Below are 132766 nucleotides of genomic sequence, written 5' to 3'. Positions count from 1 at the left end.
AATGATTAATCAACAGAACATTTTTACATTTTTGGTTACACATCGACAAATCAACAGGGTGGTGACATTTAAACCATTAAAAGTGACCAAATGTCATCATTTTCAGTGTTAGGTTTGGCATCCGATTGTGTTCATATATGTACTTTTATGTAGTCCAATTGCTTTAATAGTTGTCACACATTTAAGCTGTAATATATTTGATTGCCCAATGCTTGATTAACTGATACAGGAATTTGTGGTGACAGATTGTAAAAGCTCCACTCAAATCCTCACTTTTTGAAAGGGATTAGGAACCATTTCATTTATTAGGGAGACATGAAACAAAACTGTGTAACTGGTCAGGCTTTCGTGATTGCTCATGACATTTTTTTTATCAGAATAAAATCCAAATTGCAAAGTTATGTATGTATGTACACCGATCAGGCATAACATTATGACCGGACAGGACAGGTGAAGTGAACAACACCGATTATCTCTATATCACGGCACCTGTGAGTGGGTGGGATATATTTGGCAGCAAGTGAACATTTTGTCCTTAAAATTGATGTGTTAGAATCAGGAAAAATGGGCGAGCGTATGGTTTTGAGCGAGTTTGACAAGGGCCAAAATGTGATGGCTAGACGACTGGGTCAGAGCATCTCCAAAACTGCAGCTCTTGTGGGGTGTTCCCGGTCTGCAGTGGTCAGTATCTATCAAAAGTGGTCCAAGGAAGGAACAGTGGTGAACCGACGACAGGGTCATGTGCGGTGTAGACAACCAGTTAAATAACCCTCAGTTATTTGAATTAGTTTGGAGCTTATTATATTATTCTGATATTATTCCCTATATTATATATCGTATTCTATATTTTCTTAATATTAGTTATGTTTTATTATATTTTGGAACGTTACTTTGCACTCTTTAAGTTATTTAACCTATAGAGACTTTTATTATGAAAGGCGTCTTGCCGGAAAGTCAAACAGATCGCTCGTGCAGGCGCACAGAGAGAGCTCGCACACGGAAGATAAAAACACTGACGGAGATACGGAGCCATGCGGTCACGGAGATAATAAGTTTATTAAGGACACTTTTAAGTGGATTTAAGCATTTAGATGCTGTTTGTTGTTTTCATTTTGCAGTATTTTTTGTTTGTTTTGTTTTGCACCTGGTTGAAAAGGAGTACAAGGTATTCATTTATATTTAAGCACTTATGTATATATATAATATCTTGTCTTAATGATTGTTTTATGTGTTTGTTTGATTTAAGAGTAATTTTATGTTTTTAGTATAAATGTTAGTATTAATTTCTAAATTAGTTGCTATAGTTAATTGTTTTGATTCATTTATATGAACGTGTATTATTTTCAAATTGCAACAATTGTTTATTTATCTTTTCTAGCTCTTACGTTGTTGTAAAGTCAACAAGGAAATAAAGAGACAAAGGACAGTACAACATCAGTGCATGAGCAAAATTATTTATTCAATTCAACCGGGCTGTAACAGTAAGAGCTTACTTCCATTGATTCCATTTGCTGCCATAAATGATGACAGACCAAGGATCCAAGTCATGCACTCCTGTGAAAGAAATGGAAGCTTTAAAAATCCTACCTTCTCAAGACAGAGATACAGACGATGAGATGGAAGATCATTCTAATGGTGTAAAGACAGCTGAGGTACGTCACTCTGTCCGCAAACGAATTCCAACAGAAAAGATGATTGCATATCAAAAAGAGGAGTCACAAAAGGCAGAGAGAAAGCTTACACAGGCATATGAAAAATGGAAAGCTGAGGCTAGAAAGGCAAGAGGGCAGCTGAAAACAGACATTTCTGAGAGTCAACTAGCAACACTTACAGACACATTGGAAAATGAAAGAGACCTTGTGATGGAAGCGTACATGAAGGTTCGAAGTTATGTTGCTCCGTCTGCTGACACAAGGAGACGAATTGATGCATGCGATGCTGTGACAAAGGACATTGTAAAAATTGCTTATGAGAGGATTTCAGGTGTTGATGGAGACTTCGACAGTGAACAAGTAAAAGAACGTCTTTGTGAATTGCTTGATCGAGATTATGCTCGCTCTGTCTATGGTTCTACAGTCTCACGTGTCAGCTCCAAGTCGAGTACACCCCTGAGTCAACCTTCATTGAACTCCATCTTGATGGCTAAACGGATAGAGGCAGCAGCAGAGCTTGCAGCAAAGGAAGCAGAATATGTAACGACAATGGAGGAAAAGGAACAAAGAGAAAGAATACAACTTCTAGAAGAGAAGAAAAGGAGAGAACTTGATGCTGAAATGATGGAGTTAGAAAGATTACAAGCAGTAAAGGAGGTTAGAGCAGCTAGAGCAAGACTTGAAGTGTATGATAAGGAAGAAACCATTTCCTCTGCTAACCAGAACACTAGGCTACAGCAACATGTGAGCATTCCTATACAAGAACCTGTGTATTCACCCTCAATTAAGCCAACAATCAATGAGAAGTTGTTGCCGCCTCCCAATACTGACGTGTCTTACCTTGCGCAGGCTGTTCAAGACAGTATAACACTGAACAGACTTCCTATGCCAGAGCCAACAGTCTTCAGTGGTGACCCCATTCACTTTATTGAGTGGAAAGCTTCATTCCAATCGCTCATCGACAGAAGACATGTCTCCTCAGCAGATAAGTTATACTACTTGAAGAAGTATGTCAGTGGTTCTGCTCGGAAAACTCTAGAAGGCATCTTCTACAGAACTGATGAGGAAGCTTACAAGGATGCATGGAAAAGACTTCAGGATCGTTATGGACAGCCATTCATTATACAAAGAGCATTCAGAGAGAAACTCACAAGCTGGCCTAGAATCCAGCCCAAGGACGCTGAAGGACTCAGAAATTTCTCAGATTTCCTGAATGCATGTGAAGACGCTATGCCTCATGTTAAGGGACTGGAAATATTGAATGACTGCGAGGAGAATAGGAAACTGGTCAGCAAACTCCCTGATTGGGCGGCTGCCCGCTGGAATCGTCAAGCTACGCAAACACTGAGTGAGACTCAAGATTTCCCAACCTTCCATGACTTCGCCAGCTTCATGTCAGTTGAGGCTGAGGTAGCCTGCAACCCAGTCACTTCCTTCTATGCTCTTCACGCCTCTGAAGCTAATAAGGAGAGATATAACCTCAAGGTTAGTAAGAACAAAGCTAATGTCTTCCACACAAAGATTGTCACACAGCATGAGAATCCGAAGCCAACTAGTAAGGTCTTCAAACCTTGTCTGTTCTGTCAAAGCAGTGAACATCAAATTCATGATTGCTTTAAATTCTCGGCAAAGTCTCTTGAAGAGCGGAGACAGTTCATAAAGGACACAAAGCTGTGCTATGGATGTTTGAAGCCCGGACACAGTGCCAGAGACTGTCGTTTCAGACATACCTGCAATACCTGTAAAAGAAGACATCCTACCTACTTGCACGATGATAGCTTCGTAAGAAAGGTGAAGTCCTCCCCTGTTCATAGCCCAGAGAACGCACACGAAAGGGTTGAGACAACGTCTTTAAGTGTAGAATCTGGATGCACGTCTGCTAACACCTCAATGATTGTGCCAGTGTGGTTGTCCTCACAAAACGACCCAGACTCTGAGAAACTTGTCTACGCTCTGTTAGACACACAAAGTGATACTGTCTTCATTGAATATGCAGTAAGTCAAAGTCTAAAGGTTGACTCATGTCCAGTGACACTTAAGCTCACTACTATGGTTGGAAGAGATTCTTTGATATCAAGTGAAAGAGTTTCTGGTCTTCGAGTTAGAGGCTTTAATTCCACAGTAGTTCTAGACCTTCCCCCCGCATACACTAAGGAATGTATCCCTGTGGACCGTGCACACATCCCTACCAGTGAAACTGCCAGGCGTTGGAAACATCTTGCTACTCTGACAGACAGAATTCTTCCGCTTCAAGACTGTGAAGTGGGTCTTCTCATAGGATATAATTGTTCCAGAGCTTTAGCACCCAGAGAAGTGATTCTTGGAGCAGACAACGAGCCATATGCTGTTTGTACGGATCTCGGATGGAGCATCGTGGGCCCTTCCTTGATACATCATGAGTCACAAAGTGGGGTTAGCATGTGCCACAGAGTATCCATTAAGGAGATTCCTTCTGTAATGCCAGCTGATGTGATCAAAGTGCTGGAGTCAGATTTCAAGGATACTAAAGAAAACACAAGAGTGGTGTCTCAAGAGGACATTATGTTCTTGAATAAACTGGAAGAAAGCATTAGAATGAACAAAGACAGCCACTTGGAAATGCCCCTTCCATTCAAAAAAAGACCCTATCTTCCAGATAATGAGCCTCTTGCTGCCATGAGACTTCAACATCTAAAGCGGAGATTAATAAAGGACCTGGAGTACAGAGAACGTTATGTGAAGTTCATGGAAGAAGTAATAGAGCACGGTGAAGCTGAAGGAGTCACTGATGAAGGAAAGGAAGGAGAAAAATGGTACATCCCTCATCACGGGGTGTATCACGCGAAGAAGCCAGGGAAATTACGTGTAGTCTTTGACTGCTCTGCCAGATACAAGGGAACCAGCTTGAACGATCATCTTCTCACAGGCCCTGACCTGATGAACAGCCTGACTGGCATTCTTTTACGGTTCCGACAGTATCCAGTGGCCTTGATATGTGATATTGAGAGGATGTTCCACCAGTTCTATGTTAACGAAGCAGATCGGGATTATTTACGATTTCTCTGGTGGAGAAAGGGAGATTTTGACTCAAAGCCTCAAACGTTCCGCATGAGAGTACATCTGTTTGGTGCCTCGTCGTCCCCTGGGTGCGCCAACTACGGACTAAAGCATCTTGCAAGAGAAGGTGAACATCTTTATCCCCTAGGTTCACAATTCATTATGCGAGACTTCTACATGGATGATGGAGTCACCAGCGTCGAAAGTGCAGAGAAGGCTATCCAGATGGCCCTAGAAGCTCGCCAGGTTTGTGCACTTGGAGGTTTAAGGTTGCATAAGTTTGTGTCCAATGACAAGACAGTTTTGGAGAACATACCACCCTCTGAATGTGCTGTTGACATTACATCTGTCAATCTTTCCCTCACTGACCAGCCTTTGGAAAGAGCCTTGGGCATTTACTGGCATCTGGAACACGATAACTTCAGATTTCGTGTAAACCTAAGGGACCAGCCAGCAACCCGTAGAAGCATACTGTCTACAGTGGCCTCATTGTTTGACCCCCTAGGATTTCTTGCGCCATTCTTACTCAAAGGAAAGGCTATTCTTCAAGAAATGTGCAGAAAAGGCATGGGCTGGGATGATCCTTTACCAGATGGTTTGCAGCCAAGGTGGGAGTATTGGAAGGCTGATCTGGCTAACTTGGAGAAGATCGAGGTGCCTCGTTGTATTGTGCCTGCTGAGTTTGGGATAATCACAAGGAGAGAGATTCATCACTTCTCAGATGCAAGCACAAAGGGATATGGCCAGTGCTCATACCTTAGGCTCGAGAACGAACAAGGTGACGTCCATTGTGCTTTACTCATGGCGAAATCTCGAGTAGCCCCACTTAAGGTCACAACTATCCCTCGGTTAGAGTTGACCGCTGCGGTTGTGTCAGTTGCAGTTAATGATCTGTTAAAGGAAGAGATTAACCTTGCAGATGCAGAGGCATATTTCTGGACTGACTCTCAAGTGGTGTTAGGCTACATAAACAACGAAGCTCGCCGCTTCCACACGTTCGTCGCAAATCGAGTTCAGAGAATTCATCACAGTACAACTCCTCAACAGTGGCGATACATCCCCTCGGAAGAGAATCCAGCCGACTATGCATCACGAGGTATGAGTGTCAATGATCTTGTCACGTCCAGCTGGTTCAGAGGACCAAACGTTTTGTGGGAAAGGCAAATACCTCTACCTGTGGATGTTAACACACAACTTCCAATTGGAGACCCAGAGGTCAAGAAGGCTCAGTCACTGAACACGCAAACAGTACAATATTCCTGCTTATCCAACTGTCTCACAAGGTTGTCCTCATGGTCCAAAGTTATACAAGCAGTTGCACGTCTTCTTCGTCGAGTTAGGAAGGACAAGTCAAGTGACCACAGTACAGTGGCAGAACGTGAGGATGCTAAGCGCATCATCATCAAGGACTTACAAAGTCAGATGTATGCAGAAGAGATAGCCTTACTCCGTAAGGGCATGCAACTCCCACGCAGCAACAGGCTATACAATCTAGATGCCTTTGTCGACTACGACGGATTGCTCAAGGTGGGAGGAAGGCTTTGCTATTCTTCTGTCCCTAACTCCATTAAACATCCAGTGATAATTCCAAAGGGACACCATCTTACGAAACTTCTGATCGCTGATTGTCATGAAAAAACTGAACATCAAGGAAAAGGCATGACTATAAATGAGATCAGATCAAGAGGAATTTGGATAACAGGAGTAAATAGGACTGTAGCCTCCTTTGTACGAGAGTGTGTGAAATGTCGCAAACTTCGCAGACCCACAGAAGAGCAAAAAATGGCTAACCTGCCCTCAGAGCGTATAGATCCATCCCCTCCATTCACATACTGCGGAATGGATGTTTTTGGTCCATTCATCACCAGACAAGGTCGTAAATCATGCAAGAGGTATGGACTTCTCTTTACCTGTTTCTGTTGCAGAGCCATCCATATTGAGATGCTGGATGACATGTCCACGGACGCCTTTATCAACGGCCTGCGTTGTTTCATCGCTATCAGAGGAGCAGTTCGTCAAATAAAGTGCGACCAAGGCAGTAATTTCATTGGAGCCAAGAATGAGTTTGCTAAGGCCATGAAAGAGATTGACACCAATCGTCTGGTAACGTTCTTAGCAGAAAAACAATGTGACTTTGTCTTCAACGCACCCCATTCAAGTCACACTGGAGGAGTTTGGGAAAGACAGATTAGAACTGTGCGAAATGTTCTTCATTCCACTCTGTCCTTATCTGCTGGAAGGCTAGATGATTCTTCCCTTCGGACCTTCTTCTTCGAAGCTATGGCAATTGTAAATAGCCGACCGCTCACAGTAAATAATCTGAATGATCCTAAAAGTCCAGAACCCCTTACCCCAAATCACCTGCTCACTCTAAAAACTACCCAAGCTCTACCACCCCCTGGCAAGTTCATCAGAGAAGACATGTATGCTCGCAAGAGATGGCGCCATGTCCAATACTTAGCTGAGCAATTTTGGGGCCGTTGGCAGAAGGAGTATGTGTCTAATATTGCAACAAGACAATGCTGGCTTACACCAAGAAGGAACATGCAAGTTGGAGATATAGTCTTGGAGAAGGCAGACGATCTGCCCAGGAATGAGTGGCGCTTGGCAGAAGTTATTGAGACTGTCGTTGACAAGGATGGTTTGGTAAGAAGAGTGAAGATACGTTTCGGAGACAGGAAACTGGGGAAGGATGGTAAACGTCTGAACAAACCATCAATGGTTGAGCGCCCAGTGCAGAAGCTGGTCCTGCTGCAGGAGGCAGCCTGAACTTCCTGACATATCCTTTGATCTATGCAGTCCATATAGAATATGTTTCAGGTTTACTTTTGCATCTAGCTTGAAATAGGTAATTTATTTTAGAAATCATTTGTGATTTAAAGTTTGAGTTTTGAAGTCACTCATGATTTGGTGGGAGTGTAGACAACCAGTTAAATAACCCTCAGTTATTTGAATTAGTTTGGAGCTTATTATATTATTCTGATATTATTCCCTATATTATATATCGTATTCTATATTTTCTTAATATTAGTTATGTTTTATTATATTTTGGAACGTTACTTTGCACTCTTTAAGTTATTTAACCTATAGAGACTTTTATTATGAAAGGCGTCTTGCCGGAAAGTCAAACAGATCGCTCGTGCAGGCGCACAGAGAGAGCTCGCACACGGAAGATAAAAACACTGACGGAGATACGGAGCCATGCGGTCACGGAGATAATAAGTTTATTAAGGACACTTTTAAGTGGATTTAAGCATTTAGATGCTGTTTGTTGTTTTCATTTTGCAGTATTTTTTGTTTGTTTTGTTTTGCACCTGGTTGAAAAGGAGTACAAGGTATTCATTTATATTTAAGCACTTATGTATATATATAATATCTTGTCTTAATGATTGTTTTATGTGTTTGTTTGATTTAAGAGTAATTTTATGTTTTTAGTATAAATGTTAGTATTAATTTCTAAATTTGTTGCTATAGTTAATTGTTTTGATTCATTTATATGAACGTGTATTATTTTCAAATTGCAACAATTGTTTATTTATCTTTTCTAGCTCTTACGTTGTTGTAAAGTCAACAAGGAAATAAAGAGACAAAGGACAGTACAACATCAGTGCATGAGCAAAATTATTTATTCAATTCAACCGGGCTGTAACATGCGGTGCGGCCAAGGTTCATTGATGCGAAGGTTGGCCCGTGTGGTCCGATCAAACAGATGAGCTACTGTAGCTCAAATTGCTCAAACAAACAAGTCCGATCCATGGAAGCCCCACTTCGCAACTTACAGGACTTAAAGGATCTGCTCCTAACATCTTGGTGCCAGATACCACAGCACACCTTCAGGGGTCTAGTGGAGTCCATGCCTAGACGGGTCACGGCTGTATTGGCAGCAAAAGGTGGACCAACAATATTAGGAAGGTGGTCACAATGTTATGCCTGATCGGTGGATGGATGGATGGATGGATGGATAGATGAGAGCTGCTGTGAAAACAATGCGACATTCCTTTCCTCACTGGCATTATAATGGGCTGGATTAAAATGACTTGCTGCATTAGTGGCTTTGGACTGGTGAAAGAAAATACCAACAACAGGAGGATTATTCCTGTGAGCACTGTTTGGGTCCAAACCATTAAATAGGTGGAGATCAGCAGATAGAAGTTACCAGTCACCAAATTGTAATAAGCTGAAAATGATGTCATATGAAAACAGAAATACTTCAAAACCCCTTCAGACTGTTAAAATGTAACAGTAAAATTGCACATTAGAGACATTGGCCCTCATTTATCAATCTTGCGTAGAAACGGGCGCATATATTGGCGTAACATTATGCTTACACTCCTCTCACCGCCTGATTTATGAAGCTGTGCGTACCTCTGAAATCCAGGCGTACGCAAAACCTGCCCTTGATAAATGCCGCGGCTGAAAACGATCGTCATTAGATTAACACGCCCCTATATATTCAAGTCTCCGCCTCCCCCACGCCCTCATTTTACGCCATGGACATACGGAAGACGGCAAAGAAGCGAAACTTCTCTGAAGTAGAGATCGAGACCATCACCAGGGAAGTGGAAAAAAACAAAATTGTTTTATTTGGAAGTTTAAAGAGTGGGATTAAAGGTGCCCACAAAAAGGTGTACGGTGGAAATCCAGTTTAAATAGCTGTTTGGATGAGAAATTACCTATCACAATTCATTATTTTACAGCACGTGTTTTGAAATAATATGTGTAGCCTACAATAGTGATGATGATGTGATGTGGAGTACCATTCATTCACATTAATATAATTGCATGACAATTTGTAAGATTAATATTATGATTTGTATTATTAATGACGCTTATTGTTATTTAGAAGAATGTCATTATTATCATTATTATTATTAATTTTATTATTATTTAAAAGAAGAAGAATGTCATTTTTATTATTTTGTCAGTCTGAATTATTTTCAGTCCAGTCCGTGCGCAGCTGCCGGGCCTAACCAACGTCAGGTAAAGCGCACAGGCTCGCAACTGGACGAATACATGCCTACAAATCAAATGCTTTGGTAAAGTCACACAAATTGAAGTTCATGTTGCACAAAAATAAACACTGAAGTTTATAATTACTTATTCGCACAGGATTATTAGTAGCCTATATGCGGGGACCTCTGGTGATTTGTAGGCTAATAATCGCAGATAATGTCTGTGATCTTAATCCCGTGCGAATCGGCCATATCTGTAATATGTAGGCCTAAAGTAAAAATTCCCCCGCAAATTACCATATTTCGCCGAACACGAGGTGATATTATTAGTCCCGTGCGAATCGGCATCTATTTGGCCGGGATTAGGCCGATCGTATATAATTTTTGCAAGGTTTTCGTGTCCTGTGAGCATTTCTATCTTTATCTTTCACGAAGAATGGCGCTAGACTGCATATGTGCACCGTTATGACTTCATGAGCGGCCGCGCGGATTATAGGCTACCACTTTCACTTTATGAGCACAATTTGGGAGTAAATTGCTTGAATGGTGTGTTTAATATTATTCTTAATGAAAAACACAAAAACAGAACAGTACAATGACAACTCGCTTAAATGGGCACTTTTACATTTAGCTTTGAAACTGAATCTTCCGCCGTGTTATAGGCTAGACTATTGCTTAGTTACGTTTTTAATTGCGTCTGTTCTCTAACTGAACGAAATTATTTGTATTACTATAAAACAATCAAAATGATATCGATACGACTGTTTATAATTTCATACAGCTATATAACGAAAAAACATTTTCAAGTATCCAGGAGATAAGTCAGTAAATTCGAGTAAAATCACAGTTTATCCCGTGCGAATGCGCCAAGCAAAATTCAGATGTGGGGGAGTAATTTCTAAATCACACGAGGTCCCCAGATAATAGCCTACTTATCCCGTGCAAATAGGGCTTTATTTGTTGTTGTTGTTGTTGTTGTTGTTGTTGTTTTTTTTTTTTTACAGTGGGTCATAATATAGCATATCTTTGTCAGTGCGTTTTGTGGTGTTAGGAATTGTTTTTCTGCGCATTTTCGCACTAACTCAAAACGTGCGTACACCACCTCCTGAGCTGGCGTAGGATTTGAGCGTGCCGTACGCCAACGTCCATATTGATAAATCTCAAAGTCACCGTGGTTTTGGGTGTACGCCAGGTGTACGCTGGAAGTTTGGTGTACGCACTTTTGATAAATGAGGGCCACTGTGTGGTGGAAGAGAGAGAGAAAAAAAACAGTAAAAGCAAGAGGAAGTAATGTTTCTGTGCTGATTAGCATTGGTCATTTTTAAAAACGCCTATTTCAACAACACAACCAGAAATAAGTTCCTGCTACCAAGTTAATAATAATAATGACAAAGAAACTGGTGTCATATTGCAAAATCAATTATATTTATTCATATTCTTTCAGTAACCCACAGCACAAAAGCAAGAATGAAAGACAAAAACAAACAAACGGAAGAATGCCACATCCACGGACAATGCTGCAGCGGGAAACATGAGCTCTTTAAACGTTTCATCCCTGACGTCAGATGATAAATCCTGAGAGTCAAGAAAGTCTTGCGTGTCCAATAAAGAGATGATAGATCGGCCTCATTAAACTGAGCACAAAAAGAAGTGAACCTTTATTTAATGAAGGTGATCAGATCCATCAGAACTAAGAAGTGAAATACACCGGGTCATGTTTAAATCTCTCCAGCCTCAGGGTGCGATTGTGAGAAGATGTGCAGAGAAGCCATGTGACACATTATACAGCGATCATGCAGTAAAGTGTCTTATGGAGTGTGATAAGGCAAAGTTCACAGACTTTTCTCTCGAATTCACACAGACCCGGCTGAATATTGCAGTTAAAACATTCTGGGTCCTTAGTTTTCAGCTCTTATTAAACAACATTTGCAAAAAAGCTGCTGTAAACAACGCACTGAGCATTTAGGTCTATGTAACACTGAAGCAGATGACGCACAACAGCTCCAAAGATACATTTCAGAATAGCTGAATTTACATTTTCGGTGTCCGCGAAATAACAACAACAACAACAACAACAACAACGTAAAAGCAAGCACAATGTGCATTCAACACAATAAAACACTTTGGTTGCAGAGACAACTGTCGAACAACAAATCAAACTGAATCTTAAATCAACTATGTACAATGAAGGTACGTAAAATATGCAAAATAAACCAATTGCACAATATACATAAACATATAACTGTCCCATCTCTCTTTATTCTTTAAAATTCGGCAAGAGGTGCTGTGGCAAATGATGGATAACAAAAAAAAAAAAAAACGGTTCGGATGTAAGCCACAGTAAACAGATATGGTCGAGCATCTGCAGACATTATGTTTTTACATCAGCTGTAAGTTGGTCATTTTTCACAATTTTTGTATACTTCATATACATTTCATCCATCATTTACGGTTTCGTTAAATCACCAAGAAGAAACCTTTGAGGTCAATTAGACCGTTTTAAAGAAAGGAAAACATTCTGGTTCTGATTCATAATAGTGAGATAGTGATGCCAGGAGAAAAATAACAAAAGCAAAAACATTATTTGTGGAGAAAAAAATACATTGACAATTTCGAGTTTCTGGTTGAACATGAGCAGTGTAGAATAAAAGTTATAAAATCAGCTGTTGATTTCCATCATACAAATCCTCTTCGCTCTTACCCTCAAGAAGGACAAACATCTTCACAAAACGAGATTCATGACATCTTGTTTTTCCAATCACCACACAGTGCAAACACCGAGCAGAGAGTTCTTTATCTAGCATACTTTAATCATAACTCTCTTAAAAAACAAAACAAAACATTGAGATCCATGGTAGCTAAAACTTACTACTGTAAATAGCAAACTGAGATGAAGACAGCAAAATGTCTACTACTCTATTAGAACAAGAACAGATATCATATTTGTCTATATTTCTTTATCATCTGTATTTACAAGAATCTTGACTGGTCTTTTACACCGTTGAAAGCGGTGAGTGACATGTTATTTGCTCTCAAGAGGGAAATAAATGGTAAAGGGGAAATTAGACATCACTTCAAATCCTTGCGATTTCAATGTTAATGTTAAAACATATGTGTACCATCATCCCTGATAATATTTCAAGTTGGTTTTCGTCATTAGGGTCCACTTTTTGAAAAAAAATGTCCTTTTAAGGCAAAGAGAATGGGAATGCTGGAGGTCCTCATACGAGCGGAGAGCTTTCTCTGCCTGTGTCCTTCTGGAAAATTTGAGGTAAAGACTGCCGAAGAGGTCTTGATATTTTTAGAGGGATGAATTAAGATTTTTTTTTAGAGTGGGGGGAGGGGGGTCAATTCAGTTTTTGTAAACCCCTTTCTGCTTTTCATCATTTGCACCCACCTATGTACAGACTATAAGATCTCCTCAACCCCATGAGCGAAGATCATAACCAAACCCGGCTCCAGAATCATATCTTCCCCCATGTGCTGGTTCTCACAGGCCATCACCACCACGGCCTGCTTACCCGGAATGCGCTTGGCCACATAGTTTTCGTAATATCGGCGGTTCATCTGCCGTGTCTCCAGCGTGGCCAAACCTTGGGGCCAGTTGCGCTCATGGGCGTTCTCAATGAGGTCATTAACGATCGACAAAGGGCATCCACTGTCTATGAGCGACCGCTTGATGACGGCCTGGAGGACGGCGTCGGGTGTGGAGATCATTCCTCCCCAGCGGGTCACACGAGCGGGCTGGAGAGAGTTCACCCATCTGTGGCCAAACAAGTGTAGTTAGTTTCACAGTCATCTGAGTGTCAATTATGGAATTAGCATTATTACTTGCTCAACGGTAATTTATTAGTATTCATAAGTAATTTATTTGCTCATCCACAGCACAATACAAACAACGACTTGTGTACTTTCATTATTCTAAATGTTTCCAATAATGTTTAAACCCAGGGAAATCAGAAATTATATCCGTCTTACCCTCTATGTCTGGTTTTACTTCCATAGAAACACCAAAGAACGGACCGCCTTCCGCATTCAAATAACGAAAAAAGTGTACCTGGTGCAACGTAGCATAAGCATAAGCATTTTGAACTGCGTGAGGCGTTACACTTTCTGCGTAAGTTGAATACGGAATGCGGGCAACCTGAAACTAGATATTTTACTTTATAAAGTTTTAAATATGGATATTTTTCATACACAAATGCCTCACTACGCTTCAGAAGGCCTTTATTAACCCCCCGGAGCCGTATGAATTACTTTTATAATGGATGGATGCACTTTTTTGGGCTTCAAATTTTGGGCTCCCATTCACTGCCATTATAAAGCTTGAAAGAGCCAGGACATTTTTTAAAGTCCCAGTGAACCGGAAGTTGCAACTGATTGTATTTCAGTGCCGTGACGGATTTCCAAGCAAAACGGAATATTGCAGGGTTTTACTTCAGCGCTCCTCGGTTGGAGGGGAGTGATTAAGGATATTCAAACCCAAGCCGTTAAAACTGCCGTCATCGGAAAGGGAACACCATTCCAGACCGGAAGTTACTTTTCAGATGTTGATTAAATATTACCACAGCAAACAGTTTTTTTCTGTGTATTAACTTGCACGCAGGCCTGTCACAAGGGGGGTGCCAGGCCCTGTGCGAATGTGATGTACGAGGCCCAGGGGTCTACTGTTGCTATAGTGACGAACAATTTGTTGCTTATGTGGATATTTAAGAGAAAAAAAATTGTATATTCAGTTTAACAGCATTAGGTTCAAGAAGTTAAACTGTGTAACTGAACTGCGCAGTGCACACATTTTGACGGTAAAATTATTTCTAAATTATGAATGGGTCAAACGCGTTTGCAAAACGGCCTGAATCCACTTGAATTCGTTTGGACTGCTCTCTCACTGAATCATCAGAAGCGATTTCTCAGTAAAATAAACGGACAGTATCGAGAGGACCAGCGCTGTTTTTCAGTAGTTTTCCTCTGTGAACATTAACTAATGTCTGACAATTTCGTTGCTTTTTGCAGTTTTCAGATTTAAAAACATTTAAAACGTCTAGAGATAGAGTAGGCTTTACTCGTTCTGCGGTGTAATTGCTCTCACTGATTCTGTGCGTAATAGTTAGGCTATGCTTATTTAACTTTAACAGTGTTAAAAAATAATAATAATTGTGCGTACCGTCAGATGAAATGCAAGCGTCCGTACTTTCTCCATCCATGCAATAAATGCATAGCCTTGAATGAGCGTGCATTTCTAGCGTATTTACTTGAACTTCTTGGGTAATCACGATACACATTTTTAGCAATGTTTTTTAACTATTAACTATTTTGAAGGACAAAAACATGAACTTTAATTATTGGCTTTACATCATCAAGTCAGCGGTCACTTTACTTTTGCGCGAGGCCCTGGTGAGGCGTGAGGCCCTGTGCAGTCGCACACTTGGCACAGCCCTTGTGACGGTACTGCTTTCACGGATTAATTGTTCACCCTAAGACCTGTAATGTGTGCTAACAAAGTAAATAAGATAGATTTTGATTTCATGAGGACTTTAATATAATTGTATTCATCTGAAAGAAAAATTTCATATACACCTAGGATGGCTTGATGGCGAGTAAATCATGGGGTAATTTTCATTTTTGGGTGAACTATCCCTTTAACAAATTTGGGGTTGGTACGGTTTTATCATGTTTTAAAATTATGAAAATGTATTTTCTTATTTATAAATTGTTTAAACAGTCTAGTTTGACTTCATATTGCCATAAACAGAGACAGAAGAAGAACAGATCACTCACTCTAGGATCTCATTGTACTCTATGCTCTCCTCCAGGTTCTGTAGGTTAGGGTTAGCGCTGCGTATTGCTCGCATGTAAGCTTTCAGGAGCTGGATGTCACGTTTCTGAAAAAAGAAATCATGAGCAGATAAAAAAAAAAAAAAAGTGTAGTAGTGTGTGCTGAGCAGAGCAGAGAATCCAAGATGTTATGGGAAGTTTTTAATCCACCGTGACATTCACATAGTCTCACAGGTCTGACCTGTTCTGCAAGTTGGTGCTTGTGCTCAGCGGCAGTCTTCTCCAGATCTGCAATCTTGGTCTGCTGTTGCTGCACCACACTGCGTAGATGCTTAATACAGTTGTGATTTGGCATCTCATCTTTGGGCATTTCTAGCCTGCAGAGTAAAAAAGCAGATACAAACAAAATTAAGGGGCTTTGACACAGGATGCGTTCTTGCAAGACGAAGAGCTGAAAAAGCAGTGAGCCACGGAGCAACAGTCAAACAACGGTTTAGCGCATGTTGAAAACTATTAACAAGTCTCACATTCTCCCTCCAAAAACTGCTGTGAATTACTAAGTGAGAACTAGATGGTGAAGATGGGTATTCAAGTACATACCCACAACCTTCCTCGCACGTGACGGGCCGTTTGGGGTTGTGCTCGCAGTCCTTGAGGTGTGACTGCAGCTGGTCAAGCCGAAGGGTGGCCGTGCAGCCGAAGCCAGCGTTATCACAGGAGATCTGCAGCTTGGAAAGCATGTTACGCATGATGCGTGGGACGGGTCGAAGGTGGGCAAGGGTCACGACGGTGCGGTCCACGGGGCAGATCTGCTGCTGTGCAAACCACTGTGTGATGCAGGCATTACAGAAGGCATGCTCACAGTGCGGGGCCTGAAAGAACAGACAGACTGATCATCAGACCTTTTGGTGTGTGTAGCCTTTTCATGTTAAAATAAGCTTTTTACTAACATGCAAGAAAAATGAATTGTCAGAGACAGTAATCTATAAATAATAAAATAACTAATACATTTTTTATTAGCAATTTCGTTAATAAAACTGTGTGTACATCATAATTTTTTTGGTGAAAAATATATATCCTCAATTCCCTCACCATTGGCAGGTTTACAAAGAAAATGTTGGACCCTTGTGAAACATTCACACAATGGTCTCATATCAATGATATCTGATAACCCCAAACACATAATGTCACTGTGTCAAGGTGTTCTGGGATGTTGCGGTTGAATGAAATTAAATAATCAACCTGCACTGGCTCCTCTAACACCCCGCTACAGATGGGACATAACAGATCCTCGTCCACCTCTCCTTGGAACCTGGTGATGTCGTACCCCATGGCACATTACCGGAACCCTTTGATATCTGAAAATAAACAAGCAGGAAGAGTGTGTAGTGAGAATTCGGCCAGTACGCTTGCCAAATGCCTCCGAGAAAGAAAAACATGAGAAGCCCTGGATGTACAACAAGATGAAACTGAAAACGTATAGCCTTTGTTCTGCCATTTTTAAGTGAAAACCAAATCCAACACAGGAGCAGAAGAACTGTGAAAGTAGGCCCAAAAATGATTTAAACTAATGTACTAAAGTTACTTAAATCCTGTTTTTTTTTGTTTTTTTACAATTTTAAACAGAGTTAACGATTTAAAGCGGTCATGAACTGCATTTTTTATGTTCTCTCAGGTCCATTTATAATGTTATCAAGATTTTTACATAAAAAAAAAAACATCCTAAGTTTGAAGTAATAAGCCATTTTCTATCCTTTTTGTGACCCTCTCTTTGAAACACTAAATTTTAATAGGCGTGCCATATTCAAGAGATGGAAGTAAACGCTCACTGCTATGATTGGGTAACAGTTTTGCATATAACATTTTTCAATTTCCCCGCCATTGTGAAAAATATCTTGTTACATAGTTGAAACATTTACCAACAATGTTAAACATTTATGCATATTACATATGAAGTTTAAGTACATGGAGTTACAACAATTATAATTGACCAAAGATGAGTAATGGGGTTGTGTGTAAATGGAATTATGAATGAACGTACCATCTTTTGTCACACCGACTTTCTTATAGGCTATTCCTAGTTCAATAAAGTGAAAAATGGATACATTGCCATTTGCAGTGTCGTGTTTTAATAAAATGAAACTTGTTGTAATATCTTACTGAAGACAAAAGATGTCGCTCACTGAAGCTTTTATTCAGGATTATAGCGAATGGCTTAGATCAAAACACAAACAAAAGCGGTGTTCTCTACGTGCTTTCTTCTGTATCCAATAATCCAACGCATTAACTCCATTAATGCAGAAGAAAAGAACAGCAAATTACATCTATTCAGTTTGATTGTGGTGCCACAGTATAAATACTAAGTACATATCAAATTATCTGTAACAGACAAATCAATAGTGACACGTGATAAACACTGTTGTGAAATTACTGTTGGATCCAATGTAGTTGGCATTGCATAAACTTTTATTTTCAGTCTCTTTTAAAAGCCTGCATTGAACTGTATCTTGTTTAAATACGAATTTGCAGTAAAATTAATCGAAAAATGAACTGACGTGGAACTTTTGGCGTGAAGTTCATCCACGCTTTTTTAATGTTAGATTAAAGCACGGTTCAGCACGCACCGTGAATGACAGTGCGGCTGTAAATGCGTGCGCACTGTGCAGCCGTGAATGAATAAAAGTGCGGTTCAGCACGTCCTCGCACCGCAGTTTCATCTCAAATCTGATGATGCATGCACATCTATAATATGGTTTGTTGAAAATAACAACGAGTAAAGCAGACAGACAGAGTTAGGCTAATGTCCGTTTCTATCGAAACTTGTGAGGGCGAAAGCTCAAATATGACCAGTTATTTACACCCCGGATGTTGATAGCGCACGAGCGCAGGTGAGACCTGAACAGTTAACATTGCTATCTGTGTTTAAACCCAACTCATTTAAGCCTTGCCAATTTATACATTCAAGCACAAAACAACGTGAAAGAACTCGGGGCGCTGTAAGAAGATTTGTATGTACGCTCATCCGAAGCACGCAAATATTGAGCCTTGCTCTTGAACAGACAAATACACACAAAATTTTTTGAATATGCCCATCTTGGGAGTATCCTAGCAAACATAGTTTGCTTAGGTCTTAAGTGAACGTAAACAGTCGAGAAATACAATGCATGTGTATCAGTATCAGTATACTGGATCCGCGCATTATGTCTTAAAGTGATAGCAGCCTAATAATCCTGCTGCTTTCTGTTTTTAATATTAATCAAACGACAAAAGACAAGGAAATCACTCACCGCTCTTGACTGAATAGCTTTTGTAACTTTAATAATGATGAATCTTTATTTAATTTACACAGTGAAGATTATATGCAATTTGTTATTTTACATTTGATTCATTTATTCAATTTCTGTACATGAAAACCACAGTTAGGACACCTAAATAACCTGAAAAGCAGAGTTTATTTTTTTTGTATCTTTGGTCTACTGTATTTATTTGCACTGTTGCTTGTAGTTTGATTATTTGTTCTTATTTCCTTTATTTTTACGTGGCAATAGTCCTTTTTTTCATGAACATAGCACATACCGAAAACCATGACAAACCGAACCGTGAGTTATTTGAACAGTTACATCCCTAGTACTAATTGAATTTTATTACATATTGTGCTATTCAATAAATAGCTCTGTTCCAAAACATTGCAATAGTCTAATAAGCAAAAATATATTCTCATCATTAATTAGTTTAATTAAGTAGACTACATTTTTTTAACAACTCCTCAATTCTGTAAGGGATACTAGCGATGCAGCCTTTAAATTTGGCTAAAACAAGGCACCACTTTCGCTTCTAGGACAGCCTTTCTGCCAGGAGCACAACAATGCTTTAAAATGTAGGTTTCGGAATAAATATCACGAAACTCCTTAGAAGCACTCAAAGTAAACTGATAGAGGTTTAATGATCAATGCATTTTGAGTTGAACACAGAGGCACTCAATGTCCTGGTACAATACAGAAGTAACATGATCGCATTTCCTGTTCAAAGGTGACCTTTTTCTTCTTTGTAGAGACACTAGGACTACACAGCTCTCTCAAGTGAAAAATGCAATGGCTGTGTGTTTGTGTGTATGCTGGTATGAGATTACTAATGTGCGGTCAAAGAAATATGGGTCCACTGTGAAGTGTGGCGGCGAACTCAGTAATGCAGCAAAATGGGAAACCATTTTGAGTGGCCTAGAGATAGCATTAAGATTAATATTGTGAGGATGGAAATTTCCCCTCCTTTCGGACTTCATTTTGAGAAACAACAGCGACAAAAAGCCATCACTTGCATGTAAATTTAGTTTTTGTCCTAACCAGCTGCGACAAGCTTCAGGACATTTTGTCAGTTGGTTGGTTTCTATTTTTCCACAATGAAATCTTATGGCACCAAAATGCTTCATGTAGCTGTGTATTTAACGTAAAATATGCCCTTTGATACTTTGCACCTAGCATCAGCAAGTAAAACATAGAACAGAAGTAGAAATTCACAAGCAGAGTATCTGTTTTTGAAATTGTATAAAGAAAAAAAAACCCCACACATTTCTGCAAATAATTTATATTTATGGAGACGGCAGCACCATATTTTGAATATATTTGAGTGTTTCCAGTGCCAATTTACTATTTTGGTATCATCTATTTTTAATATAATATTTGTCGTCATTTTACATGTCAGTAATCTTTTGTCTAAATGAGCGGTTATTAGCCAAAATAAACTCCAAAGTAAACTTAATAAAATTATAAACATTCATATATAGAATTACATCTGTCCTAGACCTTTTTGTACCACAGAGTACATAAGATATAAACTATATAGGGCCCTATGACATTTTATTTAATGTTTTTTCACAAATTCCGTTTTTCCATAAAATTTTTTGACTCCATTTTAAAGCTGCACTATGTAACTTTTCTGTCCACTAGAGGTCGCCTGTTCAAAATAAAAGTAGTTTGATGACATCACGTTTGAGCGCTTGAATCTTGGGACATGTGGTCATCACCTCACAGCCGGTGGAAAATAATCGGGATAGGACTCGGGCAGAAATCATGTTCAAGGATGCGATTATTAATGTTACTGTAGTATGAAGCAGAGCAGGACTGAGTGTTGTGAGAGCTGAACAAGGCCGCTGGAGCGATTGTTAATAAGAAGAGCGCAACACACGCCTCGCAAGCAGCAGGACTGTTATTATGGCATAGTCGCCCGCGGGACTTTTATTATGCCACAGTCGCCGGCGCCACTTCCGCTTTTCCGGTCATGAGTATGATGTAACAAAGCTCTGTTTATCATATTAGATACATCTGGGGTCCGTTCTTCGTACCTCGCTAACTCAGTTAGCTGGATTTGATTGTTGACGATTTGGCATGATCTTGGATTGTTTGGTTCTTCGACGCTCATCCTGGACTTGCTGTCATAGCAACAGGTCCGTAAGCTTAAACCTGCTCGCGAGCGGCTTATTTCATGTAAACAGGATTAGATTGCATCTTGAGGTGATACTTAAAATCTGTCCCAGCCACTGCTACTTTATTACAAGAGTTCATTACTGAACCAGGGGCAATAATAATAATTTTAAATAATAATAATATAGAAATTTTTAATTGTATATGAGAATGCATATAATATGTTGTGTATAATACTGTAGACACAGCCACTTGATTGAGCGATTTATTTGTGATGGAATCATTACTTTATAATTTTATTGGAGGTTTACACACATGTTGTACAGTTAATCTGAGCCGTGCATTAATTTAAGTGATGACGGATATTGTGGGATGGCTTGATGCAGCGCAGGAGATGCAGAGAATTTGATCTAGACCCTTAAGAAACTTTAATACTGTCACGTTACAAATCTGCTTCAATTTGAATTAAAAATTTAATTACAACATTGAAATAAAAATGTAAAGGGTGTACAAACACTGTATAAAATCGTGAATATAAATAATTGGTAATCATGTAAAAAAAAACATTTATCATTGATCTATTATAACTTTTATGTTTTAGGTTTGGTCATTTAGCTGTTTCCTTATAAAGGTCCAGATATTTGTGTTTTTTTGTGTGTAATTTGTCAAGTTTTTTGCCAGGTGGCTTTTTTAATTATATGATGTCATTACGTTGCTGTCTTGACACCAGCCAATCGCTGCATTGCTGATCATGGTTTCGAGTATCGATGCATCTGCACCTCTTCAGGGAACACAAGAACGCGCAGTGATCTTAGATCATTTCATCCAGATATTTAAATCCAATCCGCAAATTCGTTTGAAGAACCAAATTAGCCAGACATCAGTTATCACGATTAAAAGATCTGGGATCTGTCAAATCATCTCAGATGTATTAAGCGAGGTACGAAGAACGGACCCCAGAGAGTGAAAATGATGTCATGACGTTTCTCTGTGCGTTCGTTCGGCGGCTGCTATGACACTTGTTGCACACTGCAGTAACAGTAAAGCGTTTCTGCAAAATTAAACCGGAAACCGAGGGTAACGAAGTTATGACGCAATCGACAGGCGACTCCCTCACACGTCCCGGTTCCTTGGTTAAAATAGCAATTTCTCTCGATTTTCAAATAGTTGGAAACATTTGGGATCTTGAAAGTACTCAATTGAACAAAATATATAACACTGGCCTAGGGTTTTTTGGATATTTTACTGAAAATGTTTTACATAGTGCACCTTTAATGGTTAAATTATATTTTAGTAATCAAAAAGCATGTCTAATTAATTGAAATCATGAAACTTATACAATTTATTTAAAGTTAAACCAAAACTACATGTTTAGGACCCTATGAATGATAGGTTTTATATATTTTTTTCACTCAAATTCATTTTTTTTTATACCAAATTCTGTTTCTGTTTTTGCTAGATTCCATTTTAATGGTTTAATTAAATTTTAATAATAAAAAAGCATGTCTAATTAATTGAATAAATAAAAACGACTTTTTTTTTATTTATTTCAGAAATTCAGTTGTGTATTTAAATTTTTCTGGCAATCAAATGAAGGCATAAAACATTCATTTAATGCATATTTGAATCATATAAAATTAAACCAACTTTTTTGTCAAAAAGTGCTGCACAATTTTGTGTTAGTGTTATTATTACATTGTGACTAGGGATGTGACGTTGAGGAAATTTTTCCACTGGTTTATTCGACGCGTGACAACACCGTTAATACCGGTATCACAGGTGGAGGCTTTTAAATCGCTAACTCTAAACCGAAAGTAAAATGCGCACGGCCGCTCAGGCATTCATAACATTGCGGAGCAGTGTAAGTGTTTTCAATTAATTCCTATTGAAGAAGAGCCTCCATAGGAATTAACTGAAAACGCACCAGTGGACACGCACTGTGAATGACAGTGCAGCCATAAATGCGTGCGCATTGTGCCACCGTGAAAGAATAACAGTGCGGCCGTGCGCAGTTTACATTCGGTTTAGAATTAGCGCCAATTTTGGGGCGGGTTTGAATGGTGGGTTCATTGGCCTATTATTAATGAAAAACACAACAACACAACAGTACAGTGACAAACTCACTTAAATAGGCGCTTTTACATTTCACTTTGAAACCAAATCTTCCGCTAAAACCAAATCTTCTATCACTCGTGATAAATTAAATCTGACTCCTGCTGCTGGTGTGTGCTGCTCTCGTTCGGCTCACGCTGTATTAAGCAGACACGTTCAGTTTTTAATTGTCTGTTCTCAAACTCAGGGGTTTTCAAACCGGTCCTGGAGGACCCCCAGCACTGCACATTTTGTACGTCTCCCTCATCTAACACACCTGATTCAACTCATAAGCTCATTATTAGAGACTGCAAGACCTGACGTGGGTGTGTTAGATGAGGGAGACGTACAAAATGTGCAGTGCTGGGGGTCCTCCAAGACAGGTTTGAAAACCCCTGCTCTAACTGTACTAAATAATTGTATTATTATAAATTTAAAAAAACAATTACGGTGGGGGCAGTGCCACGGTGGGAAAGTGATGCAACCGGTGATGCGCCTGAACACTAATAACACTATCAACATTCTACTGTACAATAGTAATATATTTCTGCCACAATTTCAAGTTAAACCAAACTTTTAATTTGACTGATTGCCGTGAAGACCTTTGAGTTTCTGTGTGTTTATAATATGACGATAGTTTTTCTCTAATGAAACGGTAAAATGTTCATGAAGTGACTCTCAGAGCGGCTCTGGAGATGAAGTTCATGCATTCATGTCCTCATATAGTGAGGCGGCAGAGGCTGAAAACACATTGAGTATCACACATGCTTCCGTTTATGACTGGATTCCGTCCGCGTTTTACACAACGCGGAAATCATAGGGCCCTAAAAATGCATTAACTTTTGTGAATTATTCATTATCTGAGCAATTAGAACGTGCACAGTAGCATTAATGGAGTACAAGTAGGGTTGGGTACCAAAATCCCCAAAATTAGATGTCATTATATTCAAAAGAAAAGGCCACACGTACCTCACTAAAGCACAGCCCTCATGATCCCTGTACAATGAGCTGTCCTCATGTGTCAGGTGGGCAAGGCGACTTTCCTTACGACGCAAGACCGACCATCCCCCTTAAGAAAGAGAAAGCAAGACATACATTACGATGCAATCAATACACTGCAATTTATTTAAAGGCTATTTAATCAAGACTCAAAAAGCCTGTTTGAAACACTTCCTGGAAGCTTCAGACAAGTTTGGCATATTTACCGTCAATTAGTCCATTCCCTAGTATTTCAAGATGTTTTGTATCCCAATGGATGCCATCGTTTAAGCTTATCGAGATGCTTTTTCCTTCCACTTTGTCTCTTGAGTGGAAATCCAAAACATTAAAGCCTTGATGCATCGCAATCGAATTAAGAGTCAGCTCATTTAAGAGGCTGATGACGTAATGGTACAACAAGCCACATGTGCACACCCAATCATAGGGCTGGACAATATGATGCGAGATGAAATCTGTTCATTTAGCAATATATTTGTGTGGGCAGTGCTTTTAAGAGCAATTAAGAAACTGACTCAAAAGTGGTTCATCCAATCAGAATTTAGCCTGGCATGCGACAAAAAAACTAAAATCACAGACTCACATTGAGCCATATATAGGACCAAATCATCATAGAGGCTTTTGGCTGGGATGGTAGTAAGTAACCACACAGAACACCCTAGCAACAACACAGCAGCACCCCGGTAACCATCCATTACACCCTAGCATTATAGTGGTGAGTTTTCAGACATCCATCGCTTTTCCACAGCCTACTGAAACAAAGCAGATGTGGTCTGCAAGAATTAGAAGTGTATGATGTAACGTAACAGTGCTAAAAACACTTGAATCCAGCAGCACTACATTTTTACATCGAATCCGACAAGACATAAAACAAGAGAACGAAAATGCTGTTAAAACCAATCCAACGCAAAGAAGGGTAGTCTCAGCATCTCTTCCGATTCATAACAGTTCTGGGAGGGGTGGTGTTTTGTCCCGGTAGGCTGGTGGTGACCTAATTTTAGCTTGTCTAAGCAGACGGAGGGGGAGAGCGTGGGTGGTTCAGAACATTCTCCCCTAAACCCCCCATTTCAGCATTGGCATACCTCGCTTTCATTCAATAAAGATCTAGTCGATCATGCACGGATGCATGATCACTAAAGGTGCATTTGGAAGCACCCAACTGCTCTGGCTAAGGTTTACCAGTGCCAAAATCATTTTGTTCCATTAAACAACCGTAAACTGCTGATTTTGGACCACATAGCAGATGACAGGTCTGACAAACCACTAAATTGAAGTTGGAGACCCTTGGATGTCATCAAGAGGGTCCTACACTGCATAACTAAAGGACAAAAGTACTATCTCTCTCACCTCACACACACACACACTCACACACACACAGAGAGTCCTGCAAAGATACCAAGAAAAAAAGGGGACTGAGGGATTAATGTTAAATGGACAGATGTAGCCATTTAAACAATACGCATATTCTTCATAAAATAACTACATTACGTTAACGTTACATTACAGACAGGCATGAATATATGGATTCAGACAGACAGGCTAACTATTCTCCTGCTAACATACATACAGTAATGAACTTGACAGGACAGCACAGCTGTAAACCAATGTACAGGAATTAAACCTCCTGGCGATGAAAAAGGCTTCACGTCTGCCAACCTGAAACACACGTTTGCTGATGTGTTTGAGCGACTAAATGAGGCGCTTAGCATTAGCCGGCTCGCTAACGCTGATATACAAAAACAACCAACATAATCTTCACAACCACATGACTTATTCACGGTGTTCACGTTTTTTCGTACAGCGAGTAACGAATGGCTCAAAATGTATTTTATACTCTGCAAATTTACATTTAAAGTGTATGCGGTGATGCTAAGGAGCTAGCGTGGCTAACTAGCATGAAATCCAACTAGCTGAAGCATGCCGATAGAGCAGCTTTGGTCTAAAAACATTACACCACACATCCTTAAATGTCACATCTTAATTTTTAGCCTTTAGCAAAGCCAATGTAAATGTCATTGAAACACTATTCTGATCAAAGAACGACTTGTTGTGTTCGTGACTACATTTGCCTACAGTTTGTGCTACTATACAGTAATGTTACATGTCGACATTAATAAAACGTAAAAAAAAACCTCTCGGCAGGACTGTAATACCTGTTCCCGTAGATTGCGATATTCCTCCAAGGCTTAATGTGATTTCTGGATTTAAAGACTGATATTTGTAGTGATCTGAGAGATGGCTGATTTCTCTTCCTGAGCCGAGCGGATGAAGTCTGAATCTGCTGCTGCGCCTACAGGACAGAGTGTGTGTGGAGGAGCAATTATACCAGATTTACCCTTAAACATATAACATGCTTACTAATCTACAAGCATTATACAGTGTATATATAAGAATAACAATCAATATTTGACGGGATGAGAGTGAGAGAATGTGTTGAATTTACAATCACAGTCATGAGGTAAACCAAGTTGATCAATGCTTTCGCGTCGTGTGATCTTCGATAGGCTCAAAGCTGCCTGCTGGTGAAACATTAACCTCAAGATTCATAAAACAATGCGCCATGCCTCATGCTTAAACACTAGGATACTGAGAGGATTCTGGAGATCATGTAACCCAAGAGACTGCAGAAAATCATGGGTGGACAGATAGTCTGGTAGTTACATTTTTACATTATTGAAACTTTAAAGACTGCACACAAGTTTTTGTTTTAAGAGTCTTCTAACGTATTTATTTTCTAAACTTTTTATTCTTATTATAGTAACAAGAATGTCTTCAGCAAAATTTAATTTGGAAAATTCTACACAAATAGGCCTACACAGGAAAATCGTTCAAATGTTGTTGATCTTTCATAACTCTGAATGTTACATTTCTCTTTAATTTCTAAAAATAGTATAATTGCTAGCAATACCTGACTTTTAATTGCAGACTCGTTTTTTTTGGGAAATTCAAGCATGGTTTCAGACATTGTTGGGACTGTAGAGGATAAACATGTGAGAGTATTATGGTGTTTTTCTATGGTGCATGAACCTTCAGTAAAAGTTTCATCTCTCATTGCATCTTGAAGGAACTTTTGAGATATTACAAAGCTCTTACTTGTGATTTTTATTTTTACCAACTGTATTTGGGATTGATTTAGCAGTGCCTATTGAATTATGCTTAATTACAATTCTGTTATACTGATTGCTGAGGCCCACATGATAAAATTATTCATATTTATTGGCATTTTCCCTAAGGACAACTCTGAGCTTGAAGCTTCTGCTCCACCACTGTATCATTTCTGTGATGATACCACCCATTCTCACATTGCCAACACATGCCCAGGTCAACAAGGTCAAAAAGTTGAATGAGAGCACACAAGTCAAATCTACACTGGAACACTTAGAGGAAGCTTTTGAAGAGCAGGTATGTTTAGATGATTATATCAAAACTAAAGTTTAAGTAGCGGATTATTGTTATTTTGTTGCTTGTCTTTAAGAATCCGCAGTGCTTTTGCAATTTACTCGTTCTAACATGTCTGGTTATGTAGATTTTCCACATTCCTTGAGGGATTTTTCAAAACATGAAAAGATCAAGTGCTTTTTGCTGGAGGGTAACACTGCACAAATCTTATCAACAATGACTCTGATGCAATCATTCAAATTGAACTAGGTTAGAGTTGTAGTTTCAGCACCTGTGTTGAAATTTATGGATTTGGATTATGATTGCAGACTAAGTTTATGAACCCTATGCACTATTATACAAATATTAACGTGTGGATTTTGAAAATGACGGCAGTTGACAAAATAGTGATTCAGATTTAATCTTCTCTCAAGGGCTACTACTTGCAACGCCTGTTCCTTCAGTACGGGGACAATGGGACTTTGACCTATGAGGGTCTGCACAAGTTGCTAGGCAGTTTAGGTCTGGGGGAAGTTAGTGTCCTGGAGATCCGACATGGTGGAGTGAAGCATTCTTCTCAACCCCTGTCCCATTCCCACTCACATGAAGACCATCATCATCCTCAAAGTACCACAAACTCACCTCCACTCAAAGAAATGTAAGATGGCTAAAGCATTATTGCATTATCTTCTCTACGCTCATAGATTCTGGTTGGTGCCTATAAAGTAAACTTTTTGAGTAGGCAAACTTTATTTGAACTTCTGTTATTCCTACAAAACAATTGTTGAATTTACTGTTTTTGATGTTCTGGTTATTGTATACAGAGTGCAAATATAATTTTATGCGCACGCTAAAAACTAATCCATTAAAACATTCAGTCCTAGACCTCACATTAAATCAGTGCTCAGTGAATCTCCTGCAGAATGGGGTCACACGGACTATTTTCCACACCCTGGCCAAAGACACAAACCGGAAGAAAGTGTGCCACCACTGTCAGACCATCCGACAGAGAAACACCTTCATGGGAATGTGAGTATTTACTCCTGAACTTCCTGTTAGAGTGTTACAAACGGACAAAGTCTACAACTGAATCATCTTCACTATCACATGACCAAAGGTCTGTTGATATCTTGAGGTGTGCAGACAGTACAATTTAATCCATTGCCTTTACGGTTCTCTGTAAAGTACACTGACTGTTTTGAGAGAGATAATCATATTAGAGGACCTTGCAGAAAAGTTTTGTTTTAACTGGTTAGTGATGGTGTAATGCTGGTCTAGCTAGTGGGCCAGAAGAGCCATGTTGCTTATAAGTAAAACACAACTGGCAAAGCTAGTTGACCATCATGGTTTATGGTGATGCTGGTTGATCAAATCTTACTGGTTAAACTAGTTAAGAAGCCTTCTTGGACCACCAGCATGCACGCATCCCTTACTGTGGACTAGCATCTAAAACACAATATGTGAATACATATATGAGTATGGAAGCCAATTTGTGCCACATTAAAAAAAAACTTGCTTTGGTAAATCATAATTGTGACATGAATTCTGGTAGTTAGATGCAAAGTCATAATTACGAGATAATGAAGTCAAAATTATGACATATTAGGTAGTCATAATTCTGACATAAAGAGTCAACATTGTGACAAAACATAATTATGACAATTCGAATTGACAAAAATATTGAAATTATGAGTTAAATTGTTATAATTATAAGATTAAAAGCCATAATTATGACAACTGAATTATGATATAAAATGTAGAAATTATGAGTTAACATTGTAATGATTATGACATAAAAAGATGACAAAAACAATTATGAGAGAAACTTGAAATTAGATATAAAATGTTAAAATTATTAGCTAATATGTCATGAATCTTATCATCTGAATCTTATCTCACATTTCTGATTACCTTATCGCAGTGTCTAAACGTTACCCAGCTCTTGTGGAACTTTGGGCTGGGCCAAGCGTCCCATATCACTCCTGCCCACTTTACCTTCCTGTGCCCTGCCCTCCTGTACCAGATTGACAGCGGAGTGTGTCTGCGACACACAGAGGAGCAATCACAGGGAAACAAAACCAGTGAGGGTTTCCTCAGAGGTGTGTGTGTGTAAACTGTTTCCCTCAAGTGTGATATCAGAATCCGTTTGTTCATTTTCATGACACTGAAGATTAAACAAAGCCATTTTATCTCAGCTCTAGGTTGGGCCTCCTTGGCACTCTTTGTCATCAGTTTGCCCTCCCTGGTCGCCCTGGGACTTGCACCCCTGCTTCAACCTTCTATCCTTCAAATATTCCTCTGCCCGATGGCTGGGATGGCAGTGGGCACGCTCTGTGGAGATGCCCTCCTGCACCTCCTGCCCCATGTAAGTAACATAATGCAAATGAAAAATCAGTACATAATTATTCTGTAATTCTTCAAATATCCCAGCTAACAAAAATGTCTGCAGATATTTAAGAAACATGCTAAGTTGACATACTCGTTTCTCTGAAAAACAATGCTACAGCCAGTTATTTTACTTTGAAAAGTGAATTCCTTGTGGGAATGTCTGTTTTGGTTTTGGTCTGTTATTCCGCCCACTGCCAGTTTACCCAATAGTATTTCAACACCCCGGGTTTACAGTTTGCGGGAAACACAGCCTATTGCAGCCATGATGCCAATAAACAAATGGGTCAGAATTTGCTAATTGTATACAACCTAAAAATCTTTATGAACAGAAGCATATTAAAAAGCGGATAAATCAAGTTACAGTGTGTAAGTCTACTCGCCTTCGGTTGTCAATTTTACTCCCTCCTGTTGCTCGTCCTTAATCTATTATGTTATATTATATTATATTATGCAAGTGCAGCTCCTATCTCTTTGAATGGGGAAACATGTGAAAATCACCAATGAAACCTGACAACTGTCTCATAAATTTGTTTTTTTAAACGGTCGAATCATGACAAAAATCGCAACTTTTCAGCCTGGACAAGCTAATGCTGCACATGTGCAATCCTAAACTCGGAACACTGCCTGTTTCTGTAGCAACCGGAGCTTCTGCTGCAGTGACGCGAGGACTTTACTAATCAACGATTGGCTCTTTCATTTCTCCCATTCTTAAGTAATTAGAGGGCAACGTCTTCCTATATGTAAAGTTTTTGATATTACATACTGCACCTTTAAAGAAACATTCCATTTTATCATTCTTCAAACATTATTGGAATCTTACTTTTGCATGTCGTCTGAAACAAGAAGTAACATTTAAAACATGTTAGATGAACTAAAACATTTCAATTGTATAAATAACGTTTATACATGCTAATGCTAATGTTTCGAGAGCATTATTAAAGATCAGATAACTTTGAATGAGCATTCTACTGCCGCCACTGGAAGAACATTTGTTTATAACTTTACCAGAACATTAGCTGAAGTTCTGAGAACATTCCCTGTTGAATCTGTATGATCTATTAAATTACACACACACACACACACACACACACACACACACACACACACACACACACACACACACACACACACACACACACACACACACACACACACACACACACATATATGGTAATATAAATAATACAATAAATATAAAAACAATAATTCAAAAACGAATAAAAATAATTTATTTGAGTGCTATAGATGTTGGTTGTTTGTGATTCCAGGCCATCCTCAGTCAACACACTGAACACCAGGATGCTGTTTTCAAGGGTCTGAGTGTGCTGGGAGGACTTTACCTTCTATTTGTCTTTGAGAGTCTTCTGGGACTTAAGCAACATTTCAAGGTGAGCTTCATTCAGTGGGAAACATATTTTTTGGACTTTCATTATGACCAGCTGACTTAAATAAAGACACTTAGCTTTGAGGAAAGAAATTTGGAGTGGTTGTCATTTATCATTACAAAATTGTCTCTTCTTTTAACAGATTTTAAAGAAAAGGAGGCACAATGTAGAGTCTGGAAGGGAGCTGGACGCGCTGCAGGGTATGTTTAATTTCACACGTTAGAAAGAGCAAACCAGAAAGCAAAACAGTATTATGCAACTTCTGAATTCCTCTGTACTTGTTTATAGGTACCTCGTCAGCCAATCAGAATGAGAGCTCAGGGAATAATCATTCTCATGGGCAGCCTGGACCAGGGAAAACAGGCATCAGAAGCATGGCATGGATGGTGGTCATGGGAGATGGGATACATAACCTTACAGATGGACTAGCCATTGGTACATACAAATATTTTTTTATTTTTAGTTCCTTCCTTGAACCACTTTTGATAGATAATGACCGCTGCAGACCGGGGACACCCCACAAGAGCAGCAGTTTTGGAGATGCTCTGACCCAGTCGTCTAGCCATCCCTTGTCAAACTCGCTCAAATCCTTACGCTTGCCCATTTTTCCTGCTTCTAACACATCAACTTTGAGGACAAAATGTTCACTTGCTGCCTAATATATCCCACCCACTAACAGGTGCCGTGATGAAGAGATAATCAGTATTTACTTCACCTGTCAGTGGTTAAAATGTTATGCCTGATCGGTGTATATTACCGTGTATTGGTGCACAATGCAAAACAGGCTGATAAACACTGACCTTTAATTTAGGAATAAAAGTATTTTTTGCTCATTTTCTTTTTGTCCTCTAGGTGTTGCATTTTCTCAGAGTCTGACTGGTGGATTCAGCACTACGATCGCTGTATTCTGCCATGAGCTCCCGCATGAGCTAGGTATACGACTGAGTCGTTTCTAGTAGCCTATAAATGGTCATTATGAATCCTCAGTATTGCCTATATCAGTATTGCCGTTGCCTTGTACTTGTACTTGTGTAATGACAATAAAGTTGAATCTAATCTAATCTATTTCTTGTCTGCAGGTGATTTGGCGGTGCTGTTGGCTGCAGGCTGGCCTGTACGCAGACTGGCTGTGTTCAGTGGCATCTCTGCTCTGCTGGGCTTTGTTGGTGTTTTAATAGGGACGGTCCTGGGAAACCAGTGGGCAACACACTCACCTTGGATTCTCACCGCCACCGCTGGGGTCTTCCTTTATGTTGCTCTTGCTGATATGGTGAACATAAAATGTTTATTTAAGACTTCTTCCCCCCATTTCACAGACCAGGCTTAAACCTAGACCCAGATTAAAATACATGTTTAAACTGTCCTAAGTGAAAGCAACTTGCACTGACATATCTTAAAATATCACTGCCATTGTTTTATCCCAAGATGCACACCACCAGTAATGTTTTCTTCTAAGGCACGTTTATAAAAGCTGATTAAATGCCCTAATTGAACTAAGGCCTAATCCTGGTTTAATTGAAGCCCTGTCTGTGAAACCAGGCCTTGATGTACTTGCAAATGTTTAAATGAACATCCAAAATTAATAAATACTTTAGAAATATTTATCATTATTTCATGGTAACAAATGGAACCTTATTGGAAAATGTTAGAACATTCAAATATTTTCTTGTAAAACACACTCCAATAATTTTCTTTAAAACCTTGACCAATCCTTTTTACCATTGTTTAATGTTGAAGACTCCACTGCAACTCCTCATAACCTTTTCATAACTTTAACATTGTGACGCTGCTTCCCCAGATGCCCGAAATGCTCCATGGAGATGCTGGATCTCTGAGTCCCGTGAAGCGCTTCCTCCTGCAGAATCTGGGCCTGCTGATAGGGGGTGCCATCATGCTTTGCATCGCCCTTTTTGAGGATCACATTGCTATTAGTCTGGGAGACAACTAAGGATATAAAGACTATTCATATGCACAATCATCCTCAGGATAGCAGTGTGAGAGAATTTTCATTCAAACCAGCAGTATTGTGTACCTCATACCATAATGAACTACTGTGTAGATTGTGGATACTCGGAAGAAATTGCACTGATAATGGATTGCTATAAAAAGACCAACAGCGGGAGGGTCTCATACATAGGCTTCCTCGGTCAACATCTTTTTAACTGAAGCTCACTAAAAATTTTTTTTTTTCTTCTACTTCTTATTGAATGTGATTAAAGAGATTCTGGCCAGTTGATGTAACTGTAACTTGCCCTATGAGGCAAATACAGTGTTATCACTACGTCTTACTTTCATTTATCATATAAATGTTTCTATGCCTTGCAACCTTAAACATTGTTTTTATTTTTTATTTATTAAACATGGTTGTTAAAATGATAATCTACAATCTTTACAAATTTACAATAAGCATGTCATTGTTTCCAGCAAAAGCACATTTATGAATTTAGTTATTTCAGTATTTCCAGCTATCATTGCAAATGAAAAACAAATGTTTTAAAGGAACACGGCGACTTTTTGGGACTTTAGCTTATTCACCGTATACCCCAGAGTTAGATAAGTCCATACATACCATTCTTATCTCCGTGCGTGCCATAACTGCCTGACGCACCCACCGCTAGCCTAGCTTAGCACAAAGACTGGAGGTAAATGGCTCCAGCTAGCCTACTGCTCAATAAGGGACAAAATAACGCCAAAATTAGCCTATTTACATGTTACATCGTGATGCAATGATATTACACAGCGCCTGAAAATAGGCTAATTTCCGTCAACATAACCAACGTGACAACCTGCTTGCACAGGGTGCGTTGGGGACTATTTTCAGGCGCTGTGTAACATTGCACCGCTGCACTCATGGGACTGCTCAAAGTTCCTTGATTACTACGCAGGAATGAGAGTATAGTTCCTAGACATTTCGGCCTAGAAAATACACTCTGTCTTAGTACACGATGTAACTATACACATCACAACATGTAAATGGCGTTATTTTGTCACTTATTGAGCAGTAGGCTAGCTGGAGCCATTTACCTCCAGTCTTTGTGCTAAGCTAGGCTAGCGGTGGGTGTGTCAGACAGAGTTATGGCACTCACGGAGATGAGAATGGTATGTATGGACTTATCTAACTCTGGGGGATACTGTGAATAAGCTAAAGTCCCAAAAAGTCGACGTGTTCCTTTAATGAAAACATGCTAAAGAGAAGGGAAAAGGGATTGACCTTAATTTGAACCCAAGCCGTCTGAAAATTCCAAGTTAAAATGCCTATATGATGTGACATAACAGATATCCCATCACAAATACATGTAATATTTAATAAAATATGCTGTTACATATACAGTTGCTAACAATTTGTAATGTTTAGGGAAACAGAAGACACAACAACAACTTGTATGTAGCAATAGCATTTTATTTCAACATTACCAATTCTAAGCCACGATACTGAATGACAAGACCTACTGGCTGCAGCAGTTCATGAACCTGACTAACAAAAACATGGGATTTTTTTTTTTTGTCTTTAAAGTCAGAGAGACCAATTCATTTTTAATAAGCTCAAATTAAAAATGACTATGTTCTTTCTTACTTAAATACATGTACAGAATTTCACATCTGTTAGTAACAAGTAACCACTCACAAGCTCATACTATGAATTAACAAGGCAAAGTGCTTTCAGGATTGCATTGTCACATAAGGAAATGAATGGCTTGAGGTCTTTTTGTGGGGTTGAAAGGGTGAGGGTTCTCCTTCCTCAGGTCTAGGAGGGGGTCACGTGACCGTCCTGACAGATTCAGGCAGAATCCACCGAATTCACCCCGTTCCCCCAGGTCCAAAATGGATATGTACAGAGGTACAAAGTTGGCAGGGTGGTGGATAGCTAATGCGAATTAGCCAGTGACCGGCGTAGTGTTGTTGGAAGGGCGTAAGGCTAGGGAATTCTACATACCCCATATTTTAGTACAGAATGAATGTGCATAACTCAAACCAACCCCCTTTCAAACCCCCACCACCAGTAGAAAATTGAGTTGTTGCTTCAGTACCAAAGTCATACAACCATCCACGCACTCTACTGAACTCGACCAAATACACGTACATACCATGAAGAGCTGTAAACTTGAGTTCAGAGCGCTCACAGTGAACATTTAGAAGTGAGAGAAAGTGAAAAAACGGAGGGGGAAAAAAAAAATGAGCACAAATGTAAATGCCAGCTAGTATAGGCTGATTTTTTTTTTTTCTCCGTTTTGTCAAAAAAGCAAAAAACAAAAGCAGCGATAGAGGCAAGACACATTTGACATCATTTGAAATATAATGGGGAGAAAGTTGAATTTGAAGGAAGAAAAAAAAAAATCATAATACAGTCTGGCTTCACATTCCAGTGGTACTCTGTTGTGTATACACTTACAAATATCATGTTACACACAGACAGACACAGTCGAGTACACTAACTGTTGTCGTATATCACCGATTGTTGGTTATAAGTTATATCTGTTCCATATACATATATATTTCCATTTGTCAACAACTGGTGGAGATTTCGATGCATCAAGCTGTAACACAGAGGTAGGATAATGCTACTTAAAATGCCTCACGTTTCGCTAATTCTAAACCATCGTGTTGGTGACACTGCGGGTATGGGTCAGACTTGAAGCGGCAAGCAAGTCGTGATCTTATTGTTTGATATGGAATTGGTGTGATGTTGTAGACCCTGCAATGGTCCCAGGCTTCTGCTGGTGATGGTATCTCATACACGTTCAACTTAAAGACAGGATAAGGATATTTGCAGATATGTCGATGAGGTATACAGGGTTGATATGTCCCCTGTTTGTCGCACTCGCACGCACAACACATACACACCGGGTGCTGCCCTACACGATCGTGACTATGTTTCCATCGTCTAAACAATTAGCAGAGAACGGCTTGGGGTTCAATACTCAAGTAAATAGTGCAGGTTTTTTTTATTTAAGTCAGGGTCACATTTCCTTCACGTCGTGATGCGTTTCCGTCACATCACCGAGTCAAATACTTGGCATGTTCAAGCAGAGCTTGGAAGCAGGGACAGTAACCCCATTTTATTGGAAATAAACAAGCCTTTCATCCATCCCAGCCATTCAGTTCAGCGTTTTGGCGATAGAAACGTAGCCACTGTGTAGTATTTTTGCTTTTTTCTTTTTTTAACAGCAATCTTTTGGAAAGTCTTAAAGACGGCGGGTCCTAGTGAAACTGGATTCAAACACGGAACGCAGGAGGTCCGCTCGATTAAAGCCAGTCGCTTTGAAATGGCCAAATCCTGCACACATCCAATTCACATTCAGTTTGACTGAAATAAGGCTCTCTTAGCACTGAAATCTCTTATGTTGGTTTCAGTTACAAGAAGAGGGTGTTAACCTAAGGTGCCACAGATTACATAGCCAGGCCAAAAGCAGCCAGAGCCAACAAATCTTTAGAAATATACAATTGTCTCTTGATACTTGTATTGCTTGTTCTTGAATGAAATCAAGTGGCCATCTCTACAGAGACATACATTGGTCCTATGTTGTGAAATACTAGATTATTTTATTCAGTGTGCTCCCTGTGATATCAAATATGAAGTCATTGATTGCTTGAGGCCAAAATGAAAGTTAATTTGAAGATTATTATATGACTTCTGGTATTTGTTGCCAACAGTATCTCTGTTTTTTGTTCAATGAAATTCAAAAGGAATGTTTCATTATGGTACAAGTTCCATTTTGTTAATTTTTCCAAAAATGTACAAAGACATGAAACAACAAATATTGGGATCTTGATGTCAGACAAAACAGAAACAAACAAACAAAACCTGATCCAAAGATCAGCAATGAAACATTCTTTGGTACCGCAGAACATATGGCCCAAAGTTCAAATGTTGCGTGGGGAGAAGTAAAAACCTGCATATATTTCACTGGTGACAACAACTATAACAACAACAACAACAACAACATTCAAGATACCATTTCCAAATACAGCTATCACAATCTCTAATCCGGAAAATAACTAATTCCTGGCAATGCGCTTTGCTTTTGGTATCAATTGATCAGAGGTAAATGAACAGGTCTAAACACCCCCCACACACATACACAAATGCTTAACATGCCACAAAAAGCAGACACCGACTTTAAGTGGCGCAGAAGGTTCATGGAAAACGGCACTCTCTGACCTATCAACCGATGAGCAAACAGAAATGCCATCTTTCCAGTAAGCAAGAAGTATCGATAAGGCTTTGACACCTATCACAGTTTCCACCAAGTCCATTGTACATTCCACAAGAAAGTGCCACTTATGGAGGCAAAGCAGGAAGGAGTTCAAATTTGTACAATCCCCCCCAAAAAATAAATAAGTGAAATTAAATACCCTGCTTAAAGGAAGAAGGAAAAAAAAACATGATGGATAAATGTAAGAGGGCATTCTCCTCCATTAAGGATACTATGGCGCACAAAAAAGTTATTGCACTTCAGTCCATTTCAGGTGGATACTTTGACGTCAATACAACATAGAGAAAAGGAGTCATGCCAACATTCTACAAGACACTGGGTTACAACTAATCTCCAATGCATTACCACACAAAAACGACACGGCACACGTCTACTTCACTAAAGAGTTCACACTTTGTAAAACTAAACACGTTTTTTTTTCCCCATACGGAGTTTGAACAGGTCACTAGCTAGAACCGATCAAATGTTTTGCCATTATGGTTTAATTCAATTTACAAAGGTTATTTATTCATTTGCGGTGTTGTGACAAATTTGATCGCAAGTTTTGACGGCTCAAAACGCAACCTCGTGGATGGTGGCTATTTCTGAAACGTACAACAGTTGTTCATTCATAAGGCTCACTAAAGGTGTTAATGGAAGACCATACCCTGTGGCATGTACTTGATAACAAAAGGCACAATCCCACATACTTGTCACAAAGTGTAGTACTTTAAAGAGATGAAGATGCTTGCAGACTCCAAAGAAATAGCAGCATGCCACGCAAAGCAGTCATTTTCTCAACCGAAGCCAACAAGCAAGTGAGGTCGGTGTTAAGATTTACAGATGAACTTCTGAAGGTCCGTGATCGGTCAATGAAGCTCTTGAGCTATCTCTGGTGGCACTATGCAACTCTGTGAGATAAAAAGAAAATATTCCTGCATAGCTTTTTTTTTTTTTTATATGAAAATGTATTTTAAAGGGATCCCTATGTGCCCTGTCAGATCAGCCATTCAGTCAGGCTCCGGTGGTCTTCTAAATAGCCTTATGAAAACAAGCTGCTGGCGAGAACAACAAAAAGCAGCTTTTTTGACTAGATCATTCGCTTGCAGATTTACAATTTGAACTATTAGCGCTTAAAAAGTAGAAACATGAAGTAACACTAAGCCAGGGTGAAGGACATCATTTAAGTTCAAGAGCACCCCTTGAAAACTTCAATTCAAGGCCTTGGGACGTGACCTTAGGATTCTAGTTGCATGGATCATGTGTAGCTAAAAAAGCCCCCCCAAATTTCATGTACCAGTATATATAGCACGATAGATTTTAAGGACTGTTAGTTCATGAGGTAAGATTGCCACGTCAAGGCAATTCCGACCACACTTGAGGAATTACATCTCGCACATCTTGTTGTGCTTTGTTATTTACCTTGTTAGAAAGATTTGCATTTATAACATTACACAAGTTTTTACAACCTAAATGTTCCAATCAAGACACTGAAAAATGGGGACAACATCGAAGCGGTTTTGTAAAAAAGGAATTTACCACTGGATTATATATTTTTTATTAGAGTTTTTTTTTTTTAGATCTATTTCCAGTCATTCCTGTGTTCCAATACAGATTTTTTTCCTGCAGACTTTCATTATGGTGTTTTAATAAGTCACGTTCAAGAGTGCACTTCATTTAGGAGAATTAAATCCAACATCATTTTCTAGTTTCATGGTCAAATATTAGCCGTTCCAAATTATTTTTACAGCTAAATATACATTTATATATTTATGTACTAAACAAAAACACACTAATTTTGTTCTATATTCTAGTGCAAAAACTCCTAATAAATTCCATGAAAGTTATTATTTTTATTAATATGGTACATCTTTCAGCAAAACAACCTGTAGAACTGTGTGCTTCTTATGAACCTCATCGAAATGAGATCCCAGGTTAATGACAAAATCTCTCAAGTGCTGCGACTGCTGAACTATACCGTTTCCTCTTAAGGCAAAAAGTTGGGAGATAGACAAAGGTTAAATGAAACGGGTGTTTTGAGTATTGCCTTAAATGGATGTGTCTTCAAGTAGTAGGGACGCTGAGGTCCGCTGAGGTAAATCAGACATTCTATCAGCCATTAATACCTTTGCGAGAAAAACAAATGATATCGATACAAATATGCAAGGATGGACATACAATAAGGACACTGAGTTAGCTACAATTAATCTGCTTTCCAACAAAATGGTTACAATTATTAGACAACTCTAGTTTCCAACGGCCTGCAAGTAACTGCAACCATTATAGCTTGGTCAACAGGCAATGAAAGCTGGCCCTTCATTGCAAAGTTGTGTAAAAAACAAACAAAAAAGCTCCTAAAACTGCACAATTTGTTGATTCAGAATAAAACAAGAAAAGCTAGGTAAGTGTGTCATTTTGGTAAATTTCAAATTTGCCCTTCAGTTAATAATGAAATTAAGGCGTTTTATAATTCCATTGCGTGGACATAAACCTCAAATTATCAATGGTTCGTGGGTGATCGATTACAATGGAAAATTTATAAAATATTGTTTTTGAAGGAGCCGTCGACTGAATGACTCAAATACGGCTATTCGATCGATAAGGGCAAATGCTGAGTTATGGCTTAGCCATGAAAGCTTTCACTTGAACAGGTGGAAGGGAGCTCCACCAAGAGCCAACCAGCCCATCAGTATAGCTTAGTTAAGAATATACTGGCATTTTGAGACAGTCTGATTGTGAACGTACTGGCATTTTACAATAATTAACACACTATGTGGATCTCCAAAAAAAAAATATATAAATGGGCACAGTAGCTTATGCTAGCTTAGACTTCGTTGTTGTTTTTTTTTGGTAATGGTCTTGATGCACACTCAAAAACTGAACCCAAGGATTCATTCATTCACATTTTACAAATGTGTCAAAATGAGAAAGGGAAAAGAAAAGTTATGGCACTAAATGATTTCAAGGAGGAATCTCCCCTTTATAAGTTATACTCTACCCTAAAACAAAAAGTCTTGCCACTTTGTGACCGGTTCCCTTATTGTTCGAATACAGAACACCAAATGCACTAACTCAATATATTAAAAGTTCTGAAAGGGTTCAGTTCCAAAGTTCCAGTTGTCAAGCTAATTATATAAATCGTTAACTACTGCATACAAGATTTTCACCAACATCGAAGCAAGCTGCTACCATCACGGCATACATTCGACGAAACAGTTTTAGTGCAATGCCAATAAGACAATTAGAGATTTGAGGAATTAAAACAAGTACATTTTAGTTTGTTTTGGCTGGATAAGAATAAAAAATAAAAAAAATTGCTCCAAGATACAATCAAAAGCAGCACTTTTTCTTGAACCAAATGAAATGTATTACTAATCACAGTCTCCACGGGCACTTGTTTTTCGACCTAAACTACGTGTGGTATGATTAGCTAGGCTAAATTTATAAATAATAATTTGTTTTTCTACAACAACAACAACAAGCAGTATAACTGGCAGTGCAAATAACTTCAAGCTCATAATCAACTTGCACTTCATTGTCGTACCCCGAGCTGTCTATACACGCATTACTTCCCCTCCACCAAACCGCAGCAAAAGTTAGTGTACGTAATAAAGTCAAGATCAAGTACAGGTAAATAAGCTTGAATTAAACTCCCACAAAAGGAACTTCCTTTAGTCATGTAGCCCATTTAGAAATATTTCCCAGGCAAAACACTGTTACAACTTGACTAATCCGATTTGCACGCATGCACGTTTGTACTCTTGCAAGTAGAAGTCAGATATTTGCCCATTTACAGCTTGTGATAGATGCAAAAGCGTATTATTATTTTTTTTACCTTTTTTGTAACTGAACAAGCAAGTGCTTTATATCAGGCCAGCGTACAGTGGAGAAACTTGTTTAAGCAGCCAAAACTTGTCATTACCATGACGAAGAGGTCATTTCATAAATCAGTATAAATATGCTCTCCACACAGCCTTTAAACATCTAACGTTACGGTTTAATTTTTCTACGCACCTTCATTAATCGATAAAATATCAGTTACAATACTACTATGTCTACATCACTAAAATCCTGATATACTGTAATGAAAGTAATAGTATTGGTATAATTGAAAACAAGTCCACATTTCACACCTGAAGTATGCATTAGTTCATAGATGTCTTAAGGGGTTTAGATCTTCCTAATTGTTAAAAAATGTTGATGCCGTTGCTCGTTTAGGAAAAAAGAAATCTATGGCAAAATTAAAAGCCCTTTCAACTGATTGTCTCATTACTGACTGAGCATATATTGCCTGTTTGTGGTGCACAAAAAAAAAAAAAAAGGGATATTTTAAACACTCATTCACATGTTCTTATTTTGTGTTTAGGTGCAAAAAACCTAAAGGAAGCACAATCTTAACTTTGTTAATCTACCTTTGGCAATAAGGAAGCATTTTATAAAGAGCAGGGGTGAATATTTCAGTATTTCAATTGAAAATATTTTTTTTTGGATATCTACTAGTTTCTAATAAAATGCTTTTTAGAAATCGCGCAACTTTGGTCATACCCATGACTGCTCCCCAACACCATAAAGAAATATAAAAAGGTCCGATCAGCCTCAACACTTTGTTTTTGCAAACTTGACATACACACTCCCCCAAGCGGGTTCTGATATATGAATCATATGTTCATCTATCTAGGTAATCATTTCATAACGGATTATAGTGAAAAACTTAACTCATGTTTCACTGGTCAAAGCACCATTTCGACAACTTTTGGGGAGTGCATATGGTGTGTTTATCTAATCGGACCCTAGGTAGACAAAAACGAATTCAGTAGGCACTGTGAAAGCAACTCCACACTAAATATTATAACAATAAACTAGCAAAGCAGTAGATTTAATTGAAGATATTTTACGAGGCCCTGCCAACCCAAAACAAACCAAAATAAATATAAAACCGAAGGTCTAAAGGAGCAAGTACTGTGTATGACGTTAGCATCTGTAATGACATTTGTGCTTTCTATACTTCCTTAGTGTAGTATTTTCATCATAATGTTTTAAACGCCCAAAATCATGACACTTTAAATTCCTCTTTCTTCTGCCCACTTACAAACAGTGATCTGGACTACCCATTACCTTCAATGTAAACCTAATATGAATTTCCCACCTCAAAACCCATCCAAACACTATCCCTTTTCTCTCTAACAGTAAACAAGCGTTATATTATATCAGACCCCTCTAACAGAAGGTCATTGGTCTTTTGGCTTAAGGTAGTATGGTTTCCCTTCTGTCAAAATGATTCTGTAAGTTTTTTTTTTCTTTTCCTGATCTGTGCTAAATCAGATTGCACCTCACATAAAAACCTCAAAAAGTAAAAATCAAGTATGGGATGAAAAACTTGGACTGTTGCGCAAAAGTGGATGTCACATACACGCGCACGCACGCACACATACATACACACAAGACCACTATCAAATACATGGTCCCGCAAATTCATGCAAATCTAGTGTAACCCGTTTAAATTGTTCCTCAGGGCAGGCTGTAAATTCCTATGCAAGGCCACAGCGTCACGCAAATAGGAGGCATGATATGGAAACCCATCCATTATCACTGTTACCATGGAGACACACAGCTGCATAATTCTAACATAAACCAAGTCAAATCGACTGTAATGAAGAAATAAGGACTGACTCGCCAGTGATGGATACTGGTTTCGAATAGATGGCTTAGATTCAGATTTTAGATGACTTAGACTCATATTGAATGGACAGCATCTAAGATGGGAGTCAGGGGGTGGGAGAAAAAGGAAAGTGGGGGAAAATAAATAGAAATAAATAGCTATTTTGTCCTCTCGTGTTCGCTCTCTACTGAGATGTGAAGAAAAGCATTGATACTGGCACAGAAGGGATGTGTGGCTGTAATTGCATATAGGTTTATCTAGGTGTGTAGAGAGGACCAAACCAAAATCGACCACGCATTTTGTTTTTTTTAACAAGCAAGAACGCCTCACTCGGTCAAGCAGCCATCCAAGCCGATGGTAGCGCCATGGCGATCTTTGCCGTAACCATGGTGAAGGCCTCCATTGGGCAGGGGGGGGCAGGCGGCAGTGATGCCACAGTGCTTGAGCAGGTTGAGGCTGGGAGAAGAGGGTGAGGATGAGGAAGGTGTGGAGGAGGAAGGCTTCATGGTTGACAGAATGAGAGCTAGGCAGTCAGCGACAGCTTTATTGGATGCGCAAGCCAGGGCTGGTGTATGACCTGTGACATCACAAAAACACAGAGACATTTAGTCAAGGAGTGAACATTTAGGGAACTCGTTCAAACACATTAGTTACATGATTCATAGCGCATGTGTTAAGATGGAGCCCTATGCTAATGCACTAGATTTTATATAAGAATACAAGTCCCATTGTTTTTATCATCTGTAATGTGCAGCGGCTAACCCAAAGCGACATGTGATGCAATTAACATCAAGCATGCAAAGCACACACAGAATATCGGTTCTAGCACTGCAACACTTGACGTCGCAGCCCATTCATCATCATATTGAAAAGCAGTCAACCAAACTTCAAATTATACCGCTCAATTTAAATTGTCAGTTGTAAAGTAGGTCAGCGTGACAACCAAAATTCACCTCATACACCATATTTGAATTTAACCATTTGTCATCTTTACATTCTGCTCGCCAAATTTTCAACAATTGCATGAGTTATTCCATTGGACTACACAGAAACTCTCCTCAAATTCTCACTCTCGACTGACCCTCGAGTCACTTTTTGCAGGTAAATTATGTTGGTTTTCCCCCCAGTAAATTACTGAATTGGTCAACGCAACTAGTCGGTTGTTGGCGAATTGGAAATGACTGTTCTGGTCTGTATATTCCTACAGAAACTTTTTTTCATTATTTCTGAATGTAACAATAAAACGTGACTTGTCTGTTGTGATTTGTCAGGTCAAATTTTTCACGCATTTTTCAATATGCTATATGTATTTGCAGGCTTAAAGGGATAGTTCACCCAAAATTAAAAATTCTGTCATCATTTACTCACACTCAAGTCGTTCCAAATCTGTACGAGTTTCTTTTTTCTGCTGAACACAAAAGAAGATATTTTCAAGAATGTCAGTAACCACACAGTTAATGGTAATGGCTACCATCAACTGTCTGGTTACCAACATTCTTTTTAAATAAGAATTAGAAATAAGAAAAACTCATACAGGTTTGGATTTGGAACAACTTGAGTGAGTAAATTATGACAAATTTCATGTTTGGGTGAACTATCCCTTTAATCTAGCTAACCTAAAATGGCGATAATCAACAGATTTGCGATGTTCAGAAAAAAGTTGGTTACTAGACTGCAAACTTCAGCAGTATTAACATGAGATTATTATTCTAATAATTATTCTGTGGAAACAAATGCATAATTCACCTTTTACCCCTAATATTAATGCCACCCATGTTGTCATCTTACTGCTGTGAGCAACTCACACAAATTGTGCCCAAAAAAAAAAAAAAAACTACCACAAAACATTAATTCTGTACTATACTGTCTTACCTTCCTCATCCACTGCCAGCACTGTGGCTCCACGATTCAGCAAGGCCTGAACCACGGTGGCCAAACCATTCCTGGCGGCAATATGGAGGGGCCTGAAATATAGAGAAAATTAAGTTACATTGCAAAGTAGAGTGTGTAATTACTGTGCCACAAAGGTAAACAAAGCCCATTTTGCCGCTTCAGGCTGGTCAGGATGCTCAAACAAAAGATCTGATAATGATAATGCAGAGCTATGCACAACGTAAAACTGCAAACTGTGACAAAGATACTCACATCTGAAGCATACTGTTGGTTGCGTTTATGAGGATAGGGTTGTGGATCTCCTTCAAGATCAGCATGGCACACATTTCATGAGCCTTTAAACAAACAGCAATATCCATAACGGCCCAATGATTTCCACACATACATAAGGAATATACATTTTTCTTCCATGTTTCAATTTTAACAGTAAATCTTTGATGGGCAGTACTTTGCCCAAAAATAAAACATTTTTTATTCCCATTTGATTACATTTTCAAAAAATAAATGTATCAAATTAAATTAAAACAGGTAACACAGAGCATTTAAAAAAATAAAACATTGAATAGATTACTACTATGGTAAGAATGAATAAATTATTAAATTGTTAACATTTTTATGAATTCAATTGGATTAGATGTGGTTTGTTTAAAATGTAATAGTCAAAAAGTATTAAAACTGAATAATGGAAAACAATTTTAGCTCACTAGAATTGTATTACTTGTGTTAAACTTACATAAAATGTAACAATTTATTGTTTCATGATTTCAATGAATGTGACATGCTTTTTGATTGCCAAAATCTAATTTAACAATTAAAATGTAATCTAAAACACATTTAAATGAAAAAAAGAGGAAGAAACAAAACATCAAAGAAAATAAAATAAAAAGGATTTTATAGGGCCCTAGCTATGTTTGTTACCTTGCTGCAGGCCAGGTGCAGGGCAGTGTTCTTGTTCACATCCAGGAGGGACAGGTCAGCTTTGGCTCTGTGCAGCAGCAGGGCTGCATACAACAATAAAAACATCTGCTAAAACTAAGGAGTCGCATGTTTTACAATGTCTGAGGTTTCAGTCTGGGATTTCTCATTTGACACACAGTGAAACTCTTACCTACGGCACCGCTTTGGCCATTATCAGCAGCCACCATCAGTGCAGAACGCCCTGAGTGGTCCACGGCGTTGATGTCAGCTCCGTGCCGCAGAACCAGCTGCAGCCCAGCCACGTCCTCAGCAACTGCGGCCGCGTGAAGCGGGGTCCTGGGAGCAAGATGTCATTTAGCTAGTAGATTTTATGTAATGGTTTTCAATTCGTAACTATTTGACAGCTACTACACAGCAATAGTATATATAAATAATTGCACTAACCTTCCTTTGGCATCCCTGATGTTTACCAGCAATTTACAAACACTGGATTCCAACAGCAGCTCTGCAGAACCACTATGGCCATTAATGCTGCAATGGGATGGAAAGAACATGCAGCATGGCGATTAGAAAACGCATGCCTTAAATTATTCATAATTTAATTAACAGTTTTATTTATATACTCATTGCATATCAAAAACTTTATATCAGCTTTGTTTACACTACACAGAATAGAGACTATAATGATGCAATGGCTAATTCAAATTTCTGTGGCTGTAAAGGACATAAATTTGAACTAGTAACCAAGTACACTATTTTCAGAGTACAAACTGCATTCAGATTTAAAGATTATGAAAAGTTGCTACATTTATTAGATCAGAAACAATAATACTGTGAAATATGACAATTTTATATAACTGGTTTTGTTTTAAAATGAAATGTATTCCTGTGATGGCAAAGCTGAAATTTTCAGCGTGATTACTTTAGTCTTCAGTGTCACATGATATCATGGAAACCATGAATCATTTTTCCAAGATTCTTTCCATTTAATTAATAGAAAGTAAAAAAATATATATTTATTGGAAACAAGTTTTGAACGGTAGTGTACATTGGGGTGGTACTGGGTCAAAGAAATTGTAAGCATTATTTACACCATTATTGCTATTACTGACTGAGGTAAATCTGAAGCAATCCAAGTCCAAATTGCAAATATAAGAAAATAAGCAAAAAATATTAGAGTGGATAATAACTAGATTTATTTATAACAATTACTTTTTGAATATTTTCCTTTTTCAGTTCAGTTTCTGTCTTTCCAGGAATTATTACAACATCAAAAACAAGTACACCACCTTTGAAAATGAAATGAGAAATACTTCAATACTCACAGAGCACAGTGCAGTGGGGTGAAGGGGTTTCCCTCCTGGATACTACATGGTTTAAGTTCAAGTAAAACGTCCAAACAGTCTTCATGACCTGCTTCACAAGTTATGCATGTTGCTTATTTAACCAATTATAGTTTTAGTAATGTGAACGGTTAAGGGGCTCATAAGGTCTGAACTCTTACCGTGATAGGCTGCCCAGTGTGCGGGTGTGTAGCCGTGGCGGTCTGTGATTGGGTCGTGGGGATGGGAGTGGTCAGCAGCAGAAAGAAGATTGGAGAGAATGTCAGCATGGCCACAAGAGGCAGCCAGATGGACTGCGGTTCGCCCCTGAAAATCTCTGCTAAGGACTGAGACGTTGTGGGACAGCAGGGCGGTTATACAGTCCTCCCGACCCATCACCGCCTACAAAAACAGTCCTGTTAGAAACCCCTCGCATTATGAAGACTACGATGCAAACTTTACAGATGTTTTCAGGATCTCACCCCTCTGTGTAAGGCTGTTCTTCCTCTCCTGTCTCTCATATCAGGGCAAGCTCCTCTCTCCAGCAGCAGATGCACGCAGTCAGTGTGTCCCCCCAGCACTGCCAGCATTAGTGGAGTTCTATGAAAATGGGGAGATCATCAACAACTGTAAGCTGAAAATTCAGAGCTGATGTAATACAGTTGATACTTTTTCAACCTTTTAAAATTGTTTTTATAATTTGTATACGAGGATCTCCTTGATAAAATAAAGTGCTATGCATTACTTGTTTTGTTTATTCGAAAGTGCCGTTTTTGTCACTATTATGATTTTCTTTATACAAACAGGAATTAATAATTTGTATTTTTTGTTTACATCTTTGATAGATATATATACATACTCACCTAAAGGATTATTAGGAACACCATACTAATACTGTGTTTGAACCCCTTTCGCCTTCAGAACTGCCTTAATTCTACATGGCATTGATTCAACAAGGTGCTGAAAGCATTCTTTAAAAATGTTGGCCCATATTGATAGGATAGCATCTTGCAGTTGATGGAGATTTGTGGGATGCACATCCAGGGCACGAAGCTCCCGTCCCACCACATCCCAAAGATGCTCTATTGGGTTGAGATCTGGTGACTGTGGGGGCCATTTTAGTACAGTGAACTCATTGTCATGTTCAAGAAACCAATTTGAAATGATTCGAGCTTTGTGACATGGTGCATTATCCTGCTGGAAGTAGCCATCAGAGGATGGGTACATGGTGGTCATAAAGGGATGGACATGATCAGAAACAATGCTCAGGTAGGCCGTGGCATTTAAACGATGCCCAATTGGCACTAAGGGGCCTAAAGTGTGCCAAGAAAACATCCCCCACACCATTACACCACCACCACCAGCCTGCACAGTGGTAACAAGGCATGATGGATCCATGTTCTCATTCTGTTTACGCCAAATTCTGACTCTACCATCTGAATGTCTCAACCGAAATCGAGACTCATCAGACCAGGCAATTTTTTTCCAGTCTTCAACTGTCCAATTTTGGTCAGCTCGTGCAAATTGTAGCCTCTTTTTCCTATTTGTAGTGGAGATGAGTGGTACCCAGTGGGGTCTTCTGCTGTTGTAGCCCATCCGCCTCAAGGTTGTGCGTGTTGTGGCTTCACAAATGCTTTGCTGCATACCTCGGTTGTAACGAGTGGTTATTTCAGTCAAAGTTGCTCTTCTATCAGCTTGAATCAGTCGGCCCATTCTCCTCTGACCTCTAGCATCAACAAGGCATTTTCGCTCACAGGACTGCCATATACTAGATGTTATTCCCTTTTCACACCATTGTTTGTAAACCCTAGAAATGGTTGTGTGTGAAAATCCCAGTAACTGAGCAGATTGTGAAATACTCAGACCGGCCCGTCTGGCAACAACAACCATGCCTTTGCTTTAACCAAAATTGCTTAAATCACCTTTCCTACCCATTCTGACATTCAGTTTGGAGTTCAGGAGATTGTCTTGACCAGGACCACACCCCTAAATGCATTGAAGCAACTGCCATGTGATTGGTTGATTAGATAATTGCATTAATGAGAAATTTAACAGGTGTTCCTAATAATCCTTTAGGTGAGTGTATATGTGGTATGAAAAAGTATTATTTTAGCAAATATGTGTAAATAAACATTACACAGGGTGTGACATGAATAGTTCTTAACTAAAATATTTACAAATGCTTGAATCTCTTTTTGATTCAAGTTTTTGAAACCCAGGCAACCTGAGTATTATAGTATATTAACAGATAATATTTATTATTATTATTATTATTATTATTAGGAATATTAGTAGAATATTATTATACAATAATAACAAATATTTAAGAGCAATGTGGTCCAGAAACAGGCTCAAGCCTTCATTTCAAACAAAGATTTTGGAGTAAAAGTTGATTAATTTGAGTTTAATATTAATAATAAATTTGTATCTATATTAATATAATTACAATATATATATATATATATATATATATATATATATAAATACAATTATATTAATATTAAAATACAAACTCAATAGTCTAAAAATACTATTTTAATGAGCTCATTCTAAATTGTTGCATATTTGGGCAATTATTAAATCGCATTATGCAAGATGCATTACATGCGCTTCCCTGTATATTAACACTGAATACGGTGAGTAAAAAATTTGTAAAAAAGACAAAAGAAACCATAAATGAGCCATGAGCTCATACGTACTGTCCCTCCGCGTCTGTAACATTAACATGGTCGGCTCCTCCCTCACTACAGAGCAGCATCCGCAGACATTCTGAGTGGCCGTTGGCAGCTGTCAACAAACATGGATTTGTCAAACTCCCACACAAAGATAGTTTCACAAACTAATTCACACATTCACGTGTTCTATACCTGCAACATGAAGAGGGCCCCATTTGCTGCAGTTTTCCGTGAGCAGACAAGATGCTGATTGGCCGAGCAGGAGCTCTACGCAGTGGGCGTGTCCTCTTTGAGAGGCCAAGTACAGCACAGAGCGCCCAACCGGGTCACATGCATCCACACACGCTCCAGACTCAATTAACACTGTGACACATTCCCAGTGACCTGACTCCACCTGACAGCAAAAGGATAAAGGAAAGATCAATATAAACATATTCGTGCTGGGGAAAAATTAATCGTATCCAGAATAAAAGTTTGTGTTTACATAATATATGCAAGTAGAAGCTGTTGTTTTGTACGTACCGCCAAGTGTAGTGGACTGATGGACCCATCGCTTTCCGGGTCTCCAAGTGTGTTGAAGCACATCTCCAAAAGCTACAGAATAAAGACCATAAAGTGATATAACATATATTAAGTATTTAACTTAATAGAAAAAATGGGCTAAAAATCACAGTGGACAATGCTAGAGTGAAAGGTCAATCTCACCAGCTCCAGGTTTTGTTTGTTGCCGTGAGCCGCAGCGTAATGCACAGCACTGTATCCTTTAGTGTTGCACAGAGATGGATCAGCACCATTATCCAACAAATGCTCCACACACCTAAAATATCAAAATGCATGGGATTTAAAGACTGAAATGATAAGCAGTAATAACTCATATTTGCACAAAAGTTTGGGCTTTACATTTTTGAATTCGTCTCTTATGCTCACCAAGCCACAGTTTTGACATTGGCATCATGGGGGAAACTGCCATATAGATATTTTTAATATCTCAATTTGGCAGCAGGTATTTTAGCTCTTTCCCCATCCGCATTTTTTTTTTTTTTTATTCACAAAAGACTCATGGACCTCTGAATAATGGAATATCTGATTATGCAATATATCAAAAGAACAGACCCTTTGCTTTTAAGCAAAACGAACCCCTCCTATCTCCTATTGTCTCCTATAAGCTACTCTGTCAGCTCAAGCCTTTGTCAAATCTATCATGTTCTGTCATGTTTCCAAGAAACAAAACATCTAACATGTTTAGAAGAGGAATAATAGAAGAGGATTCAGCCCCCAGGTGTGTCCACAACTTCGAATCTGGCCCCCTTTTTAAAGAGTTTGGACACTCCTGCTCGCACGGATCCATAGCTGGGTGTAAGCACACAATCTGTGGGAATGCCTCAAATTATGCTCAATACACGCAATCCTGAAATTCAAGCCCTGTAACGCCAAAAATATTCATCCAGAGCAAATTAAACGAGTGAGTGAGAGGAGGCAGGTTTGTGTGGTCACAATACCAGCTGTGCTGAGATGCCCTCATCTCTCCGACAGCGAAAAAGCACAGCTGGCATTGTGAATCTATTCTGCTGAGTATTAGAAGATATTTCAGATATTTCATTATTGATACGTATTGAGAAATCAATATTTTTGACAAAAATGTATAGGCCTATATGATATATAATTTTTCAACCAGCCAAGGTGGCAAGTAGAAGTGAGTGTGTTACACTAATAAAATCCACCAGCATTTGTCGGGTGTTAATGGCAAGCCCTGTATATATTAGGGCTGGTCTAAATACCATTTTTTTGAGCTTCAAAGCTTCAGTAGTAATCAACTCCAAATATTCGAAGGTTCGGAGGGAGGGGGCTGAACATATTCTTTTCTCTAATAAAGGCAGGAATCTCGAGAAGCGGAGCGCCTCACGCGGGCAGGGCTTTTATTCTCAGGGCTCCAGAGTGCGACTAAATGGTCGCATTTTGCGACTAAAATTTGAGAGTGTGCGACTGAATTTTACATCCAGTCGCACATGTGCGACCAGTAAATTTGCCTGCTGTCGGTACTGGAGAAATTAAGAAAATACACTTACTAATTATAATTGATAGACGTTATGTCTGGCAAATTCTATCTTTGCCAGCCGTTTCTATATGAGAGATTATTAAACTATTTGTCCGTGATGCATTTTTGCCATTTGCAATCCAGAAGAGAGAGAAAGCGAGCAAGCTACAGCAACACAACACCACAGTCAGCTAATGAGTTAGGATGGCCAAGAACTAAACAAAAGTTTAGTCTGCTTAAACTTTAGGGATGTGCTGTGATATTAATCTAATTTTATTTTCGATTTTGGCTTCCAAGAGTTATAAAAAGATGATATGAGGTAAAACTATTCCTATAGCCGTGTTCAGTCGAGCGCGAGATCCTTCCCTTCACAGCTGCTGTCATTTCTCCCTAAACCTAAACTAAACGTCAAAATCAGTGATTGTTGTAAACTGCAGTCTCTACTGTTGCTTAACTGCGGGATGTGTTTGATAATAAAGAGCTATTAAATGCACAATAATCCGCGCAAAAGACGCGGTTTCCAACTTCAAGGCGGCGTGTGTGCTGCAAAATGGACCGACTTGCACTTATTATTTTAGGCTTCGTGTGCGCGTCTAAACCATCAAATAAACAACAAATAAACGGTGTCAAAATGACCGGATTGGAGAGTAGTTATTTAAACAGTTTATATCTTAAATGGGCGTAAATAGTTTGGAGAAATAGGAGAATATGATATTATTAGTTCTACAATCGATCGGTCTTAAAGGGGCAGCGTCTAACAAACCTGCTGACGATTGAGCCATTCATTCGAATCGAACAAAAGGCAAATAGAAAATATTCACATCTCTTGAATTAATAACTTTAGCTTTTATAAGCATTAATCTATCAATTTATACAGTGAAAACTATGCAGTGTTAAGGCCTGTTCACACCGGGACGATTTTCGCACGCGTTTATCGCCAACGTTTAACGCCTCGGGACTAAACAATGGGCGCCAATATGAGTGTTCACACCGACGCGCAAAACGCCAGGCGTAAAAGCGTAATTTTTAAAAAAACGCCTCGGGTTTGTTTTTTTATTTTGACGCGGCGCGTAAAAAACTGTCCGACCAATGAGATCGGCGCTTTTGTTCACGTGCCTGGAGCTGCTGAAGTGACAGTAAAACACGACTTGGTGGCACTCAAGCACAAAACGGTCTTGCCGAGCACACATTGATACGACGAAGAAGTAGTAAGTAGACAAAGAAGAAGATGAACTGCTAATGCTGCTTGCCAGTTAGCAAAAAGTGTGTGAATGGTTTTGTCCATATACATAATATGTCTATGGTTTTGGCAAGCACGTAAATACGGTCTCTCTTCTCCTTCTGTGTGACAAGCGAGTGTCAGAGGCTTAAAGTGCCGCAGCACCATCTTGTGTACCGGGAGCGCATCGACTGAATGTGCACGTTCACTCGGCGCAGCGCCAGTGGAAATCGCTTGGGTGTGAACACTCAAGACGCGCCGAAAAACATCACGAAAAACGCTGGCGATAAGCGCGTGCGATATTCGTCCCGGTGTGTACAGGCCTTTATTTTACATTTCATTACTTTATCAGATTTCTTTAGATATGAGGTTTGTTCTTTACTCTAATATTAATGTTAGTAGACCTTCTGAATGCCTGCAACTGGTCCATTTACAAATAGATGTTTTATATTTTTGTTCAAACTTTGCGGTTTCTTTTGCTATAGATATTTTACTTTTCAGATTATAAAGCCATATTAATTATGTTCTTAATTATGTTTTTTTTTTATAAATAAAAAATATAAAGTATAATAAAAAGAACCGGTAAGAATACTGTTAAAGTACCGGATCGATAAGCAGTATCGGTAAGAGTAGTAATACCATTAAAACCTTAACGATACCCATCCCTATTAGTAATACAGTGGACATTAGTAGATTTGGTTAGCATGTTGATTTACGGTGTGCGCCCCTAAAATTTCTGGTTGTGCCCCTAAAATTTTCAGTTGGGGGCCACTGTGCTCCTAGTGAAAAAAGTTAGTCTGGAGCCCTGATTCTCCAAGAACAGAAACTGCACTAGTGATACAAAACACACAGGTCTCAGGGCTCTACATAGTGACCATTTTGGGCGCATTTGCGCCTGGGAAAAAATATTTAGGCGCACCGGTGCAAGTGACCCGATCGATTCTCATGAATAGATGTATAATACAATCGGAATAAAAACTACAAACACTGACTGACTGAGCAACTGTTACGTTTTGTGCTGCAATCAACTGCTTTTCATGCCTTCTGTCAGCAGAGCATGTGCAAAAAACGTGTGCGACGGACTAACATTTTACAGATTGGAACCACGGTCTATGGGTGAAACGGGTGTGACACGGCCATGAACTTACCAGACACCTCGCGCTGATGTTTCTTTGCAGCCAAAATTAACTAGAAATACCACATTTGGATTATCATAAACAAGGTCGGAAATTAACAGGGGCTTGGGGCAAAAATGCCACCAAAAATGAATTAATAAACAATAATTTAAAAACGCTCCTGTATGAGTTCTTGATTTAATCTTTATCAGCTGCAGTCCATAACATTTATTGGGTTTAAAAATGACTAGATGTATATATGAGTACATCATGAATCCATTTTCCAAACCGTGTTTTTATCTTACCCTGAATCACTACAGTACACATATAATAAGTGTTTATATTCTGACTATTCAATTCCAGTTTTGGTCGCAGCGCTGCGGAGGAGCACAGTCCCTGCGTGACTCGCCATTAGGGCTGTGCAATTAATCGAATTTCGATTTCGATTTCGATTTCGCCTCCCAACGATCACCAAAATAGTACAATCGAGAAAAATCGATTATTTTGCCTTGCGTTCTGAATGAAACGCGCACGCGCACATCCGCCCCTCCCGAACCCACAAATCTCTATGAGGTCGTGAGTCTCGTGTGCATATCATCCGCTGGAATTTAAAAACTCGGCGCGAGTAAAGATGGCAGAAGGAGGGCAGTTATAGCAGCGTTTGGTGAGCAAAAAAGGCAAAACCAACTCCGTTGTCTGGGAACATTTTGGCTTCGAGGAATCAGAGGATAGCAGAAATATGTTTCGTGCAAGATTTGCTACATGGTAGTGTCTGCAACGCAAGGCAACACCACGAATTTGTTTAACCACTTGAAAATTAAACAGAGTGACCTATGACAATCTAATAAAGAAACAAAAACTGACGAGAGCAGGGGAGCCGTGTAAACGTCCTTTTTTTCCTTCATATTTTTCAAATAATTCTCTCTTTGTAAACTTTGTTCAATGCATGCGAGATTGCGAGTGCTGCCATATTTTCGAATATGACCAGTCGTTTTCACCGTCATCACGCGGGTTTAGTGCTTTAGGGTTTAGGTTTAGAATGAGAAGCCGCGCGCGCTGTGAGAAAATGTGTCTCTGTGCGTTCTTCCGAGAGCGCGCACACGTCTCTCAGCGCGCAAATATTGAGTTCTCTTTCAAGTCTTGCTCTTAAACGGACAAACTCACACAAAACGTATGTCAACATGTCCATCTTGATGAGTATCTTTGCAGACATAGTCTGTATATGCCTTAAGTGAACTTTATACAGTCGATAAAGAAGACGCGAGGTCTTAAAGGGGCAGTAGCCTTTACTGCTGTCTGTTTAATGTCAAACAACAAAAGACAAGGACATCACTCACTGCTCTTGATTGAATAGCTTTTGTAAATTTAATAGGATTAATCTTTAATTTATGCACTCAAATATGCAATGTTATTTTACATTTGATACATTTCTGTACCTGAAAACTAATGTTAGACGTACATGAAAGCATAGCCGAACCATATTGTTGATCTTATTTATTTGTGGTTATCATTTTTACGTGAATACTTTTATACTTTGATTCGAATATATGTTATATTATTTATTTTAATAGTTCAAAAAGTACAACAAATGTTACAATTTCAATTGAATTGTTGAAAGGTGTATTTTTAATAAATACAACACATTCCCAAAGTCATGTGAAATAATCGTGTTACATAATCGTGATTTCAATATTGACCAAAATAATCGTGATTATGATTTTTTCCATAATCGAGCAGCCCTACTCGCCATAGACACAAACAGAGAGAAGTAGCTCCGGCTGCAATGTTCTTCCGCGAGACGCCTGCAGTTATGTTTATTAAGCGCCAGAGCGCCTAAAGTTACAGACAGCTATTGCTCCGAGTATTGGCATGATTGCAAATGTGATACTGATCTTGTAAAAAAAAAAGTACAATATACAAGTTGATATTAAAGGTCCCATGGCATGGCATTTTTCTATTATTTTATAATGTTTCCTGAGGTGTACTTATATTGTTAGTATGATTTTTAAATAAAAAAAATGTCATAATTTAGAAATAAAAGGCATTTTTTCTATACTGATGTTTGCCCTGTGGCTGAATGCCCTGCTTCAAGAGGCGTGTCTGCTGTGAGACTTCAGTGAAAACGGCCACTGTTGTGATTGGCTGACATCTTTGCATTTGAAAATTGTTGCGTGGTTTAGCGAGGCACTGCACGCACTGCATGCATGAGAGAGAGAGACTGATTGGGCACTTGTGAACCATGGAGAGCTGGAGGAAGTTTTATTGTAACAGACTTCATTGTAATACATCTTATAATTTGTTTTTGTGTACATTTTTGACATTTCTGTGCATTTAAATAGGTTTTAGGTCTGTATTATCTGTGTAAATAACTAGGGACTTTTATTTTGACGGGTGTTGCAGTCTACGAAGCAATATGAAAAAAGAGGAAGTGCTAGTGAGAGCTCGCGGTTCATCATTCAGTGGGTTTAAGCAGATTTAAAGTTTACAGTTTGTTTAGCACCCCCCGAAAAGACAATAGGTGTGTATGTGCTTGTTTACTGTCCTTTGTAATGAGTATGTTTGTGTATTTCGCTGTATTGTTATTGATAATGCTATGGAGAGAGAGTTTGTGTAAGAGGAGTTTATTCGCACTTCTTTGTTTTTTGTTCAGCTCTTACGGTGATTTTGAGATAAACGGTTTCAATAAACTCCTGAAACATCAGTAAAGTCTAGCCATCATTTCGGACGGGGTCCGCTACATTTATTGTACTGAGTTGTTGCCGTTAGCGCAAGCTTATTTGTAGCTGAGAGTTCTGAATAAACAGTCCCAATCACGTCGACTCTGTCATTGCAGCGCGTTCTCTCACAAAATGCTTTCACCACAACACAGCAAACACGACGTCAACATGAATACAGTAAGAGCTTCGCTGTGCTGCATAACAGCGTAATTCATTATAACGGCAGTTTGGGCATGTGTGCAGATACACTCGTGATATGTGATTGACAGCGCAGACATTATAAAGAGTGTTATTTGATCGCTCTCTGTAATTTAATCACTTAAAAAACGGATTTGCTTCATGCTACTAACAGAAACCATAGTTTTAGTCACTGGCTTGATTCACTGATGCACTACACTTAGGGCATCAAAACGGCGATCATTAAACGATCTAGAAAGAAAGTCTGAGTGAACTTGAATGATTAGCTACACATCAGAAATCACTGATCACAGATCAGGCATTAATGAACACTGTTACTCACTGTTTGTGGTGGTGCTGTCGAATCCATATAGTAAAATCTGTTTGTAAAGCCTGTGCTGACATAATCTGAATCCATTTTCTCCGAATGCTCTGGGCGGGCAAAGCAGAGCAAGGTACACTTTCCTGTTATGACGTCATAACAGGAAAATTCCAGATCGGCTCGTCTGAGCTGTCATTTTCTCATAGGCCGAGAAAACAGCCAGAACTCGGTTTACACCCATCAAAATTTCTAGCCACTTGGGGACCATATACAGGCTAGGGGAACTCATATTAATGTTAAAAAACCTCATAAAATGACATTTTCATGCCATGGGACCTTTAAGTAACAACGTTTTAGCCACAATACTGTTTATTTTGTGAAAATCAAAACTATACCAGAACTGTTGCGCATTTCCAAGCGGTTCGATCGAATGAATCAGCGTTTGAACGATTGAATGAATGACTCCCACAGACTTGACACCCCCTACTGGCTGTTTTATTTTCATATTTATAATTTGCATGGACTTTTTATTTACAATATAAATCTTTTAACTAAGTTTAACTTGTACATAGCCTATTTCTAAATTAAAAAACTTATATTTAAAACATTCATACAACATTATTTACCCATAGCTGCATTAAATCTATGTAAATGTGTCTAAAACACCACTTCAGATAGAGCTGCTGTGCCACTTCTACAGTGCAAAGATTGATCTTTTGATGCTGATTTAATTAGATTGGTAACAGTCTGGTTGTGTCTTATTGCTCTAACTGAATTTATTGTTTAAATTAACATTTTAAAAACAACTTTTCTATTTTAATTGAAGAAATTGACAAAAGATGATGCATACATTTAATAATATTAGAAAACATTACTCTTATAATGGTATAAATGCCCCTGGACATTAATTTAAAGGGACAAAGATCATCCTGTAATGGGAAAGTTATAATTGGAATGAGTGTTATTGATCAGAAAGTGCTCCTAAATTTTTGACTGTGCTCCTAATTTTTTTTAATTATTCAACATATTCAACACATATCCAAACTTCAGGTAATAGCTGCCAAGATGAGGCACAAATCTTAATTGCAAAATAAAACGAAATGGGTGTCAAATTTAAGAAACAAATATTTGTTGAGGACTTACAGGAAGGATTCCTTCTCCCCATCCTCTTGGTTCTGATGGGTGCTGGCATGGGGTCGGTCCGTTCTAAGAAAGACACCAGACATAAGGAATGCTGTGTACACCATTAACTATTATATTTAATAGAAGCGTACAAGCGCATTTCACCTGCAGAACGCAGTTGATGCAGCAGAGTAGTGTAGAGGTGTACAGCCAGAGCGGTCGCGCTCGTTGACCTCCGCCCCCGCTCCAACCAGAACGACCACACACTGATACCTCCCGTTAGCAGCTGCATAGTGCAAAGGAGTCCTGGTGGAGAGACACAAAATGCTAACACTTAACATACAGGTGAATAAAAAAAAAAAAAAAGATATCCAGTGGCACGAGGATTCTTTTCACCAGGCACACTTCAGATGAATTTATGAGCATCCTTTTTAAAGAAAGTAGATGTGTACCTTCCAAACTTGTCCTTCTTATTCATGTCAGCTCCACTGCTTAAGAGCAGGTTGAGACATTCAATATTTCTGAGTAGAGAGAATAAAGGATAGGCATAAATACATCTTTTACACGTCTTTTTCAATTACTTTTAGATGGTAGCTGTTGAGTGACATCTGAGTACCAGAGCATCTTTAGCACTTTGAGATTTTGTTTAATGTAAAGTGCGTTACAAATAAAATGTATTATTATTTATTATTATTATTATCTGCAAAATGGCCTTGGTTGGCATTTATGTGAATAAAACACTGTTATTGGGGGCAACGGAAACCTGAAAAAGTGGGCCAGTGGCTTTTTAAATAGCCCAATCTAAGTAGAGCTGCAGTCTCACCCTCCAGAGGCAGCAGCGTGTAGACAGGTCCTCCCAAAATTATCTGGGGTGTTGATGTCAAATCCGGCTGAGAGCACATGTTCTTTACTCATTGACAACACAATGCTGTAGAGCTGACCTGCAGAAGAGACATGCACAGTCATTACAATGATAGTTAGAGGAATACACTTTCATTTTAGCTGGATGCACATCGATCATGTGAAAAGCAGATAATGGATGAAAATTTAAAGAAAATCAAGACTTTATCACACCAAAAAAGCACACAAACTAAAGTACCATGGCATTATCATGGTATTATTTGAATTACTGTGTAAATTCCTTTGTACATAACATGTCAATTATTTAGTACAAGGACATACACAATACAGACTAGGGAAAAAAAATCACTTTCTTTTGGCATTTACTGTAATTTTCAGGGAGAAAGTGTGCATACCTGAGGAAAGTAGCTTACGACAACAGTCAGAGGACCCGTAGAGCACAGCTAAGTGTAGAGGAAACATCCCATGAATCCCTTGTCTGTAGAAAGAGGACAACCAAGCACATTACTACACGCCACAGAAGCAGATTACATGCAAACTGACAAGAGATTAGAATCAGTTTCCTTGTAAATACAAATTCATTGTCTCTTGTGTATATAGAGGATAAGCTGTCACTTTTAACTAAATTGTCAGCAAGACAATGAGACATGAGTTGCATATAAAGCCAGTATGTGTCACAGTGTCTGATATTAACTGAAATCAGAAAAAAGCATTTATTAATGCACAATTCCATGCATGTGTGACACAAGGCCAGATAAACTATATATTAATACACAATTCCATTGCAATGTCTTATTTTGCTGCATTTAATTCACATTCTCATAAACAAGCAAGAGAAAAGTGTAATAATCAGAATATTCGGATGTAGTGATACAATTTTGTAATGATTTGCAACATTAATACTACTTATATTACCGTTTAATACTATTTATATTTCTTGCTATCACTATTAATTGAGCCAGTGACCCAGGGTGTTGAAATTGTTAAATATTTTTTTTCAGATAACAGAATTTCATAATTTAAATAAAGCTGAAATGAAATATATATATATAGTGAGGAAAATAAGTATTTGAACACCCTGCTATTTAGCAAATTCTCCCACTTAGAAATCATGTAGGGGTCTGAAATTGTCATCGTAGGTGCATGTCCACTGTGAGAGACATAATCTAAAAAAAATAAATCCAGAAATCACAATGTATGATTTTTTAACTGTTTATTTGTATGATACAGCCGTAAATAAGTATTTAAACACCTGAGAAAATCAATGTTAATATTTGGTACAGTAGCCTTTGTTTGCAATTACAGAGGTCAAACATTTCCTGTAGTTTTTCACCAGGTTTGCACACACTGCAGGAGGGATTTTGGCTCACTCCTCCACACAGATCTTCTCTAGATCAGTCAGGTTTCTGGCCTGTCGCTGAGAAACACGGAGTTTGAGCTCCCTCCAAAGATTTTCTATTGGGTTTAGGTCTGGAAACTGGCTAGGCCACGCCAGAACCTTGATATGCTTCTTACAGAGCCACTCCTTGGTTATCCTGGCTGTGTGCTTCGGGTCATTGTCATGTTGGAAGACCCAGCCTCAACCCATCTTCAATGCTCTAACTGAGGGAAGGAGGTTGTTCCCCAAAATCTCGCAATACATGGCCCCGGTCATCTTCTCCTTAATACAGTGCAGTCGCCCTGTCCCATGTGCAGAAAAACACCCCCAAAGCATGATGCTACCACCCCCATGCTTCACAGTAGGGATGGTGTTCTTGTGATGGTACTCATCATTCTTCTTCCTCCAAACACGTTTAGTGGAATTATGACCAAAAAGTTCTATTTTGGTCTCATCTGACCACATGACTTTCTCCCATGACTTCTCTGGATCATCCAAATGGTCATTGGCAAACTTAAGACGGGCCTGGACGTGTGCTGGTTTAAGCAGGGGAACCTTCCATGCCATGCATGATTTCAAACCATGACGTCAGTGTATTACCAACAGTAACCTTGGAAACGGTGGTCCCAGCTCTTTTCAGGTCATTGACCAGCTCCTCCCGTGTAGTTCTGGGCTGATTTCTCACCTTTCTTAGGATCATTGAGACCCCACGAGGTGAGATCTTGCATGTAGCCCCAGTCCGAGGGAGATTGACAGTCATGTTTAGATTCTTCCATTTTCTAATGATTGCTCCAACAGTGGACCTTTTTTCACCAAGCTGCTTGGCAATTTCCCCATAGCCCTTTCCAGCCTTGTGGAGGTGTATAATTTTGTTTCTAGTGTCTTTGGACAGCTCTTTGGTCTTAGCCATGTTAGTACTTGGATTCTTACTGATTGTATGGGGTGGACAGGTGTCTTTATGCAGCTAACGACCTCAAACAGGTGCATCTAATTTATTTGGAGGTGGACATTTTAAAGGCAGACTAACAGGTCTTTGAGGGTCAGAATTCTAGCTGATAGACAGGTGTTCAAATACTTATTTGCAGCTGTATCATACAAATAAATAGTTAAAAAGTCATATATTGTGATTTCTGGATTATGTCTCTCACAGTGGACATGCACCTATGATGATAATATAATTATATAATATATATATATATATATATAAAATATACTTAGCAGATAACTGGACACATTTAATTTGGAGTACTAAAATAAAAAAAATAAAGCTATACAAAAATATATAACAAAAAACTAAACCTTAAATACTAAACATTAAAAGTCATGATCTTAAACCAGATAATTTGCTTAAGATTGTATATGATAGAGACATTATGCACAATTGTCAATATTTAGGAGACGATTTTACCCAATCACTACCAAAAAAACTAAACAATACAGAGTCTTATTCAACAAACACATGGTTCTTTACCTGGCTGTGTCAGCACCGTTTGTCATTAAGGTGCTGATAAGCAGCTCATGGCCGTACTTAGCAGCAACATGAAGAGGAGTATTGCCATATCTGTCCACACAATCTATCTCCCCACCTGACGAGACAAGAGAAATTACAGAGTTTAAATATAACAAAAGAAATAGAAAATCAAGTGGAAAAGGAAAGAGAACTAACCGTTTTGAATGAGGATCTGAGAGCGAGTGAAACGTCCATGAATGGCTGCCATGTGCAAAGGGCTTTTCCCTTCTTTACTCTACAGATTAAAAAAAAAACATCCAACATAAAAAACACCCCTGATTCACACAATTGCTTAAAGCTTAAAAAAACACAGTGAAAGTGTTAAAAAAGTAAATTCAGATAATCTAATCAGAGGGTGGTCTTAATAAGGCCCATCCAGACCTGCATGTTGACATCAGCACCGTTGTTGACCAGCAGTTCCAGGCAGAGAGCCCCATTAGTGGACACGGCAGCCAGGTGCAGGGGCGTGTAGCCACGGTGGTTGGGCTGGTTGACGTTCGCCCCACGGTTCACCAGCTCGTTGGCTACGGCCTCCTGCCCCGTGTAGCAGGCCACATGGAGAGCAGTGTTTCCAAAGGCATTAGGCTCATCAATCTGAGAAAGACAAAATGGCATAAAATATCCCGTAAACCAAGGATAAACCATTTCTCTTCCAGGAACATAGACTAAAAATATTGATGACTCATCCTGCACTTGACAGATTTTTGCAACCACCTAGCAAGTAGAATATCATAGGTCATGACGGTGACATAACCAGTGTTGGGGGTAATGCATTACAAGTAACTGAAGTTACATTACTCGTTACTTGAAAAAGTAATCTGATAAAAGTAACGCATTATTTTTATATTTACAAAAAAAAAGTCAGTTACTTTTAAATAGTTACTTTGTAAGTTACTTTGTTTTCCCATTTATTGACTGACAGCTCTCCTGTCCTCATGTTGAGCGAAATCGGGAGTGAGGAGCAGAGGTGTTGTGCGCGCTGTGAAAACATGATGATTATTGCAGTTCTAGTCTCAATCTCAGCATGCATTTAATCATCTCACTTGCACAAAAACAGATTGAGTATTCCTCTACATGAATAAACAGTGAAAAGCAAACCTCTAATAATTCAATGTTAATTAACACAAATATACTTTATTTAATCTCACTTTATTTTCCAAAGTCTTTGCTGATGATCCAATTCAACCATAAGCAAAAATGACTTCAGATAAACATCACATTTGAGTTTCATTTTTGTTTTTATTTTTATTGCTGAAGAAAGAGTGCTGAACTTTCTTCTCCCGAGTCCTAGTCTAGAGCAACTCAGAATGCCCTCTACTGTACAGGCGTGAATATACAGTTCCTTCAGCCCGAGTTTTTTTTTAGCGTGAAAGGGCCTTTATATTTGCCAAAAATATAAGGTTTGTTTTTTGTATGTGTATTATTAAAAAACAAGTAAGCCCAGCTCAGGTGAGAAAGAAACACAAAAGCAATGCAACATTACTTTCCATAAAAAGTAACTAAGCAATGCATTTAGTTACTTTTTTTGGAAGTAACACAATATTGTAATGCCTTACTTTTAAAAGTAACTTACCCCAACACTAGATAACTCATTTTAAATTATCTTTATTTTTTTTTTAATTGACAAGTCATTTGGTTACCTGCCAAATTCTTAATATGGTAGCTTGTTTCCGCCACAGAATAAAAAAATAAAAAAATAAAAAAATAAAAAAGGTATTTGCTACTTTTATCTGGAGATAATTCCAATCTGGATAAAAAGTTGCAATTCTGACAAATAAAGTCACAATTGTGGGAAAAGCCCTGCTGCTGACCTCGGCTCCATTGCGTAACAGGTACTTGACCACATCGACGTGGCCACTGGCAGCAGCAGCGTGGAGAGGGGTGTATCCCCGCTTATCCTTACAGCTCTTATCCGAGCCCTGAGACACCAGCAGCTTAACCACCTCCAGATGTCCTGAGAGAAACAATCAGGTTAGTTTGACTAGAACTAACAAGAATCACCACTAAGTAGCAGAAGATGATGAAACAATCTAACATAAAATCAGGTTAGTTTTACTAGATCCAACACAATCTCACACAAGGAAAACCACTATTTAGCTACAGAAAACAAGTAAAACACTTCAGGAAGATCCAAATATGGACTTACCAAGGTAAGCTGCCCAATGAATGGGCTGCCTGTCCTTCTTGTCACTGGCACTCAGATTGGCTCCCTTGTTCAGCAGCAATTTAACCATCTAGTTGGCAGCACAAGCATAACGTCACATTGTATGCATTTAATTATCTCGAATAATCGCGATGCACTGCCAACTACTTTATTTATTCATGATTTAATGCCATATCAGCAACAATGGCTATATTCATGGCAATCAGCAGTATCACTTCAATACATTGTTTACAATAATTTAACAATTTTGTCTTAAAAACAATCACTATACAAAATCAGGCATATATACCAATAACCACTGCCAACTACTACTGAAATTTGGTGTTGTGACATTTCCAAATGAGGATCGTGGACTAAATGCAGCGAAGGTTACCTAAAACATCTACAAAGAGACATGCCAAAACTGAAGTATCCATATTTGCTGTAATAGCAATTTGCACTTTCACAGCCTTGTGGAGTGCTGAAATAAAGATGTCGAGGGCTGATGTGGCCCACCCTGTCTTTTAATTCACCTGAGTGCATTAGATGACTAATTCCACCCTACCTCCTGGTATCCACTCTGAGCAGCATGATGCAGGGGCGATCTGCCCGTACGGTCGGCCATATTCATGCTGGTCACATGGGGCAGCAGGGCCTCAACACAACGCGAGGCTCGGTTGGCTGCCGCAATGTGCAGTGGTGTCTGCCAGAACTTATCCCGTACGGTCACGTCAGCTCCCTTCCTCAGCAGCAGCCCCACAGCCCTCTGGGTAAAAAACAAAACAAAACAATGCATGAATTATATTAAATTGCTAAAGTCCTAAACAATGGCATGAGTAAGCGGTTACTCAGACTCTTCCACTCAGGCATGTAAGGCTATGTTCAGACTGCAGGCAAATCATATTTTTCCTTGAATCAGATCTTTTCCGGCAGACTGTCTGCACTATAACGGCTTGTTTCCACCGAGCGTTTCAGTTCAGTAAAGTACAGTACGACTCGGTACTGTAAACCCTGATCCGGCTTGCATTTCCTCCGCCAACAGTACCCTTATGATAGGCGTGGTGTAGCGATCGACATCATTCTCGTGCGAAGAAAGCAACACAGTAAACAAGAATGCACGACATACAACAGTTCTTGTTTCTCGCCATGTGGCTGTTTGTCACAAGAAGAAGACATGCTTTGTTTGATCCCAGGCTGCAGGCTACAAGGAAAAACACAGCCGAAAAAGCATGTGCAAGTGACGATTTGCTGTCAACCAATCAACGTTCTGCATTGAGTCTAGCTCCACCCTTTAGTACCAGAATACTGTGCTAGGTACCCCAACGGAAGGGTGCCAAAAAAGTGGTACGGTACAGTTCGGAATTAGGGTAGCATTCACAACTTCTGAGTCTGAAAATAGAAATGGCAAATATTGTGCACCGTACTAAACTGTACTGAACCGTACCTCTCGATATTTGACTTGCAATTAAAAAAGATTTGTGTGCCAGACATAACCAACCTATCTGCATGAATTGCTTAGGTAACAACGTAAGTGTTACCCACGTATGTGACACGGCTTTCAAAAACAGATGCAGGAAAAATGGGGGTGCATCATCTTGCTCTCCAAATAATCTCCCTGTTGAGTCATGGTGCAGAACTCATCCGTCGCACAAGAAAAACTCAGCAACGGAGGAGATATACATGTATGAATACTTCCGGCACCGTGATATTGACATTGTCATTGTGTATCACCTTCAAGAGTGGCACAAAAGACAATCTGAAATCCGATTTGAACAGCCAGAGCATTGAGACTGAGAAGCATCAGTAAAAATATGATTGGAATTGCATTTCAATCCACCTCAAATCAAAATCAGATTTTTGCTGGCCCTGAACATAGCCTAAATTACACCTCGCTTACCTCGTTTCTGGAAGCAGCTGCTCTGTGCAATGGTGTTAGCCACACATGGTCCTTTGCATTGATATTCGCACCTATGCAGTTAAGTAAAAAAATAAAGAAATTAAGAAAAAAAATTATGATTTTTTTTTTTTTTAAGGCAAATACTAGCAATAAGGTAACAAGTCTTTCTACATTGTGAATCCATTCATGGCTAAAGGGCATTGTGTCACAGCAGAGTTGTGTGACAATACATACAAAAATAAAAACATTATGGAATTTTTTTTTATTTAAACACTTTAGTTGAAGTTGTGTAATTTCCATCAGCAAATGAAATTGCTAAAAAAAATTGTTTAGCCAATGTTGCAAATGTCTCCTATTGCTACAGCTGAGACAACCAGACGCAAATAACAAATACTGCTAATGGAAAGTTATAATTTACAAAACAAATATAGTTCCCAAACACACGTTAATCTCACAGCGGTCGCAGAGATGGAGTTTATGTGAAGCAGCATTTACTGTGAACACAATGTTATAAGCTGCACACGTGTAAATGCCACTCGCCTTCAGTCTAAAAAAAAAAAAAAAAACACAGCATGCAGACTATATACTTAATTAAATCGCAGCCTTTGATTTGATAGTCAGGATTTGATAAGATACATCGCTATTTCAGTTTTTTTTTAACTTGTGCAGCTTTATGTATACTTTAATTTGACATTGGATTTAAGGCCCTTATATACTTCAAACGAAATGAAAAAAAGACTGGTCTGACGTCATTTTGAACAATATCAGGCCAAAACTAAGCTCATTTGGAGTTTGGCAATGGCTAGTATTCACCCTTGAACTACCATTGGTCCGTAGTGATTACAATATAGTTGGGTGTGGCTCTGAAGCTCCGCCTTCTTTGATGGAAATCTTCTGTCTGAGTTTGCATGTCTTGATGGCCACATCTTGTACAAGCAATTAGAGTGGCTATAGCATTTCTATCGTGAAGAAATTGTCAAATATTAAAGATTAAGAAAAAAAGATATTAAAAGTAATTTGGCCAATATTAAACAAAGAATTTGATCTGCTGTAGCGTAACAACACCCGGCCATTGGCGACCTCGGCAGAGATGTGTTAGAATACATAATGTACATAAGATGATTGATTATATTATGCGCATTACATATTTTAACAGTGTTGTTCTATAAAACCATATGATTACTTGCTTTTGATACTTTATTTGAACCAAATATTATTGCCTCATTGTTATTATATGTGCATTTTAAGTCATTTTAAAGGCTTCGTATGTTTGCTTGCTTAGGTCTATTTTTATCACCACAAAAAAAAAATATTTGATTACTCGATTAATCTGCAAAATAATCGACTGATTACCTAAATAATCATTAGTGACAGCCCTAATCACGATTGTTATTCACGATTATTCTCATTTGAAAAAAATATATATATGTATTGATTACAGTTGTATTGATAATAGTAAATTGGACAATACTTATTAATACGGCTTCTTGTAATGCATGATTTTGGTGAGTACTTTGTAATTTGTCAACACATTGGATATTTTATGAGGAGCAATTCCGTTGCAAATGAGACAAACCACAGATTCAGATCACTCCACAAATGTTAACTCATAGACAGACTGCAAAGAAAAATACTGCTTTTCCTTTTAGCCATTTTCATCTTTGATGGCGGCTATGTAGTTTTCAACTTTACAATACGAAAACTGGTAAAACCTTAAGCAGAAAAGTTCAAACATGAAAACATTTAAGTCTTAATATCAATTCCAATAATTCCAGACTATATTTATTCACCAACCGTGATCGCAAACAATATGGTCAAGAATCATGTTTGGATTTATGACAGTAGCAGCAAAATCGCACACAAGAAACACAGACTGGCTGTATGACACTTTCAATTAAGCAGAATTTCAATCCGCTTGTTACCAACACAAGATAACAGAAATGTCTAAATAAAAAGAAGTTTTCGGGACAAAGTGGGGGAAATATCGATGATTATTTTTAATTAATCAAGAGAAGCAGAAATCATTATCAAGATAAAAATATGATTAATCATTTAGCCTTAAGTACTACATAAAAAGAGTTGTGACTTGACGAATTTCAGAACTTGTGCAAACATATGCACGTCGCTATGATCAGATGCTTTCTTAACAGCTGTTTGGTCACCCATCATTCTTGTTGCGGGTTTATTTTGTTATCGAGAGTGAAGCGCATACTACATATTCATCTAAATGCCACTCTCAACAGCTGGGCAACATCAGGATGATTGCTAACAGTTTACCGCTGAAAAGGTATTTCAAACTTCTGTTTTCTCTCAAAGGAAAGAACAAAAAAACTACTTCCCCCGTGAGTATATTGGGCCTTTAATTAATTACTAGCTTTTCATCAACTCTCAAACCCCCATTTAGGAAACCTAAACTTCAGGACTGAATTTAGGCGAATGGGCATTAGATGTTACTATTTTGTGCATTTTAGCAAGGCTTGAATTCTATATTGACCAATCAGCTTTTGAGACCAGGGGGTATTCCAGAAAGCAAGGTTAACTTACCGTCACTTATACCTTGAACTCTCTCTGTCATCCTAGGTGTACATGACATTCTTCTTTCAGACTAATAAAATCAGAGTTATATAAAAAAAAGAAAGTCCTGGCTAATCCAAGCTTTATAATGGCAGTGATTGTTGCCCTGTTCATAAAAGTGGATATGTCTGTCATATAACGTGCTTTACACGACTATATAAAGCATTGGATTAGCCAGGTCTTTTTTAATGTTACTCCGATTGTATTTGTCTGAAAGAAGAATGTCATATACACCTAGGATGACTTGAGGGTTGATGGACTAATTTTCATTTTTGGGCAAACTAACCCTTTAACCCAAACCTTGCTTACTCAAAGTAAGCTGGTTACAAAAACGCATCTGTCAGTAAATTCAGAAAACCCTGAGTAAACCCATTCTCAAAAGAGCAACGAATCGATGATTCGCCATGGAAACAGACGCTAAGAAATAGCGACCCATTCTACTTCCTTCTTTTGTTTAACGGTGATTTACATAACCTACTTAGTACACATAGCCACCTATTTGGTGGTTGTGCAATCTTTTTGTTTAAGAAGTAATCTTTTTTCAATGAGAATAAGGATTATATTGTTAGTTTGATGTCAATTAATTGAATGCAGATCCATGTGTGAGATGAAAATAAAAGAATTCGAATAAAATAATAAAATATTTGAATTATCATTTAAACATTGTTATAATAGTGCTTTAGAATTATTATATAATATTGTATATTATATAACTTTTTGTATATTATATAACTAACTATATAACAAATTTACTTACATTAATACAAGTATATTAATTATGTAACACGCATCTGAATACCTCCTAAGCCAACTAACCTTGTTCAGAGAGTAAGTTGCTATGGTTGGTTACTTACCCTGGAAGCTACCTCTGTTTTTGGAACAGAAAGTAGAGGTTATCCGCTTACTCTTAAACATACCCAGGTATGTCACATAACCTGCTCTCTGGAATACATCCCTGAACTATCCGTTTTTTCAATAAAAACATAACTACATGTGGTGACAGCAGTGCTGTATAACTTCATACCTGCACTGATGAGAAGCTCCATTATATGAACGTCCCCCAGCCAGGCAGCAGCATGAAGAGGTGTGCGGCGCTCTTGGTCCTGACACGAGAATGAAGAAAAAAAGGTTAACAGATTTTTTTTTTCCACACACTGGTCCCACAAGTATAGCCCATTATGTATTAGTCATCCAGAAAATCTGTCCATTCATACTAATATGTTATGCCATCACATGCAGATGATGCACATAATTCATGCGCACATTAATATACGCCATTCAAAACATACCAGTGCATTGACTTCATCTTTCTTGTGCAAAAATAACTTCACTTCATCTGCATTTCTGTTAAATATGGCCTGGACCAGAGGCGGCTGGAGGAGGGGAAAAAAAGGTAGATGATACTGCTATGAAACATGACAGCAAATGTAAAATTACTGCAATACATAACTTTGAGTGTCAATTGTGAGGTTTATAACTGTATAATTTTAATCGAATATGATTATCACTGAATATAATTAACAAGCTGCAGCAAAAACCACACTGCTATTGTATCTACGTAGATGGGATAAATATGCGTACAATATTATTATATAACGACAGTATTTAATATATAAACACAGTATTTGCTAAATATGTTATTAAACATGTGCGTTTTAAAAACATAAACACACAATAGATGTTTTCCTATGCGGCTGGCTGACACCCAGCTCATGACACCCAGTTAGCTGGCTGGCTAACGTCTGGGCGTGATAGAAGGGTTATTTTTCATTTTTACCCCTCTTTGGTAGCCCTACCCTCATTATACAGTAAATCCGTGAGGTTTTCACTAAAATAAATGACAAAACCCCACGTTTTGATGCGAGAGCTATGCGAGAAATGTGATAATCCATCGTCGGGGAGCTAGCTAACATATCGGGCTCTGCATACAAGCGCAGAAAGCGAGCAAGAAACTGCTTGATTTACGCCACTCGTGGAGTTTTAATATCCTTTACCTGGTCTGAAATATTGAGTACCCCCATCTCCCTGTGTCAGTCGGGCCGAAAGTCCTTCATCAGTAAGGAACCGAGGCTGGGAAACCAAGACTACAATCTTGTGTTGCGATTATAGACGTGATGAGTGCGTCTTTAGCTGGTGAGGCAGTTGAAAATAGCGACACCAGCGTGATGGCCGCCTGCTGCACCAACTTTCAAAATAAATGCCCGTGAGCTAAACCTGGCAAGAGACATGTATAATATATAAACTATAGTAAAATATAAAGTTAGTTCTATATTTCATGTATAAAAATCCCTTTGCCCTGCGCACTAAAGCTATCTAGGAAATATACACTGTTTTAGAACTAACGTTATATCTTTTAAGGCCCTTTCAGGACGATAACTAAAGATAAGATATAGTTCTAAAAATCGTTCTCAATATTAAAGAATAGCAGAGTTCACACCACAACTATAACGATATAGAGAAACGATGTCGTTGGTATCATTTTCAGAACGAATTTATCCAGCTGATGAACGATAAAAACCATAGACTGTAAAACAATAAATAATAAAAAATAAAAATAAACCCATCCTGCTGTAACAAGCTCGACCCTTTAAAGCTGGCTTGACGAATTTCAGAACTTGTGCAAATCATGGGCTCAACAACTCAACAAACAGAACCTTTTTTTCTATGGCTCTTAACAGAACGAACGATACCGTCCTTGGTGTGGACGCTAATAGGTAGGCCTATCTTTATAGTTATCGTGTTTGGTGTGAACGGGCCTTTAGGACAATTAGAAAAAGTTACGTTTAAGGGTAATACATTACAATATTGTGCTACTTTCTAAACAGTAACTAATTTAATTTACTTTTACTTTTATAGAAAGTAGTGTGTCACGTTACTTTTGCGTTACATTTTCTCACCTGGGCTGGGCTGGGCTGGGCTTTTTTTTTATTTATATATATATATATATATATATATATATATATATATATATATATATATATATATATATATATATATATATATATATATATATATATATATATATATATATATATATATATATATATATATATATATATATAATTTTTTTTTTTTTTTTTTTTTTTTATAAATATGAAGGCCCTTTCACACCAAAAGTGAAACGAATAAGACTGAAAGGAATGCATGTAAATGACCGCCTGTACAGTAGAGGGAGCAGCTCAAACAAACCTTTGAGCTGTGCTGCTGTGAGGCAGGCAGGAGTTCAACATTCTTTCTTGAACTTGAAACACATACCGGTATGTGATGTTTATCTAAAGTAATTGTGATTTATTACTGTGGTTGAATTTGATCACTGAAGGTCAGCAGTAAAGATTAATAAATTGATTAATAAATTGAGATTACATTCATAGGCTAAATTATATTTGTATTATATAAGTGTTATTTAAAATTTAATTATTGCAGGTTTTCTTAATTTTCTGAGTTTGCATTTTACTGTTTTTGTGCAAGTGAGATGAGTAAATGCTTGCTCACATGACAGTTATATAATTAAATGGGAGGAAAAATTGCATTTTGGCCGTTCATTTACACAACAGCATTTTGGGGGGCCTACCATTATCTTTAGAAAAAAAATTTTTTTTATTAAATGCATGAAAGAACAGTAACAGCAATTTTCATCATTTTCATACATAATGCAATAATACGCCAAGGTCTTTCAGTCTTTCAGTCCAGATTAAGTGCCAAGTCCTTAAACTCGTAGCTTTTACGTTTTTAGAGAACTCAATGGATTCAAAATACATTTTCATCTCAAGTTTAAATCTTAAAAAAAGAGGTTTGCAATTAGAAAATTTACATTTATGAATATGATATTTGGCTAACAGAAAAATAAGATTTATAAAATAAATATAATTTTTCTTTTCACCTTCATGAAAACCAAAAATTACATTTCTATATGTAAAATCAAAATTAGGATTCACATAACATTTGATAAAATCACAAATATCACACCAAAATGTCACTGTAAAGTAGATTCAGGTTTCTCTAAACCGAAATACTTTTTTGAGAGAGCACTTATCTGGGTGGGGCCTTCTGTTATTGTCTCCATGTAAACCACAAAAACATGAATTTGTGAAAACTGTGATGTAATGCACATGCGTATTACGTGTTCAGTGTATAGGCACATAGGTTTTATTTACAAAGTGACCTTTACTGGCCTGTCATGTGTAAGGCCAACCCAATCGTCCCAACGACGGCCTCTGCACTCTAAAAACAACCCAAGTTGGGTTGAAAATGGACTAACCCAGCAATTGAGTTGTTTTAACCCAGCAAATGGGTTGTTTTAACCCAGCGAATGGGTTGTTTTAAGCAAACATTTAACCCGATAGCTGGGTTAAAACAACCTATTTAATTCCAATTGACTTTTATCTGATTCCATTTTATCATGACCTCAAATTTAGGTTAGAATGCAGATTGGTTATTTGGTCATTTGTATAATAATTTAACTACACATTTGATTATTATATTTAACTCTTTTTTACTCTCATTGAACTCGTTCATTTGGTTCTCAGAGTCGCAGGGTCCTCGCACCGGCCGTTCATTATGCGGTCCCACGAACACAAACATGCCAGTCTTAGTCACTAGACAAAGGTAATTAAAAAATGCTGGGCAATTGGGTTGTTTTAACCCAGTGATTGGGTTGCAGAGTGTATACTATTTAGAATGGCGCCTTCATGCTTGCTATAAATGTTATTTAGTCCCCATATATCGGTATACACTTGAATTAAAATAACATTATCTCTGGTCATGACCACTACTACAGATATAAGTTGACCAACATTACTCTTCTGATAGCTTTGGTTTGGTCATGCCATGGTTTCCCACGAACACTTAGCTAGAGTAACATTACATTAAACAGAGGTTAAGGCTCACCCTATTTAGGTTGTTCGATCAGCATTATTGTTGTCCTAAACGGAAATTCCTTTTTAGCCTTTACAGTCTAAGTACACTTGAACTAATGCCAAGAGTTAGCCGGAACTCTAAAATCTCAGTTGGTGTGCCCTATGCTCCACTCAAAACTGGACTTTTGTCCGTTACCTGACACAGATTTGCGATAACAATGGATAAAACGTAATCTACTAAAGTCAATAATTTCAGAGTAAGTCAAAATGAAATCAAATGTAACATTTTATTATTAGTCAGGTAAATGTATCATGCCAATTACATAATCAAGTCAAAGATAATCAATACATAATATCAAATGCTCTGAAGTAAAGAGTAAGAGATGCATACCTGACCTCAAGGAAATAGGATAATGCATAGCATTACGGGCTGATCTGGCTACAGAATCACCCCAAACTTTCCTGCAACATCTCTTTAAATACTCAGACCAAGACAGAAACTTCTTGGTCAAATGTACACATGAGTTTTTTTTAAACAGGAATTTGCATTAATCAAGTCCTGGGGCCTGTTTCAATAAGGAGGTTCAACCAACTCTGAGTAGACTGACTCTGAGTTAAGCGCGTGCAGTGCATCTCGGCTATGAAAAGCCAAGATCAATGGAGCTCCGAAATTATGATTCACCATGGCAACGGCACCCAACAAAAGACGTCTGCATACTTCCCGGTCAATATGAAAGTTTAATTCTTAATTAGTTTAATTACACTCTAAAAAAATGCTGGGTCAAAATAACCCAATTTGGGTTATTTTGGCAACCCAACGCTGGGTCAAATATGGACTAACCCAACGCTGGGTTATTTTAACCCAACTGGTTGGGTTAAATCTTTAACCCAACATGTTGGGTTGTTTTATTTAACTCAACTATTGATTAAAAATTACTACATTGCTGGTTAAATAAAACCCTGAAATAGGTTTGAAAATAATGAGTGCAGAGAATTACCAGAGGAAACAGTAATAATCAAAAGGAGAAGATTTATTAATAAGAGAGCAAATTTAAGATAAAAGAAATTCATAGAAAAAGGCAATATTTTCATGCTCAATGAACATTTAATTCCAATTTGTTTAGAAATATTTAAAAAAATAAATAATATCAATAAATTACATTAGCTTTACTTTTAACATTTACATTAAATACATTAAATACCCTTAAACTCATAGCTTTTATCAAATTGGCACAAGAACACAGTGGCACAATAAAATGCGTTAGAAACAGTATGCATTACTTTGACAATTTTCCATTTATGAACTCATAACATCTTAGAGAGGGTTGTGGTTCCAGTACTGCTTAACATGACAAGTATCCACGGAGCAGTCTTACTGATGGAGATTCTGTTCCTGGGAGTTTGTAGACAACAGTTTGCAAAAATTCCCACACTGGTGCGCACTGCTTTGGGAAATGAATGTCCAAAACATAAAAAACTTTAAAACATGTGTCCACAGCACCAAGGAGAGTGTTTGCCTGTAGTGCCTGTTTGCCAACTATTACAAAGGCCTGATGGCACTGACTGTCATCCCCAAGACCAAGTACAAAGGGGAAGGGTTTAGTGAGCTCAGCCTCCTTCAAAAATTCCACCATGTTGGTCCCAACCTGTTAAAAACAGAAGAATGTTAAAAACATACAACTCACAGCACAATGTAGCATTATATACAAAAATAGGGGTGGGACAAAATATTGATATGGCGATATATTGTTGTCCTTCACAGTGTGATGCAAGAATCGATACACTGGCGCCAAATATCGATATTCTAATTGACAAAATAAGGCACTCTAAATTAGTAGTCGACCAATATTGATGGCCGATGTCGGTATCTTAGAGAGCAGGGTGGTCGATGGCCGATATAAAGTCGATATTTTTTAAATATATATATATATATATATATATACACACACACACACAAACATAAAATTATATATATGATTTTTATTTATATTATATATATATATATATATATTATAAATTATAAAACAAATCTTTAAAATAAACATGCTTATACTTTAGATGGCATCTTCTTGAATCTGCAATCCTGTTACAGTATTTTTCACAAATAAAGTAATTGTTTAAAAATATATGAATATGTGGAAAAAAGGAAGTAGGCTAAACACTGCAACAGGGCTCTCAGTCATTTTGGTAATTTCATGCGCACTGGTAATCATATTTTTTTCAAATAAAGACAAGGTAATTCTAATTTTACATACAGCACACAGTAAAAACGATATGAATATGACACCGTGGGCAAATGGATACAGCACAGCATATTTTAAAATGAAGGATTTAAGGTTTTTCGATCGCATCTCCAGTGAAGCTGATCTTCTGTTCGCATTCACTCACTTCACACGGACCGACCGTCACTCGCAGTAACACGTTTATGCAGGCTAAAAATGCACACTTCACAAGATATCAGCTGGATTCGATTAAATCTGCAAGGTTTGTGAAATTAAATGTTTATTAGATATTCAGAAATTTGTTTACATGATGTAGATGTGCATTTGCTGAATGTTGATGGTAAATGATAAAGTATTTTCTAGCCTAATTGTTTGCCTTTTCTGTTACAAATAATAAAGCAAACACTGTACTGGCATTTTGTTTTCATAGTTAGATATTGTGATGCATCATTATAGGATTCCTTAGCAATATACAAATTATCGCAGAATCGCTGTTTCGTGATATTATCGTTATCGTGAGCCATATATCACGATAGTACAGAATCGTGAGGTTCCATGCGATTCCTACCCCTATCCAAAATCAATCCTTATTTTAAATATAATGCAGTTTACTCAAATGGCATTTTACATTAATTTGCATAATTAGTCCTTTAGTCTTCATAGGATGCTTCTCAAATGCTCCTAGTGAGGCTGTGTCTGTCCAAGTCCAGTCCTTCTGGAGGCTTCTAGGATATAGAGTTCTGCTCAGTATTAAATCCTACAAGGAGACTAAGTGCGCATGGCTTTGCAATAGTATGTCATAAATGTTTTCAACCCCATGGTCGAGCACAAAAATAGTATTAAAATAAAAAATACAAAAAAGCAATTATATTGGAAATCTTTATATTAACTAACTTTCTATTAAAGCAGTCCAGGTAATGACAAATGTTTGTGGTCCCTGAGTGGCATTATGTAATTAATTTAGAACATACGTTACATAACATTAGGGCTGTTGAATATGCCGAAATTATTGAAATATCACAAATGTACATATCGCAATGCCTTGCAATAACTGGGTCGTATCGCATATTGATTCTTGGATTATTAATGAGTTACCGCATATCAGGTTTTTCTTCAACAGTTATTTTCTGATTCTAAGTCATGACAAATACAGAATGTAATACTTTGAAATTACTGTTGATACTGTTGCTCTTATAATGGCCTGCATAGTGATGTGTGCAATGTTACATTACTTACATTCTTGAATTCAATGAAAGACTTGATATTTTCTTCCAAGCTTGGTTTGAACATTTTCATCCCGTTTTTGTAGATAGGGGTGGGCAGTATCACAGGTAGCAGCCTGAGTGCAATGTCACTTTGGGCTTCTGTGCAGATTAATATTTTGTATCAATTAATTATTTTATTGTCATTATTTTAAGGCAGAGGTCTTCACCCTGCTCCTGGGGACCCCCGGTCCTGCAAAGTTTATTTCCAACCTGCTTCTGCACACCTGCCTGTGTATTTTCAAGTGATCCTGAAAAGCTAAATTAGTTGGTTCAGGTATGTTTGGGTTGGAGCTCAACTCCACGGGACGGTGGGTCCCCAGGAGCATGGGTTGAAGACCTATGTTCTTGCATTCACAACTGTACCTGGAGACAAATTGTCTACTTTGTGGAGAAGCTCCTGAGCCTTTTTCTCCTGGCTGGCAAAGTGAAGGATTTTGTCTTTGAAACTCAATTTCCAATTTTGACAAAGTCTCTCTGCATGGTCGGGGAATAATATAGAGAAGTCTTGTGAAATCTGAAAATGACAAATCAATAGTGCATTAGCTTATTTTAAACACTTTAAAGGCAATGATCTGTCTTCCGTCTTTATTGAATGTATTTAACCCATTTCAAAGCTTTTTCAAGTTGGTTTTTAAGACTATTAATTTTCCAGAACAGTACAGGCATTTCCATATTTTAAAATATATCCCTACAAGACACAATGTTCTTCAGCTAACACCACTCGAGAGATTGCAAAAAACAAAATATGTTACAGGGCTTCAGACTGTGACTAAATGGTAACATGAGGGTGAGTAAAATAATGACAGACTTTTCATTTTTGAGTGAACTATCCATTTAAAGCCCGGAACACACCTTTGCCTTGGTTGCACTGGTGTGCCTCAATTTTTTTATTTAGGTGCACCAGCACAAAATTTAGGTGCACTCAAATTTTTCCTCGTCTCGCGTTGCCTGTAACGCCACAATTTCAAGGTCACCTTTTTATCACCCTCCATATACATTCATATATATTATGTAAATGCTTTTAAACAAGAATAAGGTGTAGGTAAAAAAATATATATTTTTTTAAGCACAATTATACTGTATATAATAATAAAAAATAAATTAAAAAAAATTTGTTTAAAGTGCTGTTCATTTGTACATTGTTCAAGTTAGGGTTGGATTAGGGCGAGCATTATCTTCCTCCTCGAAAGGCTGACTGTGAGAAGTCAGAGGTCTGCTGTCAGACCTCAATGTCAATGTCTCAGGCAAGTGTGTTGAATGACTGGATTCTTCTGTCTCAGCCTCTATATGGTGCTGGAGCAGATGTCGCTTAAAAGATCTGCTGTAATTAAATGTCCTGTGACACCCAGCTTGGCCACACTCAAAATAACTTGATGAACTATGTACATTATGCATTCTCCTTAGGTGAGAAAACAAAAAACGAACATGGGCCCCAACTGTTTTTTTACACTTAAAGCAGATATATCCCATCTTAAATGTGGATTTCTTCACTCACAACAAGGAGCTCTCTCAGGTGCTTTTTAAATTTCAGACGTAGGCCTGTCTTTGGTATCATTGCTTCAAGTGATTTTTCATCAAGCAGCAGGAGGGTTTCTTCATCAATTTGTTCATCTGTAAAGAGAAGGAAACAAGAGACAAGAGAAGAATATAAGAAAACTGACCTATTCAGAGCTCAATGGGTTTTAATGAACATATAAAGAAGTGCATTTTAATTTTACTTAAAGTTTACCTTTAAAGCTTGGTATCAAGACATCCAAGTTCCATTCTTTCAGCTTCTCCTGTACAAAATGATCCATTATCATAAGCTGTTTTTCTGCAACCTGTCAGTGGGAAAATGGGCAAATTGACAGAGGCTGTGAGTTTTCAGTAGTCATCACGTTTCTTAAAACATTTAAAATGAGACAAAATGTCTGTATATCAAACAGATGAGAATATGAGAAATTCGAATACACTTAACTTTTGAGCAAATACTTTTTTTTAAATCAATGACTGACAAAAAAGACAACTGTGCACTATACAACAATAAGATTTATTTATTTTTGGCCTATACAGATATTTTCCATTTGCTCACTTATTTGAACTTTTGTCATTAAAACATAACTGTTTTGTTCATGTTTTAAATAATCAAAAGTCAAAAACACATGCATTAAAGGGACAGTTCATCCAAAAATGTAAATTCTGTCATTAATTCCTCACCCTCATGTCATTCCACACCCGTAAGACCTCTGTTCATCTTCAGAACACAAATTAAGTTATTTTTTATAAAATCTGAGAGCTTTCTTACCCTGCATAGACAGCAACGCAACTACTATTTTAACAATGTCCTTACTACCTTTCTGGGCCTTGAACATGGTAGTTGCGTTGCATGAGGGTGAGTAATTAATGACAGAACAGAATTTTCATTTTTGGGTGAACTAACCCTTTGAGATATAGACTGTCTAGTTTATTGCTGTATATTCAAATCTGTTTCACTGAATCCATTTTTCCAGGATCCATTTAATACCCAAGAGGCAAATATTATTATTATTATTACTATTATTATAATATATAAAATGTATTTTGTACAGATTTAATTGTGTTTTACACAGAGAGAAACGTTGGATTATGCAACAGACATATTCAGTGCCTTCTCGTAGTTCATTAATAAACTATCACTTTGTTATGTCTGTGTAGATATGACCATATGACTATGGTTTTAAATTTCCACGCAAGTGCACCTTCTAACATTACAGATATGTCACACATGAACTCACTCATATGCTTTGTATAAAGCCATGTCTCAACGACACAAATGTGTATAATGACATGGGTATGACATAGGTATTACAAAAAGAGGGTGAAATATGAGGACGTTCCCCATGTCCTCACTTTTCAAAATGCTTATAAATCATACAGAACAAGTTTTTTTTCACAGAAAGTGAACTGCACAGTCTCCTGTGAGGGTTAGGTTTAGGTTTAGGGGCAGTGTAAGGGGATAGAAAATACGGTTTGTACGGTATAAAAACCATTACGCCTATGGAATGTCCTCACATTTCACAAAAACAAACATGTGTGTGTGTGTGTGTGTGTGTGTGTGTGTGTGTGTGTGTGTGTGTGTGTGTGTGTGTGTTGTAGCTTGTTGGTCTAGAGCAGTGTTTCCCAACCTTTTTTCAGTCATGGCACCCTTTGAAAATGTTCTCCATTTTGTGGCCCCCCCACACTAGGAGTGTAACGCTACAGATTGCTCACGGTTTGGTTTGTATCACGGTTTTAGGTTCGTTTTGGTACGGTTCAGTATTTGCTATGTTCAGGGAAAAAAGGACTACTGTCAAATAAAAATAAAGAAAATAATAAGAACAAATAATTTAAATACAAGCAGCAGCACATATAAATACTATTGAGCAAAGATACTAATAAAATAAACTATGCTTTTCAGGTACGTCTAACATTAGTTTTCAGGTACAGAAATTGATCAAATGTAAAATAACATTGCATATTTGACTGTATAAATCAAAGATTAATCCTATTAAACTTACAAAAGCTATTCAATCAAATATATATATATGATATATATGAAGGACTTTTACACGGCACCCCTGCTCTCGTCAGACGGCACCCACCCCGGTTGGGAAACACTGGTCTAACGGTTAATAAGTAAAACTGTATATTATTCTGTCTGAAGAACCTTCTCTCTGTTTATAGATACGAATATATGACATACGTTTAGCTGTAGGTAACTTAACGTTACTCTGCAGTAGAGAAAGTCAGACAATAAAGTCCTCTTGACTCTTATTCAAGACTCACTCTAGTGTTTCATGACTGGACAAAAACACGGTTTGGAAGATGGACTCATGATGTACTCTCTAATATTGTTAATTTTAAACAAAAAATGCGATAAACCCCTGACGCGAGTGTCTTATCACAAAGCAAACGAGGCTCGCGTGTCTGTCGACTATCGACCTTAAAAAACCCATTATGAAGACACATAATGTTAGCGAACTAAATGACTCACATAAGTCACATATTTCTGGGGAAATGTTGGCCAAAAGAGACATGTGAATTATTCAAAAGGCAGGAAAAAGCTGTATAACAAAGTATAGGCTTAACAAACCAAAGAACGAAGCTAGGGGTTAACGTACTTTTTAAGACTGTTGTGTCGTGTGAATCGCCCTATTTTGCATACTTTTGCATTTTTCTGGGGTACAGTAATAGTTTTCTAGATTAAATACTCTAAAACATACCTTTTTTCTCAGAATAACAGCTGTCCTCGCTGAAAAACGATACCTCCTGAGTCCTGAGGTGATTCAAATGGCCGCGAAGGTAGAGTTGTTGGTCTGAAGTCTTGTTTGAGGCGTTGATGGGGGAGGGGTGAGTTCACTGTTTCAACTGTCAGAATACTTGACCCAACCGGTAACCCAGCGGTTGGGTTACACAAAAAACATCCCAACACTGAGAAAATAACCCAATAAAATGACCCAACAGTCTCAACCCAGCGGTTGGGTTAAAAAAATAACCCAGCATTTTTTAGAGTGTAAGTTTAATTTTCGTGGTATCCCACAGGCAAAAAAAATTATAATGTGGCAGCAGCTAAAAATAAAGTATAAAAAACATGATTTAATCAGGTAAAGCTTTAAGCATAAAAGGTTCATGGGTGTAGGTTTCATGACTTTACAAACATTTGACAAATTAAATAAATATCATTCAGTGTCTATTTCAATGTGTGGCAGCTTTTCCCCACATAGTCTAATGCTCTTTTCACATAATTAAATGTTCTCTGATCCCACCTGTTACATTTCTTAATTAGGGTAATGAAATGAACATTTGACTTCTACACCGCCAACAGCAAGAATGCAGAGGCTGGCAAAACACCACCACCACTGACAGATGAAGAGGAGATGGAGGAAGAATATTAAAATCCAACAGGAAAAAGAATAAAGTATTTGTAGGAAATAAAGATGACCATAAATTGTGAATAAATTGTGTTTATTTAACAGCTGTGGTGGTGGTTACGGCATATATCTCGGACTACCCATCCTGACAACTGATAATCCGTTTTCAGGAAGTGAGATGATGGGAATATAAGTGTCATCATTTATTTAATAGATATCTAAGCCATGGCCTAGTTTTTGCTTTTCATAACGGAGTTCATGTGTATAATGCCCTCTTCTGTTCAAACAAATAAAACAAATTAACAAACAAACCTTTCTTGGTTATCAGTTAACATTTTAGAATGTTTAAGATTAGTTGTAAGATCATGATTTTTTAAAAACATAAATATTCAGAGAAACTTCTGTAGGCTACTTTGAAGCATAAATATGCTACTAAGTTATTTTTTTTCTACGTTTAGGAGTAGGCTACGATAGCATATAGATGACTTCAAACGTAACACAAATACTAATTTTGATATATATATATATATATATATATATATATATATATATATATACATATATAATTTTATTTTTATTTTTTTACATAATGTCTGCACGTTTATTTTTTGACTTTTATTTTGGAAACACACCGAAAACAACAGTCTTCCGGTGGCCCTTTTGGAAATTCTGATAGGGTTGCCATTTTCACTCAGTATAGAAAAAAACAAAACAAATACAGTCTTTAGGAAACGAGGCAAGCACAATGAGTGTATTTGCGAATGCTAAACATCAAAGGAAAAAACAGTAGAGTAAAAAATGGCAGACCCTGTAATGATCGGGAGTGGATCTTTAAACTCCGGAAGCGTAAATATCTCCTTTCATTTCTCTTGCCTGCAGCATGCTAGTTTAGCCAAACAACAATAACTTTGTTTAAATATATGACACGTTTAAGGGCAAATGTGTCCTATAATTAAAAGAAGAGACTGTTTCATATGCAAGCACCTTTTTTTATTATGATATGCAAAACGTTAAATAGTAACGACATGTGGTTAATACATTTGCTGAGCTATCTAGTAACAGTTCATTGTCTGTTAGCATAAAGTCTCAAACTTACTGTTCTTGCATCAAATGCCCAGAAATGCTGTTGGAACACACACACAAAAAGCTACTACTGTCCCTAATATGTTTATCTCTCACAGTTTGGAAGACCAGCAAAACATCTTAGTCTGGTTTAATAAGTAGAACCATAAATGGCAGCAACCAACACTTGGTTTTGAGACAGCCAGACAAATGCCTTATAGTTTTTAATGTAAAGTGTTTAATACTCTGTTCTTTTAATAATTGCAGCGCTCTGGGAGCAGTAAGACCAGCGCAAGTCCTACAGAGAACTATCAGCTGGCTCGGAGACGCACACTGCAGGTGGTGGTCAGCTCTCTGCTGACGGAGTGTGGCTTTGAGAGCGCTGAGAAAGCTGCGGTGGAGACACTCACTGAGATGATGCAGAGCTGTGAGTCCATTCATCTTATTCAGGTCACCTGTGAGGCTTGTCAAATGTTTAGCTTGGACACTTTCAAACCATCCGGGGATGTAAAGCCAGGTTCACACTGTACGATTTGAGACAAGTTTTGTGAATTCTAAAAGATTCCTCTGATCCTAGGCCAAAATCTGAAGTCTTTGATCGCTTGCTTGACTGCTGATTAATCACCATTGGAATCAAATTCGACCAAGGTGAAATTCTGGCAGTGTCAGACGTTTTGAGATGCAGTCCTGTAGTGTGGCTTCTCTTACAACAACTGTCAAATCATAAAACCAATTGGAGCGCATAACCTGATGACGCAATTAGTGAGACTACAACAAAACACAACTTCATAATTTTCCCAGCTTTCGTTTTTAAGAAAAGCCATGATCAAAATTCATGCTAGAAATTGTTTTTGTTTGCTAGCCACCAGTCTGACATTAATGACAACTGAGATCCTACAGTGTGACATGGCTTTTAGCAGGGATATATAATATATACACCGATCAGGCATAACATTATGACAGGTGAAGTGAGTAACACTGATTATCTCTTCATCACTGCACCTGTTAGTGGGTTATATTAGGCAGCAAGTGAGCATTTTGTCCTCAAGTTGATGTGTTCGAATCAGGAAAAGTGGGCAAGCGTAAGGATTTGAGTGAGTTTGACAAAGGCCAAATTGTGATGGATAGATGACTGGGTCAGAGCATCTCCAAAACTGCTGCTCTTGTGGGGTGTTCATGGTCTGCAGTGGTCAGTCTCTATCAAAAGTGGTCCAAGGAAGGAACAGTGGTGAACCAACAAACCGGGTCATGGGCGGCGGAGGCAATGTGATGCTTTGGGCAATGTTCTGCTGGGAAACCTTGGGTCCTGCGATCCATGTAGATGTTACTTTGACACGGACCACCTACCTGAGCATTGTTGCAGACCATGGAAACGGTATTCCCCGGTGGCTGTGGTCTCTTTCATCAGGATAATGTGCCCTACTACAAAGCAAAAGTGATTCAGGAATGGTTTGAGGAGCACAATGAGTTTGAGGTGTTGACTTGGCCTCCAAATTCCCCAGATCTCAATCCAATCGAGCATCTGTAGGATGAGCTGAACAAACAAGTCTGATCCATGGAGGCCCCACCTCTCAACTTAAAGGATCTGCTGCTAACATTTTGGTGCCAGATACCACAGCACACTTTCAGGGGTCCATGTCTCGACGGGTCAGGGCTGTTTTGGCAGCAAATATATTATTAGGAACACAATATTAGGAAGGTGGTCATAATGTTATGCCTGACTGTGCGTGTATGTATATGTATTACTTTTAAATTTTTGTATTATTTATTTGTTATTACTATTAGTATTGAGTTTTTATTTCAAAATGAAAAGAAGTTTCTTTTATGTGGTTTTCCTTATTAAGAGTCTCATTGTCTTGTGATAGATATCAGTGAGGTTGGACGATGTGCGAAGGCAAACTGTGAGCACACAGCGAGAAGCACCCCTACACTCTCTGATGTGGTCATCACCCTGGTCGAAATGGGTTGGTTCCCCTTTCATCGATATGTAGTTAAAGTATAAAAAAATGTCACTTCTTACGGAGCGCCTAATGGGATCTTTGCAAAAATAGAAAACTGTACACACAAGAAACTTTTTTCCGTGCTCACGAGAAACTATTGGAATTTTCGAATCTGATGTACTGCCTTCACGAAAGCCACATTTTGAGCTCTTTTTACTATGTCGGCCTTTTTTATAGACCCTTGAACTTGGCAAAAGCACACAGCCGTATCGCGGCATCAGCTCATTTTACAGTGTGGTTTCTCGTCCTTCAGAGGATAAGCTGACATAAGGCTGTGACATAAGAGGCATACTGCCCTAACGAATTTGTAGCTAATATATCTTTGTTAATATATATCCATACGCTAATTTTCTTCATAGTAATATGGCAGTGACGCACAAAGGAAATACGTTATAGTATACATAAAACGGAAATTGTAATGTGTGTGCACGCAAAAAAAATTCTGTAAAAAAAGTCTGTATATTCTATTTTTGCAAAGGTCCCTTAAGGGGCTCTGTACTTCTCCATGTGGTTGAATCATTTTCATCTAAGGTTTACTTTTTCACATTTGCAGGTTTTAATGTGGACACTCTTCCAGTGTATGCCAAAAGATCACAAAGGATGGTCATAACTGCACGTATGTGTTGCGTTTTTCACTAATATATCCAATTATCTTGCATAATCTGCTGTAAATGTTCCTTTTTAAATGTGTAACACTGCTGCGTTGGACAGCTCCAGTAACAAATGCTCCAGTGGTCCCAAAAGCCCTCACGGCTGGACAGAAGCGCACTCATCCACCACACATCCCCAGCCACTTCCCAGAGTTCCCAGATCCTCATACATACATCAAAACACCAGTAAGTCTGTATTGCTCACCTGATGCACTGTTATTGGGCGACTTAAACGAGCTTAACAACCGCTAACATTAAAGGGTTAGTTCACCCAAAAATGAAAATTCTGTAATTAATTACTCACCCTCATGTCGTTCGACACCCGTAAGACCTCCGTTCATATTCGGAACACAAATGAAGATATTTTAGTTGAAAGCTGATGACTGAGAAAGGCTTCAGATAGGCCTCCATTGGCATTCAGTACATTTATACTCCCAAGACCCATAAAAGGCACTTAAAACATCGTTACAAAGTCCATCTCACCACAGTGGCTCTACAATAATCTTACGATGCGACGACAATAGTTTTTGTAAAAATTAAAAAAAAAAAAAATTAAAATAACACCTTTATCCAGCTTGTTATTGTCTTCCGTGTGTGCCTCCACGACGCAGCGATTTGTTTACGAGCAGAGGAAGACGCGCGTGTCTAAGCTGTTGGATTCTACATTGATCGTGCTTTAGGTCTCGGCGTAGTTCTCAAAATGGGGCTTAAGTGTGCATTTCATGGATTCCCGAACGCTGGCGCTACATCATATTCTCGCGGATGCGTCGTGGAGGCACACACGGAAGACAAGAACAAGTTGGATAAAGGTGTTATTTTGATTTTTTTTTTGCGCACAAAAACTATTGTCGTCGCATCGTAAAATTATTGTAGAGTCACTGTGGTGAGATGGACTTTGTAATGACGTTTTAAGTGCCTTTTAAGCGTCTTGGGAGAGTAAATGTACTGAATGCCAATGGAGGCCTATCTGAAGCCTTTCTCAGCCATCAGCTTTCAACAAAAATATCTTCATTTGTGTTCCGAATATGAACGGAGGTCTTACGGGTGTCGAACGACATGAGGGTGAGTAATTAATGACAGAATTTTCATTTTTGGGTGAACTAACCCTTTAAGAACATGCATTCAGCATATCTCACTTTTGTGTTTTAGACCTTTCGAGAGCCTGTGTCAGATTACCAGGTGGTGAGAGAGAAGGCGGCATCACAAAGGAGAGATGTGGAGCGCGCTCTCACGCGCTTCATGGCCAAGACCGGAGAGACGCAAAGCCTTTTTAAGGATGACATCAGTGCATTTCCTTGTGAGTTTTTCTGTCCTATACAATCACCAGTGTCCCATTATACTTTGAGTGACCTTTTGCCTTTCTAGTGAATGTTTTTTCATCTGTCTGTGTGTAATCAGTGATTGCTGCAAGGCCGAGCTCCATCCCTTACCTGAGCGCCCTGCTGCCCTCTGAACTAGAGCTACAGACCCTGGAGGAGACCGATTCATCCGAGCAGGACGACCAGACAGACACAGAGAACAGCAGTCACATCATTCAGGCAAGCCTAAAGCTTTTTATCCAAATGGCTGGTTTTATGCAAGAAAATGTATGCTTTTCTGTTGTGATAGTTTTATTGTAGTTATATTTATTATTTCAAAAAATAAAATCTTTTTCTTTCAATTTCTAGGATGACTCGGGTGCAGATAAGGAAAACGCAGTGCTGCCACCAGGTGGTGCTGTGTCTTCAGGGAAGGCCAATGAGGAAAACATGATTGACAACCCATATCTACGGCCAGTTAAAAAGCCCAAAGTGAGAAGGAAAAAATGAATACTAATTTATTGACTCGGCTACTTTTACATCATCGGGTTATGACGAATGATGATTTCTTAGCACTTGCTAATCACATTGCGCCCTTTGAAGTAGCAGCTAACATATGGAGGAGTTCAACAACTGCAATTTGGCAACACACAGTGCTCCATGTTACTGACATTTGATTCTTATGACACTGTTCTGTACATCTCAAAAATATTAGAGGCATTTCATACATGCAATTTCCCTAAAGAGTAACACTTGATTTTAAGCAGTCTGTTTTGATAAGCCTTTCCTTGAAATATAATTTAGTTTTTACAGTTCTCCACACATCAGAAACATGGCAATCTCTTTTGATTTGTGTGTATTTGTTACTCATTTGTGAATGATAATAAATGTCTTTTATTGTTTATTTTATGGTGTTTCAAAAGGACAAGTTGACAATTAAACCAGAACGTGGGGATGAAGTTAACATCCCCATTAGAAACGTGTGTCCCGTGTCTTGTTGCTTTACTCACCACTACAGAAATTACATTTGTGACCCTGGACCAGGATAAGACAATATTTGGCCATCAAAATATTGAGAATATCGCCTTTAAAGTTGTCCAAATTAAGTCCTTAGCAATGCATATTACTACTAATAATACATTTTTTATATATTTACGGTATGAAATGTACAAAATATCTTCATGGAACATGATCTTTACTTAATATCCTAATGATTTTTGTCATAAAAGAAAAATTGATAATTTTGACCCAGACAATGTATTGTTGGCCATTGCCACAAATACACCCGTGCACGACTTATGACCTGTTTTGTGGTCCAGGGTCACATTTTAAGTAATCTTCTGGGAATGTGTCTAATATAGGACACCTCAAAAATATGGTTTCATATAATGAAATGAAAATGAGAAACAAGTAGAACTTGTCTTTTAATGCTTTAATGTTTGAATCCAGTAACGTTACATTGAGAATCACACTGCATTTTTGTAGTACTATTTTAGTCGTCAGTAAAACAAGCGCAGATATGCCACCCTGTTCCGCTGTTTCCTGAACTCTTTGTCATGGAGGAGCTGCATGGACGGGACAAAACACATGAAGTTAAAAATGAAAAGAATCTAAGGAATCATACATTAAGCTTAGGTCAGGAAAATAATCAGCTAAGGAAAAGCACATTAAGCCCAACAGGTTGTTTACATACTTTTCTTACTTATTTGATTTGTAATTTGTAGAAGAGTGTCAGACATATCTGTACCTCTGTACGCAGTGCTCTTCTCTCCAGCAACGGCACTTTTGACCAGTCTGGAGAGCCGAATTTCATAGGCCACGACACCTTCTTACCTTGGATGGTCTCATGAGCATATGCCCCTGGACTAAAAAAAAGAGATATCCATAGAAAGTATAGGATTTATTTAATTTAAACCTGGAATTAAACGTTTTAGAATGTTCTTGCTTATACAGAAGCACAGAGGCTCTTTGAATAATTCTCAAATCATGCCGGAGAACATAATCAGTTTTTCCACAAACTAGTGGACTTCCAGATCGTCATTCTGAAATTCATGCTGATTTTTCAATTCAACTTTCACTTAGATTATCAATTTGGTAATATGAATTGTAAAACAATTAAATTACAAAAATGAATTGTTTTTTTGTTTTTTTTACTAGTGGTTACAAACTTTTGGACCCTATATTTCTCTTTATTTAAAGCTTGAGATTTGCTTTGCCTTAACCCAGTATATAAATTGGATAAAAGCGTCTGCCAAATGCATAAATGTAAATGTAAATGTAATGGGGGGGGGGGGGGGGGTAGATTAGTGGTTCTCAAGGGGGCAGAGGCATGCAAATAAATAAAAACCTTGTACATGTTTATAATATACATGATTCCATCATACCCAGGGCTGGAGTCTGCATTTGAGGGTCTGAGTCTTACAGTGGTACTATTGAAGGGAGCTTTCCCTGGAGGACACACTTTAGACCGCGTCCAGTCCTGCTGGTATTTCTGTGGTGAAGGGGTGACTGTCTATAAAAACAAGCAATTTAGTTGTTTGTTTAAATAAAAGTGGTTGTGTTTTACTTAGAAAAGCGTATTATGTGGCCCTACCTTAAATGGAGGCAGAAAGCGTTGCGCAGTGCGGGCTGCTAACACGTACCCCCTCTTACTCTCAGGTCTGTGTTGGAGGTCATATATAAGAGTGCCCACCTGTGAACTGATAAGTTAGATGAAAAGAATAACACGTTGCTTAACTTATAAGTTACTAACTGCTCTGCCGTCGTTAATACCGTGTGGTTGTCGTAACATCCGGGTCCTAGTTTCTTGGAGTCAGTTGAGCAGCGCAGCGCGAGCATTTCATTGCCCATGCGATTAGGCGCAAAGTGCGTTGGAAACATGAGACGTTTCTGGCAGCTGCCGAACGCAACCAGTGGAGCTTGAAAGTTGATATAAAGAAAAACAAATGGTAAAATTCATTTTTGATGGTAAAAGATATCTGGTGATGGGTAAATTACCTGCTGCGCCTCTTGTCGCCATAGCTTCCTGATATTTACTTGTGTAACCATGGTAACCAGGCGCAAACGACGCTGATTATGTGGAATAATAACTTTATATTATTCAGCTAACGTTACCAGTTGTATATGTAAACTGGTTTTGCTCTTCTTGTTAATATTCCTGCACTTAGATCCATGTTTCTGTCTGCCATCCTTTGGTTTCCTCATTACACATACAGATGTGATACTATAGTATGGAGACAGATTAGACTCATTAATAATTCACGCAAAAAACAAGATGCACACGTGTGTAACCAATTTCACATGCATGAAACCAAATTCACGTGCTCAAAAAACAATTCACGTGTGTAAAATAAAATTATATATTTATAAAATACATTTCACAAATGCAAAACACAATTCGTAGATTTACAACTGTGCACAAAAACTTTCGAATGTTTAAAATGTACAGGTTCATCCTGTAATGTGAATGTGCAAATCGTCATTCATGTGTGAATTGCCTTGGATTTGTGTGTGTGTGTGTGTGTGTGTGTGTGTGTGTGTGTGTGTGTGTGTGTGTGTGTGTGTGTGTGTGTGTGTGTGTGTGTGTGTGTGTGTGTGTGTGTGTGTGTGTGTGTGTGTGTGTGTGTGTGTGTGTGTGTGTGTGTGTGTGTGTGTGTGTGTGTGTGTGTGTGTGTGTGTGTGTGTGTGTGTGTGTGTGTGTGTGTGTGTGTGTGTGTGTGTGTGTGTGTGTGTGTGTGTGTGTGTGTGTGTGTGTGTGTGTGTGTGTGTGTGTGTGTGTGTGTGTGTGTGTGTGTGTGTGTGTGTGTGTGTGTGTGTGTGTGTGTGTGTGTGTGTGTGTGTGTGTGTGTGTGTGTGTGTGTGTGTGTGTGTGTGTGTGTGTGTGTGTGTGTGTGTGTTTTTGAGACTTTCCTGGCAGCGCTCTCCTCCCACCCGGATCGAACTCTTTATCAATCGGCCAAACATAATCGCGATTTGAAATGTAGTGCTTTGAATGTAGGGAGAACATGATAGGCTAGCCTACTACAACACTGGACACTCAGATCATTGAAAAATCCTAGGCCTAGGCTACTGTATTTGTTTCCAAGTGTGTGTATTTGTTTGTGTCAAATATGTTCTGTTTAAAGTTAGGCTAAATTTTTGCATTGTGTTTGTATTTTCTGTTTTAGATGCTCTTACACAGCAGATGGGGACAGCCGCCGTCACCCAATTTACTTTTGCCCAGGCTGTGGAAAAGTGGCTGCGCTATGCCCCAGACCGGGCAGGAGGGACTGCACAACAAACCATTCAGACGTCAGAGGACCATGAACTGTAAATAGGCTAAAGAGGACACATAATGAAATAATAAATTCATTTGTTTTTACCTTAAATAGTGTGGTGTGGTCAGTGTTTTAGGCTAGGCTAGGCATACAATATTTCAAATGTGCCATCATTTTTTAACATCCTGGCTGTAGATAAATCAGGATATTCATTATAGGCTATTTAATTGGCATTACATTCATTTTCTATGGCTTAATAACAATTGAAATACCATTGAAATTCCGTTGATCTGGACAGGATTTCTTCAATATTAAAACAGGGTGCAAAATGATGTTGAATCAACATCAGAATTTGATGGAGATGGTGGTCTATTGGGTTAAACCACTCAACTGATATGCAGAAGGTTGCTGGTTCGATTCCAGCAGTCGCCACCAGTGTGTCCTTGAGCAAGGCACTTTACTCCACGTTGCTCCAGGGGGATTGTCCCTGTAATACTGGTACTGTAAGTCGCTTTGGATAAAAGCGTCTGCCAAATGCATAAAAATGTAAAAAATGTAAATGTTGATTCAATGACTTAATGTTGACAACGGAATGTTGATTTAACATATTTTCATTTCCCAGACAACATGACAGACGACATGACAGACAACGGGTAGGATAACATCATCTGGAGAAATAAAGGCCAAAAGCATTTCCTTTTTGAAACTTTAAATCAAGGACGTCATCCTCCATGTGACACTGGCTAAATCCCAGTGTATTGGTAAATGCATTATTTAAATTGATTTGAATTCCTTTTTAATTGAGTAACACCGGTATTTTAATGAGAAAATAATTAATAATATATTGATATACGTAAATTAAAGAAATATTAGAAATTAAAGTAGTGGCAAGCTCGATCATCACGATTCAATTCCGTCACTACCCAAACCTGCTTTGATATGAAACAGAGTCTTAGCTTTTAAAATTTTTAAATGAAATTCAAACAATAACTAGCGTTTTGGCGCCAATGTGGCAACTAATGTAATTCAGCTATGAGCACATTTTTGCTATCCTTTATATTTGTGCTATCAACATTCTGCAACACACAGCCATAACACTCAGTAGTGTTATCAGCAGTGAGGGCTAAGCCCCCCTAAGGGTGACATCCTAGAACCGACCCTGGTCTGAATAGAACTGTTTCTCTCAGACAACTGATGCTGTGCTGATAATATGAGCCCGGATGAACGAGGACTTAAATGTAAATTTATGTTATGTCATTGTAAATTTATTTAATCTGTGTTAACATCCGCGTTTGCAGGACAGTGGCTGTATTGAGTGCTTTTGCAAAACGTACATTTAAGAACTTATCCAAGATGATGATGACGATACTTATTATTATTACTATTATAGGCTACTAAGTTACAAATTACTTTATATGAATGTGTTATAATGTATTTTCATCTGCCGGGATGATAGAAATTACGTCAATACGTGAGGATATAAAAGAACCGTTTTTTTTTTTAACCGGATCATTGAAATGAACTTTGCGAAAGAACCGGTTCTTGGAAAAGAACCGAACTCCCCATCTCTAAGCGATTGGTTATGGCAGATCCAGAGTGGCTCTTGGCAGATCGAATAGTTTTTAACCCTTTCATGCATGCATTATGGAAAAAATTATCTAGATTTTTTTAAAATTCTTTTTATTATTGTAATATGATGCTAAAATTGAAATCCATTTTAATTTTTACAAAATTCAGTTTTATTTAAAAATTATTTAACTGTCCACGTATGTGGACACCATGCAACAAAGGCGTAAAATGGGACAAAAAGCCACAGATGACAAAATGGAATATTGTGCTTTTATGATGTAATTTTATGCTATGCATAACAGCTCAGATATTTAAAACATTAATATTACAATATAACAACGATAAAACACAGAGTGTAGGAACTATAATGCTAGTTACATATATGTGGAAACCTAATAGCAATATGGGCTGGGCTTTGCTGGCACACACTCCTCATCAGTGCGGTCACTGTCACACACACTGTCCTCTGGGATATTCTCTGTTATTCTGAACTGAGTGCTTGACCTGTGCTGTCCCTGTTTGGTAGGCAAAATGCACATTTGTCTCGGTATGTATGTGTAAAGTTGCCATTTAATGCCATAATATGTCACTTTTAATGGTTATTTATGTTGATATATTTGTTAAATGTCTGTTTTGTTACAATATAAGACAATTCAAAACATATTTGCAAAAACAGAACACATATACTAGCAGGTTACAGAAATCAGACTTTATGCAATCTGACTCCACTGTTGCATGACGTCCTCATACGTGAACAGTTAGTTTTTGGTGTATAAAAACAACATTTTACTCTAAATTTTAGTTTTTAAAATAGTAACATATTCATCATACTTTACTGTACATACTAATATTTTTTTTAGCTCAATTGACCTCCTTATGTAAAAGTTTTTCACAGATATGCCTGGGGCATTTGGCACATGGCTATCGCTGTCAGCCATCTTGGATTAATGATGTCATCAATCAATTAATATTTGGGTTACAAGACAGTAGCCATTGTTAAAATATTGCTGTCAATCTACTGACACTGCCCTCAAGTGGTTTGGAGAGAATTACCAAGATTAATGAACCCTAAATGGAGTTAAATTAACTGTCCCCAAATGTGGACACCATGCATGAAAGGGTTAAACTTTAACAGCGTACCCGCCTTCAAGGAAGTAAACGCTTGTCAATGGAGAGTGGCCAGACTCTCTGTACAAATTAAATGTACGAGAGTCTGGTAAGACTAATTCAATCCCACAATGCACCGCAATAATGAGTGTAGCCTACAAGTAATGTCCGAAACCTGGAAAATGCTGCCTTCGGAGCTCGGAGGACACATTTCAAGGCAGGAAGGCACCAAGGCTCGTCCGAATCGAATGCAGTGTTTCCTAACCTTTTTTCAGTCATGGCACCCTTTGAAAATGTTCTAAATTTTGTGGCACCCCCTCGTATACGTTACGCTAAGGGTGTAATGGTACAGATTGCTCACGGTTCGGTTTGTATCACGGTTTTAGGTTCACGGTGTAGGTACGGTTCGGTATTTGCTATGTTCATGGAAAAAAGGAGTACTGTCAAATAAAAATAAAGAAAATAATAAGAACAAATAATTTAAATAAAAGCAGCAGCACAATTAAATACGATCGAGCAAAGATACTAATAAAATAAACAATGCTTTTCAGGTTTTTCAGGTAGGTCTAACATTAGTTTTCAGGTACAGAAATGTATGTAAAATAACATTTCAATTCTATTAAACTTAAAAAAGCTATTTAATCAAGAGCAGTTAGTGTCTTTAGTGTTTGACATTAAACAGACAGCAGTAAAGGCTACTGCCCCTTTAGGACCTAATGCACAGATAATAGTCGTCTTTCTCGACTGTATAAAGTTCACTTAAGGCATACAGATTATGTCTGCTAGGATATTCATCAAGATGACACTTTTGACACTACAGACACCCGGGTGATGACAGCGAAAATGACATACGGCAGCACTCGCATGCATTGAACAAAGTTTACAAAGAGAGACCGTTTTGCCCACGTTTTTTTTTATTATCGCTGTTGTAATGTACCGGGGATCCAGCACGTGTATCCATCGACAGAAACATACATTCAAGTTACAACCCACATTATAGATGCGTCATCAGATGTGAGATGTACCGCGGTGCAAGTGCGTGCCGAACCGTGGGTGGAGAACCATACGATTCAAATTTTTAACGAGAACGGTTTCACCCTGTTGACGGCAGACATGTTATTTCAGATATGTTATTTCAGACATTAGACATTCATCATATATATTAATTGTTTTATTCACATTTTATCATTAAAAAAATATTTATTTGAAGGACATTTACACGGCACCCCTGCTCTCGTGGCACCCGGTTGGGAAACACTGATCTAATGTTAGCTTCACTTCCTGTCTCCTGAGATACCTTCATGTGATCGATTTTTGGAGGCAGCATATTTGTATCCTTCGCTGCCTTTGATATCCCACAATCCTGTGCGTTCCATTCTGTGACAGTTGAGCTGGAAAAAAAGATGGCGTCCGAAAGTTGCGTTTGCTGGTCAGTTTTTGTGTAAATGTAAGTTTATTACCAACATTTTCTACTTCTGATGTCATTTCTAGCGAGAAATTACTTATGTAATTAAATATTTGTTTAGTTCTCACCAAAGCTCTCTCTATTTTGCTGTAGATCATTAAACTGTTACACTGCCTAAGAAGTCTGTCCGAAATCAGTTTCGTGAGGTGCCTTCATGCACAAACGCTGCCTTAAGCCCCGTTCACACCGCCAGCGATGATGTCGCTGCATGTCGCCAGCGCCAGAGATTCATGTCGCTAGTGGGCGTTCCCACTACGGGTTGCCTATAAACGTCATTAGCAGATCACCCTCGTCCTTCCATGCATAATTTTTTTTAAATGTGTCTCTGTATGTACACAGAGACACATAGTAAAGAACAGGGAAATTGCTAACATCTAAAATCAACATCTCCATCTTAACACGACACCGCAGTAGCAGTACAGCAGACGGATCACGTGTACTCCACTGACTTCACTCCTATAGGTTGTCGCTCACGAAAATCGCTTCTCATTTGCATAAAGTTGAAATTTCTGAACTTTTGTCACTTGTCACTTGTCTCGTGTCGCTTGACACGCCCACATTCTGTCGCCAACGGTCACTGTCGCTCGTGTCGCCGGAAGTTGCAGGGTGAAATCAAATCGCCGGCAGATCAGGTTGGGTTTACCAAGTCTACCTAGGATGACTTGGGGGTGAGTAAATGGACTTCCTTCAAGGCTGCTGTTACTCATGCATGAATCCTTATGACTCCTGAAGGGGCACTTCAGCGCTGCGAAGATGAATGTGTATTTAAACTGGGTCATTTATGAAGTAGAAATGTGAAATTATTTTTGAATTTGGTGCCTTCTAGACTGAGAAAAGACAAAAAATGTATTTTTGTCTCATGTGGATGAAAGACAACAACTCCCAGAATGCACTCCTTCGCTGCCCAACGAGGCCACTCCCAAAGCCACGGCTACTGGTTTATCACTTGGCCACCATTACACAGCCACTTTGTTTTTCATAGTAATACAATAATTTCATTCAGTTAGAGACTACAATTAAAAACTGAACATGTCTTTTCAATAACGTGTGAGTGACGAAAGTCACGGCACAGACGCTGCAGGAGTCAAGATTTAATTCATCACGAGAAGAGCTGAGCAGAGCTGAGGTAAGCGCAACAGTCATTCTCGGCACGTGCCCAGTCTGGCGCGTTATCAGATCATGCCTATGGAAGGTTAACTTTCATAGGAATTCATTGAAAAGTTGAAACACTCACTTTGCTCCGCACCGCTCCAGATCCGAGCAGCCTTGTGCATTTACATTCTGTGAGTGAGATCCCTTCCTTATGGGCGGGTTGAAAACTAGCTCCTTCTACTGGCTGTAGTCTTTAGCCTCTGGCCAAAAAATCCTCCGATGACGCAAAATGACGATATTTGCGTCATCTGAGGATTTTTTCCAGAAATAAAATGCATATTTCTCTCGTCTCAGGGGGATACGAGTGAAAAGTACCATAATTAGAATATACTACTGGGTCTACTGATACAAAGCTTAATGCTAAATCACTGAAGTAACCCTTTAAGGCTACCTCTTTATTGGTTCATGATTAGTATATATCTGTTACAAGCACGCCAGGCTCCACCCTCTCACAACCACAACGATCCCAATCACCTGAGTACTGAGCACACACACCTGCACATCATCACAGCAATCACCACCTGCACTTATGCTGCGTTCCAGGCAGGTTTTTGAGCCCGTAAATTACAACTTCAAACCACGACTCACGACTTGGTAGTGTTCCAGGCAAAGTCACGCCAAACTGCCTGAGCCCAAGGAATTGTGTGGTTGTTAGATGTAAACAAAGCATGGCGGACCGTACGGGGTGTATGCTCATTTACAATCATTTCTATCACCCAAGGTGCTTACTCCTTGTTTATTTGAGGGAAACGGAGGAGAAAAACAGCGCAGATGGCAAGAAAAGCTGTTATACCTTTTATTATACGTTATTTGGGGGCTGCCATTGTTGCTTCGCGGGCTATGTGACGTCAAAACTGGGAGTAGCCTACATCGATCTAGTATGAGTTCACGGGTGGGAAGTCACAGCCGGGTTTGGCTGCCGTTCCTGTTGGAGAGGAAAGGAGACTGCTAGGCTCTGGGTCTACTTGTGAGCAGTATACAACCCTGTGTCGGTCAGGACATAAATAATGAGGAGACTGGTGCTTCTTTCCAAAGTGTATTGAAGATTAAGTCTAAAAATAACAAAAACATATTACATTAACAACTTTAAATAACTGGTAAAGCACCAAAAATAATTACTATTGGTCAGATCACACAAAAGACTTTGGCATTAATATATATATATTAATGAATCTAGATGCATCAATGAATAATCTGATTTACCAAAATAACATCATAAAAGGCAAATAATATGCATTAATCCGTCTGAAGGGTCATTATTTAACCTATTGCAAACATATACAACACAAACTGTAACATTTAACTGCAGCAGAAATCACGTTACATGTTGTTTATCTGTCACACAATCTCACGTGGATCGCTACATGTCCGTGCATGTACAGGGAAGTACACAAATCTCACTAATACACTTAAAACACGGTTGAAATATTGAGAAATCAAAATAAACTTACTTTATGGTCATTTACTAACACTTTGGACACCAAAACGCCAACGAACATCCAACTAACAGGCAGGAAGAAACTTCTAGGTGCACAGCTGCCGTTCTCTCAGTAATAATACAATGACGCAGCAGGCAGCAAACGATAACAATAATGCCACCTACTGGAAGCATCATGAATTGCACTCTACAGTACCTATCAAAATAGAAGTCCCACAGTAAAAGCCCTTTTCTCCATGAGCCTTTTATACAGTTCCAGTGCACTTTCACGGGTAGAAGGAAAAACACGGGTTACGGGTTGCCTGGAACGCGGCATTAAAGGTCCCATGGCATGGCATTTTTCTATTATTTTATAATGTTTCCTGAGGTGTACTTATATTGTTAGTATGATTTTTACATCATAAAATGTCATAATTTAGAAATAAAAGCCATTTTTTCAATACGGATGTTTGCCCTGTGGCTGAATGCCCTGTTTCAAGAGGCGTGTCTGCTGTGAGACTTCAGCAAAAACGCCCACTGTTGTGATTGGCTGATATCTTTGCATTTGAAATGAGCAGAGGGGGCGTGGTTTAACGAGGTCTACGAGGCACGAGCTGCTGACAGAGAGACGGATGGACCAGAGTTCACTTCACATCAGTTCTGTCAGTCTCATTTCAGTGAACTGTTGTAGTTACAGCATATACTTCAGGTTATTAGTCTATTTCTAGTCGGAGGGACTGTCACTCATGTCAGAAAGTTAGTAACTTTAGTAAATTATGGATCAGCGCTGACTGGAGACGCGAACCGTTTAGAACGATTCAATCCGATTTGGTGAACTGATTCGGTTCACTAAAAAGAACCGGTTCAAAAGAAAGATCGTTCGCGAACCGGACATCACTAATGTACCAGAGACTGAGCTCAGCGATTGCTAACAAAGTTATTTATAGTAACTAATGAGTTTTGAGAGCGCTGTCAGTCAGCGCGAGTTTATTGTGTTTGTATCTGAGAGTTTCTGAATAAACACGAGTCCCAGTCACACAGAGTCCGTCTTCATCATTATTACCAACTTTGTAACACATGCAAAGTACCATTACAGCTGTCGAGATGAACGAGTTACGAGTAAGTGTTGATAATAGCATTATTTTTAGATATGTTCCTATCATATGAAAAGCGTCAGTGACGCGCATTGAGTACACAGCGCAAACAAAGACACAACAGCAGTAATCGAATGTAATCCAGTTTATTGTGGGGATAGCTGGCTAGCCTAGCCGGAGACCCTCACGCTTACCCCCCTTCTGCTTAATCTCGCACTGCGTAAGGTGCCTCCGCTGTGGGCCAGATGCAGTACTGGGGGTCGGGGATGTTGAAGGCCGACCAGACAGTGCAGCCCGAGCTTCGGCGTGTGTGAGGTTTATCTCTAAAGATGTGACTGCTGATGTTGAGCAGAAACGACTGTATGCACATTTTAGAACAGATAGACGCGACGAAGACATACAAAAACACTGACTCACAAGATAGAAAACACGAAAACACCGCTCTGTCGGGAGAGAGAGAAGCCGCTGCGTATGCACGAATAATAAATAATTAGCTACACATCAGAAATCACTGATCACAGATCAGAAGGAACTGAAAAAAGCCTTCTGTTTTCATTTGTACATCCAAACACTGAGAAACTGCCAGCATTCACTCGTTCACAAGCAATGATCTCTCGAGCGCTTGCATGGGCGTGCCAGATTCTCTGGGTGGAGGAAAGGGAGGTAACCGTTCCTGCTTGGACGTCAAACCAGGAGACTTCAGGATTGGCTCGTCTGGCCTGTCATTTTTTCAAAGGCAGAGAAAGACGGCCAGAACTCGGGTTTACACCAATCAACATTTCTATCCACTTGGGGACAATATTCAGGCTAGGGGAACTCATATTAATGTTGAAAAACCTCATAAAATGAAAATTTCATGCCATGGGACCTTTAAGCCCCACGCTCACACTCAGTCACTGTCCGGTAGCGTTTGCACATGCTACTATTCATGCTTGCTTCCTCGGACTCACCTGACTACTTAGGCTACCTGATCTCCTTCGTCTCCTGAGTGTCTCGTCGTCTCGTCCTGTCTCCTGGTCCTCGTCTCCTTCGATCCATTGTCCCGCTGTTCTACAATCAAGAAACGTCTCGTTATATTGCATTCACCTGAACTGCCATATCTGACTCTCACCTCATCTGCTCACATCCTGGTTCTGCAAATAAACTCTGCTTTCACCTGCCTCTGTGATCCGTGTCACCTCTGTTTGTAACAATATCTTCACTAATCATGAGTTCATGTTCAAGTAACTATTAATTCAGGTATTACATGATTATTCATGTCCTGTTATTGTAAAGTGTTAGCCTACCAAATTAATTAATTCATATTCTTATGTTGCAATCTAAACAAACTAAATTTATTTGTACAGTTTTTTTTTCCAACATAAACTGTTACAAAACACCTTTGAATTTAAAAAAAAATAAAAATTCAAAAAATTTTCCCACCAGCTCTCTTGATTGTTCTCCATTAATGGGGTTTGGCATTGCTGCTGGGTTTCCTTTCAGAGTACACTCTAAAAAAAAAAAGGCTCGTAATCATAGGGGAACCTTTTTTAGTGCTAGCACCAATTTTGGTGCTTCAGTGGTTCTTCAGCGGTTCTTCAGAGGTGCTATATAGCACCTTAGTCAAAGAACCGGTGAAGAACCTCTGAAGAACCACTGAAGCACCAAAATTGGTGCTATATAGCACTAAAAAAGGTTCCCATATGATTACGAGCCAAGAACCATTTTTGGTGCAATATAGAACCTTTTTTTTTTAGAGTGAGATGGTGCTGTTTTATTTATTTTTAGACAGTTTAGACCACATTATAGTTTTCATACATTTATGATAACATGTGTCTAATAGATTTCTGAGAGAATCTCAAACACCACAAAATCAAAGGAAAAGTAAAATAGACGTTACACTATAGATTGAAGCAATTTTAGGAGCATTAAGATTATTTTTATTTTATATTTTCTGCAGTGTGACATTGATTTCATGGCAGGCCATTTCTAAAACATCTGTAGGCTAAAGCATCTGGACATTTTACTTTTTTTAACAGATGGAGCCGTTCCTCAATTCCGAAAGTCTGTGCACGTTCATTACAATTAAACATTTGCACTACAACATGATGCTGGTATTATTGCAAAGATGAAAAAAATAAGAGATTTCATTATTGCAATGGCAAAAGTTTGTTACTAGTAAAAACGCCAATAGTCGGCTATTTGTCACGGGAATCAAACTGCGTCAAAAAACAGTCATCTGATCTCTAAAGCATTTTTCACGCAAGCTATCAAATAGTAGGCCTATGTGAGATTAATGTACAAAAAAATTCAAAAGTCTTCATTTCATAATGGGAAGGGCTGGGCTCATGTTTGGGCTTCAAGCTTACAAGCTGAAATATTGTCACACATATTTTCGACACTTGAATCGACATTTTCTCGTCAAAATGCCCGCTGCTCCCCCAAATATTACACGTCATAATAGCCTAGGCTACTTCATAAATCACCCAGTCTTTCGATGAAGACGGTTGCTATGAAAAAGCAAAAACAACTTTGCTATTGTCAGTAATTTGAGTATTGTGAAACTGACATGTCAACTGCAAATTTGCTTTGTAAAATGTTTGATGAACTAATTCATTTGAATGGCTGTACTAACAAGAAAAAACGATTAAATAAACAGATAAAGCTAAGATAACAGAGAAATGACGGATGTCTAAACTTTATCTAAACCCGTGTCATTAATGTTTGTTAAACGTGGCACTGCAAATACGTTTGGCATTAGACTCTGCGCATTTCATGTTATTCTAGCCAAAACAAACTTTGTCGTGAACAAACCCTTTGTTTGTTCAATATTAAAGTCGTGTCACCTTTATTTCTACCGTTTTACACAATACAGATTGTTTTAAAGCAGCTTATGAAGAGGAAAATAGCAGAACTAATTGTGGAAACTTCTTCAAATATTCTTCAAATATCTTCAAATTCTGCTGTAAAGCACCTCTACAAAGACAAAAGTGTCATTATTCAGCTCAAGTCTGTTCAGTTTGGCTCAGTTCATCAATTTTGAAACAAGTTCAGTTATAAGCAGCTATAGGCATGTGACGGTATCAAATGTTCATGTTGCGATTAATTGCTGAAGCTTTTATCACGGTATATATTATCACAATATTGAAACAAGTTGCAAAAAATTGTGCCATAACAGGTTTAATAACTTTTTTTCTTATAACAAAAATAACTGAACATTTAAATACAATAAAGCAATACACACAAATGTATAAAGTAATCAAATGTTTCAAAGAAAAGTGCAAAAGAATGATAAAAAACAATAGGTAACACTACGATAAGGATTATTGTTTAATGCATATTACAGTTACAACATTTGATTTTAATAATGTTATTAAATGTTTAAATTTACATTTAACTAATATTAATAAATATTAAGTATTTTTCATTGTCAGTTTGTTAACTAATGAAGCGTATGCCATGTGTGACTGAACAATAAAGAATCAGAACATATTCAAACAATATCTAAGGCACGTAGTCCAGATTAAAATATAAAAATGTTTAAGTTTGAAAATAAATAGCCTTAAGTCTTTAAATATTAAGTATTTGGTGAATAATGAGCATAGCATCAAAAATCTGGGGCGCTCACAAGCACCCTTCTTTAAGGTTAAATGACAAATGGGACACCCTACAGTCTTAACGGACACACGCACGCAGCGGCCATTGTAAGTCCACAAGACCGAAGTCAAAGCGGCATTACGTCATGAAAGTGGAGGACCGTGGCTGCGTCCGAAAACCTAGGCAGCTGACTTGTTGCCTCACTGACTTATCAGACAATGGCTTGTAAGGCAGCGTTTGTGCATGAAGGCACCTCACAAAACGACCTTGCTACATTAGTAATTTCTCGCTAGAAATGACATCAGAAGTAGAAAATGTTGGTAAAAACTTAAAAACTTTCGGACGCCTTTTCTTTCCAGCTCAAAATGGAACGCACAGGATTGTGGGATATCAAAGGCAGCGAAGGATACAAATATGCTGCCTTCAAAAATCGATCAAATGAAGATATCTTGGGAGACAGGAAGTGAAGCTAACATTAGATTTGGACGTGCCTTGGTGCCTTCCTGCTTTGAAATGTGTCCTCCGAAGGCAGCATTTTCCAGGTTTCGGACGCAGACCGTGAGGGTTTAAGGTGCCATTTGGGACAGGGCCCTAGTAAAGACACCATGTGAGTTACTTGAGTCTGTGATCTCTTGATTTATATGACAATACAACAATATTTTCTGTTTAACTTAAAGGCTATTTCTTGCATTGTGCTTGTATTTTCTGTTTTAAATGCTCTTACACTGCAGATGGGGACAGCCGTTGTCGCCCAATTTACTTGCCCAGGCTGTGCAAAAATGGCTGCGCTATGCCCCAGACCGGGCAGGAGGGACTGCACGACAAACCATTCAGAAGTCAGAGGACCATGAACTGTAACTAGGCTAAAGAGTTTGATGTTGATTCAATGACTTAATGTTGACAACGCAATGTTGATTTAACATTGTTTCAATGACTGTTTGCTATGTGGGAGTGTTGGAACATAATTCAATGCTTCATTATGTTTTGCAAATTTATGCAAACATTGGATTGCAAAAAAAAAAAATTTTTTTAGAATCTTGTTTTAATATTTCAGAGTATTTCCGCATTTGTTATCGACAGAAAACAGATGATGACGGGTCTGTGTTTGTTATAAATACTGTGTGCACATGCGTCTCCTTCAGAGAATTCCTTCAGTTCACACATTCAACATGCTGGTGCAAAATCTAAGCGGGATCATTTGTAAGTACTGATTTAGAACCAATTCAACTAGCATGATTTCAAATGTTCAGTTTTTCAAATTCTATTTTGATTTTCAGTGTTGCTGTTTCTGTATCAACATGGTAAGGCAGTTTACTAATATTTAATGTATAGTCTTATTAAATAAAAAAAGACATCGTTACATTACATTATTTCATTTAATGTATTTTATATCATCTGTACATCATGCAGGTGCAGAAGCAAAAACAACAGTGACCTGTGAAGGAGGATCTGCGTACCTCAGCTGTGGTGAGTAATTCAGTCATTTTCAAGTTATAGGTTTGGCCTTTAATGTCCAAATAGAACAGTATGAGAGAGAGAGAGAGAGAGAGAGAGAGAGAGAGAGAGAGAGAGAGAGAGAGAGAGAGAGAGAGAGAGAGAACAGGAGTTGGAGGGGACAATCTACATGCAGTTTTCTTACCACAATTTACCACAATTGTCATGTTAGTTTGTTTGTTTTTTGCATGTGTCAGATGGGGGAGGCATAAAGGTCCTTAAAGCCAACTATGGGCGAACTGATCGTACAACATGCATTAGTGGAAGACCAGCTAATCAGATCTCAAATACACACTGCCTCCGAGAAACATCCCTCCATACGATGTCTGCCCGGTAGGATTAACAGAACATTACATTTACATTTAGTCATTTGAATGACTAAATGACAGAAAGCAGAGTTTTTTTTTTTTTTATGATTACAAGAGCAATTCTTTTGTCTATTCTAGTATATTAAAGCTATTCTTAAGTACTTGTTATTGTCTGTCCATGAATCAGGTGTGATGGAAAAAGTAGCTGTACTGTTCCTGCAGTGAATTCAGTTTTCTCTGATCCTTGTTATGGGACTTATAAATACTTGGATGTGTCTTATGACTGTATCCCAACAAGTAAGCCAGTTGTTTCATACAGACAATTTCAATCCTAGATTTTAATGTTGATAATTAATCATAAAATTCATAAATGTTTTCTTTACATATCTAGAACTGGTAGGTACTGTTAATATTACTGACTACATTCCCATTCTCCCCAAACTAATTTTAGAAAGAAGTGTAACCTGTGAAAATACCGAAAGCGTCATTGCCTGTGGTAAGATTTATGTTTTCTTTCTGTAAGTTTTTTTCTATGCTGAGATCATACTGTAGCATACTCTAGGAATTGACCTAGAGCTTTTATAGCCTCTGTTAGTGACATCATCAGAATGTGCCAGCATCAGAGGCTATAAATAGATGAGCCTGGAAGGAGGAGCCAGTCCTGGGACACAATCCTCATGTTTGTTTTTTCCTTTTTTTTCTCTCTTAATGTGTCAGATGGGGGATTCATAAAGGTCCTTAAAGCCAACTATGGGCGAACTGATAGTACAACATGCATTAGTGGAAGACCAGCTAATCAGATCTCAAATACACACTGCTTCCGAGAAACATCCCTCCATACGATGTCTGCCCGGTAGGATTAACAGATAGCAGATTTTAAAAAAAAATTATGTTTACTAGAGCAATTATTTTGTCTATACTAGTATATTAAAGCTATTCTTAAGTACTTGTCATTGTCTGTCCATGAATCAGGTGTGATGGAAGTAAGAGCTGTTCTGTTCCTGCAGTGAATTCAGTTTTCTCTGATCCTTGTGTTGGGACTTATAAATACCTGGATGTGTCTTATTACTGTATCCCAGCAAGTAAGCCAGTCGTTTAATACAGACAATTTAAATCCTAGATTTTGAAGTTGATTATTAATCATACAATTCTCAAATGTTTTCTTTACTTATCTAGAAGTGGTAGTTACTGTTAATATTACTGACTCCATTCCCATTTTCCCCAAACTAATTTTAGAAAGAAGTGTAACCTGTGAAAGTACCCAAAGCGTCATTTTCTGTGGTAAGATTTATCTTTTCTTTCTGTAAGTTTTTTTCTATGCTGAGATCATACTGTAGCATCAAAAAGGATTTTGTTTACTCCTTAAGGACCTCATGTCCACAATATTTTGAATGGATCAATCCAGCTACAGTATATGGTGGCACAAATTGCTGTTTTTGTGTTTCAAAAGATACTGGTGTTATTTCTGTTCATCATGCCAATTATGGAAGAAGAGATCTTGTAACCTGCCCACATAAATTTGCAACCCCACCACACTGTGACTCTCCTCAGACCAGCAGCCTGCGCTCCAGGTACAGCAGCAGATACACTTCACTTAGTCACTTAAGACATCAGCTACACAATCTTTAGCTATTTTGAAACAATATGCAAAATATACATAAGGGACAATTAGGGGTGGATGATATAGGCCTACTGGTAAACATGGTAAACGGTCCGGGTTACTTGACTGTAACCCTGTTCCCTGATAAAGCGGAACGAGATGCAGCGCTGCTTAGTGCTTTGGGAACGCCTTTATTGTGACCAGCTGTGTGTAGTGTGTAAACACGTCAATGGAATTGACTTAGAGCTTTTATAGCCTCTGTTAGTGACATCATCAGAATGCGCCAGCATCAGAGACTATAAATAGATGAGCCACAGGCGCATCGTCAGGAAAAGAATACCCACGCCGCCGTGCTTGAAGGTGTCTGGACCCTTTACGGTTGTGTAGGTGTGCTCACAAGAACACAAGAAGGCCCTAGACATTAGCTTGTGATGTCGACTCAAGGACTATACAATTTTATGAATGTGTGTGGAGAGGACCAGCCTGCCGCATCACAAACAAGTTGTAAGAGGTCACCCCTTGCCAAAGCAGTAGAGGAGGCGACCCCCAATCAATAGTGACGAACCAATCAAGATGTTGAATTTGTGACAAGACCATCTTTACGGGTAACATCTTGAACTTGAGCAATTTAACTGTACGGTTTAAGCCTTGAAGATCTAAGTGTAGTGATTTTACTTTCGTCCATCCAAGGACGCTTAGTAAGGTAGTGATTGGTAATCACATCACCGCTGACGTTGTGATTTTTGGATCACACGTCATTTAAGGCGTGGTTATGAGTACAGCAGATGACCACCTTCCCCCTGTCTTAGTTTGGGACACTAGTCAAGGTATTTTACCTTGGCTGTATGAGAACACTCCAAACAGGAGGCCTTTCGATCGTTTAGAATGAATGTAAAGTGGGGAGAGTTGGTCAGCTGATTTATCTGAAAGATTGTTGAGATTTCTAACTTGTAGAGCCTCTTCTGTATTATCAGCAAAAAGAAGTTACAATTGTAATAAAATAAATGTTATTAACAAAGATGAACAAGAATAAAGTGCATAAGATGCATACAATACATGTGATTAAGTTGTGTGGCTATGGAAGAGTTGCGTTATCTTATGGAAAGATAAACTATTGTTTCTCTGAAACTAAGGTGAAGAACCTTATTATGCATCAAACAAATAAACGAAAGATTATTTGATATTAACTAGCATCAGTTATATTGCCTCTAATGTAAATTAGAAAATCATATACTGATAATATACAACAAAGTCCTGTCCTTCCTGGGCTTGGTACCAGAGGTCTTCTTCTTGGTCTCTAAGAGGTGTCTGGCTGTTGTTCTAGCATCTTTATCGGAAGGCGTTGGACAGTTTGTTTGTGTTAGTCACCTTTGTCCATTGTTACGGGCAGACCCCCCACCAGACTGTGCGCAAGACCATTAGGATTTGTTTTTATTAATAATAGTCCTGCGTTTACTTAAGACATAACCTAAGTTTACATTGATACTCGACAAGATGGGCATTTTACATAGTTTTGAGTGAATATGTCCGTTCAAGTTCAGGAAGACGTGAACGAGTATTCGCACCCTGTGAGATGCAGCATTTAAAGTAGGTTATTTGGTCTAGCTTTAGTTTTTTCGTGACATCAAAATTGGTGCTGAGAATTATAAAATTTCAATAGTATGAAAAATGTTGATATCATAACCTTATTTTAAAGCAAAAATAACTATATTGTGATATATATATCGTAAGATTCTGGTCATATCGCCCACCCCTATTGGGACAATATATTGTACATTCAGTCATGTGTATTAAACTATAAAATAAATTTACCAAATAAATACATAGACATAAAATGGTTTATATGAGAAGCAAATAGGCTGCAGAATATAGGCAGAATATGTTAATGATAATAAATCATATTTTTGATTGTTGTTTTTTTTTACCCTATAAGGTGCAATGGGAGGACGTCTTGTCAACTAAATGCTTCAAATTCTGTCTTCTCTGATCCATGTCAGGGTGTCTATAAGTATTTGGAAGTGATGTATAGCTGTATTTAATATTGTGATTATCCTACCACGTAAATGTATTCCATGTTTTGTGTGTGATTTTAATGATAATGGTCTATATTATAGATGTTAGAAGCCGCTAATTTTGTTTGTTGTCTATTCATTCATTCCCCAGTGAGACAAAAAAAATGTAATCTGTAATTTCACCACTTACATATTTGCTTGGAAAGATTTATCGATCATGTGTCAACAAATGAGAATAATGGGAGGTTTAAAAAAAAGTATTTTTGAGTTTCTTGTGCCAGTTTGTAGTCCCTTTGTAATTTCTTTTCTGATTGGTTCCTCTTGATTGTTTCCCCTGGAGTGCCCTGTTATTTTGTTACCTTTGTAAGCCTGTCTGTATAAATAACCCCTGTCTATGTTTTTTTGTCAGTTGTTAAATGTACATGTTTCAGTTCCTTGTGTTACCTGCTCATTGTTCTCGTTTTGCTCTTCTTATTAAAATTCCTGCACTTATATCCATGTTTCTGCCTGCCATCCTTTGGTTCCCTTGTTACACATAGAGATGTGATAAGCCTCTTAAACTATAAGACAAGCACTTTCCTCTTAGGCCTGTTGTTTGAAAGTACCTTTTGACCTTCATAGAACATACACAGGACATTTCAACATGATCAGACTGCAACATAAGCATATTAGCAGGAATTAAAGGTCCCGTTCTTCGTGTTTTTTTTAAGCTTTGATTGTGTTTACAGTGTGCAATATAACATGTGTTCATGTTTCGCGTGTAAAAAAACACAGTATTTTTCACACTATTTACTTATCTGTATACCGCTGTTTCCACTGTCCTAAAAACGGCTGGTGATTTCCTTGTTCTATAAAGTCCCTCCTTCAGAAAAACGTAACGAGTTCTGATTGTGCAAGCGGTTCCTGTGCTGTGATTCGACCACAGCTTAGCGCACGTGAAAGCGGTTCCTGTGTTGTAATTTGACAGCAGTTTAGCGCACGTTGGAAAGGTCACGCCTCTTAACGGGGAGATGTATGCGTTCAATAATCTCTACAGCGTCCCTGGGAAAGCCAAACAAAGGTGATTTGACTCCTGGATGAAAATAACAGCGTCTCGATGACATGGCGATAAACACACTCAACGCAACAGTTCCTTTTCTCCACGCGACCGTCCGCTTCTCCACGTGGGACAGCAACAAGACCGCGCCCCCTTTTTCGCGTTTCTTTGTGGGCGGAGGTTAGTCTGTTCTACTGCTCTACTGACGTAATTAAAGAAGGAAGTACCAGGATGTAGTCCAAGCCAGCCGTTCGCTGTAGGCTTTGAAAGGGAACTTCTGTTAAATAAAATCTCTTGCTTGGCATTGAACTTTGAGCTTTATAATTTTACAGGTATTATTTATGCTCTAACAGCAACATTACACACTAACTAAAGTTTGAACAATGGAATCGCGAAGAAGGGGACCTTTAAGCAAAAATAAATCATAAGAATCCTTAAAGCACTTTCATTCCACTTTTTTCAAAAGACATTTCGTGCATCAAAGGATTTCCATCAGAAGCAATTGAATTCAAATCTGCCCTCTCTCCACACACACTGATGCCATTTGACCAACAATGTGACATCTATAGGTTTACTGGTCATTTTTATTTTATTTATTTGTTTATTTGTTATTATGTTTTGCATTTGTTTTGCTTCAAATAGGTTACATTTCTTTAAAAATAAATTAATCTAATAAACTAAATAAAGTTTAATTACGATTTTAAGTGTGGCTGTAAATACACATAATATGAACAACCAATGAGTATGTGTGTTATTTTGCGAGTGTTCTACACATAAAGACAAATAAAAAACATTTAAGGCAAAACTCTCTTCGGTTAGGTAGAAAATTTGGATTTCTTAAGATAAATGATCTGCTAAAAAGTAGTGAAAAACTGTAGATCTAACAGGACATTTCATGTAATTCTACAGTAAAATGCTGTTGAATTATAGTTTTTTTGGAAGTAAAAAGAACATTTAATTAAATGTTTCTTCTTATTTTTAGACTTATCATAGACTTATCATAGAATGCGGAAGTAAAGCGTGTCATGGAGCGACCAATAGTTCCAATTCCAAACAACATTGGAATTGCAGCATTGAACCCCATTCATTTCAGTGTATCTCAAGCACACTCGCTGGCAAATTGATGAAATTACTACATATTTTGAGATGTTATTGAATTAGTTGACCTCTCAGGAATATTAATAGAAGTGGTATTTTATGAAGCACGTTATAGTTAATGTTTTTTGTTATTATAGATCGTTAGATTCTAACTGCTGTTAGATAACGTGAGCAGCACTTGCAACAGCTACTATAGATGCTTTCGGTCATATTTCAACAGTTTTTAGTCTCTCTGAGATCTTTCTGTCGAATGCGTTTCAATGAAGTCAGCCCATTCAAGGAATAACGTATAACGCCTATGAATGATGAATATGAATAACGCGTGGATAAAAAGAGTTGAATTAAATTGGTTGCCCTGTTTTTTTAAAACACTATTTAAAACTTCTTTCTTAAAATCATTCATTTATATTCACCTGTTGTGTATGCTTATGTGAGTATCATAAAATAACATTCGGATGTTAACAACATTTAAATTATGAAAGAAATGACCACTAACCAGTAGATGGCGGAAGTGGAACACTTATTGGCTCATTAACCATTTTTAAATTCATTTTAATGAATTTTTTATAGATCATCAAATCACTATTATAACATTAAAATAACAATTTTTGTTACTTTATTTGTACTGAAGTGTTAAATATATAGGCTAATTGTATGGGAAATCACAAAGTCTCATGAAAAACAAAAACTTCTGACTAAACTTCACAATAAATGTTTGTTTAAATCGTCTCTGTGCTTTGTTTGTTATGATGAGAGGATTTGTAGATAATGGGAAGATTCGTGTAAAACGTAAACTTGTTCTAAAATTCATTCAACATTTATAAAATTTGTTTTAATCGATATGGATTCTCATTCCTGGTAAATTAAACATATGACAGGTCATTATTTTCAACAGTCAACGCTGTAAAATCATGCACTCACATGAACAGATAAAATAACCAGATCACAAAAAACAAAACAAAAAAACATTAACATTATCTCTTCTTTATCTCTCCCCAGAATAAAATGCTACTGTAAAGCCTGGTCGAAGTCGATGCACATATTGTGTTAATATTTACCAGTCATTATGTTAGCTTTTTCAGTTAATCACTCAGAAAGACTTACAAATAACCTACAACATCTTTAAAGGTTTATTCAGGGAAGTAGCAGGATGCAGGAAATGGTTGAGTATTCTTTTTAGGTATATTTCTGTATTTAGTGCCTGCAATGTCTTTACACATCAGCTTGGATACTTGCATGGCCCCCAAAAAAAACAAAACATAATTTCAAGACGCTGACGTCACGACAGGTCGTCACGTGGGTCACCCGCTCAGTCAGACGCTCAAAGTACAAGTTGACATTGTTTAGTTTGACATTCGTTCGATCTGTCGGTCCTTCGTCCATAATATTATTTAGAACGTGTTGTAATAATAGGCTATCTCGTACATGCCACTGTCTCCTTTTGAGACAAAGTCCTTCCATTAACACATGGACACATTCAACATGCTGGGGCAAAAGCTAAGCTGGATTACTTGTAAGTACTGATTTTTAAACTTGTATGATTCAAAACATTGAAAAAATGATTGTAATTTTAATTGTAAAATAATGTAACATGCTACAGTAAAAACAAATAAAACAAAGTTCATTTAAAAGCTAATAAATCTAACCTTACTTTTGTAATTTTACAGTAAAATACTGTGAAAAGTAAAACAAAAATTGGAAGTGAAAATGAGCAAATCATCTGAATTTAACAGTGAAAAAAATTATACTATTATTATCATCATTATTTATGAATGGTCCATGCCTTGGTGTAATGACATAATATCATTTTCATTGTTTTGTATTGTTTTTGTTTAAAAAAAAAACACAAATATGTTAAAAAAGATTAAAAATAATAATAATAATAATAATAATAATAATAATTTAATAGCAGAATGGCCTTGCTAATACAGTAGAAAAAGGCTGGATTTACAGGTTTACATTTTTTTTGTAAATTACAGTTTGTTCTGTAAATGTTTACAGTTTTACTGTATTTTTTACTGAATTATTATGGCAATAGCAGCTGCCAGTATTTTTCTGTAAAAATGGCAGGATTGTTTTTACTGTGTACATTCAATTCAGTCTTTCACTTTGTTTAATTTTACAGTGCTGTTGTTACTGTGTCAGCATGGTAAGACATACAATCTTAAAGAAGCTACACTGATTCTTATTTTATATATATATATAAAAAAAATTCAGGTAGATTCACTTTGCAACATCTCACCTCAACAGCATGTTTCCTCTCTGCAGGTGTAGAAGCAGAAAGAACAGTGATCTGTGAAGGAGGATCTGCGTACCTCAGCTGTGGTGAGAATTCCAGACTCATATGTTGGATGATTTTGTGCTTTTATTAGATAGAACAGAATGGGAGAGATAGTAAGCAAAAGCCATATATCTCCAACCATGTACAGTGAAATTAAACAATGATCTTTTTGTGTGTGTGTCAGAATGTGGATACATAAAGGTCAATGAAGCCAACTATGGGCGAACTGACCACACACTATGTGCTAGTGGAAGACCAGCTAATCAGATCTCAAATACACACTGCTTCCAAGAAACATCCCTCCATACGATGTCTGCCCGGTAGGATTAACAGATAGCAGAGAAAATGTTTAAAATGTATAATTTTATTTTACAAGAAAAATATAGCCTAATTGTTTTTGTCTAAGCTATTCTAATACTTGTCATTGTCTGTCCATGAATCAGGTGTGATGGAAGTAAGAGCTGTACTGTTCCTGCAGTGAATTCAGTTTTCTCTGATCCTTGTGTTGGGACTTATAAATACCTGGATGTGTCTCATGACTGTATCCCATCTAGTAAGTACATTTTCATCATAAAGTTTGAAGCTGATTATTAGCCATACAATTCTTAACACCTTTAACCCTTTTATTGTATTCCTGTTAATATTGTGTTTTATTGACAACATTCCTAACCCCCCAAATATTTCTAGAAAGAAGTGTAACCTGTGAATATACCCAAAGCGTTATTGTCTGTGGTAAGATTTATCTTTTCTAGCTGTAAGTCTATAATAAAAGCATAGCATCAAAGAAAGAAAGAAAGAAAGAAAGAAAGAAAGAAAGAAAGAAAGAAAGAAAGAAAGAAAGAAAGAAAGAAAGAAAGAAAGAAAGAAAGAAAGAAAATGGAAACATTCAATACACAGATGAGCCAAACGTTATGACCTCCTGCCTAATACTGTATGCCATGGGTCTTCAACCGGGGGTCCGCAGCGGTAGCTACTGCAGGGGGTCCGCCAATTCATGTTTTATCATAAATCATTTTTTCATAAAAAAATTATAACATGGGTAGGGAGAAAACATCACAAAGTCAAATTCAATAAGCAGCCTGAAACAAAAGCAGAGCACCCTCCGTTGAGACTGTAATAGTATAATATTATTGGAGAAACAGATTTGGCAAACATTGCGTTTGATTTTGCACTCTGAAGCATTCCTATTCACAGCAGGTTTTGCAGTGGTGAGAAATGTAGCCAATCATAGACATGCTTGATGATCTCTGGAACACAATGGCCAATCAGAGGTGTTTAAGTTAGAATCCACTCACCGCTCAAAACGCCAGAGTTTTTATTCAGTGTTGAATTCTGCTCGCTCTCGTGAATTCTCTCATTAACAAAGACACATGTAGGTAAGGGATTCATTATTTAGTGTAGACAACTTTACTGATTTTGATGGAATGCTGTGAGATTGCGATCTGAGATGAGGGACAGCTTAATTGTGATTGTAAAGTGAGCGCTCTTTCGTGCTTTTGAGGTTATATAGCTATAATCCATTGAATTAAAGGGATAGTTCACCCAAAAACTAAAATGTGATGTTTTTCTGCTTACCCTCAGGGCATCCAAGATGTAGGTGTCTTTGTTTCTTCAGTAGAACACAAATGAAGATTTTTAACTCCAACTGTTGCCATCTGTCAGTCGTATAATGCATGTGAATGGGGTCCAATTCTATTAGAGTGAAAAAAACATGCACAGACAACTTCAAATTAAACCCTGCGGCTCGTGGCGACACATTGATGTCTTAAGACACGAAACGATCGGTTTCTGCGCGAAACCAAGCAGTATTTATGCTATTTCACCTCATATCAGACAAATGTCAACAGCTCTCCAGACCGTCATAACTTCCTGTGAATAAGGTCAAAATACAGGCGCGATCATAGAAATATATACGTAGATTCCTCATTCGGCCGGTCCGCGCAGGCACTAATGAGGCATCTATGTATATGTCTATGACCGCGCCGGTATTTTGACCTTATTCGCAGAAAGTTATGGCGGTCTGGAGAGCTATTGACATTCTACTGTCTTAACATAATACATCTTATTCTTAATCATAATATAGTTAGTTTCTATTAATATCGAAGGCTCTATGCTTAATATGTAGCTCTGTTTGACACATTCTGTATTGGGGGTCCCTGCTCCATGTCTCTATCGCCTAAGGGGTCCTTCCCCTGAAAAAGTTTGTCCAACACCTTCAACTTCAAGGGCTTATTATCCTGCTGAAAGAGGCCAATTCCACCAGGGAACACCATTGTCATGAAAGAGTTTACCTGGTCTGCAACGATGTTTAGGTAGGTGGCAGGTGTGTAATTTATGTCCCACAGTGCATCCTGGTGCCATCATTTACCCAAGGTAAACAGCGCACATGTACACGGCCATACACGTGATGTAAACGAAAACGGACTCATCAGACCAGGCGCCCTTCTTCTGCTCCAGGGCTCGGGATAGCCCAATTATTGCCCTTGTTTATTTATGATTGGGTGCCCAACACCCTGTCACTGGTTTGTGGTTTGTTCCTCCTCGTACCACTGCTGACCCGGAGTGACCCACAAGCCTTGCTGTTTCAGAGATACTCTGACCCAGTCGCCTTCCCATAAATATTTGGCCCATGTCAAAGTCGATCAGCTTTATTCCTGCCTATTTCTCCTGCATCCAACACACTGATTACAAGAACTGATTGTTTGCCGCTTACCATCTAATCTACCCAGACCTTTATATGTGGTCTTGTTAGGAGATGATCAAGGATATTCGCTTCACCTGTGACTGGTCATAATGTTTTGGCTCATCAATGTATGTTTCCACATGTATTTACAATATTTCGACTGGATCGATCCAGATGTATAGGCTTTAGTCGGAGTAGACACCATATACATTTTTTCACAGATTAAAACAAGGCTGTGAGAGATTCTGCATGCTTGCAGTCTTTACAATGGCATGTAGGCTACTGTATAAAGTTCCTAGATCATATGTCATTTTTAAAACAAACTGTTTTAAGAATTTTCTTTGGAAAAATGTTTTGACAACTGAACAATGTACATGTTGTTAAACAACAGTACAATCCGTTGAACACACGGTACTAATACACAGGCTTGTTTTCCATTCCTGTGAAAAATTCAATATGGCACTACCCTGACCAAAGTCTAAAGTGGCACAAATTGCCTTTTTGATAGCAAACCATCACTCATGAAATGTTCATAATCAGTGTCTGTATTTGTGTATCAAAAAGATACTGGTATTATTTCTGTTCATCATGCCAATTATGGAAGGAGAGATCTCGTAACCTGCCCTCATCCATTAGCAAACACACCACACTGTTACTCTCCTCAGACCAGAAGCCTGCGTTCCAGGTACAGCAGAAAAACTTCACTCACACACACACACACACACACACACACACACACACACACACACACACACACACACACACACACACACACACACACACACACACACACACACACACACACACACACACACACACACACACACACACACACACACACACACACACACACACACACACACACACACACACACACACACACACACACACACACACACACACTCTCACTCACAAACACTCTCACACACAGACACACACACACACACACACACACACACAGACTCACACACACACACACACACACAAACTCTCACTCACACACACTCTCACACACACACACACTCTCACACACAGACTAACGCACACGCACACACACACACACACACACACACACCAGGCTTGTGCAAAATTCTGAATTTCAGAATTGGCCTCCATTCAATTAATGAATTGGAATTTGAATTTGAATGACAGGAAGTGGAATTAAATTCATGGCAATTCAAAGAAATTCCACACAGTCACACAACAGAAAGAATGTGTTGAATCTCACACACAGTACATTCAGTGTTAGGAAGGTTACTTTGGAAATGTAATTGCTTACTGTTATAAGTTACCCATTATAAACGTGGGTTGGATTACTTTATTTGGATTACTTTTAATATGATTAGTAACTAATTGAATTACACATTTTACTTCAGTAATACAACTAAATACAATTACATAAATTTGGTAATTTAATAACACAATTTCATTACACGTAACTAGTCACTCCTCAACCCTGCATACATTTAGTTCTAATACATAGATAATGATCAAATTCTTTAAATAAATTACCCCCTTGATGTTGTTGAATAAGTTTTGTTTTGTTATTTTCATTTCAAAGTAATCAAATCACACAAAGTTGTTGTAAATGCAGTTACTGTATCATTCATTCTAATGCAAAACTCACTGAGCAACATCTCAATAGCTCCTCAAATGTTCCATCATGTTCCACAAAATTACAATAAATCAAACTTAAAATCATTTTTTCTGTGACTAAAGCTTTTAACATTCATTGCTAATCATATCTGACATATACTGTAAAGATTCATTGTTAAAGACTTATAAATATTAACTTATTAAAATTATTAAATGTAATAACTTATTAAAAACATGTATATTAATTTCTTTGAATTGTTATTTAATTTCAATTCTGCTTCCTTTAATTAAAATTCGAACTAATTCTAGATGCTGTTTTTGACATCAATTCAAATTCAAGAATTAAATTGGAATTCAGGAGTCATTCTCAATTCAATTCTGAATTGTGCACAAGCCTGTCACACGCACACACGTTTTAAAACATAATCACAAGGGACAATGCACATTTAGGGAGTCATTATAAAGTGCATTACACAGCTACTTACCAAATGAATAAAGACGTTAAAATATTGATATGATTTTAAATTATATATGACCGCAGAGTCATAGGAGAGACAATGTAGATGATAATAAATAAAAATCTTTGTTGTTTTTTATCTTATAAGGTGCAACGGGAAGACGACTTGTCAACTAAATGCTTCAAATTCTGTCTACTCTGATCCATGTCCAGGTGTCCATAAATACTTGGAAGTGACATACAGCTGTATACAGCAAAATCAGCAAAATGGAAAAAACTCTACTGGAGTTGTTTTACAGAAAAATGCTTATTTGAGTTCACACTCAATAGTGTTAATTTAACATTGTAACATTAACATTGGTTCATTTACATTGTAATTTAGTTAAGACTTGCTAAAGTTACATTTTAACTCTAGCCAATACTATCCATTGTTAAATACATTTTACACTTGTGTTTGTTATTAGAAATGAACTCACTGTTGTGTTTAACACTTTAAGATTTATGATATTATATAAAGACAGGCAAGGCAAGACAATAAGTAATTATATAGCACATTTTGTACACACAATATAATTCAGTGTTTTGTGTTTTTGTGTTACATAAAAATAAAAAATAAAAAGAATCCTAAAATAATCACAACAAATACATAAGAAATAACAATAAAAGCAATCAATAAAAAATGATTAAAAAATATATATATTAAAGGTATTTGTTTTGTAAAATTGCTTGCACACTAAAAACGGTATAGGCTGCTTGAAGCCCACTCAGTGAAACCATTCACTCATATACCTAATCTTCGGACCAATTCTGCAACACTGCAAGCACATTAAATGCTTTACACTCAGCACATTGCAAAATGTTTAGGGTCATTAGACACATCAGTCAAAACTAACAGCTCTATTGTTTAATTTAGGAAACACTGCCATCCAAATGCCACACTTATTTTCCGATTGCCTACACCATGATCGTGTGAAGATATAGCCTACATACATAATTTGTTCACTTAGGAAACAAAACTCAATGTTTTGAGAAGAAGAAAAAAAAACCTTGCATTTCTATAGCGCTTTAACAGTACAGATTGTTTCAAAGCAGCTTCACAGTAGTAACAGCTCTAACAAGCCAATAGTGTCATTATACTGCTGAAGTCTGTTCATTGTTGACTCAGTTCAGTTTAATAAAGCTCATCAATTGTGAAACAATTGTGCATGCATATTGTATACATTGTATTTATCCACATTCATGTGCAAGTGCTATGACAAACTCCTGCACACCACTGCACACAAGCAGAAGACAATATAGTTGTGTTTTACATTTTTCACGACCATGTGTAGTTTGGCATGCACAGAATATGGCTAATTATTTGATGGTTTGTGTGTAGAGTTACTATACAAAAACACAATTTTTAGAAGAGTTGAAAGATCTCTTTGCAAGAGATGTGTGATGTTTTACATGTTGTGTTTGTGTGTGTGTGTTGTGGCTTTCAAAATGAAAAGGTGAAGGTGACGTGAAGGCCAAGTATGGCAACCCATACTCGTAATTTGTCCTCTGCTTCTAACCCATCCAAGTTCACACACATTCGGAGCAGTGAGTAGTGAACATACACACACTGCAAAGTATGGACACACACACATCCACGGAGCAGTGGTCAGCCATTTTGCTGCGGAGCCCAGGGAGTGAAGATCAAGTACCAGATCTGATAATATGGCTGTATCTGTATTTAGACGAATATCATTTATCATTTAGCAAGAAGAACAAGTTTGGTTTTTTTTTTTTCATAAGAGCTTAAGAATTTTTTCAGCTGATTGAAAACAACTTTTTTGATAATCTTGCTTGTGAAAGGATTTGACATTGGTCTATAGTTGCTCAGTATGTCCAGATTGCTCTTTTTCAGGACGGGCTTAACAACTGCAGTTTTCAGGGACTTGGAAAATAAGGCAATATAATATAATATATAATATAAAGGTCAATAATATAATATGATATAATATAATATAGAAAATAAAGGTCTATACTTTGGATTATACATTTTATTTTTCCAAAATGTACTTATAACAAAGCCAACAATCACTTTTTAAAATTTGTAATACGTAGGCTATCTTGTTCCTTTAGGTCTGAGATACACTAAATTGCCAAAAGTATTGGGACACCCCTCCAATTCATTGAATTCAGTTGTTCCAATCCCTTCCATGGCCACAGGTGTATCAAAATCAAGCACCTAGGCATGCAGACGCTTCTACAAACATTTGTGAAAGAATGGGTCGTTCTCAGGAGCTCAGTGAATTCAAGCGTGGTACCGTGATAGGTTATCACCTGTGCAATAAGTCCATTTGTGAAATTTCCTCACTACTAAATATTCTATGGTCAACTGTTAGTGGTATTATAACAAAGTGGAAGCAATTGGGAACAACAGCAACTCAGCCAAGAAGTGGTGGGTCACGTAAAATCACAGAGCGGGGTCAGCGCATGCTGAGGCACACAGTGCGCAGAAGTCGCCAACTTTCTGCAGAGCTACAGACCTCTAAACTTCATGTGGCCTTCAGATGAACTCAAGAACAGTGCGTAGAGAGCTTCATGGAATGGGTTTTCAAGCCTTACATCACCAAGTGCAATGCAAAGTGTCGGATGCAGTGGTGTAAAGCATGTCACCACTGGACTCTAGAGCAGTAGAGATGTGTTCTCTGGAATCATGAATCATGCATCTCTGTCTGGCAATCCAACTGACGAGTCTGGGTTTGGCGGTTGCCAGGAGAACGGTACTTGCCTGACTGCATTGTACCAAGTGTAAAGTTTGGTGAGTGTGTGGGAGATGCTTATGTTGTGGGGTTGTTTTTCAGGGGTTGGGCTTGGCCCCTTAGTTTCAGCGAAAGGAACTCTTAATGCTTCAGCATACCAAGACATTTCAGACAATTTCATGCTCCCAACTTTGTGGGTACAGTTTGGGGATGGCCCCTTCCTGTTCCAACATGACTGCACACCAGTGCACAAAGCAAGGTCCATAAAGACATGGATGAGCGAGTTTGGTGTGGCGGAACCTGACTGACCTGCACAAAGTCCTGAACTCAACCCGATAGAACACCTTTGGGATGAATTAGAGCGCAGACTGTGAGAAGCCAGGCCTTCTCGTCCAACATCAGTGCCCGACCTCACAAATGTGCTTCTAGAAGAATGGTCAAAATTCCCATAAACACACTCCTTAAATCATAAACCTTGTGGAAAGCCTTCCCAGAAGAGTTGAAGCTGTTAAAGCTGCAAAGGGTGGGCCAACTCATATTACACCCTACAGATTAAGAATGGATTGTCATTAAAGTTCATGTGCATGTAAAGGCAGGCGCCTCAAAACATTTGGCAATATAGTGTATATACATTCACTCCCCTGTGATTTGTTTCAGTGTAAACTGTGATAATATGTGGTAAATAATAAAACACAATATATACCCTAAAACTGCACTCAAGTGTACCTGGAAAGAAGCGGTTTTCCTTATTCATTACAAATCACACTAAATAATTACAATATTTACAAAAGGAATGTTAGAATGTTTGAAAAACTGATAACTCCTACTGGCAGACTATAGCAAAAATGTTTTTGTTGAAGCATCCGTGACCATGTTACTTAGACTAAGTAAAACACTCATAGAAGCTTACTTTCTTCTGAACTGTTAGTAGATGCATATCAGATGCAGCTGGCAACAGCGAATGCTAATCACATTTCTGATTATGAAAGTTTATTACAGTAATAAAGCAGAACCATGCTAATAAAAAGTCTGGGTCTGTTGTTATCATCAACTCAAAGCAGTAAATGTCTAAAAGTATATGATAAAAACAGATAAATTATTAAGTTTCAGGTTTTTGGGTCATTGTAAATATGAAAAGGTCCAGGATGATAATAATGAGCATTCTTACTAGGCTGAAACTAGGTCAGCAACCCCTAACTTTTTCTTCATAACATGTCAAATTAAATCACACATTTTGCATGTTTTGATTTGGGGCCATTTAGACTTTGGCAGTGAGCTTGACACATCCCTTTATAAAAAGGCTCTAAAAGCAGCCAGGGCCGAGCATCTCCGCAAACACATAGAAAATAACCAAATCAATTCAAGGTTTCAAAATCGAAAACATTAGAAATACAATTGTAAATGTACAACCTTTGACAGCGTTTTATGATCCAGCCTCAATTTATCGCCCTTCAAGAACAATTGCAGTGCTTTACAACTATAGGACACGAATAGCTAAATAAACTTATCATTGCATTTAAACCAACAACTTGTTTATTAGATCCAGTACCCACTAAACTACTGAAAGAGTTGCTAGAGTTGTTACCTCTTCTCAATATTATTAACTCATCTTTGTCATTTCTCAAGGCCGTTCAAGCTGGCAGTTAAGCCTTTAATTAAAAAACCCAACTAGATCCAAATGAATTTGCAAATTACAGACTCATTTCAAATCCAAATCAAAGTCTAAAATACTAGAAAAAAGTTGTCCGCTCATTTGTGCTCCTTCTGCAAAAACATTTTAAAAAATATATATATACAGTGAAGAAAATAAGTATTTGAACACCCTGCTATTTTGCAAGTTCTCCCACTTAGAAATCATGGAGGGGTCTGAAATTGTCATCGTAGGTGCATGTCCACTGTGAGAGACATTATCTAAAAAAAAAAATCCAGAAATCACAATGTATGATTTTTTAACTATTTATTTGTATGATACAGCTGCAAATAAGTATTTGAACACCTGAGAAAATCAATGTTAATATTTGGTACAGTAGCCTTTGTTTGCAATTGCAGAGTTCAAACGTTTCTTGTAGTTTATCACCAGGTTTGCCCTGAAGGAGGGATTTTGGCCCACTCCTCCACACAGATCTTCTCTAGATCAGTCAGGTTTCTGGCCTGTCGCTGAGAAACACAGAGTTTGAGCTCCCTCCAAAGATTTTCTATTGGGTTTAGGTCTGGAAACTGGCTAGGCCACGCCAGAACCTTGATATGCTTCTTACAGAGCCACTCCTTGGTTATCCTGGCTGTGTGCTTCGGGTCATTGTCATGTTGGAAGACCCAGCCTCGACCCATCTTCAATGCTCTAACTGAGGGAAGGAGGTTGTTCCCCAAAATCTCGGATTACATGGCCCCGGTCATCCTCTCCTTAATACAGTGCAGTCGCCCTGTCCCATGTGCAGAAAAACACCCCCAAAGCATGATGCTACCACCCCCATGCTTCACAGTAGGGATGGTGTTCTTGGGATGGTACTCACCATTCTTCTTCCTCCAAACATGTTTAGTGGAATTATGACCAAAAAGTTATATTTTGGACTCATCTGACCACATGACTTTCTCCCATGACTCCTCTGGATCATCCAAATGGTCATTGGCAAACTTAAGACGGGCCTGGACATGTGCTGGTTTAAGCAGGGGAACCTTCCGTGCCATGCATGATTTCAAACCATGACGCCATTGTGTATTACCAACAGTAACCTTGGAAACGGTGGTCCCAGCTCTTTTCAGGTCATTGACCAGCTCCTCCCGTGTAGTTCTGGGCTGATTTCTCACCTTTCTTAGGATCATTGAGACCCCACGAGGTGAGATCTTGCATGGAGCCCCAGTCCGAGGGAGATTGACAGTCATGTTTAGCTTCTTCCATTTTCTAATGATTGCTCCAACAGTGGACCTTTTTTCACCAAGCTGCTTGGCAATTTCCCCATAGCCCTTTCCAGCCTTGTGGAGGTGTATGATTTTGTCTCTAGTGTCTTTGGTCTTGGCCATGTTAGTACTTGGATTCTTACTGATTGTATGGGGTGGACAGGTGTCTTAATGCAGCTAACGACCTCAAACAGGTGCATCTAATTTAGGATAATAAATGGAGTGGAGGTGGACATTTTAAAGGCAGACTAACAGGTCTTTGAGGGTCAGAATTCTAGCTGATAGACAGATGTTCAAATACTTCTTTGCAGCTGTATCATACAAATAAATAGTTAAAAAATCATATATTGTGATTTCTGGATTATTTTTTTTAGATTATGTCTCTCACAGTGGACATGCACCTACGATGACAATTTCAGAACCCTCCATGATTTCTAAGTGGGAGAACTTGCAAAATAGCAGGGTGTTCAAATTCTTATTTTCTTCACTGTATCTACGATGAATGTCAGTCAGGATTCAGGCCCCATCATAGCACAGAAACAATAGGTTACTGTCGTAACCCCGGTTCTCTGAATCATCGAGTGGAGAGATCCACATATGGGAAGGGAATCCGTACCTGACCTCTGCAGAAGCATCCAAATGCACCAAGTCTGGCAAGACAGACAGAAGCGCGCGGGCATATATAGCCTGCACGTGCTACTATACATCAGTAAGTATATTCGCTTCTTGTGCGGCAAGAACATTGTGCTTTTGTAAAATAAAGAAAACAAGATGTGGATTCCTTTCCATGAAACAGCTGTTTGTGGAGCGCTGCGCCTTACAAAAAGGAACCAAACTCAGCAGCACACTGTCCGTTTTTTTCTTTTGTTTTGTTAAATATTTAAGTCACATATATTTTGCATATTTATTTCTTTTATATAGGCCTCTCGACATAGATTTTATGAAAATACATTTTGTTATTTTTAGTCCGTAACTTTTTGCGCTCTAGTGGTTAATAAACAGAACTTCCACAGACATGCATCTTGTGGAAGAACATTGCAGACAGAGCTACTTTTCTCTGTTTATGTTTATGGCGAGTCACGCAGGGACTGTGCTCCTCCGCAGCGGTTCCTACCATGCCGGTCTGAAATAGTCCCAATATAAACACTTATTATAAGTGTACCATAATGTTTCAGGGTAAGACAAAAACACAGTTTGGAAAATGGATTCATGTTGTACATTCTCATTGTATAATTTTTGTAAATCTTGAACACAAAAAAAGTGACGGACAGCAGCTTTAATTCATTTTTTAAGCCTCTGACCCAGGGTTTGAAAACTGCTTTAGTGCCATGTCATTAAAGGGTTAGTTCACCCAAAAATGAAAATTCTGTCATTAATTACTTACCCTCATGTCGTTCGACACCTGTAAGACCTCCGTTCATCCTCGGAACACAAATTAAGATATTTTAGTTGAAATCCGATGACTCAGAAAGGCCTCCATTGGCACAATGCACTTTACACTCTCAAAACCCATAAAAGGAACTAAAGACGTCGTTACAAAGTCGATCTCACTTCAGTGGTTCTACAATAATTTTATGAATCGATGAGAATAGTTTTTGTGCGGAAAAAAAACCTAAATAACGACTTATATAGTGATGACCGATTTCAAAACACAGCATCATGAAGCTTTGAAGTGTTATTAATCAGTGAGTCTATTCAGCGGTTTGGATCGCCAAAGTCACATGATTTCAGCAGTTTGGCGGTTTGACACGCGATCCGAATCATGATTCGACTCGCTGATTCATAACGCTTCGAAGCTTCATTATGCAGTGTTTTGAAATCGGTCATCGAAGATGAACGGAGGTCTTACGGGTGTCGAACGACATGAGGGTAAGTAATTAATGACAGAATTTTCATTTTTGGGTGAACTAACCCTTTAAATTCCACCTGATAACATGGAACAAGGAAATACTGGACATAATCCTCCAGGGGACGATTGCCTTGATGGAGGTGCAAGAGACAAAAAACTTCTGGGTTCATTTTTTTTACAGTCCAGCTTTCTGTAACGAGTTATCCACTGCAGGCAAGCTTACTGAACCCACCTTACTGAATTATTATGACCAACATAATAATTTTCACCGGAAAATGTCATCTGAAAAAATAAGTAGATAATATCCACTTTTGTTCTGACCAACTAAGGGGAAAAAAGCATTGCAGTGAATCGCGATGATTAAATCCAACGATCGCTTATCATATAACGTCAAACCGTGCAAATTATACTTTGTTTTCAAATTGTTAATGTTAAAAACACTAGCATAGCGTGACTACATTTAATGTGTATTAGGGCTACCTGTAGTTCAGTTTCCATTTCTGTGCAGTCTAATTTCTAACTGTCATATACCAACAAATTAATGTGGAGTAGAGGGGAATTGCTCCCTCTCATAGCTAGCACAAAATAATTGATATTTACCATAATGCACATAGCAAAACGAGAAAGGCACAACAAAGAAAACTCTGTAACTGTATGAATTAAGCGAACAAGTGTGCTTCTATTTCATAATTTAACCATTGAAATGTCTTGTCCAGCAGAAAAAAGCAGTCTCTGCGTCCGTTTTGAACCCCTTTAAAACACAGAGTTCACGCCACCTTTCAAAAGCCATTTTTATCCTTGTTTTTGCATAGGCCCGGTTGAAGTCTCTTTTTTTCTGTAGCCACTCCGAGGGTGCGTCTCAATCAGCCCCCTTGTTCAGTAGTCAGGGCACTGATCAGGGAGTCAGCCCATTGACTTATGTCCTGATCAGTGCCCTGACTACTGATTTAGGGAGCTGGTTGAGACGCACCCCGAAAGTCCAAAGTCTTTTACATTTTACAACAGGTGAATCTCCAGTTGTCACTGGTGATTGTTGTTTGAACCTTTCTGGATCCGCTATCAAATTGATAAGTTTAATTATATCAAGTGCTGTTGAGAAAAGGCTATAAATCTCCACCTCCAACATCCTCACACGCAATATAGCCTACTAGCTGGGACACCTTCTTTATGTGTACAGATGTGAGGTAATGACGCAAAGACATGCTTGAATTTCCTGCGGAAATCCACCAGTACCACTGGAATTAAAAACATTATTACAAGCTTACCCTTTTAAATCAAGCTAAGGTAAGCAGATAGTATTGAACTCTAGCTGGTTATGTACTTGCTCAAAAATGTATTTTGGAGAATGTTTAACCTAAAAAAGTTACGGACTGCAGCTTTAAGATTACGTTTTGGTAGCCCGTCTGAAAAACACACAGTTGGGTTTTGCGAGACCTGGCCCATACATATCTGAGTCTGATCCTGAATCGCAATGAACCAACAACACCACCACAAATAAAGGATTCTCCATCCTTTGACAGCGTGCTAAGGTATGTTCAGTTAGACATGTAGATAATCAATACGATCTGTAACAATGCAATACTATCACATATAAAACCTTTTTTTTCTTCACATTAGTGTGTTGCTTCATTCATTAATGTAATCTCATCCTGTCTGCAAATCCAGTCTCTTGTTTACAAACGAATCTGTGGTTAAAATAAGGAACAGACGCACAATGTGAGCTGGATATTCATTAAAAATAAAGTTCATCCATGTATTCATAATATTGGAATACGAATGAAGCTTATGTGGTATGTTTACAGCTTAGAAATTCAATGTGGTTTAGCTCTATGTAGGCCTATGTCATGTCAGTGGCATGAGTCGGTGGGTGGGGCTACAGAATCAGGCGTTGCTCTTTTTCTGTTGAGGCCGTGTTTCACCACATGATGACGTCAAGGTGTGGCATATTCTGAAATCGATCGTTTGCTGGGCCTGTTGTCAATAAAAGCTTTTCTTTGACTAACAAGGAAGTTTTCAGCTCTGAAACTTACAGGATATTCTTATATTACCATGACCATGTATATATCAAAAGCTCTAGGGAAAGTTGATTTCTCAATTAATGACCCATTTAAAGTCAGGTCACCTTTATTTCTAGCATTTTACACAATACAGATTGTTTTAAAGCAGCTTCACAGTAATAAAGAGGAAAATAGCAGGATCAATTGTGGAAACGTCTTCAAATATCATTATATTCTGCTGTTAAGAAGCTCAAAAAAGACAATACTGTCATTATTCAGCTCAAATCAGTTCTGCCAGAAAGACTCGGGAGATTAAATACTGTGACAATAATCCATTTATTAACAACCCAGCAAGCAATAAAGTATATTGGCATAGGCCCCGTCCGTAGCTAGCAATCTGAGGGTCCGGACTCTGCATATCCTGCCTGAAGACGAAGGCAGAGGCGCAGCCGACCCCCCCGTGAGGTATGGAAGGGACCATCCTGGTGGTGGGGTGGATGTAGGGAAGGATTTAACTTGGAGGTGGTGGGGAGGATGGCGGTGAATTGGAGCGTCAGCATCTGCGAACTCAAACATGCGTAAGTACCGATCTTTTATACCCAGGTATTTAGCATGTGATTGGATAGATAAAATTAAAGTGACATGACAATTAAGTCTTCCCGGCAGAACTTATGCTAAAGCTTCCATTTCTGCCAGAAAGACTCGGGAGATTAAATACTGTGACAATAATCCATTTATTAACAACCCAGCAAGCAATAAAGTATATTGGCATAGGCCCCGTCCGTAGCTAGCAATCTGAGGGTCCGGACTCTGCATATCCTGCCTGAAGACGAAGGCAGAGGCGCAGCCGACCCCCAAAAATAAGTGGAAGAATGCTTCCACCTGGACGGAGCCCATCCTATCCCCCAAAAATGGTAAATAAAATAGACCCACCGGTCTTGTATCCTGAAGTTCCTACAAAGGAGAAAAACAAGAGTTAACATGTTAAGCGTGAACATGGGACACCGCCTGCTGATGGGTTTTTTTTTTTTTTTTTTTAAGAAACACGTATAAACCACAGAGACAAGGCCGCAGGGCCGCGCGGTCTGCTAGACCACAGAAACAAGGCCGCGCGGTCTGTTAGATCACAGAGACAAGGCCGCAGGGCCACAAAGACAAGGCCGCAGGGCCACAGAGACAAGGCCGCCGGGCCACACGGCCTGATAGACCACAGAGACAAGGCCGCCGGGCCACACGGTCTGGTAGACCACAGAGACAAGGCCGCAGGGCCGCGCGGTCTGCTAGACCACAGAGACAAGGCCGCAGGGCCGCGCGGTCTGTTAGACCACAGAGACAAGGCCGCAGGGCCACAAGGACAAGGCCGCAGGGCCACAGAGACAAGGCCGCCGGGCCACACGGTCTGCTAGACCACGAGACAAGGCCGCAGGGCCACAGAGACAAGGCCGCCGGGCCACACGGCCTGATAGACCACAGAGACAAGGCCGCAGGGCCACACGGTCTGCTAGACCACAGAGACAAGGCCGCAGGGCCACACGGTCTGCTAGACCACAGAGACAAGGCCGCAGGGCCACACGGTCTGCTAGACCACAGAGACAAGGCCGCAGGGCCACACGGTCTGCTAGACCACAGAGACAAGGCCGCAGGGCCACACGGTCTGCTAGACCACAGAGACAAGGCCGCAGGGCCACACGAAAAAAGGCAAATAAAATAGACCCACCGGTCTTGTGTCCTGGAGTTCCTACAAAGAAGAATAAGAGTTAACATGTTAAGCGTGAACATGGAACGCCGCCTGCTGATGGCTAAAAAGGTCAATTCATGATAAAACAGAACTTGAAGTTATAATTTGTAGAGGAGTACTACACATGAGCAATTCATATCTGTTGCTGCATAAATGTAACAGGTTTTTACATATATTTTTTATTTTTATTTATTTAAACATGTATAAACCACAGAGACAAGGCCGCAGGGCCACACAGTCTGCTAGACCACAGAGACAAGGCCGCAGGGCCATACGCCATCTTTGATATAGTAGAAAGACCATGCTATCATAACGTACCGAGCCGAATTGGCCGGAACACCACCACCAGTAGTTGCATAAGGATTTACCAGAACCATTACTGGAGAGCTTGCTGAGCTTCAAGGATGATTTTAGAATCTGTCTTATATAAGACTTGAATGCAGAAGAACATCATCTTCCCGGTAGCTTAAATGCTGGCCTAGAATTTCCGCTGTCGTAGCTGTAGAAAGTCTGATATGAAGAGAAGGAGGTAAACTGCAGCTTTTAAGTCAGTATAAAAGTGGGTCTGAACCAGGCCTTAGAGAGAGGTGCTCCATTAGATAAAAATAGGGGGGAGTGGTCAGAAGTCTTAGGATGAACGTGAAGATTTTTAACCTTAGAAGTGAAGGGACAGTAATTATTCTTCATCTTAGAAATTGTTCATGTGATACCAGAACCTTTAAAGTCATTCTAGAATGCTTAAGTAAAAGAGTAAAGAAATTGGGTGAGAAGTGACGATCAGAACAGGAAAGACCGAGAGTAGAATCAAACTGATTCGTTTCTAAAGTGAATTTCCCTGGACACATGAAGCCGAAAGGCTTATAAAACATGGCTTCTATCGGAATATCGGTGTAAATGGAAGATCAACCTTAAAAGCTTTGAACGTACCTGATGTTTGTTAAGACAAGTAGGTAATCTTAGTTTTACCTTTGGAATTATGGGAGAGTTTAATGAACATGCCTGATGGTTTAAGCATTGCTGAAGAAACCATCTTGACCATCATGGAATCCTGCATTCAAATGCTTCTTGATAGGAGAGACCTTAGTAGAGGATGCCAACTCTGCGCGTTGAGCTATGTTCGTAGCAACACCAATCTGAAAGAATGGCCCATGCACAGGCGAGTTAGAGATCACACATCTTTCCATCTGCAGTTAGGAGGATTCTAAACCCCTGGGCGTAGCTCCCGCTCACATCTTGATAGAACACCATCTAACCGTCAACCTGCTGAGAGAACCCCCAAAAGAAAATAAACCAGAACAGCATGACAAATACATAACATGCGCATGTGATTGAGAACACCGGACGATGCCCTTGCAAAAGGAAAAATTATGTTTTATATGTTTAAGCTTTACTAGCTAATAAAACCATAACTAGCTATATAGGAACCGACACCGCTACCGAACCTATGAAAGAGATCGAAGCAAAATCTTCATTTGATACCTAAGCCAGGATAATACTGTGTGATTTTAGCCACGTTTGGCAGTATGAGACAATATCGCAATCCTAAAAATTCCTAGAATAAAATCTGATGTCTTTAATAATTAGTTTGACATGTTCCCCAACGCCATGATAATTTAGTGAATTAGTTGATGTAAAACTCCAGACACTTCTTCGTGCGTCTGATTAACATACAGCCTGCTGTAAATGCACTGAGATCCCCCAGGGTGGCATCAGGATCGCAGTCTGAAAAGCAACATATCACAATGTCTATAAGCGCACCGTGTGTGCCAGCTTTAGTGAAGAGAAAAACTTACTGCGAGAGAACTCGCTGTTTGCGGCGCAGCCAGAAATCAATACGCATATGCAGACTGTGCAACAGTCAATGCTATATTTACTCCCCTGTATATTGTTTTAGTCACGATAGAATTCAGTGCGAGTGTAACTGATCACAGGCATGTCTTTTCTGTAGCTCAAACAGTAGAGCATGGCACCAGCAACGCAGAGCCGCGGGCCCGATTCCCAGGAAAAGCAAGACCCGAAAACGCCAAATGTGCACCCTGAATGCAACTCAAGGTGCCCGGACAAAAGCGTCCGCCAAATGCATAAATGTAATGTCTGTTACACAAAACAGAAAACACACAATCAGGATTGAATGGTTCAGAGCTTGTTCACCGCTAATTCTGCCTTCCAGTGCATACGTTTGACCAACGAATAGTAGAACATCCAATAGATCATGATTCGGTGTAGTCAGATTGACCACAGCAGTTTCCACTGAGTTTATCTGAACTGAAGCATTTGGCAGTTTCATGCGTTTATAAAGGAGTGCACTCTGCTCACTATATTCATAAAAGATTTGAATAATTGTATTCCCGTGCTGCCATTTAGATGCAGTGCGATGCAATCTTATGTTAACAGGTCGGATTGAGTAAGGAATTAAATAAGTACTGCTATCGAATATCAAGTCAACCTTGTTTTGTAAGCAAACCTTACCCAACATATGATGCTGAGAGTACAAGCGAGATACACATTTGTTTTATTCATGAATGTAGCCATGGCGTCCTAGCACGGAAGACCAAGGGAGACATAACACCAAATTCTAAGTTTCTAGAAATATAAGGGTGATTCTTCAATTGGGGGCTATTTTGCCATCTTACATTTTGATGAATGAAATTTGGTTGAATTTTGTTAAAATTATGTCAAGACAATGTTTACATGCTTTGATGTAAAGATATAATAATGGCCACGACTGAGCTTAAATGTAATTTGAGTATTTGATATCTATTTGCCAACTGGCACTGCAAAACGTCATTACCATCACAACATCAAAAAGCATTCATAATGCAAAGAATGTATCAAGGAGATAATTTAAACTCATTTATCTTGCAAACATTGTTAACCTTCAACAATACATATAAAAAACAAAATGTTTCCATTCAGCGAATTACATATATTTTCTTGTTCTCACCATCAAAATGTGTTTTTCTGTGTTCATCAAAGCACACTTTTGTTTAATTTCTGGAAAATTAATTTTAGATGTTTTTTCTTTGAATAGGTGGATGAGTATTTCATTAGGCTTTCCATGTAGCACCTGAAGATTGAACATAAAACAGCACCTTTATATGAGCACAGAACGCTACAGATCTTCCTCATAGGGAAGGAAGCCATATCGAATCACGAAAGGAAGCCAGTCCAACGCTTGGTGCCCCGTATGTTTGAGCAAAATATGTACTCTGCTGGATGACAGCCAACACTTCAAGCTTGAAACTTTGTTGTGACAGTTAAATTGCATATGTGACGAACTCACAACACTTGGAAGATGAATCTAACGCCATTGAATCAGACCGGATCAAAGCACTGATGTCGGTGCTGTACCTAAATATGCTTATTTGCTCAGCATAGTTTTTAAATTCAATTTTAGTGATCTGATAACACTGAACCCAATCGCGATTTCAGCTTAACTTCAGTTCAACATGAAGCCCCGATTAAATGGGTGCATGTTGCTTTAAAACCCGTGTTAATTTTCCTTGCAGTCAAAATATGCTGTGCATATCTGTTCTGTTTCAGTTTTATAACAAAATACTATCTATAGCGGTAACCGGCGTCATGCGAATCATTTACGAGCACTATGGGCACAAACGAGTCACAACGAGAGATCACGTTGCACGAGCAGACCGGCAAACACCTGTGCGCGTCTCACACGATGCATGTGTGTGCTCTATGCAGACATACTTGCGACAAAGTTGAAAAAGAGTAATATACTACACCCAATCGGCATCGGAATGCATAACCATATGCATATCACTGTGATAAATGCTGATGTAGTGATGTCGTCAGAATGGTGATGAAAACCACAGCCGTGTCTTTGATAACTTGCCCAGATAGTCCTCATGAAGCGATTGATCTGAGTCTGACGTGAGACTTGCTCTTGTTAGTGAAGCACTCGCGTCTGTTACTGCGGTAACTCATTGAACAGAATGAAAGGCTGACATGGACTTAGAACGCCACTGTAAACACATTATTAGTTATCGTAGGACCAGCGATCGACCACTACGGAACGCCCGGATCGTCAAGTGAATTGGAGCGTCAGCATCTGCGAACTCAAACATGCGTAAGTACCGATCTTTTATACCCAGGTATTTAGCATGTGATTGGATAGATAAAATTAAAGTGACATGACAATTAAGTCTTCCCGGCAGAACTTATGCTAAAGCTTCCATTTCAGTTTGGTTCATTTCAGTTTTCAATAAAAAAAGTTCCTTTATAAGCAGTTAATATATAAGCAGCTCTACTAGGCATGTGACAGTATCAAATGTTCATGTTCTTTTTACAACGGGTGAATCTCTAGTTGTCACT

At 38.4% G+C, this 132766-nt stretch overlaps 8 protein-coding genes across 11 annotated transcripts; 4 read left to right on the top strand and 4 right to left on the bottom strand.

The window, feature by feature from the left end:
* Positions 1 to 992: 992 nt before the first annotated feature.
* LOC307118187 (uncharacterized protein) lies at positions 993 to 8951 on the top strand. Of its 2 annotated transcripts, XR_013815505.1 has the most exons (3): positions 993 to 1165; positions 1379 to 8023; positions 8237 to 8951. XR_013815505.1 is itself a non-coding variant. In XM_079803707.1 (2 exons), the coding sequence occupies exon 2, from the start codon at positions 1521 to 1523 to the stop codon at positions 7455 to 7457; it is 5937 nt and encodes a 1978-aa protein (XP_079659833.1). In that variant the 5' UTR covers positions 993 to 1165; positions 1379 to 1520; the 3' UTR covers positions 7458 to 8282. The 2 variants fall into 2 exon arrangements, 1 of the variants encoding a protein (XP_079659833.1); XM_079803707.1 differs by having other exon boundaries at positions 1379 to 8282.
* Positions 8952 to 11043: 2092 nt separating this feature from the next.
* Positions 11044 to 26507, bottom strand: rnf41 (ring finger protein 41). 2 transcript variants are annotated; one of them, XM_079802465.1, is made up of 8 exons: positions 26317 to 26507; positions 26073 to 26209; positions 23893 to 23992; positions 16658 to 16773; positions 16016 to 16287; positions 15657 to 15792; positions 15419 to 15522; positions 11044 to 13403 (listed from the first exon to the last, which is right to left on the bottom strand). In XM_079802465.1, the coding sequence occupies exons 4-8, from the start codon at positions 16745 to 16747 to the stop codon at positions 13049 to 13051; spliced, it is 957 nt and encodes a 318-aa protein (XP_079658591.1). In that variant the 5' UTR covers positions 16748 to 16773; positions 23893 to 23992; positions 26073 to 26209; positions 26317 to 26507; the 3' UTR covers positions 11044 to 13048. The 2 variants fall into 2 exon arrangements, with proteins under 2 accessions (XP_079658591.1, XP_079658590.1); XM_079802464.1 differs by lacking the exon at positions 26317 to 26507 and adding an exon at positions 24129 to 24226.
* A 651-nt stretch (positions 26508 to 27158) lies between these two features.
* slc39a5 (solute carrier family 39 member 5) lies at positions 27159 to 32665 on the top strand. The gene is made up of 10 exons (XM_079802462.1): positions 27159 to 27321; positions 27732 to 27955; positions 28176 to 28326; positions 29219 to 29396; positions 29493 to 29662; positions 30954 to 31073; positions 31213 to 31270; positions 31359 to 31505; positions 31923 to 32003; positions 32150 to 32665. Exons 1-10 carry the CDS (start codon positions 27202 to 27204, stop codon positions 32395 to 32397), a joined length of 1497 nt encoding a protein of 498 aa, XP_079658588.1. The 5' UTR covers positions 27159 to 27201; the 3' UTR covers positions 32398 to 32665.
* A 7454-nt stretch (positions 32666 to 40119) lies between these two features.
* Positions 40120 to 70984, bottom strand: ankrd52a (ankyrin repeat domain 52a). 2 transcript variants are annotated; one of them, XM_079803527.1, is made up of 28 exons: positions 70796 to 70984; positions 70091 to 70174; positions 69826 to 69904; positions 66228 to 66298; positions 64896 to 65096; positions 64334 to 64421; positions 63999 to 64141; positions 62569 to 62781; positions 62344 to 62422; positions 62149 to 62263; positions 59695 to 59777; positions 59262 to 59379; positions 58891 to 58959; positions 58604 to 58744; positions 58460 to 58522; positions 50437 to 50548; positions 50254 to 50325; positions 49924 to 50125; positions 49756 to 49843; positions 47539 to 47656; positions 47239 to 47458; positions 47060 to 47150; positions 46179 to 46265; positions 45925 to 46070; positions 45735 to 45817; positions 45069 to 45151; positions 44796 to 44887; positions 40120 to 43500 (listed from the first exon to the last, which is right to left on the bottom strand). In XM_079803527.1, exons 1-28 carry the CDS (start codon positions 70820 to 70822, stop codon positions 43250 to 43252), a joined length of 3219 nt encoding a protein of 1072 aa, XP_079659653.1. In that variant the 5' UTR covers positions 70823 to 70984; the 3' UTR covers positions 40120 to 43249. The 2 variants fall into 2 exon arrangements, with proteins under 2 accessions (XP_079659653.1, XP_079659654.1); XM_079803528.1 differs by having other exon boundaries at positions 47060 to 47147.
* Positions 70985 to 74671: 3687 nt separating this feature from the next.
* Positions 74672 to 81466, bottom strand: LOC307118213 (uncharacterized protein). The gene is made up of 6 exons (XM_079803750.1): positions 81365 to 81466; positions 78874 to 78964; positions 78640 to 78755; positions 77508 to 77658; positions 77116 to 77243; positions 74672 to 75303 (listed from the first exon to the last, which is right to left on the bottom strand). Exons 2-6 carry the CDS (start codon positions 78944 to 78946, stop codon positions 75001 to 75003), a joined length of 771 nt encoding a protein of 256 aa, XP_079659876.1. The 5' UTR covers positions 78947 to 78964; positions 81365 to 81466; the 3' UTR covers positions 74672 to 75000.
* A 1176-nt stretch (positions 81467 to 82642) lies between these two features.
* taf8 (TAF8 RNA polymerase II, TATA box binding protein (TBP)-associated factor) lies at positions 82643 to 87926 on the top strand. Its single transcript, XM_079802730.1, has 8 exons — positions 82643 to 82858; positions 83342 to 83501; positions 84940 to 85038; positions 85628 to 85690; positions 85786 to 85910; positions 86874 to 87021; positions 87123 to 87262; positions 87392 to 87926. Exons 1-8 carry the CDS (start codon positions 82811 to 82813, stop codon positions 87530 to 87532), a joined length of 924 nt encoding a protein of 307 aa, XP_079658856.1. The 5' UTR covers positions 82643 to 82810; the 3' UTR covers positions 87533 to 87926.
* A 522-nt stretch (positions 87927 to 88448) lies between these two features.
* On the bottom strand, positions 88449 to 91715 carry LOC307117714 (ciliary microtubule-associated protein 3). Its single transcript, XM_079802732.1, has 6 exons — positions 91670 to 91715; positions 89795 to 89940; positions 89616 to 89714; positions 89407 to 89534; positions 88770 to 88887; positions 88449 to 88587 (listed from the first exon to the last, which is right to left on the bottom strand). The coding sequence occupies exons 2-6, from the start codon at positions 89900 to 89902 to the stop codon at positions 88522 to 88524; spliced, it is 519 nt and encodes a 172-aa protein (XP_079658858.1). The 5' UTR covers positions 89903 to 89940; positions 91670 to 91715; the 3' UTR covers positions 88449 to 88521.
* Positions 91716 to 103724: 12009 nt separating this feature from the next.
* LOC307117711 (L-rhamnose-binding lectin CSL3-like) lies at positions 103725 to 111153 on the top strand. The gene is made up of 11 exons (XM_079802729.1): positions 103725 to 103858; positions 103936 to 103959; positions 104069 to 104125; positions 104350 to 104485; positions 104648 to 104757; positions 104912 to 104956; positions 105178 to 105313; positions 105433 to 105542; positions 105697 to 105741; positions 105911 to 106031; positions 107994 to 111153. Exons 1-11 carry the CDS (start codon positions 103786 to 103788, stop codon positions 108097 to 108099), a joined length of 963 nt encoding a protein of 320 aa, XP_079658855.1. The 5' UTR covers positions 103725 to 103785; the 3' UTR covers positions 108100 to 111153.
* The last annotated feature ends 21613 nt before the right edge of the window (positions 111154 to 132766 follow it).

Source organism: Gobio gobio (assembly GCF_949357685.1).
Source record: "Gobio gobio genome assembly, chromosome: 21".
Taxonomy (NCBI): Eukaryota; Metazoa; Chordata; class Actinopteri; order Cypriniformes; family Gobionidae; genus Gobio; species Gobio gobio.
Note: the sequence above shows the minus strand (reverse complement) of the source record. Positions and strands in the feature narration are given on the sequence as shown.

Excerpts from the sequence above, each read along its gene's own strand:
- LOC307118187 (XM_079803707.1), top strand. The coding sequence starts at position 1,521 with ATGATGACAGACCAAGGATCCAAGTCATGCACTCCTGTGAAAGAAATG.
- rnf41 (XM_079802465.1), bottom strand. The coding sequence starts at position 16,747 with ATGGGGTACGACATCACCAGGTTCCAAGGAGAGGTGGACGAGGATCTG. Across the intron at positions 16,288-16,657 it reads TGTTAGAGGAGCCAGTGCAG|GCCCCGCACTGTGAGCATGC; the intron begins GTTGATTATTTA and ends CTGTTCTTTCAG. Across the intron at positions 13,404-15,418 it reads GAGTACAATGAGATCCTAGA|ATGGGTGAACTCTCTCCAGC; the intron begins GTGAGTGATCTG and ends GTTTGGCCACAG.
- slc39a5 (XM_079802462.1), top strand. The coding sequence starts at position 27,202 with ATGATACCACCCATTCTCACATTGCCAACACATGCCCAGGTCAACAAG. Across the intron at positions 31,506-31,922 it reads TACAGATGGACTAGCCATTG|GTGTTGCATTTTCTCAGAGT; the intron begins GTACATACAAAT and ends TTTGTCCTCTAG. Across the intron at positions 32,004-32,149 it reads TGAGCTCCCGCATGAGCTAG|GTGATTTGGCGGTGCTGTTG; the intron begins GTATACGACTGA and ends TCTTGTCTGCAG.
- ankrd52a (XM_079803527.1), bottom strand. The coding sequence starts at position 70,822 with ATGGGGGTACTCAATATTTCAGACCAG. Across the intron at positions 66,299-69,825 it reads GGAGCTTCTCATCAGTGCAG|GTGCGAATATCAATGCAAAG; the intron begins GTATGAAGTTAT and ends TTAACTGCATAG. Across the intron at positions 50,549-58,459 it reads GGGGAGAAGGAATCCTTCCT|GTGTGTGGAGCATTTGTTGG; the intron begins GTAAGTCCTCAA and ends TTGATATTTTAG.
- LOC307118213 (XM_079803750.1), bottom strand. The coding sequence starts at position 78,946 with ATGATAATGGATCATTTTGTACAGGAGAAGCTGAAAGAATGGAACTTG. Across the intron at positions 78,756-78,873 it reads CTTGATACCAAGCTTTAAAG|ATGAACAAATTGATGAAGAA; the intron begins GTAAACTTTAAG and ends TTCTCTTTACAG. Across the intron at positions 77,659-78,639 it reads ACCTGAGAGAGCTCCTTGTT|ATTTCACAAGACTTCTCTAT; the intron begins GTGAGTGAAGAA and ends TGTCATTTTCAG.
- taf8 (XM_079802730.1), top strand. The coding sequence starts at position 82,811 with ATGGCAGACCCTGTAATGATCGGGAGTGGATCTTTAAACTCCGGAAGC. Across the intron at positions 85,911-86,873 it reads ATACATACATCAAAACACCA|ACCTTTCGAGAGCCTGTGTC; the intron begins GTAAGTCTGTAT and ends TTTGTGTTTTAG. Across the intron at positions 87,263-87,391 it reads ACAGCAGTCACATCATTCAG|GATGACTCGGGTGCAGATAA; the intron begins GCAAGCCTAAAG and ends TTCAATTTCTAG.
- LOC307117714 (XM_079802732.1), bottom strand. The coding sequence starts at position 89,902 with ATGTTTCCAACGCACTTTGCGCCTAATCGCATGGGCAATGAAATGCTC. Across the intron at positions 89,715-89,794 it reads GATGTTACGACAACCACACG|GTGGGCACTCTTATATATGA; the intron begins GTATTAACGACG and ends ATCAGTTCACAG. Across the intron at positions 88,888-89,406 it reads AATGCAGACTCCAGCCCTGG|TCCAGGGGCATATGCTCATG; the intron begins GTATGATGGAAT and ends TCTTTTTTTTAG.
- LOC307117711 (XM_079802729.1), top strand. The coding sequence starts at position 103,786 with ATGCGTCTCCTTCAGAGAATTCCTTCAGTTCACACATTCAACATGCTG. Across the intron at positions 103,960-104,068 it reads GCTGTTTCTGTATCAACATG|GTGCAGAAGCAAAAACAACA; the intron begins GTAAGGCAGTTT and ends TACATCATGCAG. Across the intron at positions 104,957-105,177 it reads CGAAAGCGTCATTGCCTGTG|ATGGGGGATTCATAAAGGTC; the intron begins GTAAGATTTATG and ends TTAATGTGTCAG.